This window comes from Epinephelus lanceolatus, chromosome 15, assembly GCF_041903045.1.
Source record: "Epinephelus lanceolatus isolate andai-2023 chromosome 15, ASM4190304v1, whole genome shotgun sequence".
Lineage (NCBI taxonomy): Eukaryota > Metazoa > Chordata > Actinopteri > Perciformes > Serranidae > Epinephelus > Epinephelus lanceolatus.
In genome coordinates this window covers 6,717,792-6,861,970 of record NC_135748.1, presented here as the reverse complement: position 1 = coordinate 6,861,970, position 144,179 = coordinate 6,717,792, and the positions used below count along the sequence as shown (strand labels likewise).

Genomic DNA, 144,179 nt, shown 5'->3' with positions numbered 1-144,179 from the left:
TTTAGCATCTTGCCCAAGATTACTTCCACGTGCAGGCTGGAGGAGCCAGGGATCGACCCGCCGATCTTCTAATAAGGGGTTGAACCGCTCAACCTCCTGAGCCACAGCCACCCCAGAGACTGTCACAAAAACAAAGCTGAGGCCTGTGTTAAAGTCAGCCCTGCCAACTCAAACACACAGTCCTGTAGTCATCCAGGATCCTCTACATGAATGAGAATGCTCTCACTCCCAACTTGTCAAATATCACTGCTTGGTTAGTGGACTCTGACATCTATGTATGACGCGCTAGGTATTCTGGGTGCATCTGTTGTTGACATTCGCTTATTACATGCATTGAATATTTTCAAAATACACTTTCATTTTGAATTTCATCAACGTTGGTAATACACCTTGTACTTAAATTTATCTCCTTCAGCAATACAAACAATTGGTTAGGTCTAGGGAACAAAAGCACATGGTTAGGTTTAGGGAACAAAAGCACATGGTTAGGTCTAGGGAACAAAAACACATGGTTAGGTTTAGGGAACAAAAGCATGTGGTTAGGTCTAGGGAACAAAAGCCCATGGTTAGGTCTAGGGAACAAAAGCCCATGGTTAGGTTTAGGGAACAAAAGCATGTGGTTAGATTTAGGGAGCAAAAGCACATGGTTAGGTCTAGGGAACAAAAGCCCATGATTAGGTTTAGGGAACAAAAGCACATGGTTAGGTCTAGGGAACAAAAGCACATGGTTATGTTTAGGGAACAAAAGCACATGGTTAGGTGTAGGGAACAAAAGCATGTGGTTAGGTTTAGAAAAATACATCATGGTTTGGCCCAACATTCATATGGAAAGCCAACACTGGGCTCCTGGGTGAAAGTCAAGGCTTTGTTGGACCCATCAACTATCTCTCCTGGACCCTATGGTGGCATAAATATCCCACAATGGATGCGTTAACATCCGCAGGTGGATACAATCCGACTGGTATTAGTTAGTTTGGTACAACAGCCATACCGTATAGGCTACAAATAAATTACAATTTATTTGCAATTTATTATTTTTACGTTAGAGGAAAATAAATCATGTATAGAAATCAAAAATTATGATGGATTGAGATGCATTGATTTTATCATTGAATTGTAGCCCTCTGAATTGTAATTAAATCGAATTGTGAGGTGCCTAGAGTTTCCCACCCCTACTTTCCAGCTCCTTATATCAGGCCTATATTGTTACTGGCGGCATTTCAAACTGATGCCCTCTGGCAGTGTTATAAACTGATGCCCATTTTTGCATCAGTGCCTGTCACTGAAAGCACTGACAATGTGGCAATATTTGACAACTTGAGAATGAGAACAGACTAACACTAGATACCTAAATGGGAAAAATCAACCTGAAGTACCAACAATTTCAAAATAGATCTAAAAATTGAAAAATCTGATATAAATAATTATATTGAGGCTAAAGGAAAATGATCTAAATGTAAAATCAAAATGCTTAAACGGAAAAGCTTTAATAGAAAACTGTAAAGAGTTAAGCTGTCCTCAATGAAAGTCCACTTTTTCTGCAGACTTTCACAATAAGAGCCCACAAGGGAAGGAAGTGACTTTGCCTTCTGAGCCTCTGGAAGTCTTTTAATGTGAAATAGATTTGCAGCACATGTTGATTTATCGACAGTTACTTTACAGCAATCGAACAATAAATTATCAAATTGAATAATAATGGCTAAAAACTATTTCAGAAAAGATGAGAGACAGAAGTGTTCTCAGCAGAGTGATATGTAGTTAGGATTAGCTCTAAATGAGATTCTGCTCGAATTTCTGGAAATGAACATTATACTGAACTGATTAAGACAACAGGTAAACATGAAGGACAGTTTAAGTCTGCATTAACCAGGTAACAGGGACATGGGGAACAAGAACATGAGTTGTCTTTGATGCAAAGTGACAGCTTAGCACAAAGGCACTGAGTGACTGACCCTGGTTCAGTGTGTAGTGCGGAGACTCTTTCAACTCTGTCATGCCTTACAATGACCACAAGGGAGCAGATGGACTAACCCTGACTGAGTGAGTGAATGAAGTGATGTCTCCATTGCAAGCTTCACGTTACATCAAACATCACAGCAGTCTGTGTATGAACGCAGCATAAAAAACAAGAAATCTATTGGATGCAGTATGAACATCATCCTGCAAACACCACTATTTATAAGACTACATCTCCATGGCAGCATGTGGTGTTCGCTTCGGTGTGATGAAGACTGCTTGTGGAGGTTTTCTCCTCTTCCCTACTGCTGTCTGTCTGAGAGACTGTTTGTGTAAAACCGATACATAATTCACACTCACAGCACTGTGTGTGTGTGTGTGTGTGTGTGTGTGTGTGTACATGGTGCAGGTGCAGGTGAGAGGAACTGATCAAGGGCAGCCTGACCGTGTGTGTATGTGTGTGTGAGTACAGACTGTCCCAGGAGGCGTAGCACAGCTCGAGGGCAGACAGAGGAAACTAGACTCAGAATGTCTGATGGATCTCTTTCTCTATCTCTGTATCTCTTTTCCTTCCCTTCTTATTGTCCATACCTCCCTCTCTCTCTCTCTGTCTCCTTAAATTCTTTCTACTCTGTACACTCACTCTCTCAACACGTCTATTTTTATCACCTTTGCCTCAGCAGTCTGTCATGCTGGAGGATGGGTGCGTGTAGTTGGTGTGAAGCAGGGCTTTTTGTCTCGTCCTCTTCTCACATGTCTTTAGTGCTATTTGTTAATCACCCAAGGCTGTGATCACTTTTAGATTTATCAATTCAGTTGTGAATTAATAACTTACTCCAAATGTTTTGCACACCAAGCGTTTTTCTGTGTGTGTAGCAGTATTGATAGTTACACTGCTTGTTGTTTTAAGAATAATTTAAATGTTTTGTGCTGTGTCTCTCTTCTCTGGGTTGGATAAAATAAAGAATATTAACATGTCACATTATGTCCAATTAAAATGGGAAAGGAAATATAAAATATCCATAAATGATTTTCTCTGAATATATGAGAATATCTAGTGAGTTGTGATTTTTAAGCACAGAGGGGAGCTAAATGCGAGCATTGGTATGCTAATATGTTCACAATGGCAATGCTAACATATTGATTTTTAGCAGGTAAAACCATGTTCATCATTTTAGTTACCGCATTAGCATGCTAGCATCTTCTAATTAGCACTAAATACAACATCTCGTTCTTATTCCCAGGCCCGTCAAATACAGACGCTTTGTCAAGCCCCTCGGCATCTCATAGCGATGCACAGGGCACCCTTTGGTGCAGGGGTCTTCAACGGTTTCCAGGCCAAGGACCCTAAGCTTTAACAGAGGTGGAGCAGGGCCCCCATACAACATGAAACTGAGTTGCAATTGAGATAATTCCCTGAATATGTTTTGGTCCTCTCTTGTTTTTGCTTGCCTGTAGGTTTTTATCTCAGCAGCAGTTGTAGCCTTACCCTCTGCACTTTCACCAGTGGTTTCTGAGTGGACAGCATGTCAGAGTCTCTTGCTCAAAAAGTTAAAACAATCCACTGTGGCTCTCAAGAATGTCTGCACTCTTGGAATACAGCTAATTGATCAATATGTTTTAATAGTAAATGTCAGGTTACTAGTTCACCATGCTGTATTGATAAGTGTGGCACAGTGAATTAGTGCTAGCTAGCATTGATGACAGTAAGCCTATCATTAACGTTGTCTACTGTAGATGAAATAGCTTTTTTTTTTTTAAATGAACACGCTGATTTGTCTTTGCTAATAATGAGTTTGATTCATGTTAATGTGTATTTTCAAACACATTCAAAACCTTAATTTTTGGGGGATTTGATTTGTACAATTCAATTAGGCTGGGAAAATATAACCTTGTAATGGGCCAACCTCTCAGTGATTTCATTTTTTATTTTTTTGAAGAGCATACATAATGGATATGAGAGGTAAGATCTGACGGAGCTGATGTCTCTTAGAGTTGACAAAAAAGTTATATATTTATTCATTTCAGAGCAGTTGTAGTTTCAACTTTCAACAACATTCAACTTAAGCATTTGGATGTTAACCTGCACGGAATGATGGCTGCTGCTGCTAGCTGTGCTAGCCACACACAGCCCAAATTTACATTGTTCACCCGGTGACACGGTGATGCCGCCTGGTCTGAGAAGATTACGCAGCTCATCATGACAAACCTTGTAAACCATGTTGAAGAATAAAGCTTCAGGAAGTTAATGGAATATGTTGAGCCTGAATGTTCATGTTCACATTCATAACACATGGTGCAAAGTGTCTCGTACTTCAGCAGCATTTAAAATGAGACATGGTTGTTAAAGGTTGTTATTAAAGACTTCAAAGGGCTCTTAATGCACACAATATGTTTTGGGGACAATGTTTCAAATACTTAACAATAAATTGTGCTAAATGTTGACTGTTTTCTGAGTGTTTGCCTCTTTTTAGACTAGTAGACTAGTCTTAATTAAAATTTGTTAAGTAGACAGGGAAATTTGTTGCCAGAAACATCCCTAGTCCTATTATGGCTGAGACACAGCCGATAGCAATATTATTTATTTATTTATTTATTAACATGTATCAAAAACTAGAATGCTGACCAGTTTGTTTTTAAGTTTGTCTATTTCAATAGACAGATTTTAAAAAATGGGTTGCTCTCTGTGACACTGTTTTAGTTTGGTTTAGGTCATATTTAACTGACAGTTTTTTGTCAGCCTGGTTACTCGTGTCAGAAACTCATAGCATTAAATGTGGTGTTCCTCAAGGAGGCATTCTTGGACCATTTTTTTCATTATATGCTTCCACTTGGAAACATTATTAACCATCACCACATGAATTAACATTTTTTATGCTAAAGTCACTACACTGGCTCCATGTATCTTCCAGAATTGATTTTAAAGTTCTTTTACTTGTTTATAAAACTTTAAATGACCTTGCCCCGACATACATCCTTCACTGCTTTACTTTTAAATGTTCCTCATGTGTCCCATAATAGTACTGTTGAGAGCGTTTTCTGTTTTTACGCCCATAAACTGTGGACTTCGTTACCTCTTGCTATTAGAATGGCGAGCTCTCTCTGTATTTGTAAAAATCTGGGACACATTCTTTAAAGGACCAACATTTTCATAAAAAGTATATTTTAAAACAAAGATGAATATAACAGTACATTTTGATACCAATGATATCAGTACATACTGTTAGCTCAGAGTTTGAAGGCTTTTAACACACTCTAATTGTTTGAAGTTGTGAATTTCTTTCTTTTAATCATATCATATTCTAAATATATCATATATATATATATATATATATATATGTATATATATATATCATATATAAAAATCTTTTTTTCATACATAAATGCTTTAAAATGAATGTTTCACCCCAGAAATTAAGTTACTGTGTTGATAAGTTATAATTTAAAGGTTTTTTTCTGGTAGGACATGAGAATGGGCATCATATTTCAAAGAGAAAGTGAAGTGGCATTCGTATTCGTGACATTAAGAGCAATCTATTTGTTACAACTTTAGATTTTGGTGTAGCAGAAATATATTAATCAATTTTCTTAATCTATTAATCCCACACATTCCACCAGATTCATTGACCAGCTATGGAACCATGGGAACCAATGCCTTAGCAGGGTTTCCACATTAGGGTCAAGATCGACTTGATCTGAATTACCTCATAAAGGGCTGTGAACAAGGTCAATAATCAAAAACCGCCAGAGTGGACTGTTCTTGAATGAGTCTGACTTGTCTTTGTTAAAAAAAAAAAACAACACATTTTAATTTTGCCTCAATCAATGGGAGAATTCCTTGACATACATAATGGATTCTACAGCTAGCACCCGATGAAATGTTTTTGTCATGGCTTACATTCCAGTAACATGAATACCAATTCTGCTGCCCTCACACAAAAATTGGAACATTTGGCCTCACTCATTGTCTCATTTGTTGGTGAACCAATGTGCGGCAACATATTCCAGAGCATTTCTTCTGATTTGAAATTGACTTGGCCTACACATTGAAAAGAATACACAGCTGCATTTTTTGTACTACTGCGCATTCAATATTTCATGGACCCATCTGTTCACACCTTGCAACAATGAAGAGTGTCACCAGCAGCAAATTTGTCATGGCAGAAAACCATTTTCTAATCCCAGTGCGAGAGATGGCGTTCCTGACATTAAAGTGCTTCATCCAGCGCCAAGCCGTTGCCATGTATTTGTGTCTTGGAACAGATTTGAGCAGCCATTGTTTTGGACTTCTGAGAGACACACTGAGAATTATTGATGAGGAGACAATCTGTCCATGAGAACAATGTTTGTATCCTCACAGTGTGGAGGATGTTACTGTAATGAGATGATGATATGTGGAATTGTAACAGTATACCAGCATTTAACCAAAAATCGAAACCAAATTACCAACAAAACAGAGACATGGCTCTTCACCAGTCTCAGCTCCCAGTGCCCAGGGCATTGTTGGCATTTCTGGTTTATCTGGTGCATAACCTTGCCACAGATCTGGCAACCCATCTGGCATGGCTGGCGGTGATTGGTGTAGACAGGGGGGCAGATGGTGAGATGATGGTCAGCTGTTTTGGGCACTGCTTAAATCCACATATGCCATGAAGGGGTTACTGAGCTAAAGCTAAATTTGTTGTTTAGCTTACAGAATTTCTCAGGGTCAGAGTGTCTGAGGGACACAGCTGATGAAGAAAGAGAATAAAATAGAGTCAATTTTAGAATTCTTTAGTTGTAATGTCTAAAAAAATGTCTAAAACCTTCTATGGTGTTCAGTCTTCTCTGTGCTGCTGTTATAGCAGACATGTTAGAACTAACTGAGTACATGGACTCAAATCTGTTGATGAACTGTGGCATTTAACTTGTGATGGTGACATTACATTAAAAGTAGAGAGCTTTTCACCACCAACAGAGAAAAAAGCCCACTGCTTTTTAGGTCTGTAAGAATTTGTGTATCCGTGCAGAACAATACAGTCACTCTCAGAAGATTACAGCAGGGGTGCACAGTTTGTTGCACTCAGCCGCACACACAATACACAGAAGTTGATTGATGCACATAATGTGGAGCTAGAGTTCACAAGCTTGAGTTCTGCCCAGAAACCTTTAGCTGTACACTGTTAGCATCATCATTTGCTGAGCTTAGCACAACAGTAGGAATGGTGTGCAAGTCAGACAGTCACACAGCGAGCACAAATGAAGCACTGGAGCTGGAAGACCTGCCTGCAGGTTCCCCGTCAGCTACAACAGCAATGCAGAGAGAGCTGTGTATAAAGACCCTTTCCCACTTTACAAAAAAACAGCTAACACCTGCTAACATCTGGTTTTTGTATGTAATGGGAAAGGTTACAACCGAAAGTTGCTCATTGCTGCATAAAGCCAAAAAAGCTCTGTTTCTGCAGTATAAAATCACCTGGATGATCGGCGCTGCTACTGCTGGCTGAGCTGCCTCTTTCCAGTTTAATGCTCCGCTTACGTGAATGGAGAAAAAAAATGATTAAAATTTCACCACCTCTAAATGGATAGCGCTTGGAAATGTGGTGCTAAAGCTCACTGTGTCTATGGAGTGCCGGACTAATAGAAAAGGCCTCTTGTATTTCATGTCTTTTTTTTTTTCTAAAAATTAACTGGTTAGTTAACAGGTAATGTGTGTCAGGCTACCAAATAATATTAACCGAAACTGAGAGCCCTAACATTGGCATATAGCCAAGGTGGAACTAATTAAAACACTACTCCTAATGCACAAGTTTTACTTTTAGCATTCTATTCAATTAGTATTTTCAATTGCATATCATGAGAGCTCCATTTAGTTTTATAGCCTGTTGTGACCTGTTTCCTTTTTGGAAAGTGTTGTTCAGTGTTGGTACAGCGTAACACAGAAGTGTTTGAAATGAGCCTTAAAATGTTCCATCAGTCCCAAGCAGGATTGTGTCCATCTTTAACACTTGCACGACTGTCTGTTCAAAATAAATGAAAAGAAATGGATCCTTCTGCATTTGTTATTTTTACTACTGTACTGAACTCATACCTAACCATGACTTCCAACCACAATACCAACTGTTTATCGTACACCCCTTCTGCTTTGTTTATAATATAATACTGTTTTATAATATTGAGGTTGCTAAAGATGGGAGGTGGATTTTTAAACACCAGGTAATTGGTGTCACTCTGCTTTGGAGACTTATCCTCTTCAGCTCACATGTTCTTATTCACATGCTTTGCTGGGATTTGCAGACTCTAACTCCAGTGATTGCCTGCCTTCTTTTTTTTTTTTTTTTTTTTTAAAAAGTCATTTTTGTCTGATTACTCAGCAGCCTGAATGTGTGATGTAATCCTTTGTGATCAAATGGTCAAATGGCTGCAGCAACTCTGGGAGATAGAAAATCCTCCGAGTAGAGAGGCAGGAAGGAAGCTTGATGGAGGGTCAGCTCTAGTGAATGAGGTTTACTCTTAGAGAGCTTTCAGACCCATGCTTAAAGGCCAAGTCACAGTTTCAGCGTCCACGTGTCTGCAAAGGTCCGATTTGGTCCATGTGACGTAAATCTGATCATCCACCTATGTCCGCGAGGGTCTGCAGAGCACATGGGAGAAGTTTTCCTTGTAGACTTTCTCCAAGAAAGCCCTTTCTGACAGAAATCTATTAATTTTATCCCAAACCATGACTTTTTCCCGAACCATAACCAAGATATCCCTTTTTGGTAGAAAGCCCTCAAGGAACATTTCTCCAAACTGTGTCCACAGAGACTGTCTGTGTGCGAGTAAAGCCATTGAACCCTGGGAGACACTGTGAAGGGAGGGGGCCACCCTGAAACTTCCAGCATTACTTCACCTCCATTTCTGCTACTCTGTAGTTGTGTAGGACTGATCCAGTGAGAACAACAATGAGCTACATATCAGTATTTGACAGTTTGTCATTGCTTATACAATTAAGGCACACACACACAGATTGTAATGTGGCATCATGTGCTTTGAGGGGTTAACCAATCAAAATCAAGGAAACAAAAACATACATAATCTCTGGCTTTCTTTTGAACTCACAACCAATCAGCTACTACTCCCATCGTAGCAGAACCAGCTGCACACATTGAGTAATTTTATAGTCAGACTGATGAGGAACATTTCAACTTTCAACATTTATATTTGTAGGAGCCAGCTCTGAACTTCTTCCTCTCAGGCTTACATCATTAATTTCATTTTCTGCCCCCTAAACACAATAATTCCAATTATTAGTGGAGTAGCTCCAGATTCAAATCTCATTTTGCAACCTTTACATTTTGAGTCTTCTCTTAGGATGACTTGTGACTGTGAGGAAAGTGGGGAAAAGGGGAAAAGCAAAGCCATGCTGAGGACAGTCAGTAAGTTTACATGAGAAAATTGATTTATTGTGTTAGTCTCACTAAAAACAGACTTTACAATACAGATAAGCATGTTGGTGCGACTGGAATTCTTCTTCTTCTTCTGCTTTCTATTCTTAAAGTAGGACTGACATACCCAGATAATACCATTGGGAGTCAAATTACAATTACTGCATATATACAGTCAATCAGACCCAAACTGACCCAGGCTCTGTGCGTGCTCCACAGTTTACACTGGAAGTTGAATAACATTAAATGCACAGAAGAAGAAGCTGGTAACAACATGGCGAAATTTATGTCCAGAGCCATGCATTTTTGGACGGATGAGAAGACACAATTCATTGCTGTGAAAAAACATGGATGGGAAGAAAACCTGTTCAAAATAAGTGGCAGAATAGCTGGACACGCTTGATCATTTGGTCTATGACGTATCCATCGTAGTGGAGTCTGACATACTTTGGTCAATAAATCGATCCCCCTCCCATGCTTGTATACTAGGACAAGGACAGTAGTCCAATGAAATGGCCAAGTTGAGAAATAACCGTAACTGAGCAGAAAATGAAGTCAAGCTAGTTTGTTGTGGTTAAGCAGGTGTATCCCACTAGCTAGATCATTGTTACTGTGTTGCACTGTGTTGATATGACGATTACTGCTGATAAATCGGAATGTCAACTTTGTGGAAGCATAGCACCCACCCTCTAGTTCCCCGTGGTTAATACCATCAGCTCCATCAGCACTGTTGCCATGTTTTAGCGCTGTTCATGGAGTCAGCACTGTTAGCTGCTAGCCGCTGCCTCAGCCACCTTTATGTTGAGAAAAATTCATATGCTCTGAATTTCACACAAAGCTATTTTACGGGTTGTACCAGTATGATCAAGTGTTTTAAATGTATATATTATTTATAATAATGATAATACTTACAGCAGTGTTCCTTATCAGTCCAGCAGCTTATGTTTTTGTATGTTCAACAAGCAATAGCCAGTAGGTGACAATGATACACTGTGTGTGTAGGTGTTGTTTTCATAATTACAGTGAATAAGGTGTGATCTAATCTTCTCAGTCTTCACTGGGAACCATTATGAAGATTGCTTGGGAACCAGACAACTCTGTGAACTCATGTTTTATTTGCTCTGGCAGATGCGTCTGGTTCCCCCTTCCCTTCGGACACATTTACAGCAGCCTGAGATGTGCTGGGCCAATCACAACTGTTTACCTAACATAGACCGAGCTTCAGACAAAGACACGTGAAACTGTATTGAAGGTGCTATTGCATCAACATTGAACAAATTGGACAGTATATTTTGACTAAAAGAAGAACAATCAACTGCACTTGAAGCTTTTCTTGAGAAGAATGTGTTCGCCGTTCTTCTGAATTATGCGTTATCTTTTTTTCCATTGCATCATATCCTTCCCTTATGTGCTGTGATTAGCCCTCTGTACTGGGCGGACCTGGTCAGTGTTTGCTCAACGCTACATCACATGTTGATAACCAGTTGACGATACCCTTTGGGAATGAAAAATAAACTGAGATTTTCCAGACTAATTTGCATTTGCGATTTGGTCTGCTGTTGTCAGACCAAATCATTTATTTATTTTGTAATTTAATTTTCACATTTATGTTAAATATAAGTCACTGGTCTAATCCCTAAGTCCACTACAGTAATTTTACGAGGACATAGGTACAGTAGAAGCAATAGCAACAAAATGTTTAAATAAAAAACTCAACTAAATCTAAGTCTCTTGGTAAATGTGTTTTTTTAAGTGACCAGTTGCTGTTTTTTCAGCGGCTTTTTGGCCGCCATTGTCTCATCAATGTATGGGAAACAATGAACTGCTGTGTTTCCTGTCAGAATGTTGCCCCTAAAACTTGGATCTAAACCTAATCACAAGTAACCAACAGCAAGTTTTAATGTATCTGCTACATAATAACATGCAAATGTAATGTATCCATGGTGTTCAGAAATATACAATGCCAACATTTAACCTGGGAATTGGGTTGGCATACTACATACTACATTTTTGCCGAATCAGTACCAACTAGGGATGCGCAATAACATCAGCATGTCTTCGGTATCTGCCAATATTAGCTTTAAGATGAAATATCAGAATCAGCCAACATGCTTTTTCTAAATTTTGCACAATGAATGAATATTACATACAGTGAAAAGCACTGTATTTCATGTCTCTATCTGCTGCTGGGCCACAACGATAAGAGTATGCATGCATGACATGATGTTAATTCCACTACAGAAGAGACTTGATGATCACTAAAATTGGGTGGAAAAAAAAGTGGATATATATCGATACTGGTATCAGCCAAATAAGTTGTCCTGTATTGGCATATTGGATATGGGCTAAAAATCCACTATCGTGCATGCCTGTTATGAAATATAGTGGGCTTTTCTGAATATAATCAAAGTCATGACCATGACCGGAGTGTATGGAGACCAAGTCAAGACCAAGACCAGACCAGCAGGAGTCCCACAATGCATGACACACTTATAAAAAATGTGGAACATGCAATCCCTAGGCAATACTCAAATCAGTCTGAAAGATCCACATTCACATAAAAAATATTCACAGAAAACAAATGAAGATTCCTCTTTTTGCACAAGCAGTTTAGTGATATCCCTGTAGCTGTGGTCTTGACCAGTCTTAAAATTAAATCCTGCGTCCTTTTTGTCAAAGTCCAAGACAAGACTGAGTAAAAATCCACTCAATTCTGGGACAAGACTGAGACCTTGAGACCAAGACTGTCTTCAGTACTACAACACTGAGAGAGAGTAAGTATTTTAGTATTGGACAAATGAAATCTTTGCACTGATGATGGCACTAGTTAAAAGGTTTAGGGATCATAAAAGTGATTGAATTCATTCTGAGGGAGCAGAAGCACAAGCTGTTTATGGCTGAGACACTGCAGAGACCACCAACAAAAGAATCATCAGCCCAAACTGGCAACTCAGAGCCTCCTTGGAAAATTGCCCTCTGATCAGCAGTTGTAAGAATTACTGAAGCAGTATGGGGACGAGACTCCCACCTCCCTCGCACATTAATATTAGTGCAACATTTTTCATGTGTACTCAAATTATCTGATGGCAAACAGTGTACCTGCTGGTTAGCTGTTTGAGTGTCTCCTGGCCTTAGCAGGACTATTGAAGCAGTTTGTGGGCTGATGTAACAGTGCCAATGAAGCTGCAAAGGCTGCTTGATGTTGCGGAGGTTCCACCTGTCGAGACAGATTAACGTGCTCTCGCATTCATCTCCATGTCGGCTGTTGAGGGAAGACGTGGCTCTGGCTTTGATGTGATGCAATTAGGGTTTGTGTGCTATGAAGGATTACAGCAGTGGAGGTGATAAACAAGCACTCTGTCATGCTTTGCTACCACGTGGCTAGCTTTGAGGTAGTGCTCAGACCCAACACAGCACTACAGCAAAACAATGCAAGGGGCTGTGTTGGTGTGGGTGTTTGTTATAGGCTACTAGTGAGGAGATGAAATATGTAATTTTTCCACTTTGATGGAGTTTTGAACACCAAGGCACCAAATGATTGTTTATATTCCCATCGTGGCAACATCTCAGTGGTTGTTGGACCCATCTACCACCCCTCCTGCCCACCCTACTTAACTTTCATTGTTGTCCCGCCGTGTTTCCCCCTGATGCTGCCACAGCGACCAGCAGCATTTCATGCTGACATCATGCTGACGTTTTTTTGTTGGTGGTGTCTGATGCTGAAAGTCACTGACCAAGCACTGGTTGGGCTTACTCACCAGAGTGACCTGGGGGAAGACAGAGTGTAAAATGTTTTCACAGGGATGGGTCAGGGATGGCGTTGCTAGTGGTTGCTAGCAGGCTCCCACCAGTAAACTGTCACTCCATCTCCTTTTCATTCCCCATGACTTTCTTTGTATGATTCCTTATTAAGTCATCATTTGATCTGGCGTGTGTGTGTTTGTGTCCTGTGTACTCTCATCGGACTGTGCTCTTTTCTGATCTCAGGCTCATTTCCAAAATGCCCCAACTACAAGCACATCCAGTTTTTGGCTCCATGAATATGGAGCATATTTGAAACTAGCGACCTGTCCTGATGGACATGAACACAGATTCTGTGCAGACTTGAGGGTTTTAGTCTCAGATCAAAGAAATTTGTCTTAGACTTGCAAATCATGGCAAAAATCTTGTAGTGTGCACTTGCCCTTAGGCTCCTTCCTGTCTCAGTCAGTGTTACAAGAACCTCCTTCAGGCCCTTTGCTCTGACAATGTCAATTTAAAACACACCAATGATGAAAACAGTACCACATATTTCATCAGTTTGTTAGTAGCAGTTTCAAGGTTAAAATACATTTGTTTGCTTTGAAGTGTGGGGCATCACTTCTGTCCTTTCCCGTTTTTCTAATATCTTGAGTCCCAGCAGCAGAAGTGTTAATTGCACTAAGCACCATGTTAGTCATTCCTGTTTGACACTTAGAGCTCGCTGCTGAGGGTCTTTAGGGTTTCTGCTAATTAGCTTCATCATGTCCAATTAACACTCACCAAACTGCGCAGACTGGTATACATATGTCTCTCTGGGTGTCTCGTCGTCACACAGAGCCGGATAGTGACAATAATTAGCAGTATACTTTTGAAAGCTTCGTTTAATTGAGGCTCATTTGATCTGCGTGTGGGAGAAAGAGTAGAGGCCAGATACAGCCTGGCAGCGTTTACTTCTCGCAGAGCCGTTCTTTTTCATGGTGTAATGACTTCCGTCCATTCAGTGTCTGTGCCAGGTTACTTCTTTGAAGGCTTGGAGGGGAGCTGAAGCCTGTAGAGCACACATTTGGCCAGAGGGTGGTGGCACTGAAGTAAATCATTATAAAGCATAGCGAAATAAATCAGTATCGTCATGAATCATTTATCAGGTGTTTTCTTTTCTTTTTTTTGTTACACTAAAGTATTTAGCAGCTTGCTGTGGTTGCAACTAGAATTGAGAAAGCACAGGGATATTTTTATTACAGTGTGGCTTTAGCTGGCAGAGGTGTGTAAACAGAACTCTCCAAAGATAAAACACCTCCTTCTTTTGAGACGATGTTTTTGGCCTTCTTTATTGATAGCACAGATGAGTGATAGGAAAGGGGGAGAAGAGAGAGCGGACAAAACACAGCAAAGGGCCCCATGCAGATTGGAATCAACCCTTTGCCACTGCAGCAAGGACACAGCCTTAATACATGGGGCGACGCTTTACCAAGTAAGCTCTGGGGGCGGTGGGGCTAAAATACCTTTTGTGTGTGCTCAGTTTTGCCTCGTATTTATGCATAGTTTTGAGAATGTATGTCTTCATTAGATAGGACGGTATAAGAGGTAGACAGAGAGGGGAAAAACATGTGACCAAGAGGCAACCTCTGAGACTTAAAAATGAAGACAAGGCAGAAGTGACAAAAACTGCAGTTCATCAAATGGCCACTTGAGCTCAAAGCGGACATAAATCTCCATAGGGAGATTTTTTCGATAACTCACCCATTTAAATGATATTAAGGCTTAAAGTTATGCATCATTAAGGGTGGGCTGCTTTCAGTGACACGTTGGTGATGTATGTTGACAAGTCACTACCATGGCAACAACATTGGTTGCACGGGTATAACGGTACACTAAGTTCAGGGTTCGGTTCGATTCAAAACAGTGTTGTCATGGTTCAGTACGTTTTTGGTCAAGCAACAAAGTAGAAATGCCAGAGAAAATTCCTCTCTCTCACTCCCTGGTTCAGGGGGTTTGTGCAGTGCAACCAAGTGTGTGCTGCTGGCTTGGCTGCTGACAAGAGTCTGTCGTTGCGCAGCGGCTTGTACTTCGGTTGATGGTTGGATATGTACAGTAACTGTGCTACTGGGTTAGCTGCTGAAGATAATCTGTAGCTGTGCGGCGGCTTGTTCTTCAACCTTATAATTCACAGTGAAACCAGTGGCTCCAAACACCTAGTTTCTATATACAGACTCTACATTCAGTGAATGTAGTCTGTAGGCAAACCCCGGAGATCTTGCCTCCGGAAGAAGAGCAGAAGAGCCCTGGTTTCCAGTTGTAGGCTGTTTGTAGTCTGCGTGATATTGACCAATCACATTTGAGCTGGCTGCAGTTGTTGCCAGGTTAAACGCACCGTGCGGTGAACTAACAAGGTGGAACATAATTGTCATCACTGCAAACTCTGAATCCATCACAATGGTTCAGCATATTTACATATATATAAACAGAAGTCGGAAACGGAAATTCGCCTCCTCCGCCCAAATCAAATTGGGGGCAGACCAAATGAAACTGGTCTGCCCCAGCCAGAAGTCAGATGCCGAATACAGCCAGACAGCATGTTGCCTGTTTGGTCTTGTGGGCTGCTTTGTTGAGCACAGGGGCACTGAAAACATTATATTAAACACAGTTTAAGCTGTATATTTTATTTTCCAAGTGTAATAGATAGTTCAACATATCATCCAGTTCTTAATGCGTACTAAAGGGTTCAATACGAATACATGTATTGTTACTCCCCTAGTTGGTTGGGTAACGTATCCCCAGATTCATGGAGTAAAGGCGTAGCGTAGCTGTCTCTATTTCAGCATGTTTTTAGTTCATGGAAGTTAATTGTAATGTCGTGGCCAACAAAAAAAGAGATTAAGTTTTTCCCATAGGCAGGTCCCTACATTTTGTTTTATTGTTTTAAGTGTGTTTTTCACCATTTAAAGCCAGCAGTATCACAGTTAACCATAGCTGTAAATGCATCGTGCTCTACAAGTTAACAGCTAGCGTTAGGGTTGGCTCCACCCTCTCGTCTTAACTTTGTCACTTCTGGCTTCAAAAATACATGATGGTGATGGCCAAAATGCCAAACGTGAGTCTTTTATATTGGAGTCTACAAACCAGTGGGTGGCATCACAGTAGCTATGACCATTACATTATACAATCCATGCATGCAACACAGGTACCTAAAACCAGAACCGAACTGTGGGTGCTGCGTTCAGAGTTTCTGTACAAGTGTACACATTTAGTTTTTATAAATCCCAGCTTCTCTGGTTGGGTTTTCTGGAGGTTGGCATATACATCTTTCACAACCTTTTATTTTGTGTGCACACAGGTTATAAATGATGCCCCTTGAAAGTGCAGCTTTATGATTTTGTCTTGGTTTCTGCTGAAAGAAGGTATCACCAAAGTAGCTACAGAACAGCTGCCAAATTTTAGTTTAAGAGAAAAGCTTGTCTTCAGTTAGGTATTTGGATGAAAAAACTTGTTCCTAATTGCTATAAAGCTGCAGGCTGTATTATGAATAAAGCCCATAGTAAACACTGAGGGGTTAGCATTGCTTCTTTTGTTTTGATCCTGCCTCTTCATTTCTGTTTGATTTGGCTGCCTTCCCACTGTAGTGAATTTAAATTTCTTCAACGCTCCCATCCCGAGCGTGATTCTTGCAGCAAAACCAGCATCACTTTCCTTGAAACCTGACATGCCTGATCCAATTTACGCTTCCCCGGCAGCCTAGGGCAAAGTGATGTCAGACCAGCCTCCCAGCTGAAAGGAGGGAACAGAAGTGTAAGGAAACACAGATGACCATGGAGGAGCTCCCTGGGGATGGAAAGTCCTCCTCTGCTACATCAGTACCTGTCAGACAGGTGAAATCAAATCCACTGGACAAGGAATGACTCCTCAATGGTTTTTGGGTTAATTAGGGCAGTGGCGTCACCACAATGTTCAGGATGACAACAGAAGATGTGAGGAGAGTGATAATATACCAACACAACATACTGCAGAGGAGCATGGGAAACTAGTATCCAGGGCAGCCTTGAGCATATGGATGAGATCAACGTCTGAGTCATTGAAGCTTCTTTTCTTCTTCCGTAGTGTGACAGAGTCCATGTTGCGTGTTACACTGAGGTATAATATCCAGCATAATGCTGCTTTTGGTTTTCCTGCAATGCAAAAGATTCAAAGCACTGAAAGAAATCACTGTATTTCATAAAGGTGATGTTAATCTTGTCAGTTTTCCTCTATGGAAACTTTGTGGGCGTCTAGCAGCCCACATGTGTACTTTCATTTTCACGCCTACACTATGTTGCCTTGTGAAGGAGATGAAATAATCCTCGGCTCAACATCCCTGCCTTTATGACTCATTTGGCAACTGAGAGCTTATGCACCTTCTCAAAATGATTCATTTATTGCAGTTTTAATGTGACACATTTGGCCTTGCACCAGATACAAACATATTATTACTGATATTGTATATTTACAGTGCTGTGTGCAGCATGGTGATCTTTGTTTGATTGAATGATTGATGCTTGTTAATGTGAAAAGGAAGCAGAAAGCAGTTTACAACATGCACTGTTGACTGGCTCTGACAGCCACCAGACATTAGAGTTCCCCATTCCCTGTAATAGTGCTCACCACTGTTCCTCTCCATGGTAACTGCCCTGTGAACATCTACCTTTGGTCCAGGAAGAAAATATTGTAATGACAATGATAATCACCTCAAAGATAACTCAACCGCAGGAATCTGCAGAGAAATAGAAGAGTGTGAAGTTTAAAAGTCTTGTTACATCCCTTTATACAAAATATTGAAAAGAACAAAAAACATTCATTCATTTTAATAAGGTACCCTACTTCTAAGGTAGCAAGGTCATTCTTGATTCAATAAAGACAAAAGCGAGCTATGTTCGGTTTTGTTCCATCAAGATGATGTTATTAACTATGTTCAAAAATTAGTTTTTGGAATCTGTTAATTGATTTAGATTCACAGAAGATAATTGTGACAAATATAGAGGATTCATTTATCTGGTATTGTCTCCATCAATAAAAAGACAAGTTGGGGCCGTTACTGATTATTTTATAACAGTTGGACTATATTGCCTTTAAAAAACACAGCTGAACATGACACCACGTATACCTATAGCAATTTTGTATGTTAATGTACATTCTACATGTGAGCATGTGAAGCTAATGAGATAAATGTATTTTGGACAAACTGAAAGTAGCAAAGTCACTAAGTCAACTTAGAAGTCAAGCCTCAAACTGCTCCATTAAGAGTTAACTAGCAGATGTTAGCAGTGAGATGGAAACAAAGGCAGTGAACCAAGAGAAAAGGGAAATGGAGACGGTACAAGGCATCACAGACAATTGAGGGCCTTTAGACCAGCAGCACAATTGTTCAGTGATGCCTGGTATATGAACAATTTAACTAGTTCAGCCAGGAATTGTGTTCTCACCTCACAGTCTGTAGCCAGCAGCGCTGCTTTTTCACAAGCTAACCAAAAGAGAATGAGATTTTTTTTCTGCAGCAGAGTACATGCTGGCCTTTAGCCTTTTGTTTTGTTTTTTACTGAGTTAACAAAAGAAATAAAACTTATGAGACAGCGAGTATGGTTCATTTTAGCAGGTTGGTACATAAGTAAAGGAATATACTGCAGAATGTGTCAACACTCTTAAATGCATGGAATTTTGCCAGTTATGGCACACTTTGGTTAACAGATAATTGTAGTTCAATTGTTGTAGGAACCTTTGATCTGCCTGTATTCCATTACTACCTGTTTGTTATGTTCCACAGCTGAAACAGAATAGGACAATCTTCATATCAAACAGCAGTCACCTTATTACAGCATCCAAGCTCAGTCAGAGAATCTGTTCTGTCCAAACACTGAGTACCAACAGTTCTATCCATGGCTGGATATTAACGCCTGTCAAATGCAGGTGAATTTGGCCAGAAGCGGATTTTATTAACCTACCTGCCATGGTGTCAGGTACAAAATTTAACAAACGATTGAATTGTTCCACGAAAAGATCGACTCAATCATGGGGCACTTTAACTAAGTAGTGTAATGTAGTGTATCCTCACCGCATCTTCTCGGCCATTCTTTTTTTCATCGTCTTCTCGTTACCCGTGGTCTGCAAACCAACCAACCAACTGCCGCAAAAGAAGAAGAAGGCGAAGATTCGCAAAGTTGAGTATCATAAGCACATAATGTTAGCATGGGTGTCACTGTTAAGTGGGATTTGTACTGCACTAAATTGACACTGTACTTACAGCATAGGCTCGGCTGTAACCTACAACGTAGCCTGATGTGCACCTTCTCAGAAATGTAACTGCACGTTGTGGTGATGCAGACCTCCTGTCTATTGTTGTAAGCTGAAAACCATTTCCCTCAGTGGAAATGAAGCCTTTATTTACTTTAATTTCACAGAAAAGAAGCAATAAATTGTGATTGATCCTGGCCTTATATGAGTGGAGGAAATCTCTGCTAGTCACTAGGATAATTTATACAATGTAAAATGCCATAGACCTGTGCTAATATCCTAAGCATGTTGTATTTGTTTGGAAAAGTTTAAGGCAGTTGTTTTGTCGTTGAAGCTTGTGAGTTGTAATGGAGCCGACTTTTTGTAACGTTACCTCTCTTAAATGTTGCTGTCATTCCTGGCTTCATATGAGTAGAGGAATTCTCGCCTAGCAGCCAGGCTAATTTATACAAGAAAAATGCCATAGGCCTGTGCTAATAACATTAGTATGTTGTATTTTGGGGGGAAACATGTCCAGCAAAAGACAAGTGTTTTGACTGTCCTGTGAGTTAAAATGAAGCCCAGTGCTGTATTTGTAGTTGAAATTGTCGCTATTAAGCCATTTTTAATGTGTTTTGGGTGTGAAATGACCACAATTTCTTAATTACATGGTAGTGCCACATAATTAGTTAAAATAACGTTCTGGCACTACAAAATAATTCCAAAGAAAAGTCACTAACGGTTAAGTTACAAATGGCTGTAGTTGTAAACGTGGTCATACTGTGAAAGGCTGCAGTTCAGTTAGGTTCAGAAAAAAACAACAACGATTGGTTAGCATTAGTACGGGATGTAAATATGTCATAATGTAACAAAATGTCACGTAATGTGGCGTTGTTAGGTGAAGTGCATAAGTAGGTGGTAGTAGGTAGTAGAAAAAATCTCAGTTGAGTGTTGGTTCACACAGGACACAAACAAGAGTCAACTGGGTCATCAGCCTGTTTTATGCATTGTCTGTTTTCAAAATACACTTCCATTTTGACAGGAAATGTACAGTTTGCATACCATCTCTTTCAAAATAAACGCACTATATCGGTATATAACTGCAAATTGAAGTTTTTTTCCTTCTATAAGAAACATACATAGTTATGTTTTGCCAACAAACACACTGAAAAAAAAAGGGTTTGGCTTTACAATCTCACGAGAAGCCTTCCGGGTGAAAGTTGGTGGTTGCTGAACCCATCCACAACCCCTCCTGCCTGTCCTACTTGGACTTCCACCACCTTAACTTTCGTTGTTTCCCGCTGCTTTTCCCCTGATGCCACCATGCACCGCTAAGTAATAACGGTGGCTGGCCACGTTTTATATCGATGTGAAAGGACAGCTTTTTTGGGTGGTGTCTGATGCCGGAAGTCACCTATCAAGTGCCAGTTTTTGACAACTTCAGAGTGATACTGCGTTGCTTGGGTGAAAGTCCTGTGTTTGTTTGACACATTCACCTCTTCTCCCTACTACCCTTCACAAACTTTCCTGCTTTTTATAAAACATATTGCTTGACATCCAGGGAATTTGAGTGTCCACAACAAAAACAGAACCTAATTGACTTTCCATTGCTTTTTCAGGCACACAATTTTAGCACATTACATCCCACCACCCTGTGGGTAGGCTGTGGCTCAGGAGGTACAGCTGGTCATCCATCAGTTGGAAGATTGGCGGTCCAATCCACAGCTTCTCCAGTCATATGTCAAAGAGCCCTTGGGCAAGATACTGAATCCCAAATTGCTCCTGATGGCTGTGTGTGTTTAAGTGCTTGTGTCTAACTGATGAGTAGGTGAACCTTTTATAGCAGCCTTGGCCACCAGTGTGAGTATGTGTGAGATGTGTGGTGAATGTGGCATGTTGTGTTAAAGCACTCTGAGTGGTTAGAAGACTAGAAAGGCGCTATATAAATGCAAGTCCATTTACCATCTATTTGCCAATGTGGTGTGAAGAGGTCATGGTCATTTCATGTGTATTACACACAGATGGGTATCTGCCTTGCTACTCATTTTAGAAGTCTCTGTATAGGCCACCCTATGTCTTATACGTTCTATGTATAAATTGTCATTATTATTATTATTATTATTTATTTATTTATTAATGGAAGATATTGTTTGGTCTTTTCTTCCTCAGAGGCCTGTTTGTGGGCAATGGCTTAGTTTTCGGAACATGGATGGACATTAAGATTCATAGACTTCAAAAAGCATTTTTTGCACATTATTAGTAACGTTACATTAATGAAATGAAATAAACCTATTAATGAAATTGTAAATTGATTTTGAATTTTGATTGCCAGCTAATTGCTAGGTATGTCTCAACCCGATCTCAAAGATTGCTATTGACCTTTTAACTGATCGGGATCAGCTATATTGAGCTATACAGAGCCTGATCTAATACTTTATTTTACGTCAGCTGTTTTTTTGTTGTTTTTTTTACTCACAAAGCTTTCATCAGCTCCCCAACTCTCTACTGCCTGTCCCTCCTCCACTCTGCAGAGCAGGGGCTGAGCCCCCTCTGCAGGGAAATACTACACACCATAAACGAAAGCCAAATACAGAGTGAGATTGGTTATTTTGCTATTTACCGAAGTTGTGAGAACTCATTTCATTTTAGCTCAGCTCAAGAAACTGCCAACAATAACCACACTCACCATGCCACTGCAAGATCAATAAAAACCCCAAGAGCATAAAACCCTATGAGCTATTTCCTAATTAGTCTGAGCAAAAGAAGTCCAGACGAAGAAAGTAAACTTAGCTGAACACAGCTGATTCAGGTGGCAAAGGCTGCACCGAAGCAACAAACGCTGGAGAATACTCTTTAAGGGACAAAGAAATTCCCCCGAGACAGTGACAAGGCCAAAAAGATTAAAAGGAGGGTTTGTTACTTTATACTTTACTTTGTAAAAAGTGAAAAAAAGAAAATCCCTGCATCCAAGCTTCCTTAAAGTTTTTTTTTTGCTTAATGCATTGCAGAGCTGTTCAATCGTCAAGCACATAGGCCTACAATTGGTACATTGGAATAGTTTAACAACTTTGAAGTACTATAACAGTGCCCTGAGCAGCTGTGTTATTTAGGAAATAAAATTATTGGATCAGGACTCTTTAACAGCGGATTCTCAATAGTAAATCACTCAGCTTGGGATCCGGGGCAACAAAACTTGACATCCCTACTAATTGCTGATATCTGGGAAGATGTGACATCACTAAAAAGAACTGAGGCAGAAAGTGCTGTCAATTGATTACAATATTTAATGCAGTCAATTGCATGATTGTCCATAGTTAACTCATGATTAATTGTAAATTAATCACACATTTTTTATCTGCTCTAAATGTACCTTAAAGGGCCATTTTTAAATCTTTAATACTTTTGTCAACATAGGAGTGGACAAAAATACTTTCAAATGTATATTTATTATTATTGCAACAATCCAAAGCGTTGACAAATACTGTCCAGAATAACCTTCAAAGGTGCTGCATGCACATAAAATTGCCATCCATAACATTACTGCTCCATCACTTCCTGACTTCCCAAACTACAGGGTGGGCCGAGGGTCATAATTACAGAACATACGTGCGTTAATCACATGTCAAAAATTAATGGCATTTAAAGGAATTTGCGATAACTTGTTAGTTTGTTGTAAGTATCCATCTCATTTTACATCTCCAATTCAAGCTTCTACTGTTCTAATTGTAGCTGTGTTCAATGATTTAGCTCTCTAACCCTAACCATAACTAGCCATAGTTTATTTGCCACGATCACCATTTTTCCCAGCCTGAACCATACTGTAGCTGCCATGCAGAGATATTATAGAGAGTTACAAAAGGTTGGCTCCAGACGTAAAAAACAAATGCAGACCTTGAATGAAATCCTGAGTTTTGCAGAATCATACTGTGTCAGTATTCATGTCTGGCAAGAGAGTTGAAAGCAGTAAAATGTCTTAGTATGCTTTTTCCTGAACATCTAAGTATTGAGAGTGCTCTTCTCAGGGTTACAAATGGTCTCCTGATGGAAGCAGATTAGAGTGGTGAGTGCTCTGCATTAGTGCTGCTTGACCCATGTGCAGTCTGCAACACTTGTGTGTTTGTGTGTTTGTGTGTGTGTGTGTGTGTGTGTGTGTGTGTGCAGGATAAAAGGTGAAGGTATTGATGGAGAGTGAGAAGGCATGAGAGCCAAAGTACCTAAGTCAGCTATTCAGCATCTATAGATTGTAACTTAATCCCTGGTTTAACACACACACTCTCTCTCTCACACACACACATGCAGATATTGCCCTCATCCCTGCCTGCTCATACCAACACATATGTCTTTGCTCCATAAATGTTCCACGCGCCATTTTCCCAGTGCTATAGTCCATTTACTCCTCATAATCCCTCACTGCTACAGCAGGCCGCTTGCCCTTCACACACATCTACAGCAGTCCTCTGACATATGAGCAGTATGTCAGGAGAGCTGGCTACATGCCTGAGGGATGAAGGGGTTTCATTTGCACTAAATCCAATTCCACTTGACAATGGCAAGATGAGTTATACAGGGCTGCAGGAGGCTGAGGGTTGAGCAAACACTGTTGGCAATGACCTCAGAGGTCATTTATCAGGATCTCAATGACCACAGTGCAAGTGAGAGCTTCCCCAGAGCTGCTTTCTCAACAAAGGCTCATTGTTGAATGGGAGACGCTGATGTCATGGCTGTATATTTCCGGAACTCAGGAACTCCCGAGGGAGGGCCCTGGTAATGTAGTGAGGACTGAGTGCTATCTTTAGCTGTGAATTGTTCTGAGGACATTTCTTCCTGAGATAAAGTTTCACCTTTATGTGTTTGCAGGAGTTTGATCAGATGATCTAAGCAGTGACATGCAAGAAGGCATCTTTCTGTGCACCCAGTATGATTTGCTTTTAAGTTCAGATTTCTTGATTAGATAATGGAGGTTATATATTTGCTTGGAGCTTGGGCATCAGCGTCATCAGCACCTTATTTGGCAAATCATGATCTTTTTCAAGCCATGCTAACATGGTGGCTGTAGTCAATCCACCACCTTGGTCCAGAATGAAATATCTCAACAACCACTTGATGGATTGCCATACAATTTTGTACAGACATTAATGGCTGCCACATAGTGAATGTTACTGACTTTGGTGATCCTCTGACTTTTTTCTCTCATACCAACATGAGCTTGAAGTGTTGGTTTTGAGTAAAATATCTCAACAACTACTGGATGGATGGCCATGAATTTTGGTACAGATATTTTTGACCAGTTACTGTAGGTTAATTTTGCTACTCTTTAGTTTACCCGGATGCCCGGGTCTGGTGGGAACTAGCTAGCCGCTCATTCAGCGATTACTGCTATTAAAGCTATCCCGAGCCAATAGCGTTGCTGGGGAAACATTAGCCCCTTTTCCACCGCAGGAACTTTTATCATTTACCCAGGATTTTGAAAAGCCGAAATTACCTGGGTAAAAAAGCTTCCCTCAACCCCAGACTTACCTTGAAATAAGAGGGGTAGGACTTTTCAGATTACCCGGAATTCTTTACGGGCAGGGCTGTTTGCTGAAGAACGCTGATTAGTGGAACACACACTTGCAGCGTTACGCACTTCCTGGCCGCTGCAAACTTTGAAACTTTATTTCATTCTACAAGCTACACTTCGTTCATGTTTTGATTAAAGATGGGCACCGAAACCCGGGGCTGTAGTATTGATAAGCGCTAACAGTATTGGTTCTTTTGTGCTGGTGCTGATCTCATACACACACACACACGCCTACACGACACAGTAACCGGTTAACAGCTGAGCGGCCCCGGTGGAAACGAAGTGAAGATAACTCGAAAATGACTCGAGTTGACGGCAGCTACACTCGTTACTGTAAGTGACATTAAACCTTAGCGAGTAAGAAGCCAGTAATTTATCAATACATGTGTTCAGCAAGCATGAACATGTAAACATGTAGACAGCGATATTCAATATGCTCTGTTCACAGTCTCTCATCCACCGACACTAACGTATGTCTTACACAAGGACAGCATGCTAGTTTGGCTGAAATAGCAGATTGTTACTTGTAAGTTCAAATGACAGCTGTCTGTGTGTACACTAACTTAGTCTGACACTTAATTTAAAATGGGTAAAATACTTTTAAACTTAGCTGCTGGCTGAGACAAACAGCCCCTCCTCTCCCCACACCAGCATGTAACCAGCCAAGTTGGTGGAGTCAAATACAGGGCACACGCCTAATCATCTACGTCATGAGCCTGATTTGAATAAACTTTCCAGAACTTTGACGCGTGGTGGAAACGCAAACCACACATATTACCAGGAATTCTTCTACCCAGGTAAATAAATTCCTGGTAATGAAAGTTCCTGGAAATGTTGGTAGAAAAGGGGCTGTTGTGCCCCCCCTTCTGGTCTTCCCCCAGCTTGTGCCAGTGAATAAGTGGCCTAGTTTCGAGCTACAAACCCCCTTTTGCATTGTTGATTATGTTATTACTGTTGGCTCTGTTAGCACCATTAATAGTGTCAGCACAGCTATTGGTGCTAACATAGTTAACAATACTTAGGGATTTTGCATCTCAAAATAACTACCATCTCACAGACCACCTGTGGGGAGACCAGAGGATTTCTGCAGCAATGTTGTCCCGCCACCAGGATGGACTTACCAGCGTTAACTGGAGAATGAGTGGCACCACTAGCTGGCTCCCACCCAACCCAGGTGTTGTGTAGTGCAGAGTGGCCAATGCTAACGTTAGCTAACTAGTGGAGACAAGAGGGTGGGCAGTGGGCACTCTGCATGTTAATGTGACTAGCCAGCTGTTTGTCACCAAAGCCAACAGATAATAAAATAAAAGAGAGGACATCACAAAACATTAAAATTTCACCACCCCTAGATGGATAGTGCTATGAAATGTGGTGCTGAAGTTCACTTAGTCAGTAGAGTGCCAGATGAATTGAAAAGTCCTCTTGTATTTCACGTTGTTCTGCGTGTTTTTCTTAAAAATTATCCAGTAATTTACCAGTTAGTGGATGTCAGGCTGCTGAAAGCAAAATTAACCAAAATTGACATAATTAGTATAGATATTCATTAAAGTTATGATGTGATAACTTAAATGAGCCTGTGATTATCATCATCAAAATGATGAACAAAGTAAACATGGTTAAGAGGCCTGCTCAACACCAGCATGTTAATGATGTTGTTCAACCTGTACTCACTCCAAAGTCGTCAACAACCGGTGCTTGGTCAGTGACTTCCAGTGCCAGACAGTTGTTGTTATTGTTTAACAATGGCTGGTGGGGTCAGGGGGAAATGTGGCAGGACAGCAATGAAAATTGAGGTGGCGGAAGTCAGAGTAGGGCAAGCGGGAGGGGTGGTGGATGGGTCTGACAACCCCCGACTTTCACCTGGGAGGCCGGTGTTTGCTCCCATAGGATTGTAAAGCCAAACCCTGTTCTTTTTCTAAACCCAAACAAACGCTTTAATTTGAAAGTATACAAACTGTGTATTTCCTGTGAAAATGGTAGTGTATTTTGAAAACAGACAATGCATGTGGCATGCAGAAGATGACACGGTGTCCCAGAACGTCATCAACCAATGCACCCACAGGGTACCTTGCATGTCATATCTCGACGTGGAAAGTCCATGACAAAACATTGACATGTGACAAGGTCAGAGTAAGAATGTGTTGTGTTCTTAGCCAAGTTTCAATCCAAATGTAGCACAAATTTTTTGATTTTCAGAAGAAAATCTACAAAAAAGGCATGCATGTTTATATCTACTTCTGTCGTAAGTGCTATATCGTAGGCAACTGGACTTGCTTGCGTTTCATGAAGACGTTTTGACTCTCATCCAAGAAGCTTCTTCAGTTCCAAATGACTGGTACGAAGTTGCAGACTATAAACCCGGGCTGCGTCCGAAAGGCCCACTGGCATACTGTATACTACTACTACGTACTACCACTAGATACTACTCCTACCTACTAAACAAGTTCAGTCCATTCGGACATACTAAAAGATTGGTGGGAAAACACTCCATCCGCTGGCAGAGCGGTCTACTACAATCCATACTACTTGGTCTTTCAGACGCAGCCCCGGTGTGGGTGGGAACCCTTGCAAAGTTGTAGGGGTCATGTGATCTCTTAGTTTCAGAGTCGTTAAAGTCACAGTGTGAGTCGTTGACCCACCTGGCAACCATGTGAGTCTGAAGAACCTTCTTGGATGAGAGGCGAAACGTCTTCAAGACACGCAAGCAAGTCCAGTTGCCTAGGATATAGCACTTACGATTACCATGACCTGAATGACTGAGAATCTTCATCGACATCTACTTCTGTGGTGAAAATGTTAGGAGCTGGACACATCAACATGAACAGCTGGTGGTTCTAATTCTCCAGTTGTGTGCCCATAAACCACTGCAGAAGAAGACAAACACAATGGGAGACCAAGTTGAAAACATGATGGAAATATTTGACATTTACTTTAATGCATTAATGTGAGGAAGGTTACAGTCTACTTGTGGCTCCACACAGATCTGAAGTTTTCAGCTCTTTAGTTTTTTTCTGTGCAAATTAAAAATACAAATACAATTCTTCTATGAAACCATGCTGTAGATTTGAGATTTTGATACACTGCCCCCCAGTTTGGAAGAATACCTGTTTGCTGTGAGGAGAAACTTGCACAAAATATAAAAGATCCAAACGTGTCTTTCTCACGATTCTGTGTCAGCTCATGTCTGTGCGACCGTCCGTATGGAAAGCAGAGCTGATGATAAGAGTTAATAGCTGTCTAACATCCCTCAGCTTCACCATGTGTCACATTATTTGGGTCACACACTTTTTTACTGGTGTGTCACGTCCAACGTAAGAAATGCCAGAAAACAAGTTTAGTAAACAGTAGAAAGTGCAAGGAGGCCAGTGAAAATGTTATGGTGGGCTTTGCATCTATGGGGTCATCCCAGACATTCAATTCAATTCAATTCAAATCACTTTTAATTAAGTTTGATTTACACTGACTGCATTTTGTTTTTCTGAATGCAGGATCAGAAATATTTGTAAAACATTTTCATAAAATCATTTATCCTAAATGATTCAAACTGGGCAGGGCTTCTTTTAGCAAACAGATGTCATCAGATGTTGTCACTGAACTCGCCATTCTTTATTTATCTCCTAAATGTGCGGGCGCATGCTCACACACACACATACACTCACACTCACACACACACTCTCCCTATAAGTGCTGTACCCCACAGACACCATCAAATGAAAATAAGACATAATCAGGGCAGGGGAGGAAGCAGGAAAAGGGTGGAGGAAAGTAGGCCATAGCAGTACATTGGACTGCATCTGCACACACACACACGCATGCACGCACGCACACACGCGCGCACACACACACACACACACACACAGTGGAATTGGTGAATTATTAGTGTTTGTTAATTAATATTTGTGTGTAGCAGCAGCAGCAGCTCTGGGGGAAGGTCCCTGCCTGGTCTTGGGCTCTGCTGTTCCTGTGATGAATAATTCACTCCTGGATGTTTCTACTCCGCCTGCTGGGCTGCACCGTGTGTGTGTGTGTGTGTGTGTGTGTGTGTGTGTTTGCCTGTGGCTACCTTTGCTCGTATCGGGCTGTCTCAGGGGTTTGAATGGCCTTAGATGTATGTGTTTGATTGATGGTAGTGCCGGGGTGAATGTAGGCTAACAGAGCAAGTGGCTGATGAGGGAAAAGTGCTGAGCTGCATTATGGGAAATACTGGCAGTACCGCTTGGACAGGAGGAAACCCCTGCTGCTCTGCTTCACTGGGGTTTTGCCTGTTGATTGTGATTTTGAGAGCTGTATTTAGATGTTGCAAACAAATAATTCAAGAGCCTGCTCTGTGTTGTGTACAGGTCTGTGTATAAGTCTATCCATTTTTAACCATCAACCCGACTCTTCTGACTGGGTAAGTGGACATTCTGAAATATCCATTATTTCATAGGGGGACCATGATCTGTTAGGCCCAACTGGTGGTGCTGATGCACAGGGAGCACTGATCTCACAAGCAACGTTCAGGAACAGAATGAAAATTCCTTAATTCAAATGAGAAAGTTTGCTCCAGCCCGTAGGTGGTGTTTTGACTCAGCTTGACTGTTTCCAGCATAGCTGCCAGGTCACAAACGTTCTCATTTTACAGCTAAACAGTACATTTCATATGTTTCTGAAAACATTTGATGGAGTGAGATTTGGGGTATGAATATGACCGTTTAAGCAAATATGAAAAAAAGTTTTATAAAAGTTACAAACTGTAGCTTTAACTTATCATAATGAGTAAATGTTGATAGCACAATATAATGGCTATAGAGTATTTACTTCATTGGAATTTAGATTGGTTCCCAATGTGCCTCACTTTCACGATGCAATTCTGTCCACCTGGAAAATGAGGGCTCAATTTATGGCACAAAGGAAGTGTATGAACCCTTGTGTAACCAAAACAGGAAGACGATAGCACAATGGCTTTCCATGGTAGCTATCGGTAGCTATCACCAGTCAACGTCAGTGTAACGTCTTTGCAATTACTAACTTTGGTAACTGAAATAGCAGACTGTGGAACAACTGATGTAATTGTGGAAATTGTGGTGGCTGCTAGACTCTGAGCAAAACAGAAAGCGATCCTGTTGTCCTTGAGACAACAGTGCCAACAATAATACCACTTGGAAACACAAGGGGGAGGGGTTAATTAGAGATTTATTGACACATACAAGTTGTATAGAAACAAAGCTCTAAATGTCATGGTAACATATTTATTGACCATGGAAGAATTGAGGATCGGGTCACTGTGGACTGAGTAACAGGTGTGTCCATCACAGGCAGTGAGTGTTGTAGCAGTGTCGTGGGAGTGTTGTAATAATACCTTCTTCACTTTCAGGACGTCTATTATCAAAGCTGAACAAGTTTGAACTCTAAATTGTGAGTCAGCTGGAGTCCAATGAAAACCACACTGAAACGAAACAGCATTTTTGAATTTGTGTGTTGAGTGGAAATCCATTGAATTGTGGAGAGACAAAGTGAATATGCACTGTGATTATACCTTAATGTAAGACGACACACACACAACTTAATTTTAGTTCAGCCAGAACCACTTTAGTCAAAGAAAACTTTATTTCCGTTTGCAGTAATACATTTGGTGGTATGGCTCTGTTTGGGGCCTCTCTGCTTTTCCTAGGCCTATGCAAAAAGCCTAAGGTGGAGAGGGCACACCTTTCTGCCCTTCCACATGCCAACCAAGGAATGTCTGAGGCAGAGAGAGCACATCTCTCTGCCCCTCCATGGGCCTACATGGAAAGCCTAAAGCAGAGCACGGGGAAAGCAGCAGCAAAGACCCACCAGAAATGACACTGATAAGTCAGACACAGCATGAAAAGGAGGAGCTGGGGTGGAGGCAGATTGCAAAGCAGCTTGCAGAGGAAGTAGCACCAGTAGGCAGGCCAGAGCAGTTTAAATATGGCGCCCTGAATGAGGTTTACCAATTGGTTGCATAGAAAGGAATCGTGATCTGTCAGCTGAGTCCCTTCCATCAGTCAGCTGATCCATCAGTTGATTTGGCTGCTTGAGATCAACTGATGTAGCTGCGATGTTAGCTGAGTCCTACATTGTGGCCTCCTTGAAATAACGCTATGCTCAATTTCTGATTTCTGTTACCCTGCAGAATAAAGTGAGGGTGGGGAAAATAATATGTGAGAGATAACCCTACTTAAATATACTGCTGCTCGATCAAAAGAAAATAATTGCCAACTATTTTGATAGTAGATTCATCTTTTCAGTCAGTCAGTCAGTTCAGGCAAAAATATCAAAGGGTTTTGGACTGTTGGTGGTATAAAAGAATCAATTTTGAATATGCAATTTGAAGATGTCACTTTGGGCCCTTGGAAATTATGATGAACCTTTTTTTTTTTTTTGTTTACATTTTTTGTGCATTTTATAGATAAAGCGATTAAGCCATTAATCACGAAAATCATCGTCAGATCAATCAATAATAAAAATAATCGTTTGTTGCAACCCTAGTTGAGAAACAATACAATAGCTTTTGCACAGACAGTAACAGGATTTAGGTAGCTCTGTGTTCAGCACACCTGCCTGTGCTTTACAGTGGAGCAAGTCAATATTTCATCATTCATAATAAGACATTCTCATATACAGAGACACTCCCGCTGTGCCCTTTAGGTTGCATACAGTATTAATATGTTTTTGACTCTACAACACTTGCATATCTGGTCCCAAGCTTTTGTATCTGTTTCTCTTATCGTATATAACTGGATAAACATAAAAGAAATGATATGGTGTCTCATACTGTATTTCAGTTCAGTACTACAGTTCTTCACTGCAGCCCTGTTACACTCTGAAAAACTTCTCTGTATTTCTCCTCTCCTCCCTCCTCCTCTTCACTTGTAATTTTACAGTTTGGGGATTATGGATATCAGTTAGCTGCCTGTCAGCTCTGTCTGCTGCTGAAACATCCCAACCTCTCCTCACATGTATTAAAGCACAGCCCAGACAAGATGATGAAACCACTGGCAACATCTTGTTTACCAAAGCCCCTCAACTGTCTCTGAACAATTTACCCAGCGTGGTTGGGAGGGGGGAAAGAAAAACACGGAGAAGCATAGCTTTAATGTCAAAGACTAGGCTAATTCAAAGTGAGAAATGGGGAGAAATGGAATGTGGGAAATGTTTATGCAACTTCTCAAAATAATGTCTGTATTTTGTTTTAGTCAATACTGACTGCAGAGCTACTGCTGGCGCTCACATCTCAAGTATTACTGCTCACAGTGTGTTTGAAGTTCAACTGGAAATAGAACATATTATTTTAATGATTTTAATACATTCATTTCACCCTCGATGATTTTAAAGTGGTATCTCTCATTTTTAGAATCTTTAGAAATCAAGGTTCAGGAGCAAGCAACCCAGTCGCCAGAAGAAAATGTTGGCGTCATATGTCTTTGCAAACAAAGAACGTTAAGCACATTTCATACATATCATGTCAGCATTTCTAAAGTGAGTAGTATATGAGCTGACTTGCTGGTTTTCAAGCAATTTTATAGCCACCAAATGTGTATTTAGTGACTAAACCTAAAGATATTAATCACAGTGTTATAATAATATTTTTTGGACAGTGATATATGCTATGATTTGAAATATGAAGGTAAGATATCATATAAAATTATCATATGTGTGTTTTATACTTACTCATTATAATATTAATTTACAAAGAAAATCACCTCATTCATTGTCTTTACCCTCCCATCTCCTCCCCCCACCACTGCATACAAAACCCATATTTTAAGACCTTATGCATGAAACACATAAACAAGTAAGTATAATGTGGGAAACATAAATAAAAAAACAACAACAACAAACAACTGATGTTTGGCTGAAGAAAAGGTTCAGATTTATACTCCTTGTATGTTGTGCCCTCTTCCTCTCCACCTTCATTAACAGTGAAAGAATCTTGACTATAAGACCTCTGTGTGAACCCCGGAATCTCACAATCTTAATTCATCAATTAAGATAAATGAACTGAGTCTCTTATCTTACTGCTTATCATTTCTGTCGTGTACATTTCCTTAATCACCTCCTTCCATTTTCCTATTTGTGGTGCAATTGGTTTCAGACACTTTATCTGTTCAAGCGCTGCTACTTAGAATTCTAAAGAGAGGTACTCAGCAGATTGGTGAGACAGTAGCAGAGGTATATCTAGCCCTTGCCCCAGTGACAGTGTGCACTGAAGTGTAATCTCCATAGTTTGGCTTATGTCAATACAGTATTGATTGCTGTGCAGTAGGGCTGCCACGATTAGTCGACTAATCGATGACTAATCGACTATTAAAATAATCGGTGACTATTTTAGTAGTCGACTAATTGGTTTGAGTCATTTTTCATAGAAAAGTACTATAAAAGTACCCCAAAATACTCTTACTGCAGCTTTTTACGTTCAGATATTGGCAGCTTTACACACTTTCTCATGACAGTGAACTAAAACCCTTTGGCGTGAGTATGAAACAAGACATTAGATGACATAATTTTGGGGTTTGGGCGAGACAGACCGTCATTTTTCAACATTTTAAAACATTTTTCGATTAAATGATTAGTCGACTAATCAAAGAAATAATCGACAGACTAGTCAACAATGAAAATAATCGTTAGTGGCAGCCCTACTGTGCAGTGATAGAAGGGAATAATATATGTATATAGTGAGCAGCACTGTCCCCACACCTTCGCCAACTTTACTTGGGTAACAGGGGGTTTAAAGAATCATAAGCCTCTTTTACACTGCCAGATTTTCTGCGAATGTTGGGCCATAATAATTATAATTATTATTATTATTCATGTTTAGTGCAAATAACTGTCATTTTTTTGCATTTATTTCAGTGCAAAACATTTTTTTTAACAAGAACATGTTCAAAAAGTTTAAGCAGGTCAACTTCCTTAATATTTTTCTTAAGTTCACATCTAACAGTGTGTTCACACCGGGTGCGAGTAAAATATTCGCCTCGCTCTACTTGCGCGAGTTTGACCGCTGGAATATTTGCTTTTACTCGCGACATTCACGTGAGTCATTCGCGCGAGCAACAGTGTGTTCACACCGCTAGTAAATGAGACAAGTATGCCGGCCGGAAAGCAAGCTACAACGGTTGTACTAGCTGGGGCTAATGCTAGTGCTAACTTTGTCAATAGAAATGTACAGCCGATAGTTGGAATCAATTTTCAAAACTTACCAGGCAGACCGACCTCCTCACTCACTTTCCTCCACGCCAGGTCTTTCTTGGTCCGAAGCTTACGTAACGTCATAACGCTCAGGGTGGCCACAAACAGCTATTATAAGCTTGTCCTCCATTTTCGGAACAACACGGGGCAGTTGTTGACTATTGAGGTCCATCCAGATGTGGCAGAGAAGTAAGTGAAGGCTACCTGCATTCTCCATAACCCAGACACCTGCAGTGAGGGCGAGCATCCCAGTCGTCGTCGGTGAAGTGGAGCCTGCATTGAATATTAGCACCAAAATAAATATCCATCTTTCTCCGGTGAGTTTTTTGCATGTGAAAATCAATAAATATTCACTGTATCCGGCAAGTCACATGTCGCCTGAATGGATGTTGTTTACTACAATGGCAGCAGCACGTCAGTGACGTCGGTGACAACGGTGACGACGGTGATGACAGGAAAATCTCAACGCTGATAGGCTGCCCCGACAAGCGAATATTTCGCTCGAGTTCAATATTTTGAACTTGCGCGAAGAGGCGAACGACGTGAATTTCGCATGTTTGCTCCATTCACGTCATTCGCGCCGCCGGCACAAATTCGCGTCTATTCGCGTCTTTACATTGACTTTGTATGTAATCTTATCGCGTGAAAAATTCGCCTCGCACCCGGTGTGAACACACTGTAATGGCTTTCATTGTCAGATTGAGACATTGTATGTTACTGCAAACCATGATTACGTTACATCTGTACATTTCATAGGCATCATATCAACATTTCTGAAGTGATGTAGCTCACATTACATGTATAGGAGGCGAGTTTCTCATCAGGAGGAGGGACGGAGATCTAGACGCATTTCCACTCGTGTTTGTGGTGACCAAACTGGGCATTTTCAACCAAAACATGATGGTTCCCTGTGTTCCCATTCTTTTGAATGCAGTATCTCAAGAACAGCTTGAGGGAATTTCCTCAAATCTGGCACAAATGTCCACTTAGACTCAACAATGAATGGATTAGATTTTGGTGGTCAAAGGTCAAGGTCACCATGACCTTGCACCCATCTTAATGTCATGAATGCAATATCTCAAGAACCTTCCTCAGGGAATTTCTTCAAATTTGACACAAATATCCACTTGATTAAAATCTGGTCACAGTGACCTCACAAAACATGATTTTGGCCATAACTCAGGAATTCATGTGCTAATTATTACACAATTACACAAATATCTAATAGGATAAAATAATGAAGTGATGACATTTTATATCCAAAAGGTCAAAGGTCAACTTCACTGTGACATCATAATGTTCTGCATAAAACACTTTTCTGGCCATTTCTCAATGTCATATCTCAGGAACAGAAGGGGAAACATTTGGTCTTTGGTCATTTTTTTTCTAATCACATGTTGACAACAAAATTATTACAGCATTAGATAAAAAAAAATCAACATAAAGAAATGTAAAGTTTCAACATATCTGCTACAGATAAAACATACAAATATAACATATCTGCGATTTGCAGAAAGCCAAGATTTATTCTGGCTATTGGGTTTTTAATAGGCACACTGATGAAGGTTTTGAGATGTGTCTGAAACTACAGAAATATAAATACATTTTGTTAAGTTTGTAATTAGTATTGAAATCAAAATTCACACAACAGAATTTTGTAAATCGATTACAAATTATATGGTCATATCAACCTCATAAAATTCCACTAAAAGGTAATAGGTAATCCCAGCCCTTTATAAATCCTCATTGTTTTTGGGGAACTTTCTCAGGTAACCATCAGGATCTAGTTAAGAGTGCCTGATGGTTATTTACATAACTATACAATTATATGAGATTCAACTGTTATGCAAAGAAGTGTTGGATGTGTAATCTTGTGCCTGATTATGGCTCAAAACAAACAAACAAAAAGGGTAGTGGGTCACCCACAGATAGTGGCTCTTTACAGCTAACGTAAGTAAAGTGCAATACAGTAACGCTAACGAGAAGAAGGGATACAGTAGATGGCATTGCCTCTCCCTTTTTCTTTTGTTTTCACTTACAGCAGGCACATGAATGTGTAATGCAGAGGATAAATAGTGGTAGATAACAATGTGCAGGCATCATGAAAAGCAGTAGAGAATGGTCTGAGCCTGAAGTGTTCCTGAGGGAAGGCACGAGATGATCTACAATGTTGAGATGATTGGCCCGTGGGCAACAGGGAAAAAAGCCAGAACACTACTTCAGCAAGCCCCCAGTGCAGGGCTCTGCCTATTCAGAAGCCATGAGTCAGCAGAAAGCAGCCCCCTCTTTGCCTGCTGACACACACACACACACACACACAGCCCAGGGCTGATGAGACAGACAGACTGCATGCTCAGCTGTCTGTGTTGGGGCTTTATGTACTACAGCATTGAAATAAAACACAATAGACAGAGCTGCCTGCTATCAATATGGAAGGCTGCTTTATAAAGAGAGCTACTACTTAAATATCTATTTCTAGATATATACATATAGATAGATACACATATTTTACAGTACGTTATATTTCAGTACAATAACCCTGCAGTGAATAGATAAATACCCTCTGCTGTTCAAATGTCTTGGACTCTGTCAGAAAGATCTGCACACTGAGACAGTGAAACCATTGCTTGTCCAATTTACTAAACAAACCATGGAAAAGTAACATTTGCATGTTTCATATGTATCATATCAGTGTTTTGTAAGTGACATAGTATATGAGCTATTTTTTAGGGACCTGTCACTGTTATTCCATCAGGGATAGTGCCACGAAAAGTGGCTGTTTTTTACCAAGACAATGCTGGGTTTTTGCCGGGATTTTAGAGACATGGCCCCCAAAACAGGGTACTCTAAGCCAAAACATAATTAACCATAAGAAACTGTTTTTTATACCTAAACCTAACTGTACATTAACCATAGCATTGTTTAAACATAAAGCTTGAACATATCCACTACATCAGGGGTTTTCAGTGGTCTTCAGACCAGGGACCCCTTAGCTGAAAGAGGGTCAGAGCAGAGACCCTTTATTACATATACATATGAAAAGTGAGTTGCACTGTGAACCCAAATCCATCCATGACACAAACATGTTTTTATTTCTGAAAAGAAAAAAAAAACAATAACAAAGCAATAATTCTGCAGTAACTCTCAGGACCCCCTAGAGGTCACAGACCCCCTGTTGAAGACCCAGGGACTATAATACCGTACAAACGTAACCTATCCGATGTCTGCAGAAATGCACGATGCCAACATTATTCTGGCGATTGGCTTGATATTCTCTAAATATCAACCTGAAATCATAAACATTACAAATTTATACTCTTGTTTGTCTCTCCATCAGATCTTCCCCCAGAGGGTCCGTTCATATTTCACCATTTTCCCCAATGCACTCATTATTTTTGCTCATGTGTATCATTGTTAGCTGGTAAGGGACTATCAGGAGTCTTGCTTAGTGCAGATCTTACACACTAATACTGCAAATATTTGTGGACTCTTTATTTTCGTTTGCAACAAATTCACAAAGGTTCTCAACTGCATTCAGTTTAGCAGCCAACTTATCTGCATTTTTTATGGAACAGCCATTATTAAAGTACTTCTGTACTTAGCCTTTCAGTCCTTGAGTTTTCATAGCCTCTGTAGAGACTGGACACAATGAAAAGGTAGCCTTCGTATTCAAATGCAAACACTGTACACATGTACCTGACATGTTCTTTCTTTCTTTCTTTCTTTCTTTCTTTCTTTCTTCTGCCCAGGGTGCTAGAGAGAGTGATGTCGGCAGGCGAGGAGAGGGGCAGTGAGGCGGCAGCGCCTGTATACGTGTATGAATCCAAGGTCCATTGTGCCAACGTGCTGTTGAGCCTGGAGGAGCAGCGGCGGCAGGGCATCCTGTGCGACGTGACCGTGTTGGTGGAGGGTAGGGAGGTACGCGCACACAGGGCCGTCCTTGCCGCTAGCAGCCGCTACTTCCTGCAGGCCTTGCTGGGTCACAACGGGTCACCAGGCGAAACAGAGCCCATCATTAACCTGCCAGACAAGGTAAAGGGCCACAAAGACAGCACACAGACTAAGGGCATTTTAAGAGAAATGACACAAGGGAATTCAAACACTGCTTTAAGTACCACATTGCAGTTCATCATCTCTAATATCAGTTTAAAATATTCTTCTTATTTGACCTTCAATGGATAAAAAAGGTTAAAAGAGAAGGACATGCAATTGGATGGATAGAAAAGAGTTCACACAAATTGTTGTGAATGGGTCTTTCAGATTTTATTTAATTATTTAATTATTTAATTCAAGCTGTGCCCCTCTAACACCTTAGCAGATTACATCCACTCAATCTGACACTGCTCACCCGTACGACACTTTTGGAAATAAATCACTGATAAACTCCTTCATATTGAGCGACTGGATTTCACTTACCCCATCACTCTACTTATTAGGCAATATATTGTCTGTCACACCCCGCCCCCAACCACAGTATAGAAGTAGTACTCATTGCTTTAATGGATCAAACACACTTAAAGTGTTTAAGTAAACCTGCATTTTTAATTGGCCAAACATGTACCAACACCATCATGAGGTGCATCAAACTGCTTTAAGGCACACACTCTTACCTCGTTTCAGTTTTGGAGCCTCAAAGGAGGACCCAGTGACCAAAGTCAAATGGCCTTCCGTAGACATGACATGGCAGCTCAGTGCAGGCTGTACTTTCCTGCTGCTTTGTAGGTTTTTGGCGTAATAATACATTAGTTGTTGTATTACTCAAGTACAAAAGTAGGAAAACAGCAAAGTAATTACAGTCTGATCTTGAGCACACAGCTGATAGCTACATGGGTTGTTCACATTATGTAGGGATGCAAGATAATATCGGCATGTCATCGGTATCACCCAATATTGGCTTTAAAATGAAATATCGGAATCGGCCAACATGGGGCCACATTTTTTTTAAATTTCTTTTTATTGACAAAGTTAACATGTATGAAACATCAGGTAAATGATACAGCACAAATAACAAATCAATATATCTTAAAGATATATAAGTATGTATAAAGAATATAAATGACAAATATTAAAACACACAGATTAACAGACGTGTAACCCTGTACACAGTTGGCTCATACTGTGTTAATAACCACCAGAGCAATGAAGCAGAAATAATGATGAAAGGACCAGTAACCAAAGATAACACATCTTAAGCACTTAAGATTCGGTTACTAACTCTAAAGGTGCTAAAGGACTTACAATATAGTACGAAATTCTAAAACCCTTGTGTGAAGACAATATTCACAATCACCTTAACCTTAACGTAACCAGACACCCAAATAAGTTAATTCATTCCAGTGTAATAGCAAACTGTTAAGAATAAAACATACTAAACAATAAAAGAATTGGGCTCATGTGAAAGTCTATGTAGGATGTATGTTAGAGCTCAGAGGAGTAAATCCACGTGTTTGGAGTTAAGTAACTTACGACACCACACCAACCTGCCTATGGTAAGTCCAAAAACCACATGATGTCCAAGGATGAGTCCTGCAGTGTTGTGTTGTCCTCTTCTGATGTAGCGTTATCCTCTTTTGATCCACCAACCGACATTAACCCATCTGCTAAGCTAACTAATGGCTAGCAAGCTAAAGTCCTCACTAGATAAAAGCTGTTAAAATAGCTAGCTAGATGCCAGCGGGCTAAACCATCCACACTTTTCTTCTTCTTCACCCCCGTGAAAGGCTAAATGCTTAACAAGCAAATTACCACCCATTCAACTTGAACTCCTCTAAGTAAACTCTGTTTTACAAATTTATTAAACCACCACAAAGTACAACAATACACTTAGAAACAAAAGGTTGTGAAGTATTATTTTCCTGAGGGATCTTCATTTCGAAACCTTATTTTTAATTTTATATAAAGCAGACAATAAAAAAACAGGACTACACAATGTAAACAAAAATGCATGGTCTTAACCCAGGGTATTACGTAAGTAAATAAATGAAAATACATAAAATGATAAAGATGAACCAGGACACAGGCATACAGATAAAGAGGTATACTCAGTCAGAGGATTCAGGGAAGAAAGTTGCATAATTTTCCATAATGTATGGATATATTGATATCTGTTATCAGTCAAATTAGTTGTTATAGTATATCGGCATATTGGATATTGGCAAAAAATCCTGTATTGTGCATCCCTAAACAGAAGTGCTTATTTAAAGAGAGAGCAGCATTTGCTTGCTGTAGGCACAGGGCACAGTCTTAGGCCTACATATTCTCAGAGGGAAATATTTTCACCAGAAATTATGTCTGGATAGATTTAAATATGTGTTTCCTTGTAAAAACAGGTAATTACCAGATAATGGAGAACCTGATAGAAAATGAATGGGGGTATTTGTTATTTACAAAAATTTTGCCCCCTAACCTGGAAGAGCAAGAAAAAAGTAAAAATCTTACTTTAGATAGAGCTCTTTACAAAACACAAAATAATGGAGAAACTGACCTCATACATTAACCATAAAATACATCAGTGCCTGGAGGCATGGGAGCCAATCCTTACTGCTTTACTCCCTCAATGACATTATCTTGTTTTATAATTTTGTCTTTTTAATAATTAAGGTGTCAACCTTGTGACGTCACCTTATATATGATATTTTCTTGTCTCACCTGTTATGTATCATTTTACTTTAAAAAAAAGACAACATGTTGGATATGAATTTAAATGCAGTTACCTTGTTAGTTGCTGCCACTTCCATTCAGTTCCTGATCCCGGTGGCTGACATTACCATAGAAAGCCCCAGATCTGTCACATTGATTAATATGTCTGTGTTACTCCACCTTGTACAGTAATCACTTGTACAGGTCTTCACCACTTCAGACTCCACCTTACTACTCCACTAATGACTCAGAGCACGGCTGTATTTTCCACATCCTCTCTGCTGTCCGCTCACTCCTCTCATAAATTACTCCAACTCACTGTGGCTCAGAGGTAAACAGATTTGGGTGTGGAATTTAGTATTTTCAGGACAAAGGACACTGTCATATTACTGTTGTACGCTGACATTAGAAAAACATCAGTTGTTATGGTTCTTGTAAAATGACAATAAAGAATACTGAATTACAGGCTATATACACCTGACATGTATATTTGTCCTTCATCTCAAATGCACTTGATAAAACAAATCCACCTCAGTGTTGATCAACAAAGCTGCATAATGACTCATTCTTCACTCCATTTAACACACCTTGAAGCATGTTTATTCCTTCAAGTCTGTTTCCTGCTAACCACATAATTCTATTGATTCTGTATTATGATCTGGTCACACCAGTGAGTGGCACAGCAGGAGTCTGGTGATGTAGGGATTAGTCACAGGGCTAACTGGCAAACAACTGGACCTGGCAAGCTAACCTGTAACACACTGGTCTGCAGGGAACATGCTAGTGCCGTCAGCAAGTGGCAACTTCAGAGACTGAAAAATAAACACATAAGCACTCCCAGCAGCAAAACATGTTGCCAGTATGCAAGTGCAGTTCCCGTAATGACCACTTGAGGCTGGCTCCAAAGCTTTACTTTACAGCAGAAATAAACATATTTACAACCTGATACAAAAAAAAAGCTTTGGTCTCTGTAACTGATTTCAACATTCATAACAACTGTACGGGGCTGAATTTTAAATAACTGACATGTTTACATTTTACCAATTATCCAAATATGGTCTGTCTCAAAAAATCCAACTTGGCAATGGCCAAAATTCCAGACTTGCAGCTTTAAAACGCTGCTCCACAAAACCAATTTAAAGGATACGCAAAGCGGACTACTGGCTTGAAAGCAGCGTAGTTGCTGCTTGCTGTTGTCCAGTCAAAAAGCTCAAAGTTGGCCTACAGAAAGTTAGGTTTGGTCAATGAAAACAGAAAACGTATGTCATCCCATTCAAACCAAGCAAGGAAGACTTGCATGCTACTTCGCAACATTAGCCTGCAATTCTCTCCTCTATTACTAACATTACACACTTTAAAACTCACCAGACCAACCAACTACCTCTGTGACATGGTCCCAAACCTCATTCTTTTTATTTTGGTCTCTGTAACCGAACAGTGACACTTTATAAAGGACTGAGTGGGCGCGAACGCAAGTAATAAACTTCTCGATATCCGTTGTCGGAACAAGTGTGCTGTAGGAACCAAAGTTACATGGCTTGTTCTCTGGGACCTGCTTCATCGAAGCACGTCAGCATTCCGACTGGTTGCCGCCGAACCGAGTCAGAGCTCATTACCATAAAGTTAAACGAGTTTTAACTCTCCTCCGGAACCACTCCGGTCGCTTTGGCTGACGACCAGGTCGCCCAAGTCGCTGGGCTCTCATTGAAAATAAATGACTTCCGTCACTTTGCAAGCTCCGGTTGCAGTTGGTGTGAACGTACAGTAAGAATTGGCACCCCGTCGCATCCTTAACATAAGGTTACAGAGGTTAGGTTTAGGAAAAAATAAAATACCCTTTTTCTGTGTTTGAACTTTAAAGTCAGGACACAAAGGTGAAATTTCTACGTATCAAATAAACAAGCTGAAACAAACCATTGTATAGCTCAGGCCTAACAAAGTGTTATTTCAGTTTTACAATCTTTTGATTTACAATTGAACTGGAGAGTTGTTATTCATCCCTTAAATATTACTGACCAGTTGTTGGACCAGCTGAAAATTGTTCAGTCCTGCAGAACTTGGTTTTAAATTCTGGTGAAGATCCAAAATATGTTAGACAGCAAATACTGATGTCAGACTGAATTTGGGAAAAAATGTAAAATGCATTGAAATGAAGCCAAAAATATGTAGATTTTTTTAAAATATATATTTCACTATATATACCATACAGCTTTAAAACAAAACAGAATATATATCAGACTAGCAGACAGTGTGGAATAACATTTTTAACCTTACAGCTACTTAAGGGGAAATAAAAGGTGAAAAGCAGATTGTAAGTGGATAGTGATTGATCACACTCATTGATTAATCCTGTGTCTTTTCTGTGCCATATTTCTCTCTCTGTTGCTTCTCATTAGTAAGGCTGGTAGCTTCTCCTGGTTCCTCTCTGTACAGATGTGTTTCTGCACAGGACGCAGCAGCTGCTGATGCTAGCTGAAAATTATGGGGTGCTGTTTGTAAAGTGGCTCACGCTGAAAATAACATCAACATTTTGCCACATTTAGCTTCAAACAATGTTTAAAAAAGTGTTGTGAATTTTTTAACGTCACCTTTTACCACATTTACAGCAATATTTGTTAACTTAGAAATATATTAAATAGTTAAATCTAAATATTAAATGTGGCACCTAAATGTTAAATGTTAAATCTAAATATTAAATCTAAATCTAAATGTTAAATCTAAATGCTAAATCTAAATCTAAATGCTAAATGCTAAATGCTAAATATAAATATAAATATAAATATTAATAATTAATATAATTAATATAATTATAATTATAATTAATTAATAATTAATTACCTAAAATAACAAGAAACGTGTTTGGAGAAATTTTATTTGATGTGTACTTTGAGTTGTTAGTGTCCCTTAGGAGGGAATCACCTTGTTGTTTACAAATACTTCCGGGTAGAAAACCAGCGGAGTTTAGCTACATATATATATGCATATCTCACATTTTTCACGTCACTATATCACCGTTTAGACTAATCTGGTTTTTGTAAAGTCTATAAACACAATGATTGAACAAACATTACTATCACGTTCTGAAATTAATAACATGGTTATCATAGATTAGTGAGGCTAACCGTTAGCTGTTAGCCCCGTTAGCGGTGTCTGTAATGACTCATTAACTCTAAACGGTCTGTGAAAAAAAAAAAAAATTTCCGGCGGATGTCTTAGTTACAACATGATTGAGCTAACTGGAGTAGTTTCATGTCATATCCGACAACGGGAGGCTTTTAACAGATGACATCCTGCTGTTAGATTTGCTGCTGCTGCAGCCACTGATGCTTTCTAGACATCGTGATTTCCCAAAACTGAATAAATAGCACACATCGCAACACAAAACTGTTTTGCCAGCTCAATCATGTTGTAACTAAGACATCCGCTGGAAAAAAATGTTTTTTTTCACGGACCGTTTAAGAGTTAATGAGTCATTACAGACACTGCTAACGGGGCTAAGAGCTAATGGTTGTTAGCTTAGCTTAGGTTGTTAGTCCCTCCGAAGGGACACTAACAACTCAAAGTACACGTCAAATAAAATTTCTCCAAACATGTTTCTTGTTATTTTAGGTAGTTATTATCACGCTAATGTATGTTCAAGTGTTCATTTCCCCCGATAAGGTGGTTTTAATTCGTTAATTGATTCTATAAACACAGTCTGACCATCTCAAGCTTTTATTTTGGTACTTCTGGTGACCGGCAGTGTGAATTTGCATATTAGCTAAATATTTAGTTTCACCCAGAACATTTAGATTTAACATTTAACATTTAGATTTATATTTAGCATTTAGATTTAACATTTAGATTTAGATTTATATTTAATATTTAGATTTAACATTTAGATTTAGATTTAATATTTAGATTTAACATTTAGATTTAGATTTAACATTTAGATTTAGCATTTAGATTTAGATTTAATATTTAGATTTAACATTTAACACTTAGGTGCCACATTTAATATTTAGATTTAACTATTTAATATATTTCTAAGTTAACAAATATTGCTGTAAATGTGGTAAAAGGTGACGTTAAAAAATTCACAACACTTTTTTAAACATTGTTTGAAGCTAAATGTGGCAAAATGTTGATGTTATTTTCAGCGTGAGCCACTTTACAAACGGCACCCCATAGAAAATAGGCTTACACGAACACCAATATACACACGGATATTTCCACATACACACACACAGCACAGCACACAGCAATATAGAGTAAGTACAACATCCTTTCTCACTTACACACATGTGAAATACATACAGTAGGAGCTGACTGTGGTGAACAAGAAGAAAGCAGGAGAGATGAGAGGATGAAGGGTGGGAGACAGGGATGGGCAGAAAGATAAATGCAAGAAGATAAGACAAATAAGATTAATAAGGCAGCAATATGGCAAAATAACTGACTATGAAAAAAAGTTTATTGGATGCCTGTTGGGAAAAATTCAGTTTCATCCATTTCCAGTGCACCACCTCTTTGTTAAAGTCGCCATCTGTATTCCTTTTGTCCCCCATAGTTATTGCCATAATGTTGTTTTTCTTTTACTGTGAAGAAACAGTACAGTAGCTATAATCAATTTCTCAGAGTCCCAACATCTGACTAGAATAATTGAAACTCCAGTATACATGTTACAGGTTCTTCTAATATTTTGTCCATCCTCAGTTACATATATTACATTGTTGTATTCTCAATATTTAATGAACAAAAGCACTGTACTGTAGTAGTGTTGCACGGTATACCGGTACTAAAATAGTACCGCGGTACTAGAGTATTCCAAACGGTACTATACTGCATTTGGAAAATACCGGTACTTTGAAATTGATTCAATTCATTAATTTAGTTCATTTATTTTACTCAATTATGCACACAAACGCCTTTCTTGTTCCTACTGGAACACAGATTGCACAAGTGGTGTGTATGACAACACCTGTATCAACATTCGCAGCTGGCGCATGTGAAAAAAGACAAGAGAAAGTCTGCCTCACAAAGGGAGACAACACGAGACAACACAAACTTGGTGGGACATTTGAGTTACCAAACCTTGACGTCCGTACCGAGGTACTGACTGAACCATGATTTTTTTGGTACCGTTACACCCCTACTATTTATTGTTCTAAAGGTTTGTATCCAAAAGGACTTTTCCTTAGGAAAAGTACCGAAGAGTATCGAAAAGTATCGAAATTCATATTGGTATTGGTACCGAAGCAAAGATTTTGGTATCGTGACAACACTATACTGTAGGTTTTAAGTTTTTCAAAAGTGGCCTTAGTGGCAGAGAGGCTTATGTTAGGGACAGGCTTACATTTGAGACTTACCATTTTTTTTCTAATTTCCCCTGTGCTCCAATTAATGCAAACTCAAAACCTCCATGTTTACCTGCTGTCGTGATAATTCCAGTTATAATGTCCATTTCTACAGCGCTCATTCCACGAGTACAGCAAGAGTCATGTCAGGCGTTCTTCTTAGCCTTTTTACCAAAATTATGTTATGCTAAAACTTAATACTTCCTTTAGAATTTTCACATTAAATGCAGCCATTTCTTTGTAAATAAGCTTTTAATGTGACAAACACCAAAGTGTTGTGTTTTGTTCACTGTAGTTTAACATTAATCAGAAGTACAACAAAGACGCAATAACTGAAGTGTGAAAACATTATTTCTGATGGAAAAAAAGTCAAAGTGACAGAGTTGTGAGTATGACAGGACTTTGTTGACTTTTGCCCGGGACTTTCCCCTGGAATCTCATGTTTGGATCTGTGTGAACTTTTAGTCATTTTAAGGTATGTCCTCACCATGTTTCTTTTCCTAAACCTAACCTCAATAACTTTTATTGCCTAAACCTAACCTCCATAACTTAACATTAATTATGTAACTGTACATTAAGGATGTAACTTCATTAGTGGGGCGCAAATTCGTAGAAAATCATATGAACCACTCTATAAGAAAATGTTGACTCTGTAAGACGTAGCAAAACTTAGAATAACTCACAGGACAGCGCAAAATCAAATCAAGCATCACTCACTCCATGCGTCCTCACTGCTTTGCCAGGAATTTGAATTCAGCCAGCACAAACCCCCAGCACCAGGTGTCACAATTGGAGCATTGGGTCTAACCTTTGTAACAGCAGCAACAGAAAGTATGCTGATCCATGGGGAAATCAGGGCTGTCCAGTTCCCCAGAGCTGGGGTTTGTGTGGGCTGGATTTGAGTTGCTGCCCACTCTCCTCTTGCCAAGGTGGTCTGTAGAGGTGGCAATTGAGACTGTGATTCAAGGCGCTAGCTAACAATAGCTATATAAACATGAACTTGACTTGAGTAGGGTTGAGCCAAATACTCAGATAAAATGAGTATTCTGTATGGATAATGTACTTTTTAGGAGTGCAAGTATCATCTGAGTAACATGTCTCAATATCCGTACTTGTGATGAAGGAAAACCCGCATTTTGGTAGCTGCGTTCAATCTCCTACTCTTGTGATAAAAATGATGAGAATCCTGAGATTGCTTTGTAAATAATTTTCAAATAAATATTTAAATATTTAATTTAGCAACTTCTGATCAACCCTTAATTTCAGGCTTAAAATAACAACTTCTGTTAAGTCCCACCCATTTCCTAATTAAACTCTGCCCATTCCAGGTGTGGATACAGATAATTTAGTTGGCTGCCTTTATTTGTGTCTGTTGCTCCACAATGTAAGAATCTTTTTGGTGTAATATTTAGTCACTTTGAAGTGGATGCTGAAGGCACTGGCATTAAAACCATTCTTTCATCTCACACTTCTCTCCGCTACAGGTGACAGCAAAGGGTTTTGCTCCACTGCTCCAATTTGCCTATACAGCCAAGCTGGTTTTAAGTCGGGAAAACATCCATGAGGTCATCCTGTGCGCCGACTTCCTGGGTGTTCACAATTTGGAGGACTCTTGCTTTCGGTTCCTTCAAGCCCAGCTACAGAATGACAGCCAAATTGCCACCAATGGCAAGGTGGATTATGGTGATGACATTACGGCCGAGGGAGCAGTCTTTCCTGAGACAATATCCTCAGACGATTCTGCAGAGACAAGGCAGCAAACCAATCATATAGCAAGCACTGCGTCACTTCCTGCTGACCTTTCTCAATGTCCTAAGTACAGGAAGTATCAGTACCAGATCTGTGATAACAAGCACAATGGAGAAAACCATCATGGCATCGATGATGCCAACCATACCTCAGTCAGCCCTGTGAGCTCACAGCTCAGAGACAGCAGTGCTGTTCTACAAACTCTTCTTACACCCTCCAGGATCAAAGAGGAGCCATTTGTGTTTGAGGAAGAAGGAGATGAAAGGAGTGGTTGCAACCCAGAATTGTGTACTGAAGAGGTACTGGAGATGGAGCTGGAGGTAGAAGGGGTTCCAGTAGCAGCTGAGCACTCTCCGAGTCGAGGTTCACCCTCTTCCTGCCTGCGCTCCTACCTCCAGAGAGGCGGCCTAGATCTCAGCGGCATGCCCAGCACCACCATCCAGCAGCTACTCACCAACAGACTGTCCCTCAACCACTACAGGGAACTGGTCAAAGACAGGCAGAGGGATAAGAGGGAATCTCTGGGTCGCGTGGACCTCAAGACTGGCATTGCAGATGTCATACCAGCAGCACTGACTGGCACTGGCAAGAATGTGGAAAGGCCAGCCTCTAAAGCCTCCTCTTCTAAACATGAGGGGGAGCTAGACAGAGCCAGTGTCATTTTCTCTTCAGCAGCTGGCGAGCGACAAATGTTGGCCCATTCTTACATGGATGATAAGTTCAGAGAAAAAGTCTCAACCCTGATGCAGGTAGAGGCTCCCTCTTCTGGTCGGTCATGCCTCACCACCAGCTGCCCTGTTCCCATCCAAACATCAGTCCATTCCTCTCCCCCATCTGAGCCCCGAACCCAGACTTCCAGCTCCCGTTCCTCATTCTCTTACCCAGAGGACGCAGGCAGTGGTAGCTCACCTTCCAGCCTTCCCCAGTTTGACTTCTCCTCATCCCCACACTCAGGCTCCACCTCTGGACTGTCTCACTGCCTGGCTGGGGTAGTGGAGCAGAGGAACCCCCACAGCGGGGAGGTGGTCTTCTCTCAGGGTTGCACCAGTATCAAAAGTGAACAGGGATTTGGTGCCAGCGGCGGCAACTCAAGTGACGAATCAGGCTCGTTCTCAGAGGGAGACAGTGAAAGTGGTGTCTCTAGAGTCTCTGGCCCTGAGGTTAGTATGCTCTTTTATTCTTCTACTTCCTTGCCCAGGTTCCACTTTGTGTTAGCATCAAGGTATATTTGGCTACTCCTAAGACTGCAAAGCAGACAAGTTTCAGCTCATAGCCATCCTCAACGCTGAGGACGGCTATGAGCTGAAACTCGTCCATTTGACTGCTTCTGTGCAGTCCACTATATTAAAAGTATTATACTTATTAGTGAGTGCTGCCGGGTTTTCTGCTTTGCAGTGATTTTTTTGGACCGGCACCCAATTACTCTTTGAGACTTTTGAGTGAGCAGGCCAAGTCTGCTGATTACTCCTAAGACTGACCTAGTCTGGATCCTTACACTGGTTTGAAAGCGATACTGCAGAAAATATGAGCAAGAATATTCTGTTTTATTCACAACGTTGTTGTTGCTCTTACTGAGCTACTGAATGTTTTGTAATGTTCTCAGGTCCATCTGCTCAAGCTGTCTCTAAAAGATGCCTTCTATAAAGCATTTAATCAGGGTGACATGTTCTCGCATATGAAATTACATATTATATGCCTAGTTCTAATTTGCAGAAATCTGTTTACTGCTGGTATATTAAAGGTAATTGATTAGTCTATTGGTATTTATCACAGATAATATTCAGTCAGTAAAATCAATTTCACTTTGCTTTGTCCAAAAACTGAAATGGTAAAGACATATCAGTCATCATGGAACAGTATCAGATCTAAATGCAGTTCTTTAGTATAACTTTTGAATCAGAGCTGCAGAATGTACAGCTGTCATATTAGCAATAAACAGAGTAGTACTATAAATAGGCTCAGCTATACAGACTTGTGAATTCACACAATTGGTAATTTTCTACCAGCATTCCTTTTTTTGCTTTTATTGAAGCAACAGTGTTGCATTTGACTGCAGTACTTTTTATGCATCCACACTGGCAAGAGGCGTGGCCAGAGGCATTATGTTTTCAGGTTGTTTGTCCCTATGTATGTGTGTACCCCCATATGTCCATCTCATCCTTATGAATGCAACATCTCAAGAACACCTCAAGGGAATTACTTTAAAATTGGCACAAATGTCCAGATGTCACTATTTTCTCATCTGTCTCTTTCTCATGAACTCAATATCAAGAACATTATGAGGGAAATTTTTCAAATTTGGCACAAGCATCCACTTGGACCTGAGGATGAACTGATTAGATTTTGGTGGCCAAAGGTCAAGGTCAATGTGACCTTGCATCTGTCTCATTCCTGTGAACAAACTATCTCAAGAACATCTTCCATGAATTTCCTTCCACTTAGACTAAAGAATAAACTGATTAGAATTTTATGGTTGAAGGTCAAAGGGCAAGGTCAGTATGACATCATAAAATCTGTTTTTGGCCATAACTCACAAATTCATATGCTAATTATGATGTCTAATAGGATAAAATAATGAAGTGATGACATTTTATATCCAAAAGGTCAAAGGTAAGTTTCAGTGTAACATCATTATGTTCTGCATAAAACAGTTTTCTGGCCATTTCTCAATGTCATATCTCAGGAACAGAAGAGGAAATGTCTGATGAATATCTTAAGTAGAAAAAAATCTCCCTTCTTAATTGGTGACACTAATCTTGGGTGTCCACCCTGAAACTGTGCTGATTATATAGATCTTCTGTGCTGTCGGGGAAAAATGTGTGTGAAACACCCATGTTTTCAAAGACATGGGTGTAAATTGCAAGAGAAACTTGACTGGTGTGTGGAGGCATACAAATATTCTTCAAAGATGGAAGTAGGCAGCACACAATTGATTATTTGTAAGTGGCAAATGATGTGCTGAATGTGTCATTTCACATTTTATGTTAACACACACAGAGCCTGAAGCACAAAGCAAGAGCAATTTAACAGATCAAGCGGTTAACCATCTTCATGGTACCTGCTATGTCTGACTGTTGCCTTGGGGTCTATCGAGCCAGCTCAGCCACGGAGAGCCTGTTAAACTTGCTTTGTGGTACAGCCCTCTGCTCAAATGTAGTGTAACAGTAGCCCAGGTACACGGTAAACATTATGTTTGTTTATGTTTGTGCCAAAATACAGCCTCAGAGTGGTGATGGTAGATGTAGACTCTTAGGGTGTGTTCACACTTATACTTTGTTTACTCGAGTCTGAATCAGTTGATGAATTTGTAAACTCAGAGCGTTTTCCCCTCGGTTCTGTTTCTTTTACACAGAGAAAAATCTAAGCGAACCAAAATGCATCTCTACAAACCACATGAGAACATTCAACTTGCTTATTGCTCAGATGTGTCTGGGGTAGGAGGAAGAAAGTAGATGCAGGAAGAAGGTTGTGTACTCTGCACTAGTGCATATTTCTGTGAGAGAAACATTGCTGTGCAATTTAATATGAAGCAACAGCAGAGTTGGCATTTGCTCAACAACTGTGGTAATTATCTGAGAAATATATCTGGTATTTTATCTTCTTAGTTTATAAGTATATAAACTATACCAGCAGACCGCTGAATACACTTTGAAGAAACCTCTTAAAAACACTATACTGCTACACACTGTGCAAATAAAATGTTCTGCCTTCAGATAACTGAGCAGAATAAGGGGGCTAATATTGAACATGTACAAGGACATGCTAACCATTAACATGTTTAACTGAAGACATGTTAAGTACGCCTGAAGTATTAACAATCTTTTCTTTACAGTTTGCACACTGTGCTGCATCCCAAAATGCAATGTACGCCTGGCTACAGGAGCTATGTAGTCCAAATTTGCAGACTACTGTTCACCTGGTAGTTCATAGTTTAGTTGGATCAAGGGCAGATTGTGTTCTAACTGTTAGTCACATACGAATCCACTGACTTGCAGTCCAGGCATCACAAGTTAATGTCACCCTTCCTGCTGTACTCAAGGATTCCTCAACTTATGCTTCACCTTTCCGTAGAGCTTGGGTTCTGCTGTGTCAGTGAAGAAACATAGGGATGGCGTCACATACCTGGGTTCTAGTGTGGTTAGCATGTAACCACACTAACCACCATTCATTTTCACCAACGCTGTATGGACGTAGATCTCATTAAGTAGGTGACGGACTGTGTTATTTTCTTCTTGTTGGTTTATTTTTTGGCAGAGCAGGTTTAGTGTTAGCTTGGCCATCAGCGGCTAACGCTATCTCTGGATGGGGGTGTATGAGGTGAGCCCTCATGTTCGTAGTATTCCCAGAGTATTTTATTCTCATGTGACACTGCTAGCAAATCACGTGTCATATTCAGGTCCTACTTTCCTTACACATTAAAAAATCCAAAATAAGTCTCCACGTTTGATTTAAACACAGATGAAGCATTACTGATTTCTTTCTCCGGTGCCTCCATCTTTGTTTTGATGGACCTTCTGCCAAATGCTGCTGACTGAGACCTCTGCTGACCTCACCAGGAAGAAAACATTAGCACCATCTAGGGGACTGAAAAAGCAACTGTTTTTATTATGCATTTCATAATGTACATAATAAAATATCGATACTTCACGTCAGTGTATCGATACACTATCACCACACAAAATATTGTGATACTATGCTGTATCGATTTTTTTCCCCCATTCCTAATGAGCACAGTAATTGCACTCAGCTGTGGACCAAATCAAGATGGTTGAGGTCCAAGGAGATGACCTCAGTCTGGTCCCAAACAAATTCTAGAATGGTTCACTTGTAGTGATGTCTTCCACCCTTGATCTGACCAAACTGCCAGGTGTACTTCACAAGTTTGAAGCAAATGGCTCCTGAAGCCACGAAAAACGTTAGTGAAAAAGGGTTAGAATATCACACTTACCAAACATGTCTTCAGTTAAATACGATGAAGGTTAGCATGCTCTCGCACAAGCTCAATATTAGCTCCCTTATTCTACTTAGCTGCATGAAAGCAGCACATCTACTTTGCAAGGTGTGAAGCAGTATAGTGTTTCAAGACATTTCCTCAAAGTGCATTCAGCATTCTGCTGGCATAGTTTGCCTGGTATATTGCCCACATAATTAGAGTTATGAGAAAATGCCAACTCTGTTGTGGCTCTGTGTTAAATTGGGTTAAGGGGCTATGCACTACTCAAGAGCACAGGACCCTCTGCCTATATTTATCCCACCCTAGACACGTCTGACCAGTAAGCGGAGTGCACATTGTTTGTAGTGATGCATCTTTTTTACTTGTGAATAGAAACCAAACCGAAGGGGAAATCGCTCCAAGTATAAAAACTCAACTGATTCAGACCAGAGCAAATGAACTATAGGTGTGAAAACACCCACAGGCTCAGAATGCCCCATCAACATGGTTCAAACACACACACTCTCCTCTGTCCATTCATGTAGACATTTGTTGTGTGGTGTGGAAATACAGGCAAATTAAAATTACATTAAATGCTATTCTTTTAAAAAAAAGCAAAAAAACTGAACAGTGTTGAAAGAACCACTCGTGTCAGTTGATGACATTTCTGAGTAGCCCAACTTACTCTGAGAATAACAATCTATGGCATTAATAGTTAAGACATATGCTGTCGTTACCATAAGCCTGTACAGAAATCGCTGTACTACCTTATGTTACCAAAGTATTGACCACCTCTATATATAGCTGGCCTCTTATTAAAGCAAACTTCAGCAGCACATGTTCACGTGCTTCTAGCATGTATCAGTGATAGTTTTCCAGCATATTCTAGGTGTGATTTACAGCTGGGACTATTCTTAGACAGTTTTTCTCTCAGGAGAAATTACGCAAACACTTCCAACACATACTCCTAGGAGTAAAGAGAGCTGTATGGTTGCCATGGTGATGCCCAAGCACATGCAATATCTGACGAGATGTGAGATTTTTACACTGGAGCTCGCTCGCTCTCTCTCTCTCTCTCTCTCTCTCTCTCTCTCTCTCTCTGTCACACACACACACACACACACACACACACACACACACACAGGATATTATCTTTATTAGATGTGAGTGGCTGTGGCCTCTGGCCCATGGATGAGTCAGTTAAATGTATTGCAGAGGTTAATGTATCATAAGGTGCTCAGCTATTCTGAATAGACATATTGGAGCAGACACTTGGAGAGCCATTTTACAGGGGTCACTACCACAGACCCACTCTATTTGTTTTAAATTGTGTTCTCATAAAAACTATACGTGTGTAGTGTACTATGTGGAACTATTTTTTACCCACTATAAGCAGTTTCTGCTGCTCTGACATCTTTTAAATGCTCAATGGCAAAAAAAGTTGAGAAAGATGAACTCCACATACAAATATTTGGACTTTGGGTCATCAGGAGCTTTTAAGGGTTATGCAATGCAGATTTCTACTGTCCTAAAACAAGTAGGACTTTGTCAGTTGCAGAAGAGGCAGTCATGTTATCAGACAACCCGCTCTCATTCTGAAGTCGTCAAATACTGCTGCTTGGTCAGGGATTTTGGTGACAGACACCGACACAAAAAGCCATCCTTTTGCAGTGGTATGATACGCCACCAGACAGCATCAGTTTGAAACGCAGCCACAAAACAACGTGGTTTAAGGAGCTGGAAAGTCCCTATAGGGCAGGCAGGAGGGGCGGTGGATTGTCCAACAAACACCAGACCTTCATGGAGGAGCCCAGTGTTTGCTTCCTATATGAATGTTGAGCCAAAGATGTGTATTACCGATGTTGTAAGTTTATTTTGAAAAAGACTGTATGCATCTAACAAGCAGAAACTGTACATTTCCTGTGAAAGTGTTTCTTGAAAAGACACAGTGAATTTTTTTAAGGTGTAAATTGACACAGCGTCCCAGAACGTCAACAGCAGACTCAACAACAGTGTGTCATATGTAGACGTGAAAATCCACAGACTGACCGTCAATGTTTAATGAGCTGGGAGTAAAAACCTTTGTATCAGATTAATTTTGGGAGCATATTTGTCACAGGTATCAGTGCACATTGGGCAGCTAGGCCTGTCACAGTATTTACATTATTGACTTATCGCATGATGTATGAACATGACCTTGATTGCCGCGGCCTACTTGAGCAAGATTGAAAGAAAATAAAACAACACCTTAAAGACGACACAGTGTAGCTTACCGCTAGCCTGCAGCTGCACTGTTGGAGAGGAAGACTCACAGTCCTAAAAGTCATTAGCTTGACAACAGCTAGCAACAAGCCACATAGTCTGTTGTTTGTAGTACCCTCCAATAACTTTATCCTCAATTTCTTAAATCATCTACCAAACCACCCAGCTCCCAGGCTTTCAATCCCCAAGAGCCAACTGCAGCACAGTGGCCAGATTATGGAGGTAACTGGTATTCCTGGAGGTAACTGGTATTCCTGGAGGTAACTGGTATTCCTAGAGCTTCACTAAGCACGTCTATTAGTCGCAAGTGGCAACACTTGATTTGGTTTTTATTGACCAAATTTTGTATCAAGTCTCAAACTGAGTAATTTTGGGCTACGCCTATAAAAGTTCTCTAATTTTACATATACTGTCTTAGATATATCAACAGGTGTTAATTACTTTTTTAAGAATGTGTTTACATTTTTTTTTGTATTCCACTTCCAATGTCAAAATCTTTTCCAGGATTAATAATTCATTGCGCTTTGAAAGGGTGTACTTGCATTATTATGCTATTACATTACCATTATATCAGTGGCATATTGAAATTGTTTTAAAATGACAGTATTATTGGTTATTGCAATTATTTCTGGGACAATATATCATCCAAACAAAGTAGTTACCATGGCAGGCCTACAGACAACTAACCAGAAAATGAATTCAGCATTTTGCAAATAGACATCACAGTGGCATGCTCTTTTTTTGTCAGTCCACCACTTTAGTGCAGACAGAAATATCTCAGTAATTAATAGATTTATCACCATGGAAATTATTACTGAAATTCATGGGCCCCAGAGGATCGCTTCTTTCCTTTTGTAATTTCAATTTGTTGAAAATTTAGGTTTAGTGCTGTTGTATTTAGTGTGTGTGTGTGTGTGTGTGTATGTGCATGTGTACATCATATATCACTCATGTATATGCATGTGTGTGGGGTCTGTCCCACTTCTTTGCCCTACTTGTCTCACCCATAGAGCGGACACACACACTCCCTAGGGCGCCCTGTAGGCAGGTGGAAGGTGTCCTGGCCACGTTCCCTCTACCATCTGCTGCTCCTGACCCCAGATCTGCCCTCTCCAATTAGGCCAGCCCATCAAGACCCTCTCCACCCACTTTGCATTCTGCTGTTTTACTTAGTCTCCTCCTTATTGAAGTATTATCAAAGGAGTATTACAAGATCAGTATTTTGGGCTTGTAAAAGTAGATTTTTTACTGATTATTTAACAAATAATTGAGTTATCAGATAAAAAAAAAGATATTGATATATAAATTACAGAGAGCAGGGCTGTCTGACAAAGTAAGGCTTTCATTGAGTTATCTGACTTAACTAAGTTCAGCACTGGCAGGGTAACTGATTACTCAACATCTTACCAACCACCTTTGTTAAACCTGCTTTTTCTTAATCCAGCACCAGTTCATGCGCATGAAGGGGGTGTGATATGTACAGTAACAAACAGCCAGTCACATGCAACATTAACACATCCAGAGCAGCCTATTTAATATGTGATCTGATGATAGTGTTGATGGGATGCTGCAAAAAGTGGTTATGGTAGGAAAAGTTAAGTAAGTTAAGTGAGCTAAGTAAAAGATGCAAAATCTACAAATCAACAAACCAACAAAATACAAATCAAACACAGTAAGAAAAACGAATTTATAAAACTATAAATTACAAATGCAATGCAAATATTTTATAGGCTTAAAGGGATGTGTATCAGTACTCAATACCTTTAAACTATCGACCAAAACAACACATTACCAAGTTTTTAAAATTCTTCTGTCAAAGGACACTTGCATTTAATCCTTTTTGTGCAGGGAAGTCTGATCCCAGAACGTCCCGACTACCTGCCGGATCAGCAAGAACTCTGTTGTTGCCATCTCCAGGAGTTGCTGTTCTCTCGGAGAACATTAGTTAGCAACTTCTGCCAGATGAGCACAAGCTAACACAGCAGCAGCTGCTAACATCCAACACCAAGCTGTAAATCAGTCCCAACAAACTCACACAGATACTTAAATGGCTTGACTCTGACATCAAACTAGATATTAAGCATTCGGTAAAGTTAGTCATGTGATGCTAACAATTAGCACTGTCATTGTGTGTGTGCAGGCAGACTCTTACCAACTGTCTCTGGCACAGAGCTCACACTCCGACCCATACAGTCTGTGGTGTGGTAAAGCGTGGTGTATTGACAGAGATGGCAGTTCAACATGCCAAGATGCGACCAAAACATTTCAAAGTATTGCGAAACTACATGCTACCTCATACACATGACGAGTATCGGATGACGCGCTCTATTGGTAGTGGTATCACTTTAAGGCACGGGTCCATTTTTAAAAAATCTGCAGCCATCATTATGTCTAAGTCAAGGCCAGATCCGCCCACACCCGTTAATAAAACTCTCACGACCCGACCCACACCCGTGATTAAACACACACAGGCTACAGTCATTCACATTAAGCTGGGTTCTTTGTTCATAAATTACAAATCCAGCAGAGGAAGTCTCTTTCACTGGCTGCGCTTGATGCCAAGATGGAAAAAACATCCTGTGCATTTACTGCCAGGTCAGGAAACATTTTAGCATGCTCCTTCCACCACCATTAAGCCTCAAAAGGATCCTCACTGGGTGAGTGTTCATACCTGGCGATGTATGTTTCTGTCAGCAGGAGTCTCGCCAACTGCGTTACGACCTGTGTGTGGACACCACAAGATTTCTCCCCCGAGCCCTCGCCAACATAACGCGGTGACGTTACCAAACTTTGGAGACGACACATTGTAAAGGCATGGTTATTCTTCCCAGTGTTGAATCAGATCTGCCTCCAGGGCCTGGGTCCAAACACTATGCGCTCCCCGTGATCCTGTGGACACCGCCATTGTTGTTGTTGCTTGCGCAGTGTTGCCAGACCTTGGGAGATAAACAAGCAACCCAGGCTATGGAAACAAGCCCAAAAGAAGCGACCATCATGTGTTTAAATAACTTATTAGACGGGTATTTATAGAGAAAGGTGATGTTTAGAGAGCAAGCCCAAGAAGGCAGCTCCACTTTAGAAACATGCCCAAAGTCGTGGCTAATAAGCGGACCTGGCAAGTGGCAACCCTGCGGCTTGTCCTCCTCACATTTCTTAAGTCCTGCTGCGTGCTGACGTGGGATGTATCCCACCTCTCATTTGCTGATGCTCTCTGTCAGTCGTGTCACACTTCTCCAGTTTTCTAGCATGCCAGATATCCAGTCCCAGTCACAGACGAGACAAGGGGGCGACTTGCTCGTAGGCTTGTTCACACATGAGGACTCATTGTGGCAGACTATCTGCCGACTCACCTCAGACCCAAGGTGGCTCTCAAGATCCTCTGCGATGTCAAAATCACGATGAAAATCTTGTAATGTGAACTAGGCTTTACTCAGTTTGTGTCTGAACACCTGGAGTGTGGCTTGATGAGGCTGGCTGCTAGCACTAGCATCAGAGGCTGTGCTAGCTCGGACCTCCTGGTCCGCTGTTAAATGCTTTGTGTTGAGGTGATATTGCAGACTGAATGTACTCTGATGGTATGAAAATTCCTTCCTGCAGAAACTTCAGTGCACCTATCAACAGCTCTGATTGGGTGTTCTTAGAAATAAATGTTCCATTCACGGTGCCAAGCAGTGTCAGTTTGTCTGCCTCTCTCATGTGACAAAGCCACTGTGGCCATCAATGACACACCAGGTCAAAGGGCACCACGGAACATTAATCAGCGCTAATTTTTTAACACGTTACTTCTTCTGTGAATAATTAATCGAAATTAACACGTTATTAAAATATATACATTTTTTTTCCCCTTACACAGCTTTTTGCGGATTACCTGAGTTGGTGCTTGAAGGGTAGTGGTGTTGATACTGGTATCATCATGTTAAAGATATCCAGCCCTATTTAACATGCAGTTGAGACTTTGATGTTAAAGTTGCCTCAAAAGGCAAAGGTACAAAACTGCAAACTGGTTTATAACTGATACTACTTAAACCCACCTACCTAATTTTTAAAAGCAGGATGCTCAATTTCAATCAATCAATTTTATTTATAAAGCCCAATATCACAAAGCTATAATGGGGATGCAGTACTTTGTCCATACTGGGATTCTTTAGGAAAGGTGAATCCAAACTATCTTACACTTGATTGATGAGGATTTTTTTTTCTCCATATTTTGATCTGAATAAAAACTACTCTTTACCGTTGTCATAGCAGTCAGTGCTTACACAGACAGGCAGTTAAGCTCAGTTTGGTTTCTGAACATTCTTTTTTGGTACAGAACATCACAGCTGAGGTGGTGAGAAATGAAGACACAGCTGCATACTGCATACTGTGATGATCGTGTATACATGGATATGAGTAACCAGGTTTTTCATGTTTCATGTAAATGCCATAAACCAAATATCATCGAAAATTACGCAAGACTCAAGAATATCTTGTGGCTCTAATCCTGTTCTGTAGGTTTGGGTGTAGCCCACTGTATTAGGTACAACAGTCACAGTTATTTTACAACAATATATATATATGTGTGTGTGTGTGTGTGTGTGTGTGTGTGTGTGTGTGCGCGCGCGCACATGATTAAAGCTTTAAACAAGTGTTTTCTTTTATCTTTTTTAAACACCAGCAAGTGATGGAATGATTGTCTCAAATGATACACACAGTGTTAGAAATGGAAACCAGAACACTAGAGAGAGAGAGAGAGAGAGAGAGAGAGAGAGAGAGAGATTGGTGAGGGGATTTATGACCATCCAGGGCTCACTTTGTCATTCCAACCTTATTATGTGACTGCTGAGAGTCATGGAGCTATATTTAGATGTCTATATAGTAAAGGACAGGCTGCACCTAAACACAGCACACACACACACTCACACAGAGACACACTTGCTTCTCTTTTCCCTTTGCTCTGTTGTCAGAGCAGTGAATGATGTCATCGTGATATGCTGGCAGCGCTATGCTTAACACTGGCTGTATGAAGAAAACAGCATGGGCTGCTGCAGCACACTATTCTGATTTACACTGCTGCAATGTAACATGGAGCAAACACAGAGGAGACGTGGTCAACAGAGTATTTAGTCATCAATGGATTTATAAGCAATATTTAGAAAGTAAGAATTCAGCTTTAGATGGCTGCAGCTACAGCTTAGCAGTCAAACAAAGCAGTGAATGAATGAGAGAATACTAACACATGAACAGGCAGATGAATAAAGGGATAAATGAATGCACTGATAAGACTGTGAAGAAAGAGAGAATAAAAAAGTTAGAGTTAACCAGAGTGACTACATGAATTGAGATACACAAAAAGAAAGAAAAAACAGTATGAATCCATCTGATATTGATTAGTAAAAGTAAAAAAATAATAATAATAATGATAATAAAAATGTTTATACACCTTTAAACATGAGCCACTGAGACAAAGAGCTCAGCCTGTGTTCCCTTTGTGTCACAGCTACTGGGATCAATACACAGCATCATACTGACACCTAGTGCATTTTACACCACACTAACCGCCATCTGATGACTTCTGTTAAATGCTACTCATATTACTGAACACCAGGGGCTTCATTTATAAAACTCTGCAGAGAATCCGCAGTAAATGTTTGTGTACGTACAAATGAGGAAATGTACGTTCGCCAAAAAATGTTCTGATTCATAATACCATGTGTACGCCTGCCAGTATGCAATTTCCATTTATAAATTCCAAAATCAACTTGGCACATGGACCAGCCTCATATCCTGCACGCCTACATTCAACCATAAATGGTCAATGCAAAGCACCTCATCAATGCTGATGCATGGACATGAGCTGGCTGATCAGTGGTTCTTTACAGTAAATCATGGCACTAACAGAGAGAAAGCACATAGGCTGTTGCTTGCTGGGCAGTGGGGTCACAAACTAAAGAAAAAGCAATGAGTGGGAGCATGATGCTGCTGCTTTTATTGCAGTGAGTTCATCAAACAGGACACCACCCAGGTTCTCAGAGCAAAGAATGTAGATTATTTTTTCACTATTTTTAAACCTGATTTTATGAACTTGTCAGTTTTGTTTCATTTAAATTTGGCTGGGTGGTAGTGAAACATATTAATAATAATAATAATAATAATAATAACACATATATCAACATAAAGTCATCATCAGTGCAAGTCTCGATATGTGTGTCACCATTACATTAGACAGGTGTGTACAAACATGTAGGCGTACATAGGAATTGGGCAATTTCAGAATTATTGCTAAAAAAGATATATTTAATATTTGTGTTGAAAATGGGAGTTGCCTTATGTAGTTCATCCTGTCTGTCTTTAATTGGGGAACACCACCTAAATTAAGAATTACAACATATTATTACCATGGCCCAGGAAAGTTCAATCAACATTTGTGAACATGATAAACCAGAAAGAGAAGTCTTAAACTTGTGATGTCATAGGGTATAAAGTCTGGAGCTGCTCCACAGACAATAAATGGGAGAATAAATTAGAAGTTTTGTGATGCTCAGTGAATGTATTTATCACCAAATTGGTTGGACTTTGTCAGCGGCTCTTCTTCAATAAAGACAGGTCTAATAATACAGCAGTGAGGACACTGAAAGCAGAAACAGCCACAGTGAGATGTTAGATGAAGAGCTGCAGACAACAGGCTCTTACTGCACCTCTACAAACAGCTCACCTCCAACAGGTAAACTTCTTTTACCTGCCGTGCTGTGGATGCAACCAAAATATGTGGGGACTTTAGCTGTGGATCAACACTCTGCTTTTAAATCTCATCACTCAAGACAAGCTGTCATCAGTTAAAGACTCACATTCAAGTGGGTAGTCCTGTTGTAATGGAAATGTGAATCCCTGTTGCACTGGGCTGATGGCCCAAACCAAACCAAACCAAACCAACCAAGCCAAGGTAACCTAGAACTGTATAACCAATAGTGGCCAAACGTTGGAAAAACAATGTCATGAGGCCCAAAAAGACTTTTCCCCATAGACTTACAGTGTGATAGAGACAAATGTAAATCAGAGGATACACTTTTTTGAGTGACACAGTAATGACTTGTTTCACTGTCAGGATTTGATCCATTTGGTCTGATAACATTTCAAAGGTCTAGAAGAGCCTCATAATGAAATCATTTTATTCCCATTCAAGTTAGCATAGAGCTAAATCAGAAGTTAGCTGCCAGGCCAGTGGAAGTCTGTAGCATGTTTGCTCTATTGGCCCAATCATGCAGGAGATTTAAGTAATTTTATACCCAGGAAGCTGAACTTGTTTGGCTTCTTGCATCACTGAGCAACTTTCATAGGAATGAATGAATCTAGTTATTTTTATACATCTATGTTTCAAGGCCGTATGCAGGGCCAGAACCCAGGGCAAGAAGAGTCCATAAAACCCACCCTGCTCATAAGGTGCTGGATGTAAATCCACAGCACTAAAATGACTCAGACCAGCATAGCAACACTGTGTATCAACTTAGTTGTGTCCTCTGGATTTTGGCAGCTGGACAGTCAGAGGACACTGTTAGTGACCACACCAAACCTTTTTTTTTTTTTTTTTTTTTTTCCCGAAAGCTAATTCTCAATTTTGGAAACAGTAGTTTGTCAGAATAATCCTGACTCAAGGTCCACGTACCAACTTTTTCTGGGGCTTTCAACCACATGTCATAGCTTTCATCAGCAAAGTAAGTTTGCTCAGTTGTCATGGAGATAACTCAGTTGTCATCACATGACTCAAATGTGAAAGTGATTCATTTTGATTGGCAATTATTTCAATAAAAGAAAAACAAATCTTTGTGGTCCTTTCAGGTAAAGTTGCCCTTCCCTGTGGACCAGATCACCAACCTGCCACGCAATGACTTCCAGATCCTCATCAAGATGCACAAGCTGACCTCAGAGCAGCTAGAATTCATCCATGATATCCGCCGGCGCAGCAAAAACCGCATCGCCGCCCAACGCTGTCGCAAGAGGAAGCTGGACTGCATCCAGAACCTGGAGTGCGAAATCCGCAAACTGGTATGATCATACAACAAACACACATAGAGCACACTCACACATCATTCAAAACAAAAGCATCCTACTAGGAATAGAAGAGTGCTTTTCAGTGATGGAGCACACCCTCTGGTGGCCATAGTGGTGGACTGTAGCTCCTTACTCACATTGTTAAGCAGGAAGTGATTCCCCATCATGTCCAAACAAAATGTTAAAAATGAGGACGTTCTGCTGTTGAGCTTTTGTTTGTTTATATTAATTGATCATTTAAGTTTATTATAAGATATAACTTAATTTATCCTGGGGGAAACTCTTCTGCAGTAGTTGCAGTACAGAGTGGGAAAGGGTGCTGATTAAAACAAAATCTAAACAAGTTTTGAGGGATCAGTGTCACACTAATTCTACCTTTGCTTGTGACAGACAAGAGTCATCTAGGTCACTTTGAACAAATGATTGATGCTGTAGTTTTCCTGGTGAAAACAGTCTCACCTGACAAACTGAGCGTATTGCTGTCATGCTGACCTGATGATGCCGTGTCTTATAAACTCAGGTGTGCGAGAAAGAGAAGCTGCTGAGCGAGCGCAACCAGTTGAAGGTTTGTATGTCGGAGCTGTGGCAGAACCTGTCTTTCCTCTCCCAGCAAGTGTGCAGGGAGGTGCAGGGCACTCAGCCGCCTTCCATCTCCGCCAGCATTGACCTCACATCTAACCCACCGTCACCTTCTTCTGACGAGGGCTCGTCACAGCCCAGGTCGCCCGTGTCACAACAGAGCGATACTGCGTGTCTGTCTGATGTGGGTCCCAGTCAGGGGCAAGTGGAGGATAGGCAGCCTGGGGTGGAGGTGTCAGGTCTGGGGCAGGAGAACCCTGAGTGTCCGCTGGTGCTGGGATCCACTGAGGAAGTATGTAGCCCCACTGTAACAGTGGATTTCTGTCAGGAAATGACTGAGAAATGTACAACAGAGGAACAGAAGAGACAGAACTGTACTTAGAGTCTGGTGGCAAACACTTTGGTCTGTGACACACTACTACTTGTCTATACCTTGATATTTGAAGTATTTTTGTTCTTTTTTTGTAATGGATGACACAAGCGTTGTCTTATCAGCAATATTGTTCAACAGGTATTTTTGGACTGGTGATAAACAGAAGCACTGGCAGCTTTCTCTCTCTTTCTTTCTGTCTCTGTCTCATCCTGACTTCTTCTTCCCGTCAGCTTCCCTCCCTCTCTCGTGCATCATGGGAGGTTCAACTCAGGAATTCCTCAGAATGTTCACTTATGTCCCTGTTAACATGTACATGCACTTTACTTTACAGTCCTGTCAAATCTGGATAATTACTTCTCTACGTACAACTGATTTGTAGTCAATAGAATTAATCATTTAATGATATGAATAATTTTAATAAGTCATATTTGACCTCTGAGTCAGCGTCTGTCACTTCTACTTCACTGAAGCATTGGTTCATTGCTTTTAGTAGCATATGCTTATTGTCTTTCTCTCTGAGAGTGAGATGTTCAGACAGTCCAAAAAAGAACAGAGCTGGAGCCTAGCTTAGCATAAAGCCTGGCTCAGTCCAAAGTAAAAAAAAAAAAACAACCTGCCTGTCAGCAACTCTAATGCTGGGTTCAGACTACACAACATCACTAATCTGACATCACTATGTAAGATTAAGTGATTGTGGAGTCATAAAATCTTGCCGTGACTCGGCTGACAGACATGACAGTCTCCACGTTCGTCCATGACCAATCATCCGGGGTTGTCTTTCATGACGTGCGTGATGCCATCGGATTATTCTTGACCTATTTTCATCCCTATTACTATTATTATTTCAGTCACTGTGACTGTTATTGTAGTGATGTAACAAGTGTCACCAGATGGCAGGAGCTTCATTTGAAGCTCATGAAAATGACGCAAGTCACTGAATCCTCCCCAACAAGTTCCTGCAAATGTTTCACAATAAAAGCCTTTTCAGAAAATGAAGGGATGTTCTTAACCCAAGTTATAAGGGGCTTTTAACTTGAAACAGATACAGGAAGTGTTGAGTTTGAAATGATGGCATGATACATTAACTTTATCAAGGCAAACGGGAGCAGATAAAAAGTAAAAATATAAAATACAGAGGGAATAATTAATAACGACCCGTTTATAATGTAGACTGTTTGAAATGAAGCTGGTAGCCATTATGAAGAAAGAACATTGTTTGCTAGCTTGACACTAATGGCAGTACTCACCGGGTTGCTAAAGTGTCTCTGCTGTTTCACACCATCATTTTCCTTTTTTACCCTGTGTGGTACCATCCCTAGAGGAAGTATCAAAAACCCTGGGGTGTTGTTGACATACAGTTGTCCACGACAGCTGTGTTCCTATTGTCCAAAGTGACGGCTGTAATGAGAGAAGTCATACAAGACAGGAAGAAAATCATACATGCTATACTCTCTGTCGGGATGTCATGAGGTGTCCCAGACGTGGTGTCAGTTGTCGTCTACTATGACACACTACATGGGATAAAACGATGGATTATCGCATGCGACACTCACGCCCATGATCTGAGTCGACACCGTACGACACCACGTCGGGCTACAATTGGGCTGATACCGTGTAGTCTGAACCCAGCACAAGGCAGAGTTGCACCCAGCGTTTCTGGACTTAGCATGAGCTACTTGACACAGTTGATCCAGGTTTTGGTCTCACACCTGGCAGCCTCACTGTGACAATAATGTTCTACCGATGACGTATCAACAGAACTGAAAGAGATTAAATAAGTGATCAGGCATGAATCCAAGACGATTAAAGCCACTGGTAGCTTTGCAGGCAGTTCTCTAATTTAAAGGTTCAGAAGGTAACTTTTATAAAAAACTTTTTGTCACACTTACTGAAACTGTCACTATATCCTGACAGTAGTAATGAGACAGATAATCTATGAAGACCCTCCTAGTGGTGCTAATGACATTTGCAAGGATAGACAGTGCCTAAACAAAAACAACCTCTCAGAGCCAGTAGGGAGTCCAGGTTCTGAGTCTGGAATCCTTTCTCCACCTTGGAAAAGTTTTTCTGATGTTTACTCTTGTTTTATCTCTGGCTTGGTACAACTCTTTTTTTGTAGTTTGCTTTTAATTATTTACTGTTTTCTTGTCTTTGTCATGTACAATTTTGTTGGCAGCGCAGCATGTGCACTTGCAGTGATTGCCACTGGCTCTGATTAATTGTTTTTGTTCAGGCATGGTGGATCCTTGCCATTAGCAGCACTACGAGCCACAGAAAAATCCGTCTCATGTACCACTGTCAGGATATAGTGACAGTTTCAGTAAGTATGAGAAAAAATATATTGTTTTCCATGTTTGTAGCAGTCTGTTGACAAGTGAAACCAGAGCCATCATTTTAAATTGTATAAATATTAATATTGGATTGGATTTAAAGCAGATGTAGGCATAACTTTGCAGCTTTTCAGCCTCAGATCTGTCAGCACTACTGTAGTTCTTTTCACCAAGAGAGAGACATCTTAGATACCTCTGACAAGAAATTACAACCAGGAGACTAACCCTCAGATGTTTTCCCTCTGATGCCTATAATTATGATCTGAACAGTATGATGTGAACACGGCACAAGGTTTCAGGAAGCTGTGCACTGTCACTGCACCGTTGTTTGCTGACTAAAGCCACAAACTGTCTTTTTACATTTCTGTTTGTGTTCACATTAAACAGAGGAGATCCAGCTCTGTACTTCACTCACAGACATGAGACTGATATAAACTTTCTCACCTCACCCTAAGAAGGAGAACAAATAAGCATATTTGGGGAAATGTTGAACTAATCCTTTGAATTCTTCAGTACATGGTACAACATCAAACAGCTTACCTTTCATCATATGACTTAATATTTTTAATGATCTCGTAATTGTTGAGTGACACAGGACTTTAAAGTAAAATGTTACCAAAGGTGTGTATTTGTAAAATTTTACATTCGATGAAAAGGTCAAATGAACTCTCATTATGCAAAGTTTCTTTTGTCAAACTTCACTTGTACTTTTTCTTGTACTCAGATGGACGTTTCTACACAATTCTCTTTTGCCTTTTTTCATATCTGCGCTAAGAGACAGAACTACATGACAAAGTTGAAGCACTGCCCAGCACCTCCAAGAGGTGACACCTGGCATTGGATATGAGCAGATGCATTGTGACGTTGGCACTCAAAGCCCAAGCCAGTCACTGGGTGTCTAAATAGATTTAAGGACCATACTGGTGTCTATTTATGTTTCTGCTGACCATTTTCCAAAGCATGCTGCAGTGTTTCTCAGTTGATTTCATTTTTCTTTGCTTAGTCAACATGTTGTGTCCCACAAACATTTTGTGGGAACAATTTAATTTCTTGTGCTTGCAAGTGTGGGTTACTATCTTTTAATAACAGGAGAACAATATCTTATGTACACATGTAATTATCTTGTGGGAACAAGTGTGGGAACAATTATTATCTTGTGCAAACAAGTCGATTATGTTGTTGGGAACAATATTTTTATCCAGTGGGAACAATTTATTATCTTGTGGGATCAAGTTTGGGGGAAAAAGTTATTATCTTGTGGGGACAATTTATATATTGTGAGAACAAATTATTATCAAGCGCAAACAAGTTAATTATCTTGTGGGAACATTTTTTTATCTTTTGGGAACAATTTATTATCTTGTTCTTGCAGGTGTGGGAACAAGTTACTATCTTTTGATAACAAGAGAACAAGAGCACATGTTAATTATCTTGTGGGCACAAGTGTGGGAAATAGTTATTATTTTGTTTGTGCAAGCTAATTATCTTGTGGGGAGAAGTTACATATTGTGAGAACAAGTTATTATCCTGTGCAAACAAGTTAATTATCTTGTGGGAATAATTTTTTTTTAATCTATTGGTAACAAGTGTAGGAACAAGTTATTACTTCGTGTGCGTAAGTTAATTTTCTTGTGGGAACAAGTGTGCGAATAATTTATTATCTTGTTCAAACAAGTTAATTATCTTGTGGGAACAATTGATTATCTTGTATGAACAAGTTGTTATCTAGTGTGCACACAATATATTTATAAATTGTTCCCACAATATAATTAACATGTGTGCACAAAATATATAAACTATCACTCTTCAGGACTTTAGGGGTCCATACTACAACATTATTTCCTTGTTCAATCTTAAAAAATCCTATAAATGAGGTACTGTGTTTTAGAACATTATCTTCATTTCCTCTCTAGGAAACTTTCTCTGAAACTATATTTTTACATGAATGATAAAGGAATTAAAATGATAAAGGACCTGCTATATAAATGGTCATCTGAAATTGTTCTGAAAGGTTGACTTGAGTGTCCTGCACATCAGGTCACTCAACTAAAAAAAGCCAATGAATGAAATGACTAGCAAAAACAGACATAAAGCAACAGATATAGTGTTCACTGTGATGGTTTCCTCAGCAGCCTCCTAGTTAATTTGTATATCATGTGTTATTATAGAGAGAAATGAATGGAAACCAGTATCTGTCTGGAAAGTGGAGAAAACATGCTAAAAAAAACTTACTCTGTGATGCTTTGGAAAATGGATGGTAGTTATATAATGAACCACATTAAATCGGCTGAAATCTAAAGACACTGGTGTGGTCATTTAAACAACAGCTTAAACAAATCTTAAGTGCTCTTTTTGACCCATTTATTTATTGTCTTAAAAGTAGTAAGAATTTAGTGTTTGTACTTATGGTAATTATGTATTTAGCTGCACTGTTCTTGTATTGTACATAAGACGAATAGCCCTACTTGAAGTATTTGGTACAGTATGTCGGTGTAAAACACCTACATTTTCAAATCCACACATCATATGTGAATTTGTTTAAACACTAAGCAAAAAAATGATCAATTTCTACTTAGGAATCAGCATCCCTAATAGTGTATGGTATGAGGTTCAAAGCTCCAAACAAACACGCTGGCACATTATTGATTTAGGGAGATGCCAAATTCATCTGCTGTTGAAAAGTCGATGGCGGGGCACGTGGCAGGGGTGAGTGCTGCTGCCGTCTGCTGTGTTGCTGCCCGACACTCTGCTGCTGTGCTGTCAGCTTCACAGCAGAGCACAGCCGTGGCATTTTAGCACTGGGTGTGTTTTTTTGGCTTCTTGTGTCCATCAGGGTCAGAGTGAAATCACTTTTAGCACAGGAAGGTCACACTAGATTTTGAAATTCAATCAATATTTCATTGCACTTGCTTTTTTTTGTTTTGTTTTTTAGAAATTGGTTAAATAAGCCTTCAAATAAAGGGCTGCTGTTTCTTTGTGTGATTTTGTGAATGTCAAACTCCTAGTTTTAAAAATAAGTGGAACATTTGAATTCTAAATCAAAACCATTTGGATCAGTGTTTAATGTCAGCTCAGCCATGTTAGCTTTAACAGACTAGAATGAGCTCAGATTAAACAATACAGACAAATCTGCTGTTATCACTGTTAGCCAATGATAATCTCAGTAGAATGTGCTAAATGCTCAGAGTACACTGAAGAACACTGCTCAGCTGACTTTACAGACTTTAATTCCTCAATGTGAACTTGTTAATTTATTTATTTGGACTGTTGTTGTTGGGGGTTGGGGTCGGGTGTAGAGGAAGTTGCATAGATGTAAAATGTAGGTTGCTACCCTTTCTTAGAGTTGATTTGTTAACGGTTGTATTTTTTTTATTGTTGTCAGTTTCATGAAAAATAAGTCTTCATTTACAAGTCACACATGTACTTAAGTTTAATATTTCGATTTAAAGGGGTGTGAGTATGTTTACAGTTTTGTGTATAAGCTTTTTATTTTGTAAAGATAGAATTACGACCTGAGAATTAAGTTTAATAGGAAATCTCTTTTTTATTTACCTAAGTTAAAAGTGTTGATGAATTTGTGAAATAAATAAGCATCTGACAAGTGCAGCTATAATATCTTGCCTTAGAGGTTACAGCGGCCAAACTATCTAGTAAGGGAACAAAGGATTTTATCCAAGGGAAACTAGTCTGTAGATTCAAAAAACTGCATTGCAAAAGTGTCAAAAAATGTGGATGCAGCCCTTTCTGACCCTTTTTTGTTTCACTATTCATAGAGCAGTCCAGTCTAAAGACATAAATGTTAGGTTAATTGTTGATTCTAAATTGCGTGTAGGTGTGTGTATGTAAGTATGAATGGTTGTCTGTCTTTATGTCTCAGCCCTATGATTGCCTGGTGACCTGACTAGTGTCCTACAGCTCAGTCAACAGAAGAAAATGCTGGCACTGTTTCTGTAAACCACAAATATATTTCATTTGCAGGTTTTGTACAAATCATGTTAACGTTTCTAATAGAGCTGACTTTGTCATCTTGAGGTGGAGGGGATGGTGGATGGGGGTACACCTAGACAAGACACCTGCCAAGCCTCAGGCCACTGTCAGAAACCAACAGACAACACATCTGCTTGTTTTTTGTTCATTGCTTTTTTCCAGCGTCTTTTCAGCCTCCAAACATGGGTGGGTTTTTTTCACAACCCATAGCTATTTTTACAGCTGGGTTAGTGCCTCAAAAAGACACTGTTTCTTTACAGACACATTTCTGTGTTCTTGCTGGGATAGTGGGACAAAAAGTGGTTGTATTTTTACTGAGAAATCCCTGCTTTCCAGTGGGGATGGTGCCCCTAAAGCTGGGTGTTTTGAGCCACAACATGGTCTTTCCCCAACCATAACCAAGTAGTTTTTGTGCCTAAACATAACTTCACATTTACCACAACATTGTTGAAATGTAAAGTTGCAACGCATGTGTTACATAATAATGTATTCATGTAACAAATCTGTGGTTTGCAGAAATGTTCAATGCCAACATTTTTTCTGGTGACTAGGTTGCCCTCAGTGACCCTGTGAAGGATAAGCAGGTATAGCTAATGGATGGATGGATGGATGGATGGATGGATGTTTATAAAGCTCTCTTTTATGACGGATAGTGAAATCAGCCATGTACATCTCCCCGTCTATAAATATGGAGACCCAAATTGTTCAATATAGATAAATAAACAAAATAATATAAGTAATCCTATCAATAAATACAGACATCATTTATATTATTACCATGAAACTGTAAAACAGTGACTCACATTTTTAAAACATTACTTGAAAACTGCTGGATTTAAAACATGTAATAAATTATTATTGTGAAAAGAAATAACATTTCATAATAACCATAGTAGAAAGCCTTTGGCTTATTTTACAATTTCATGGCGACATTATCTATTTGTGTGTATTTATTCACATGATTATTTGTTAAATAACATCTTGCTTATTCATTTAATATTGACCACTGTGGGTCTTCATATGCTCTTGTAGGTGTCAGCAAGGAATTCACCATACTAGAGGACCAACTGTTGAAAGATAAAAATGTACTTGATGTAATTAGTCAATTGCTGTTTCTGTATTTGAGCTAAAGTAAATTGGAGGAAGGGTTAGGGTTGACTTGGGTAAACATCAAAATGAGGCATCAAATCATTTTGTTGAGTTTAAAATCATATTCTGTACAACATTTTGCAAAAAATGTCAAGACTAATGAAAAATTGATATCAAAACATGCATAATGTTTTTTGCACCGAATAAATGATTCTGTGCCTCATTTTGACTTTTTAAGTTAACCAGTGTTAAAATGCTGTAAATGTATAAACAAACAGTGGTGTTACATTCATTGAAGGCTGCACTTAGGAGATGTGAAAAAATCTAATGTTTCAAGTTGGTTATTCTGTATTTTGCAGAAGTCCAACCCTGAGGAGGTGGAACATGGACACTGAACAATATTCCTCATAAATGGAACATGATTGGAGCAAAATATGTAGTTTCTTTAAGGGAAAAAAATCAGGAGTTTGAAACAAGATACATTAAGGAACAAATGATAAGTCTGACATTACTGACATGACAACTTCTTCATGAATTCATGTCAGACCTCAACTGACATCAAATGTATCAGTGTCTATCAGTATTATTTAATTAGTCAACATGGAGAATCTGCAATACCAGTGCTAAATAATAATTCAATTTAAAGGAGCTATTTTTTTTCCAGGATCTTCTTTTTTCCCTTGTTTTAGCCCATGACTGTAAATTCCTCATACTGCTATTACAGCCAACCACAAAATACACTCCTGATCTCTCAATTAGGTTCTGATGGTTTCACTTCATTTCAGTACGGTACAAAAAGGAACCTGTGGGGACTTGAAACTGGCCTGAGCTCTGTAATCCATCATGGACCTTTTTATTGTGCGGTAATGCAGTGCAGAGGTTTAAGAACAATCTGCACCTGCAAGTCACCACACAGCAAAGAAACCTTTGGCAACAGTAAAAGCTGACATGATGTTCACTGTGACAGATCAGCTAACACAAGCAAGTTTCAACTATCTGCAACTGTACTGAAAGAAATGAAAAGCAACACGAAAAAAACAACAAAAACCCTGCAGACTGTTGGACCACTGTGATACATGATTGAGAACCACTAGTTTACACAGTGTGCTGAAATATTAATGGGATAGTTTGGATTTTTTTGAAGAGGGGTGTATGAGGTAGTTGTCCATAGTCAGGTTATTATCTACAGTAAATATGTGCTAGTGTGCCCATTGTTTAAGGAGATGGCATGAGTGTCTAAATGGTAGCTTAACAATGTACTGCTGTGGATGAGGGTCAGCAGCAAAACGTATTTTCACCACCTAAAAAAAGTAAAAAAGTCCCACCTAAAAAATCCTTACAGTATAAGGGTATGCTATATTGAGAGTATTTTCACCGCTTTACATTCCATTCCAACACAAAAGCCATTAAAGGCTTCAGTTCCACATCTAAGCTCTCTTCAAAGCCGAAAGACCAAAGTAAACGCACTATGTTGGTACAACACTGTGAACTGACATTCAACAACAAACACACGTAGCTACATTTTGCCAACAACAGCACATGGTTAGGTTTAGACTTCACTGTCCTAGGGGAAGCTAGTCTGAGTGGGCGGAAGTTCGCTGCATAGATCAGCCTCTCATTGGGCGGAACGAGCCACCCGCTGAAGTCCCGCCCTACCACCTCCGGTTGTGTAGCAGTTTTCAACTGTTTTCAACACGTCCTTTACTAAGTCAAGAGTTCAAAAACTTCCAGCGCACACTAGAATATCAGGATTGACACAAAGTTTATTCAAAAATGTTTAACAACAAAAGGAGCGAACAGTCTGCTCCTTTTGTTGTTAAACATTTTTGAACAAACTTTGTGTCAATCCTGATATTCTAGTGTGCGCTGGAAGTTTTTGAACTCTTGACTGTGATTTATCCTGCACCAGCTGGCACCTAGAAGAAGCACTGCGCCGCTGTGCACAGGGATTTACTATTTTTTTGTACAACGTCCTTTACTAACTTTTGCGGTGTTTGATCTTGCGGGGATGTAGCCATTTTTCTGCCATGGTTCGCATCCTGTAGGTGATATTTTTGTGGGCGTGTTACACCAAAACCTGTTTCCCCCCGGCAATATTTTTGCAAGCGCACCGTTGCTGTGGCACCGCCCAGAATGATTGTGATTGGTCTTAAAGTGAGAGTCGGTGCAGCCAGACCTTACTTTTCTTGAGAAAGGTCTGGTGAGCGAGACTAAGGGGAAGCAAACACCGACCTCCTGGGTAAAAGTTGGTGGTTGTTGGAACCATCCACCACCCCTCCCACCTGCCCTACTTTCATTGTTGTCCCGCAGTTTTGCCCCTCATGCTGCCGGGCACTATTAAACAATAACAGCCACGTATCATTCCGATGTGAAAGCATGGCTTTTTTTTCGTCAGTGTCTGATGTCGGAAGTCACTGACTAAGCACCGGCGTTCGACGACTTCGGAGTGAGACCGAGTTGAAAACACACACACAAAAAACTGTTCGAGGAAGTGGTAGACCAACAGCTCCTGTGATCAGCAGTGTTTTTCTCAGTGGAGTCTGGCTTTGAAGTGAGCTGTAAAACAGCTTCAGCTCCCCATCGGAAATCGCTGTCTGATGGCAAGATAAAGCAGGGAAATACTCTCAGTATAGTGTACTCTTAAACTGATATTCATTGTTCTAGGTGGGACTCTTTTTAGGTTGCTATAATATGTTTAATTGTTGACCTTGTCTATAGCAGTGCATCGGACCCCACCCTGTTTCTACAAACTGGGGGCATGCCCACTGACATCTACTGTTGGTAATACATTAAGAATGGATAAGTGCCTCATACAACCCCACTTCAAAAAATCCAAACTATCCTTTTATAGTTAATTCAGAGCTGTTATGTTGCATAGGATGCTGAAGTGTCCATCATCTCTGAGTGCAGCTCTAATCTAGGATCCAGTGTTTAAGTGGTTAAAGCAGTGGGTTTACACAGAAGAGTCTGCCCTTGAGTATTTTGGAATCAAATGCTTTTTTTTAAATTACAATACATGGTGGCCTACTAAAGGAAGCACTTATTTATTCCAATCTGTTTACAGAATGCGTTCATTACTCGAGTCTCAGTTGAACAGACTCTAAGCACTTATCTACCTGGATAATTCAGCATACCTCTTCTTATGGGTAAGGACTGTATGATAGACATGTAGACAGTTTCTGTGGTGTTGTTTCTAACTTTTTACAGTGGTTACTTCATTGTATTTGTAGATTTTGGTGAGCCATTTTTTACGTGTTCTTTTTTTTTTTTTTTGAGTACCTGATACATGACTGTTATATGCAGATCGAGCATTTGTGATTTCCTTTTTTATCTTTGAATGTTCAAATGACCTTTGTTTTGTTTTAATTCTTTTGTAAATATTGTGCAACATGTCATGTTTTGTTTATTTGATATGAAGAAAAGCATTTTGTCAAGGCATTTTTTCTTGAGAAATAAAACAAAAAGCATGAGAATTCTACAGTGTGCTGTTGGTGTGTGAATACCGATTCAGTATCTGTTGACAAAATGATTACTGTTTTGTTAAGAAGCATTTAATCTGAATACAATATAAAGTATCATAATTTCTCATGAGATGACCATATATAAATGACTATATACAGATACACATAGATTCTAATCAAGTCTTCAACTTAGAAGAAGTATTTGAAGCTTATGAAGTCCAGCAAACAGATCCTCTGAGGAGTTTGCTCCATAATCCATTGTGTCATGTCTGCATAATCTTCAAAATTCAGCCAACACATTTTTTAAAAAAGATACAATTCATTCCTGTTAGTGCCCACATGTAGATGTTCTAAGGTGCTTCAATTCCAAAACATGCTGGGCTTTGGCACTGTGTCCATTGTTTCATCATGGCTGAATGTTTCACTGCTTTTGGCCCTATGTGACTCGGGTGGTGAATCAATGTTGATGGCTGGATCATTGATAAAGTTTGTGGAACACAGCTCCCGCGGCCGTGACGTAAGCCTTGTCTCTTCACTTCTTCATGATAGAGGAGATATCCAGAAACATGCTCTGAGAAAGACAAGAGGACAGGTTTGACTTAGACTGGAGCTGCTGCTGGACAGAAAATACACACCTGGAATTCAGTAAAGCAAATATCTCTCAGTATGTGTCCAGTATCATAGCCTTAATGAGTAGCCTATCCATAACATGCATTTATATTTTTATCTTGGAACAAAGAATGATGAATAAAATCTAATCATTTCAAAATGAGTCTATGGAAGAAAACACTGAGCAGATTTAAACATCTTTTCAATAAAAACATTGCTGCTGATGAGGTGGCAATAGACAGAGCTTTAATATGAAATCTATAGAGGCCAGCAGAGGTCATGAAAAAAAAACCTATGTAAGAGGAATTGTAGGTGCAGATTAATGAATTAAAAGAACACAACACTGAGGTGTTTGTCAACACTTTTAACTTGTTAAAGGGAAATTAAAGATAACACAATTCTGTTGTGCAATAATTTGAGAGTATCTATAATATTCAGTGAATTAATTTGTGATTAAATGTCATGTGTTATAAAACTTTAAACAACTATTTTTTACTTTTACAGTAATTTTTCATGCCTCGTGCCAGTGACTGCCATGGCAGGAGGCATTGTGTTTTTTGTCCGTCTGTCCCATTCCCGTGTAGGGAAGCTATGAGTGGGAGTGATAGTGATAGTGTTATCTGAGAGGAAATCTCTTCAAATTTGGCACAAACGTCCACTTAGACTCAACCATGAACTGACAAGAATTTGGTGGACAAAGGTCAAGGTCATTGTGGCCTTGTGTCTATAATATTCTTGTGAATATGATATATCTGGAGGACCTTGAGGAAATCTCTTCAAATTTGGCACAATCGTTCACTTGGATATATAGATATTTTTTTTAATTTTATACACTTTATTAATCCCCCTGAGGGGAAATTCAATTTTTTCACTCTTTTTGTCATTAACACACAGGTCCGAAAGACACACACATGCACAAACAGGACCTATACATGCACAAAGTGGAGAGATGTCAGAGTGAGGGGGGCTGCCCTTGGTCGGGCGCCCCGAGCGGTTGGGGATTCAGTGCCTTGCTCAAGGGCACCTCGGCAGTGCCCAGGAGATGAACTGGCACCTCTCCAGCCACCAGTCCATGCTCCATATTTGGTCCGGACGGGGACTCGAGCAGGCGTGCCTCTGGTTCTCAACCCAAGTCCCAATGGACTGAGCTACTGCCAGTTCACTATAACAGTGAACTGATGACGGTGGTCAAAGGTCAAGGTCACTGTGACCTTACATCTGTTTCATTTGCATGGATGCAATATCTCAAGAGTGCCTTGAGGGAATTTCCTCAACTTTGGCACAAACCTTCACTTGGACTCAACATTGAACTGATTATATTTTGGTGGGCAAAGGTCAAGGTATTGTGATCTCAAAAACATATTTTTGGCAATAACTCAAGAATTCATATAATAATTATGACAGAATTTTACCCAACTGTCCGAAGGGACAACATTTTATATCCAAAAGGTCAGTGGTTAACTTCACTGTGACATAATAATGTTCTGCAAAAACACTTATCTTGCCATTACTCAACATCATATCTCAGGAAAAGAAAAAGATTTGGTCTGATACTGAATTGATGACACTAATGTTGGGTATCTATCTTGAAACTGTGCTGATTGTATAGATCGTCTACACTGCTGGTTTGAGGATGTGTGTGAAGCATTCATGTTATCGACTTTGGAGCTTCTTTGCAGCAACACCTTTGAAACATTGTCAACTGTCATGGCTACATATGAGTCTGGACAGACATGGATGTAAACTGTAACTGGAACTTGACTTACAGAGGCATACAACTGCCTGGCAGTAGTTTATTTTTGTTTTAGATTACATCTCATAATTGATATATTTATATGTGTTTATGTATTTATCCTTTGTTTTTAAAGCTGTTAATGTGTCTGATCTCATACAAGTAATATTACTTTGTAATACTAAATTCAGTGTTGTAAGGTCTGTGCATGTCTGTAATGGCAACACATTGCCTCCTGTCTGTTGCTGTTTTGCTTTTCCTGTCTGAACTGAAGGGAATTATCTGAAACTTAAGAACACTTTGATTTCTTCTCATTGCTTCCACTGAGAACATTGAATGGACAGAAGCTGCCAATTTGTCACTATTAGGTTTTGTCCAAATCAACAGAATTGAGCTTTCTCTCCCTCGTTCTCTCTTTAAAACACCACATCTCTTGTGCTGTCTCTTATATTACTTCCTTATTGACTCTTCTGCATCCATAACTGTTGCCCTTAAGTATTTTGGCCTCATTTGTTCATTCGCTGGTTGAACTTAGTGGACAAAATGCTTAATTTCATAACTCTACCAGTGAGTGAGCCTTAGAATAACTTTTTTCCCTTTAACCTCTTTGATAATACTCCAGCAGAAGCTTTATGTTTTGTACATATAACTGGTTAGACTATCGATGAAATCCAGGTGGGGCATAAGTTGCTCCCAAATTAGACTCACAAGTCAGTCTTTAGATGCTTTGCTTAACTAAAGACTGATGACTTTCTCCCTGATTTTGTGTTTAGATGGGCGGATACAATTTCAGAGTTTAAAAAAAACTCCCTACGTTGCAGAACCAATAGTAAATCTGCAGGGCGGTCCTTTGGTGGCTTGCTGAACTCTTGTGCTCGTAAACATAGTCCGACTAGAAACACGTGCAGCGGTACAAAATGGCTCAAGTCGCTGTAAGTCCTTCATTTCCACAGTCTTGTGGAGTGAGCCCATGTTTGATAAAACGGAGTTAAATCTCTCAGCATCCATTTTCAAGCTCTCTCTGTGTTTGTGTCCTTGCGGATGAGAAAAGGGGGTGCGCACATTTCCGGGAGGGCGTGTCCTTTTACAAAATGCAAGAGGCGTTGCTTTGTTGCCGGCTGTTTTCTCTGGTGTGTTAAACACACTTTAGAAAGGAGTGTCCCCAGACTATCAGAAGGCGGAGATCTCTGATTGTCTGGTGGCGAGACTACTCCCAAATTGTCAGGTGTTCTCTGTCCTTTATAACTTTGCCTTTGATGTTCTGGATTAGGGATGTCAACAGTTAACTGTTAATCAGTTAACTGACCAGAATAATTTGACTAGTTACGCATGTTGCTTCATAGGTTAATTTTGCTACTCTTCAGTTTACTGCTCTATGCACCACCTGGGTCTGGAAGGAGCTTTCTAGCTGGTGGTGCTGCTTATTGGTGATTACTGCGAGTAAGGTGTCTTGACCCAACAGTGTTGCTGTGAAATCACTTTGCCCAACCTCCAGTCTCTCCCCAGCTCCCCCCGTTAAGTAAGTGGCTAATTTTTAAACCATAAAACCTCTGTAACATTGTTTACTATGTTATCAGTGTTCACTCTGTTACCACTGTTTGCAGTGTCAGTGTGGCTGGTGATGCTAACACAGCTGACAATGCTAAAAGGGTTTTGCATCTCACAATGAAGCCACTTACTCATAGGTGATACCTAAGGGAAGACTAGAGGATGGGCACAATGTTTCTGCAATAACATGTTCCCCACCAGGATGGCATTACTAGCTGTAATCACCAAGCGCCGCTAGCCAGCTAACATTAGCTCCCACCCAACCCAGGTAGTGCGCAGTGCAGAGCAGCCAAGGAACAGGAGGCTGGGCGGTGGAGATGTTTCCGCATGTTAACGCAGCTGGCCAGCTGTTTGTTAGCAAATCCATTAGGCAATGATATAGAAGGCAAGACATTTCAATCACAAAACATAACAATTTCTCTTTTTTCTTCGTGTCTAAAAAATTAACCTGTTAATTACCAGTTAATGTTGGCCTATTGAAAGCAACATTAACCGAAATGGACATCCCTCTTCTGGGCTAGTATTAAACGATTCAGACACACGAGATAATCTCTGCTCTCTACTTGCCATTGACATTCTTCGGCCTCCAGCAGGCGGCATCATAGGCATGTCTCCCTGCAGGGAGCCCAGTTCATCCGACTCCTCTGAGGTATGTAAGGAAGGGCTCGTGGAGCCACTGATGGAGGACAAGCTCTCAGATGGTGGCCTGATCATGAAGCTGGTCTTCCTGGGGTTAGGGAGTAGGACCTCACTCCCTGTTGACTCCCTTCGCTCGTCCTCATCCAGGTCTCTGATAGCTCTGGGCCGTAAGGTGCTGGTGGACAGCAGAGCTGCCAAATGACTGGGGTGGGGGTGTTCCTCCTCACGGGGATCCTCATGATGACCGGTTGCACTTCTTTCCATATTGGACTCAGCAGAAGCCCAGGCTGGATGGTGGTCCACCACAGCTGTGTGGATCTCTGGACCTTCATGGGTTTCAGGGACACAGTTCTGGCCAGACCTGGATGGCATCCTAGGTTGGGGACAGATATAGCTGGTCTGACTGTGTCCCAGATGAGCCAAGTTGTTGTATCTTAGTGCATCCTGGTTGGCTTTGAGCCCAGTGTTGTAATAAGGAGGCTTTATGTCCGCCTCTGGAATCACTTTGAAGGTCTGAGTCAAAGGCCCATTGTGAGGTGATACATTGCTCATTACACAAAGGTGTGGCGAGGACGACTTCTTCTTGGACTTGTAAATCAAACTGTCATCTTCCGTGTACCTCTCTCCATACAGTGTCTGTTTGATTTTCCTGATGCCCAGGTGGGATATTTCCAAAATGTTGAGGAAAAGTGAAACACCAGCAATGGCGATCATGAACACCATGAAGATAGTCTTCTCTGTGGGCCTGGAGATGTAACAGTCTACACTGTTTGGGCAAGGCAGCCTCTCGCACTTATAGAGTGGATCCAGGCTGACACCATAGAGTGCATACTGGCCCAGGATGAAGCAGACCTCCACCACAGAGCGTGTAAGGATATGGATGATGTAGGTTCTCAACAGAGAGCCTCTGAGTGGAGCCTTCTTCACCTTTTTCTGCTCGTCCAGTCTCCTCAGCTCCCTCTCCACACGTTTCTGTTCAACCAAAGCCAACTCAGCCTCGTCCATCTCCTCCTTTAGCTGTGCCCGTCTGCGGTGGCGCTCCTTCTCCAGAGCTCGGATGCAGTAGAGGGCATGGCCCATATAGACCAGAGAGGGTGCAGAGACAAAGATGACCTGTAGGACCCAGAAGCGAATGAGGGAGATGGGAAAGGCACGGTCATAGCAGACCGCCTTGCAGCCTGGCTGGTCGGTGTTGCAGACAAACTCGGACTGCTCGTCATCCCATACATCCTCAGCAGCTGCACCCAGGATCAGCATGCGGAAGATGAAGAGTATGGTAAGCCAGATCTTGCCCACGATGGTGGAATGAATGTGGACCTCTTCTAGGATGCTGCCCAGCAGGTTCCAGTCACCCATGGTCAGCTTCTCACCACTTCACTGCCACATGTCTTCAAACTGTGGAGACACAGAATGCATATGCAACACATTAGCCTCACAAAGCTATATATATATCAATTTTCCTTATGAAACTCTAAAGAAAAGCCACAGTGCTTGGGTTTTAGTTTTACAGCTCAGGTCATCACCTCTGTTATAATACCATTGTACTCACTGAAGGCATTACTGAAATCCTGAGACATGGCAGCCTTACTAGAAATAAAACCAAGGTGACAAGAAACATAAACAGCAACAAAATGACAGCTTAGTCAGATTAGCTACTGCTTCCTTTGGATGTAAAACCAAAAGTGGGTGCAACAGTAATGTCACCTCTTTGCACAGGAAAATGCACAAGTGTGCACAGCTACTGTAAATGCAACAAGATAGTTGGGTTATAAGCTGTTGTGGATGTTTACAACAGGCAGTTTGGGGTAATTTTACCATTAAGGAACATTTTCTCTTCCATATTAATTTTGCTGACCTTGGAGTTTGTGTATAACCTCTCTCAAGTTCAATTTAGGACTAGATGACACTTGTGCTGTTGCACATACTTGAGACTATGAGTGGGAGTGATAGTGTTATCTGAGAGTTTCTGAGTGGGAGCAATTGGGATATGATTAGATGGATAAAAAGTAAGAAAGTTAAAGGTTAAAAGCTTCATTGGGGTTGTCAGGTGGGCACCCTCCTTCACAGGTGTAACAATGATACCTCCAGAGGGCTCATCGACAACCATCAAACTGCTTGTGTTTGTTACCCAGTTCCACCTATTTTCGGTGATGTTGTGGAGTTCCAAGATCCAAGAGGAATTACAAAGCTTTGGTGAGTACAACGTCATAATGAATTGGTGGCCAGATCTACAAAAATGACGCTATAATGAAACCCTTAGCTATCCTTTTAGAAGAATGCCTTACCTGCAAATATATATACCATTTGTATATCAGTTACCCCACGTTATGTTGAATTTTTAAAGAAAACATTGTTTTTCTCACATGCCTCCATGGTGGATGGAGAATCCAAAACAGGTGAGCATTCTTCGTTAATTGAGATAAACAGGGACTACATTCAACAGCAAAACTACATCAAAACACTGTTTACAAGCTGTCATACAACTTGTGCAGTATAATTCAAGTCTCATTTATATAGACCAGGGGTCAGCAAACTTTACTATTAAAAGAGCCATTATTGGCCAAAATAAAAAAAAAATGTCTGGAGCCACAAAACATATTTGAATAAGGGTAACAACCTATTAAGTCTAAATTAGCCCATCAATATTACAAATAGGTCTAAACGAGCATCTATTAATATGAGTAACTACAAAGTGGCTACTCTGCAGCTGGCTATTTGTAATTATTCGGTACTTTCACTTTGCAGCATTGGTGGTGAAAGCAAATGAATCTGTCCACACACTATTTAATCCTCTGCTTTCCTCCAAGACTTTTCCTTTTTCGGAATTCATAGCTAGCCATGCTGGAGAGACTCCAGGCTAAACACCACGACTAAAGTTCAGCAAAATGTAGAGCAAAGGCAACAGGTCATGGTCGTATGACTCACAGTTTAGTTGATGAAACGTTCAAACGTTTTTCAATTTGATGTATAGGCTACACAGTTTTACAATTGCAGAATGCAATGATCACTTTAGGCCTTCAACAATGACAAATGAAAATCTCAATGTTAAAAAATAACTGTTATTCATTTCCATATAATTGTAGGTCAGCGCCACATGGAGCCAATGGAAAAGGTCTAAAGAGTTGTCTGTGGCTCCAGAGCTGCAGGTTGCCTACCCCTGATCTAGACCTATGCTCAGTACTTCCCAAACACATATATTTTCATGAAAACATTATAATAGAAAACACTTCCACCTACCCATGGTGTAGTGCAGGGTACACACAGGTATACAGTGCAATCCACCTTTTTTCTGGCCGCTCACAGTTTACCCACCTATCAGCTGAAAGCTTTGGAATACATGAGAGAGTATACCTACTTCTTCCTTGGTAACCTACCCATCTACACAGTTGTCTAGTGGTAGTTGACAAGGTGGGTACATATATATATATATATATATATATATATATATATATTCTAATAGCTTTTTGGCTGTTAGGTGGGTATACTGTAAACGGCCAGAAAAAAAAAGATAGGTGTACCTCATATACCCTCCACCACACCACTGCTGCCTACGAGTAACGCGCAGTATGATCTCCGCCTGAGCACACTTCAAACGCACGCACTTATGTGTTCTATATAGTAAGGTTTTAGTGAAAATATATGTGTGCAAGCAAATGACTGGATAAATGAGACCTGCATTATACTGAACGAGTTGTAGGAGAGTTTGTAAACTGAGGTTTAGATATAGTTTTGTTGTTATTAAACGTGGTCGCTGTTGACTTCAATTCATGAAGGATGTTTGCCTTTTTGGATTCTCCGTTCACTGTGGAGGCATGCAAGATAAATAAAGTTTTCGTCACTAATTCAAGGCAACACACAGTGAGTAATTGATATACATTTGAGGGTCATTTTGCAGATGAAGTATTCCTGTAAGAGTAAGTCTGGTGTTGCTGTGTAATTCTTTACATCCCGTGAAAAGACCCAAACCAATACCAATCTCATAATACTTTCTGACCTCCCTATCCGGTCCATGGCTCTCAGACATACATCTTTGAGATCTCAGAAAGATATAGATTCTTTTTTTTTTTTTTTTTTAAATATTGGTAATTTCCAGAACCCATCAATCACTGTAGTTTTTAACAATTGTTACTCAAACAGGAGGAAATAGTGTATTTGTTGAGGACTATTTTCAGCAGCAGATTAATCCACATTTGATTCAGTGTTGTGTGGAATGGAACTGAGTCAATAAACTAGTGTGTGTTCATGGCAATGAAGGAACATGTCACCAAGTGCAACAGTGTGACTCATTGATGTGTTTCAGCAACAACTGAGCTCTATGGCACAGATGAAGAACATGTATCAGGCTTTGATCCACACAATACTTGTTAGTATGACACATTCATTGTTAGTTCAAATATGCACATGGCATTTGTTGACATAAATAAAAATATATAACATTACTAGAATGAAAAACATCTGAAAAAAACATACTGAAAATGTATTGATGTTCAAACTGGACCAATCAGCAAACTGAGGTTAGTGTTTAGAAGTTGATGTAACAATCTTCAGAAATAGAAACTTCCAAACATCAAAAAACAGAATTCAAAGATGTTCTCAATACATAGTCAAACTTATTTACACGGCTGATTGCTTTTGGTTTTCCAGTTTTAAAGTTGCACCAGCTACTGACATCCTATCAAGTGGTGAGCTCGTCTAATCAGGTGTGACAGGGTTCATGTTTATGTCTGACTAATGATGTTTTACAGCCTGGGTCAAAACCAGCCCTGTCCCAAGCAAGTGTTTGGTCCAACCAAAGAGAAGAAGAGAGGACTCAGACTGTGCTCTGGCATTGTGACGCAATGTACAACAAAGTTTAAGTACATTTATGTATGTGCTGCCTATAACTGGAAAATCCCACCCTTAAACTTAGATCCATAGTGTTTTGGAATAAAATGAATAAAATGTTGTCTGACATGGTTTAGGCTTTTTATTTGAAATATTCCATCAAAAGAGTTTGATGTGCATTTAGAGCTTATAGTATACCCTAGTATATCACCATGCCAGATGCAGAGCTCTAGCATTTATTTCATTACTCAGTCTATGATCAACCCGGCAGCCAAAAGAAAATATTGGCATTGTAAATCTCTGCAAACCACAAATACATTACATTTGTACATTTCATACATATGGTGGATGCTGTGACACCAAGGTGAGACACCTGCCAAGCTGCAGATCACTGTTCAAAACCAACAAAAACGGTTGCTCTTTAGCAACTCAGTGCTCGGATGTTTCTTTGGGATGCAACACTGTTTATTTAGTGGGGATAGTGCCATGAAAAGAGGTTGTGTTTTAATTAGACATTGCTGCTTTTCCGGCAGGGATTATGCCCCCAAAAGTGGGTATTTTAAGCCAAAACATGATCTTTTACTAACCATAACCAGTGGTTTTTGTGTCTAAGCCTAACCGCATATTAACAGCGTTGCTGATACATAAAGTTTCAGCATATCCACCAATAATGTAGTAAAAATGTAATTTATCCGTGGTTTGCAGATTTGATGCCAACATCATTTTTTTCTGGTGGCTGGGGTACTGTGGTGCAGCTCCAGAACTTGTCCCCATGTAAACATCATCACAATAGTCTGGGGTTTGGAGACTCTTGTTTTCAAAGGAGATGTCTTCAGGACTCCAGTGATTTTATTGTATCTCTGGTATTTGAACCCCCTGATGGTCTTTTTCAAGGTACCTGAAAAAAAGTTTGGTTGAAACATCAGTCCCACTGTGTCAGCGTGTGATCTAAATGTTGGTGATACAATCATATCATTGGAGCTTAGTGTGCGTCATCCTCTTGTCGAATATGTCCTTGCCATGACCAGCACATAATTTTTGGCGTGCATTCACCAGACAGCTCGTGCTGATACAGACGCCTTTACACTCAAAATCAAATGGAACTGTGCTGTGGTGTGGAAATAACATGCAAACTCTATTTTATGATGGATTTTAGAAGTATGCAAAAGAAATGCACCCAGCTTAGTCTTTTCTGTTAGAAGGTCATAAGGCCATGTGAGAAAACTATTTTACATGAATCTGGAAGCATGCCATTACAGCAAATTCAATGAATCAACCATTGCAGCAGTACTTACATATCACTGGTATGGCTTCCCTCTTTGCCTCTTGATGCACTTCATTGTTTTTGTATAAGCATCCCAGGAAGTGAGTGTCTCTGTATGGCTACCCCATGGAGGTGTTTGGTGATCCTCTTGTGCTGGTTCCAAACTCCAGTCCACATCCCTCAGCTCTCCTCTTGCCTTTGTCTTTGTCTGTGTATGTGTGCACTTTGGCAGCCTGTGTGCTGGGAGTGCTCTCCCGTGTAACATGTAGGGTTCACAGGATGTGAGCATCGATTGCCTCCCGACAGGACAATGCCCCCCACCCTGCTACTACCCCCTCCCTTCTCCCACGCCAGCAGTGCCAACTCTAACCAGTGCCATCAATATCAGCCTCTCTGAAAGAGAGAGGTGATATTTGTTTACGGCTGGACTAGGCCCTCAACATACAGATGTAACTGAATAAACAGGGAGGCCTTAACATCTGTCTAAGAGGGATGGTGTGGTTTGATGGGTTGGGTCTTACTTGCTGTCTTGCATACAGCTTTTAATTTGGCATGTCAGGGTTGTAACTATCTGGCATCCCTGATTTCAATCCAACAAAGTATGTACAGGGACACTGTAAAAGTCTGCATTTGAAAATTGGGAATTACTTTTGGCATCATTTGCATTTTGTTCTAATCTAGTTAAAGCTTGCAGCACTTATATTTTCATATTAACAACTGGTCAAATGTCTACATGTAATGTAAAAGGTGTCACTTGTAGCGATGGACCCACAAGACTTATTACCAACTCTCCTCTTCCATTAGCATCTTTTAGTTTGTAACTGTTTCGGTTTTGTACGGAGCCCTAAAGTTCCAAAGGTGGTATGTTTTTTTTTAATCTTCTGTTTTCAGTATTAAAGCCCTGACATACCAAGCCAACGGTCAGCCGTTGGTCAAAGTTGGGCTGTTGGTGAGCGTCTGCCATCCTCGTCAGTGTGGTGTGTTCCGCACCAATTCAGCATGTTTACTGCTTGTGCACTTTAATTCCTGCAGCTTTAAAATAACTCAAAAATTTGATGAGAGATTTTCAAATGCAAATGCTAAAATATTATAACATTTAAAACAACAACCAAACAACAAAAATATAGGATTTTTCTCGCCACATAAGCAAAAAATAAGCAGCCCAAAATTGACTTGATATAACTAGCATTTTATTTTTAATTATTTATGCAGATATACATTATAGCAGTACTTATCCACCTTTACCATTACACGTATGGCCCATTTACTGCCCTCATACTTCCATGCGTCCTATACGTTGGCTTAGATACAGTCAACTGATGGCACTAGAGGGCAGAGTCAAGAGTTTCACACAACAACAAATGAGATGATGGTGGAGAAGATTATAATTTTGTACCTTTTAACAGAGGTAGTGTTGTAGATGATGGAGGCAATTAGGCAATCTGTAAATTGTTAATGTCTTTATACTGTTAGAATATTGTTAATTAATTCTGTAGGTTTTTCTACAGTCCATGCATTATTTCAGCTGTGTATGGTGTACTGAGCAATGTCATTTAGACCAGATCGCACTGCTGTATGTCAAACTATTTAACAATGACATGACACAGGCATGAGTTTTTAGCATACTGAATGCTGACAGTGTCCTGGTCAGGGAGGCTCACAGACCCCCTCCCTCAGAACACAGAGTAAAGCAATAGTACATATTACTGGCTTGATTTGAGAGCCCTGGTGCTTGGCTGCATAAAATGACCAGCTGTGCCTGGAGGGCCTTTAATTAGGTTTCCATCGCGCTCTGACAGAGTCAATGGAGCATTGATTTGATTTTCCCTTCAGAAGCTGCGGCTGTGGTCACTGAGGCCAAATGCCAGATGTCACACCAGGATCATTGGATTACACAACCAATGGCTGCTTCATGAGCTCCGCCCAGCAGCCTGACTGACAGTTGAGAGGTGGGACTTTGTCCTGTCTGTCTGTTTGTTGACACCAGATCAACAATCGAACAGTTTGTCTTTTCTTGGTAGGACTTTCAGTTCATTTTGTAATATCAATTCACTTGCTGTCACTGTGGACATTTTCTCAGTAAATTTTGAGGTGCTTGTAATTTACTGAAGTATTTCCATTAAATGCTACTTCATGTACTTTACTCATTCAGATGGAAAATGTACTTTTTATTGCACTACAAATTTAGATTTTTTATGAAGATAATCTTAAAAAAATGATGCATTATTATAGATTAAACTTCCTGATGATATAATTATTGGGTGTGTCATCTCCATCAGTTGTCTTTTAAACTGATCATAATTAGCTTCACCCTTACCAACTTAAAATACTGAGTAGAATGCAGAGTAATGCATCAGCAGTAATAATCTTGACCCAAAAATTGTAATAATATTTTATGCATTTGACTTTACTTGACAGTAGACAGTTTAAAGAGAGAGGAAACAGGGTGAGCAAGAGATGAGCGACTTCCCCAACGGTTCTCTGCCACAATCAATAAATGAGTGCTATTTAAATAAATTATAACTATTATTACTACTATTACTTCAATTTTAAAAAACAAGAAACTCATCCATGTCTGAAATCCAACCAAATTTGATATTTCATATAACTTTGGTTATATATTTGGTTGCATATCTTATGGAACAATATTTTATCAAAAACAAAAAGTGGTTTGTGTGTGTGTGTGTGTGTGTGTGTGTGTGTGTGTGTGTATGTGTGTGGTTCTTGCCGTCTTGTGTTCAGAAGAAAAAAGAATTGAAAAAAAAAAGACTGTGACCTTTCCTCTGTTTCACAGTTCCACCAACAACATCAATCCTCTTTTGCTTTGCTGTTTTCACACTGTATGAGGCAGAGTGTACTGTGCGTCTATGATACACTACACACGCTGAAACAGTCGATCATTCCCTCATTTTTATTCCAAATGCCTCATGTTGTTCAGGTCAGGCTGTTATCAACCTGATATCGATAGACTGAACCCGACATTGTGTGCTTCATTTTGTGGCCTGACTCTCAGGACATTGGAACTGGGCCTCTTATTTGCATTTAAATCTTTAATGTTAAGGTATTTTGTGTCACATGGCTGGTTACATGCTGACATTCTGTCAGTGCACAGCAACATACATTAACCAAACATTCTGTCACAGTAACCTGTACCACATTGCGGCTGCTGTGATCTGTGTACTGTAATACCAGGGAATCATTTCCAATGGGGACAGAGGGGACTTGTCCCTTTCACTTTTCAAAATCCTTTACAGGTTTTTTTTTACAGTTCAATTTGATTATTGGCTTAAAGACCACTAAACTGTGTACTTTTCTGTCTAACTGCCAAACCCCAGATGGGAAGCTTGGCTCCAGTTGCATATACCTGCTCATAGTCTTGGTGGAGGTTGTTGTTGCAGAATGCAGATTGTGAAGAAGAGTGCAGACAGTTGAATAAAAGTCCTACAACTCCTTTTGGGTAAAACACTCATTCAGCTGGTTTTATTTACAGATAATCTTCATTAAAAAGATGCTAGAACTGATCATCAGTCAAAGATAATGCTGTAAAGAACAGTGCTCCTTGTAATAAAGAAATAAAACATTATTAATTGAGTTTAAATGCCCATTGTTGACTTTGGAAATAGCTGATTGGATTTAATATCAAAAGATAATATTTATCATAAAAACTACCAGATGTCTGTCAAGGAAATTATAGTTGAGAATTGGCTTAATACATTATAATTCAGAAATATATATATGTTATATATATCATATATTAACATATAACCATGGTCCAGTCAGCTCTAATCTAGTACATGAAACAGCCCCACCCCCCTCAAGTTCAACAGTTCAACACTTCACTTCCTCTCCAAAGAGCAGACCTCCTTCACTGAACTGACCAACTCCCCAGACATATCACCATCAGTACTTTGGGAAACATCAAAAGCAGTTCTTTTGGGGACATATCACCTCACTTTCCACATTTAACGAGGAAAAAAAAGAAGGAATGAAAAAACATCAGACCTGGAACATAGACTGAAACACCCATACTCCCAACATCCTCAGTCCACTAATGAAATACAGGAAATTAAGACACAGCTCCAAAATATCATACATTGACAGACCCAATTCATACAAGTAACTGGGTCTTTGAACACGATGGAAATAAAGGTAAATTCTTTGTCAATCAGCTAAAAAGAAACAAAGATCACTCATTACAGCAATTCAAGACACACACGAATTTAATGTATGACCCAAAAGACATAAACACAACTTTTTATGATCTCTAATAATCATAATAAAACTAATTAAACTATTAATAATAGTAATAATGATACAGACTCTGCTATTCAGATAAAATATCAAGTATTTCCAACATAACCAATATTCACACCTCTCAATGCTTCACACTGCAGGGGGCACATAAAAGGTGCCCTCTCTCAATTATTGCTTGCCATTTTCACTTAAGCTCTTGCAGCTGCCATACAGTTTCACAGGTATACAAATAAGACATTTTCACCACAAAATCAGTTTATACGCAGATGACATCCTCTTATACCCAACAAAATCCCTTAACAGCCCTACCAAAAGTCACTGATCTCACACCCATATTCTCAAACATTTCTGATAATTCCATAAATTTATATGATCTAAAATTCTACCGCTCTGTGAGGAAGACTGGAATGCTGCATCTAAATTCCTGTTACAGTAACAGGTAACATTATATACATGATACCTTGCTGTAAATAATTTTACCAAGCTGTCAAAGATTTTCCTTCTGAATTATGCTCCATTATTAAAAAGCAACAAGGAAGACCTCACCCTCTGGGACAACTTGTTGATCTCACTAATTGGAATAATAGCAGTAGTGAAAATTACTATACTACCAAAAATAAACTATTTTCTCTATAACCCTGGTCCAACCTACACATTTGTTCCACACTTTAGACTATATCTCGACCAAATCTCACTGGAAACATGATAAACCACTAATTAAATGATCTACTCTGCACAAATCAAGAGACCATGGAGGCCTGGCTGCCCAAAATTTCTAATTCTACCCCCTAGTAAATCATCTACAGTATATAGTCATATGGTTGCAAGAAAATCAACAATCACAACACCCCTGGCTGGATATAGAACAATATGATTATGATCAATTTAATGACTCTGACCTTTTGGTGGAATTCAACACCAAAAAAAAAAAAAAGAAAAAAAAGTGGACGCCTGACAACCTCAAATAAATGTACCCCTATCTTGCACAACGCAGACTATCAGATCAAAAAACAAACCACTAGCATTTTATTCATGGAAAAGGACAAGGAATCACACTCTTATTTGATCATGGCTCAGTTATTCCTCACAAAACACTAAAAGAGCTTTTTGCATTATTCACAACTAAAACACTGTTTAAAAGGAAACATCACCACATCTACCAGCTTTCTGGAACCACCCCCATTGTCCAATCAACTCAAACTCAAAGCCACTCAGAATAGCGTTCATAATTCAAAAACTTGCATACTTCTAATAAAAACAGACAACCATCTCTGATGACCTGTCCATGACTGGGAAAAGATCTTGCTGTCACCATTTATAGCAAATCCTGGAAGCACATCTACAACAAAGTCTTCTCAATGATGCATAACTCCAAACTACAGCTTATTCTCAGACAATGACACCTGTACACACAGCACATTCAATACCATAGATGGCTACCTTCTTGCCATCTGGCTCTGCCCCCTGATTCAAACATTCTGGACATACATTACACAAAATATCCTCTGTATGTCTGCTGTGAGATCTCTCCTCAGTTGAACCACCACTGAAATGTGAACAACCCATACTAGTTGCCTAAACAATTGGTAAAAAGGATATTTTACTAAACTGGAAAGACAGAAATAATCCTTTCAATTTCCAAGTGGCACCTTTTACTATCTGAATACATTTAAAGAGTTACAAGTAACAAGTAACATTAACATTAAAGTAACACAAGTAACATTAAAAAAAACAAAAAACAAATAGATTAATTTCAGGGATGTTGGAACCCATTCCTCAATATCAATAATGTCTCCCTGTTTAACACAAACCATTATACATACATACAAACACACATGGACATATCGCCAACCCGGTAACAACCTCCCCCTACTGCCCGTAAGATCACTGCCTCCACTTTCACATCCCTGCAAAGACCCTTCATGCTGACACAGCTAAATTTCAAAGTGCAGAAGGTAATCCATTCTCCGTCACTCTTTCTTCGTCATTAGTCACTGTCAGGGTGCACAGGCCTTCTGCTTTCTCATTGGTCTTCAACCTCTCAAGCTCCTCCTCCAGCATGCTTATTTGCTGCAGCAGCTCCCTCCTGTCCTGCTGGGCTCTGAGCTCCGTCTGCTGCTCCACCTCCACGAGCTTCCTCTCGTACCAGCGTTCCAACTGAGTTGACACCGTCTCAAAGAAGCGCTGAGTCACCTGACCGGAAGGCGAAAGCACACTTGAAGTGGTTTGGAGTTTTAAGATCAGCTCATATTCAATTTGTTTCCCTCGATGAGAAGACTGATATCAGTCTAATGTCTGAGTGATAAGTAGAAGGTAAGAGCAGGGAGGCCATAGGCCAAGCTTAGCATAAAGACTGAGGACTGCCCATTGTTCGGATGGGCCAAAATTCCTAAGAACTGTTGGTCCAAAAAAATGTACCATTGGCCTAAAAGTAGGGATGCACCGAAATTAATATTTGTGGCCAAAGCCGAATAATATTAAACGCTTGGCTGAATACCGAGTACCGAATACCGAATATCGTTGTTTAGTTTTTCATTAGTTTTTGCAGATGAACCCCCTCCAGATTAGTGTTGTCATGGTACCAAAATTGGATCCCACTGTATGATACCAATGAAAATATCATGGTTCTGAGTAGTATCACGATACCACAGTGAAAATGAGGCAGATGTGCCTTTTGTCATTTATAAAAAGATAAATCACTTTTCTATAATACATCAATGATATTTCAATGGAATAAATTACTTATTGACTTATTCATACTTCAAAAACAGCATCAATGAGTGATGAACATAGGGGGGATCAAAATAAAATAAATAAATAAAATAAGAATCAACCAGCCACCCTCCTCCCCTTCATAAGTAAAGAACAGTCCCTAAAGTGCGGTGAGGTTTGTGAGCCGTGAACGGCTCATTTCTCCTCTGACACGTCACATACCTGTGTTCGGCTGGCTCAGCTGTTCAGGTACTTCTGGGCAGTCATGACGCCAAGAAGAGGATATTATTGGAGCCGACATATCCGTCGCCGGTAAGCCGATGGCCGCCGTATTTGACAGGAATACATTACTGTCTGTGTCTGTGACCCCTGTTCAACCCGCAATCGGTGGGATTCGCCTTTTGTTTCTGCTGGTTGAAATCTGTAGGCTGCTCGCTCAGCGTGCTGAATGATTTAAGCCTATTTTGCTCGCTCAAAACTATTTTTAGTCGCAAATGCGAGTGCAGTGAGGGACGGATTGCCACACTGCCAACATTTTACTCCGCGCGTCATGGCACGCTGTTTGATTGCGTTATCAAAACGCCGCTATTATTCAGCCTTGCTTTTAACTTATTCCACTGAATACCAAATGTGTGTTTTTTTGCAATATTCGGCCGAATATATTCAGTTACCGAATATTTGGTGCATCCCTACCTAAAAGCCCATCTCTCCAACTGCCCATTATCCCAAAAACAAACACCCAGTGCTTCAAAGTCTGGTTTCTCTGAACATACACACTCTCAAATGTTCGCATTGTACATTTCTGTAAACCACAGACACATTCTCATTGTCAGCAGTGCTGTGATGAATGTGTGGTTAATTTTCAGCATAAAAAACACTCATGTTTTGGCTCTAAATACAGATCAGTAGCTTAAACATTTTGAGGAAACTAAAACTACCTGCAGAGAGTGTGTATATTTGGAGAAACAGGACTTTGGAGCAATTGGTGTTTGCTTTTGGGATAACAGCTTGTTGGGAGAACAGCTTTCCGTCCAATTTGGACATTTTTCTTACTAATGTGGCCTTGGGATTTTGGGCCGTTGGAGTGATGCTATGGCACCTTAAGACTCAGGGGGATACTGCTGGCCTGGTTCACTCCAAAATTCAAAAATACACCTACCAACACCTCTAAAGCTTTAATGAATACATTGAATCTCAACAGTTTAATAGAGATACAATGGTGGCACAGTGGTGCAGTGGTTAGCACTGTGAGGTCAAGAGTTTGCATGTTCACCCTGTGTTTCTCTTGGTACTTTGGTTTCCTCCCACAGTCCAGGTTCGGTCGACTGGCGACTCTACGTTGTCTGTTGGTGTCCTAGATGATTGTCCTTCATTATGTCAGCCCTGTGATTGACTCCCAGTCAAACACAATGGCAGCTGGGATCAGCTCCAGCCCCCTGTGACCCTCTAAGCATAAGGAGATTGGATGGATGGATACAACCTGTAAATCAGTTAGCTTTAGAGGTGTTGGTAAATGTTTTATCCCTCTTTGGACAGTCAGGCTGGATGTTTCCCTCTGTTCCAAGTCTTTAGGCTAAACTCAGTGCAGAGCTGGAGTTAGGAGGTATTTAGCTTAGCTTAGCATTAAGACTGTAAGCCCAGCTCTGCACTTGAGACACAGACGAGATTGATATTGATCTACTCACCTCACTTTGAGAGAGAAATGGAACAACATTTCTTTCAAAAATGACCCATTCCTTTTGTAGTACTGTATGTTCTTGTAAAATATCTTAGTGTCTTACTGTATTTTCATAGGCCATCATTTATATCAGTTTGAAAAATTGCATTCACAAAGTTAATTGCTGAAATCACTACAAAGTCTATCATGTCAACAAACATGATCAGAGAGTAAACAAGTCAACAGTTTATCTTGATTGTCTAAAGTTCTTTATTTAATGAGCAACAGAAAGTGAACACACCTGTAATGTTGCTAATAATCTGTCATTAAAGAGGGAAACTGTGTGCACACAGCTACAATAAGTAATAAGTAAAATAAGAAATAGGTCATAGCTGAAGCAGGAGGTGGATCTATGTAGACAGTTTGGATAATACTTCTACTGATCACCTTTGCTTTATTTCTAGTTTTTACTTGCAGGGGGTCTGACTGCTTGCCTATCTTGACCCCTCTTGACCCTGTTTTTAGAGATGTCTTGAGCTATTAACTTTCTATGGAAGTGAATCATGACCAATATTTAAATTAAAATGCATTTGCAGAAATGCTTTATCATTTTAAGAATGTGGCTGCATTATTTGACTCATAAATAAAACTAATCATCAGTCATCCTATTTGCATTTTAATTTTCTTCTTCAAGACTGCTCATTCTTTTACTTAATTAAAATGAAAAAGAAAAAGACATTTGAGATTTAATTTTCAAAATATGCCCCAGCAAATAGATACCAAAATTCAATTTGAAATGTAAAATTTGAAAATTAAAATGCATTTGCAGAAATGCTTTTTCATTTTAAGAATGTGGCTGCATTATTTCACTCATAAATAAAATTAATAATCAATCAACCTTTCTGGCAACAATTAAATCCAGTTAAAGTCCAGTTGCCTACGATTAATTGTTGCCAGAATGGAATTGACCTGGATAAATGAGAATATCCACAGATCATCAACCTATTTGCATTTTCATTTTCTTTTTCAAGACTGCTTATTTTATGCCATAATCAAAAAGAAAACAAAGAGGACATTGCTATTTCGTTTTCGTTGTCTGCCCTGCAAAATATTGCCCATAATTTGAAAACGATTTGGCAATCTGAGCGGTGCAGGAGAGTGACGTCAGTAGCTGCTCTTCTTCAGCTCCGTGCTGACCATGCTACCCATCTAATACGGTAGGGGGGGCGGTGTGCATATTTGATATATGGACGCTTCACAGATCATGGTGCTCCCTGAGATTGTGCAGACACTGTTAGAATTAGCTGCCCAGGTGGATTCTAATATTATATCTGAGTCTGATGCCCGTGACCGAGTTGAGCAGGCCATAGAGAGCTTGGCTGCATACTCTGCCGTCACAGATTCAGACGTTAATGAGGTTGCCTTAGCTAACCTCTCTTCAGTCCTGGAATGACTAGATGCTGTGGAGCCTCAAAGGGGATAAAGACGACCAGCCATGTGGTTGGACTTCATACATATTTTCTTAACGCTTGAAGTTTCAATCTTTACTAAAGTGTATGTCATCCAAGAGAGACAAAAACAACAATGGAATGGTCAAAGTTGTCATATTGACATTTAAAAACTGAAAAGTTGCCAGCAGCCCAGTGAAATAATTTTTTTTTTTAAAGAGGAAGAGGCAGCAAAACATCCTTTCAGTTTTAGTTATAGTTGACTTATATATGTAAAACTTGCCATAGTGTAACCATAGTGGTTGCATAACCATTAAACCAGCCACAACTCAGCCCTGAGCAAGAGTAAGGGTTCTTGGCTGACCAATTAAGGGACTGCAGTGTTTCTAGCTCCACCTTTTAGTGTCAGATCAGTGTACTAAGTACAGAGGGGTGTAGAAAAATGGTTCTACTGGTTGGTACTTGGTTTTCACATTAACATACTTTTCATCGTTGGGCTTGGGGGAAGGTATCAAGCATTTTCAAATTAAAACACTGGACAAAAAGGACCTGTATCCGGAAAGATCCAATGATATACAAGTTTATGGATCTGTCACATATCCATACGTTAGGGCAACTTGACTTGAGCCGGCCAGTCCAAGTGAAATCACAAGTCACTGGTGTTAAAGTCCAAGTTGAGTTTCAAGTCTTTTTTTTATTTTGTTGAGTTGAGTCTAAAGTCATCAAATTTGTGACACGAGTCTGACTCGAGTCCAAGTCATGTGACTCAAGTCCCCAGTTCTGTTAACTGGGTGGGTACAGCATTATTATTAGTGATAAAAAAATGATGGCCAAAACTATTAAAATCAGACTTACATTGTAATAAAATAGACTTATCCTCTAACAGTGTGTTCACACCGGCCGCAAGTAAAATATTTGCCTCGCTCTACTCGCACGAGTTTGACCGCTGGAATATTTGTTTTTACTTTCACATTCGCGCGAGTAATAGAATACACAACTTGCGAATATTCGCCAAAAGAGAAGAGGAAGGTATGAAAGATGGCCCTTTGGGCTTACGTAGGAGGGGCTACCGCCATATATAAAATGAAATTATTATTATTATTCCCGCTATTTCTTTCTCTCATCGGCCATGACTGAGGTGGCTACCATTGCTGCATTGTACCTACTGTGGCAGTCCGAGATTCGTCGGAAACCCAAGTGCTGACGTGTCTGGGTCCACGGCATCCTCCGGAGATGCACACAGCTGGGAGAATATCATCATCTTCTCCAGGAGCTGCGCCTGGACGACGGCCGCTTCCAGCCCTATTTCAGGCTGACCACGGCCCAGTTCGATGACCTGTTGGGTAGGATCGGTGCCAGGATCTCCCGCCAGGACACCAACTTTCCGTCTGCGGAGCGCCTGTCCATCTGTCTCCGGTGAGTTTTTTGCATGTGAAAATCAATAAATATTCACTGTATCCGGCAAGTCACATGTCGCCTGAATGAATGTTGTTTACTACAACGGCATGAATCCCAAATTAAGTTATTGATTAGGAACAACACGGGGCAGGGGCGGGTGGGACAGCAGCACGTCAGTGACATCGGTGACGACAGGAACATCTCAACGATGATAGGCTGCCCCGACATAGCATCAAGCGAATATTTCGCTCGAGTTCAATATGTTGTACTTGGGCGAATGACGCGAATGACGCGAATTTCGCGTGTTCGCTCCATTCGCGTTGCACCATCCACGTCATTCGCGCCGCCAGCACTATTCACATCTTTACATTGACTTTGTATGTAATCTTGTCGCGCAAAAAATTCGCCCCGTGCCCGGTGTGAACACACTGTAAGGCTTAAAGTACAAAGGCCAAAAGTATGTTTTGGAGCATGTTTGTTTGATTGACACTCACCTCCATAGCATGTTGATTGTTCCTTTCCTGCCTGAATGTGGGCTCAGTGGGACGGTCAATGAAGAACTCCAGTGTTCTGCTGCCCTCACTGTGTACTCCTGTATGCCTGCCTGCACTCATCAGCTCTCCAAAGTGCTTCCTTTCTTGTCTGTCAGAGCTAAACTGCTGCTGTTGGATTGGTCTGGGTCCCCCGTCGCTGATGCTGGACTGGCTGCTGCTGCTTGAGAAGCCCTCCCCATACAGGGGCACCACTGCTGCAGTGGAACTGTCCTGCACTCCTGGATGCTGACAGAGGGGGTCAACAGTGCCCAGCAGGATGCCTGAGCTGTGGTTGGCATGCAGAGGGAACAGGGCTGTGTTCTCATAGTCTTCTGATAACAGAGAAAAAAATTGAGAGAGCCTCTTCAATAGGGATGGTTTTTATATATCTTCATAGCAAATAACTATATTACAGTGGCATGCAAAAGTTTGGGCACCCCTGGTCAACATCTTGTTTACTTTGAAAAGTTAAGTAAGTAGAAGAAGATCTGATCTGCAACAGGTATGAAGTTAGAGATGAAACATACTTTTCAACATTTAAAGCAAGATTAGTGTTTTTATTTTTGTTTTGTACAATTTTAGAGTGAGAAAAGGAACTGAGCCCCATGCAAAAGTTTAGGCACCCCAAGACATTTGAGCTCTCAGACAACTTTTACCAGGGTCTCAGACCTTAATTAGCTTGTAAGGGCTATGGTTTGTTTACAATCATTGTTCGGAAAGGTCAGCAAATTTTAAAGCTTTAGAAATACTCTGACTCCTAAAAGGTTGTACCATCAATCAGCAGCCTTAGGCTCCTTTAAACAGCTGCCTAGCACTAAAATAACTGATGCCAACAAAGCAGGAGAAGACTATAAGGAGGTAGCAAAGTGTTTTCAGGTAACTGTTTCCTCAGTTCATAATGTAATTAGGAAATGGATATTAACAGGAACTGTGAAGATCAAGTTAAGGTCTGGAAGACCAAGAAAACTTTCAGAGAGAGCTGCTTGTGGGATTGTTTGAAAGGCAAATCAGAACCCCCGTTTGACTGCAAAAGACCTGCAGGAAGATTCCTCAGACTCTGGAGTGGTGGTGCACTGTTGTACTGTGCAGTGACACCTGTACAAATATGACCGTCATGGCAGAGTCATCTGGAGAAAACCTTTTCTGTGTCATTACCACAAAATTTAGCATCAGAAGTTTGCAAAGGAACATACAAACAAGCCTGATGCTTTTTGGAAACAAGTCCTGTGGACTGATGAAGTCAAAATAGAACTTTTTGAGGAGTTGAGCCGATATACAAGATATGGTTGGAGAAAAGTTCCAAACATATCACATGAAAAGAGCACCTGTCCAACACGGAGTGGATCAATCATGCTTTGGGCTTGTGTTGGGAGAGAGAGGATGGCTTCTACAGCAGGACAAAGATCCTAATGACAACTCCAAATCCACTTCCATCCTGTCCAATATAGGCAAAAAAGCCAAAAGAAAAACCCTAAAAAAACAACAACAAAATCAAAACCAACCAACACAAAGCCTAAACAGAGATCCAGTATGTAGGATTTAGGAATATCCCTTAGCAGAAATGGAATTTTCATAACTGCATCATTCATAACTGTATCTTTATTAGTTTATAATTGACTGTTGTAGTTACCGCTGCCATGTTTCTACAGTAGCCTAGAATGGACAAACCAAACGCTGGCTCTAGATAGGACCATATGCATTTTCACGACAGCCACCGTAGTTCTCCTACACGCTTTGCACTTGGGGGAAGTTTCAGTTGGTTACAATTAGCAACCTCACTGCTAGATGCCCCTAAAACCTACACACTAGATCTTAATTCAATTTAACTTTATTTCAGAAATATAGATCCACATCAGTATAAAATTAACTAGGATTACCACCCCATGGTTGAATGCCTCTGCACAGTCAAGTTGCTTTACAGTATAAATCCATGTCTGTGAAAACATGGACGTTTCACAACCAATTTCCCCCCCAACAGCACAGAGGATCCATACAATCAGCACAGTTTCAAAATTGGAACCAAAGATTAGTGTCACTAATTCAGTTCTGTTCCTGAGATATGGTGTGGAATAAAATGGCATCACTTTATAATTTTATTATTCATCATTCATGTTTGGTTGGCTGGTACCTGTCCCAGCTGACATAGGGTGAGAGGCAGGGTACACCCTGGACAGGTTGCCAAACTATCACAGGGCTAACACATAGAGACAGACAACCATTCACGCTCACATTCACACCTACGGCCAATTTAGAGTCACCAATTAACTTGCATGTATCTGGACTGTGGGAGGAAGCCAAATTACCTGGAGAAAACCCACACTGACATGCAGGGCTGTGCCACTGCTGATGCTGTTGCGGTGATAACAGCCATAAAGCACTGCTGAATGCCCCTTTAAAATGCTCCCTGTTGGCACTGTTTCTTGACATACCTGGTGACCTGTCCACTTTCATTTCAAAGTATGTCCTGCTCCCCTCCTGCTCCTGGCCTCCTACACTGTTTGTCGATTTAGATGGCAGGATGTTGACGTAGGTAGCCAGTGAAGTGCTGCTGTCTCCGGATACCACAGACAGCAGGGGGAGTGATTCCAGGTCAGCGTCTGCTACAGACTGCTCCACAGACTGTGAGGGGAGGAGTTTGTAATACTGGCTTTTGGCTGCGATGTGGACGTCCATGTCCTTCAACTGGGACATACACCATCTTTTCAGTTCATGGGTCACTGCTGCCTGCATGAGATAAGAGACAAGCCGCTGTATGATCAAACCTGCCTTAATAAGAGCACAGCAGCTGCTGTTCCTTACTTGCATTTGTCTTGTTGAAAGACTGGAGTAAGGAGTTTAAAGCATGACAAAAATTCACTCTGACTTTAATCGTCATCTCTGATTTTTTTCTTAAAATATTCACTTTATTCTTGGAAAATCATCTATATCCTTTGTGTGATTTAATTCAAACAACTTTTTTTTCACTTCCAGATGAGTCTCCCATTGGAGGCCAATCATGACATACTGTAACATCTCTTCTGATTTAAATCTCACAATTCTGCCAAAATCTGCCATTACTCTTACAATTCTAAGATAACTCTCAGCCCTCAGATGACTTTCACTGAGTTTTAAGTTTATTTGATTCAGAATGCAGAAAGTTGAGTCCAAGCTACACTGACCTTCCATCTCATAATAATCATAATATTAATCGACTGCTAATATATCAGGTTATAACAGGCCCAGTTATGAAGGTTACACATGCAAACATTAAGAAGATCTACCCATGCGTTCCCTGCTTGTAATGAAATCCAGTGTCAGTAGCTGTAACTGGTACCTGTGTCATCAGGGCTTCCTCTTTCCCCTGCGCAGCTCTCTGCTCGATCTTGTAGATTATGTTCTTCCTCTCTGCTGCCGCTCTTTCCTGATTCAGCATGTCCAACACTTTCATCTGCCCAAAGTGTAAAATAATGTCACTGTGAAAAAACACCCTGAATCAAGCAATTTTGTACCGATTTTGGAATTTTCTGATATGAGAATTGTCTAATTGTAATTTCAATTGAATTTTATAAAAAGCAGTTTTGCTAAGAAATCTACCCATAAGCTGTGTGTGTAAACTTGGTGTGTAAGCAACGTCATTAGACAGTGACTTGTATTTCTTGAGTAAATTTGGTATTGCACCTGCTGTGGACAGATATGTATTACAGTGACGTGATGTGTGGCTTCTGGTTTGTTATGTATGATAAAACAGTGGCTGTACAACAGGGCTTAGTAAGGTTGGTGTGTATAATGGCAATTAACAACTAGCATTGTCAGCCAGTACCACTTTGGCTGTGAGTTTTTTCTTTACACTCTCCAAGCTACCCAAAACTAAATACACAGACATATACAGACGTGTTACTGCTTCCTTACAAATATGTGAGAATGAATCAAATTTAAGTTTGATTTTAAGACACACAAAATATTATGGAGGATGAAAAGGACTTAAGTATCAAATACAGTAATAAATACCTTAAAAATATGGAAATAAATACGTAAATGTATAAAAAATACAGGAAAAAATCTATAAATAAATACATGAATAAATAAATAAGACGTTAAAGAATAGATATAAAAATAAATACAGGAATAAATAAATAAAAATCGAAGACAATAAATAAAAAATATAACAAAATATAGAAATACAAATAAATAAATGTATAAATAAATAAATAAATACAGGAATGACTATATTAACAAACAGGACATAAATTAATACATATAAAAATATACACAGGAATAAATAAATAAACATGGAAATAAATAGATAAGAGTAAATAAATGCTGAAATAAATGAATAAATAAATATATTGAAAATAAACGGATAAATGTATAGATAAATTAAAGTAGGAGGTCCTAACCTCTGCATTTCTTTCTTTCTGTATTTCTTTATCTCTTTCTATTTATTTATTTCTGTATTTATTTCTTCCTACCTATTCCTGTATCTATTTATACATTTATTTATTGGTTCTTTAGTCATTTTGTATCCTCCATAAAATAAAGGCAACCAGCAATTTTACAAACAAAAACATCAAACAAACTAACAAAAAGGTTTGTTTCTTGAGTAAAACCAAATGAGCTGATCAGCTGAAGTCACTGAAGGCATAAAGTAAATCAAAGTCATGATCTGTGAGCAGAGACAGAGTCGAAGCAGACCTGGTGTTTGTTCCTGTGGTCCATTTTGCCCAGTCTACAGTTGACCTCCTCCTGGATGTTGAGGATGTGCAGCCTCATTTCCTCCTGCGTGGCTTTCAGTTGGCCCTCCAGCTTCTTGAGCAGGGGCTTACAATGACATCCATTAGCTGGGGCCTAAAGAGAGGGGTCACAAGTTACAAATTGCACACGCATTTCATAGAATACCTTGTACATGTTTTGTCTTTTAGGCTGTGACAGCTGTGTTCAACGTAACTCTGCTCCAAACACTGTGGTTTGGATAAGTTCCATGCCTATTTCACCCTCTCAGTACTCTGGGACCCTCTGACTGATACATTCAGCTCTGAGCATCACTGATTTACAAAACATGAGTTGAGTTTATTTATTATGAACCTGTCTAATGTTGCCATCCTTGTCTCGGTACAGTGTGTAAAGCTGATAGATTTTTCCATTCTCAGCAGAATCTTCACCATCATCCCACAGCAGATTCTTCTTAGCGTGAAAGTCATTCTTGCCTTTTCTAAGATCATTTCTATTCAAGGCCTGCAAAGGAGAAAAGTGTTAAAGTGTTAGTTAAGTTAACAAAATGTAGTCATAAGCTCCCATTTGTTTTCATATGATGTGCAGCAATGTAATGACATGAGAGTTAGACCAGGTGGAAACTGGAATGCAGCTGGGTTTATTTAGTCATCATCACAAACATTGGTCTTGCTAGACTATTTAGTCACAAGAGCAACTGTGAGCAAAATTCCAAATAATCTGTCATGTAGCACCAACAGATTTTGTGCAACAATAAGGGATTGGATTTTAAGAGTTAACATATTTTCCTCCTCGGTGAAGCTGTCCGTGGCAGAGAAACAGAAGGATTATGCTAAGCTACATGACCTAAAGTGGATTCCAGATCCTACTATTCTGGTCAACACGCTGTGTCATCTGAACAAACTGAGCCTGGATCTGCAACAGAAGGTGAAGATGCTGTCTGATCTGGTCTAAAATGGTTTGAGGTTTGTCAACAAACTGAGGCTCTTCCAGACGTATCTTTAAAAGGGATCTGTTCTCTACGACATCTATTGCATGTCTGTCCATCCTGATAGAGAGGATCCCTCCTCAGTTGCTCTTCCTGAGGTTTCTACCATTTTTTTTCCCCATTAAAGGTTTTGGGGAGTTTTTCCTTATCTGCTGCGAGGGTCCTAAGGACAGAGGGATGTCATATGTTGTAAAGCCCTGTGAGGCAAATTGTGATTTGTGATATAGGGCTCTATGAATAAAACTGACTTGACTTGACTTCTTTATTCAACCCACAGAGGGGAAATCTGCAACACTACAGCAGCAGAGGGATAGTGCAAACAGGAAGCATCAGTAGAAATAAGTAAGCAGCAAAAAGAAGCAAAATAAGATAAAGAGACGGACTAAACGGTTGATTTTACATTACTGAATATAAAAAGAGCAGCCACGCACATCCAAGAAGTGAAGAAGGTGCTGGACTAAAAGAATTAAACTAAACAAACAAAGAAAAGTCCGCACACTTCAGCTCCCTTTTTAGGTCCATTTATTCCATCATCATGGCGTGACGTTTCGGGCCACAGGTGCCCTTCTTCAGACTGAAAAATACAGCTGAGGACGCCATTTTTAAAGCTCCACATAGGTCACGTGACCAATAAGACCGTGACAATACAACATAGAAAAAGATAACACTATACACAGCATAAAAGAAATAAACATCAGGCTGTAAGGCCATCATACTCAATTTGCTAAATGTATTGAGGTGCCTCTATAAAATATTCAATACTTAGGATGATGGAAAGGTACATTTTTTTTAAGAAAACCAGTTATCATGTTTAGTACACCAACATTTTTTTATAAACATTTTTTACCACCTTTTTAGTGTTAATAACCCTGGGAAAGAACATGGTCAAGCAAGTATATATACACATATAAACACACATAGTGCACAGGAGGACACAGAACGCAGCAGCACAGGCCAGTATAAGTTAACACCAATTATTTTGTACCAAATGTTTTGCGTTTTCGTTTTGCAGGAGATGACGCCTTTAATAAAGAACTTCCTACCCGAGTGAGGATGGTTGGAAGTAGGAAGTTCTTTATTAAAGGCGTCATCTCCTGCAAAACGAAAAATGTCATATATACGTGTTACAGTGCCCCTGTGGTCTATCATATATTGGAAAAACAACCAGACCTTTAAAAACCAGGATCACAGAACATTGGTGCACCATTCGCAACCATGACCCCTCTAGCCCAGTGGCAGTTCATTTCACACAGGCCAGACACAGTCTGTCTTCTCTCAGGTACATTGGCATCGAAACTGTGAAATGCCCTCGGAGAGGAGGGGATGTAGACACTCTCCTCTTAAAAAGGGAACTGTACTGGATTTATACACTAGACACTCTGTCACCTAAGGGGCTCAATGAGGACTTTAACATCAAACCCTTTTTGTGACTACTAACTATGTGAGCTTCTGGACTGAAATTGGACTCTGTATTGTTCTTGTGTGAGCATTGGTCTCTGAACTTTTGTGTGTGAGCATTGGACTCTGAGCTGCTTGCAAAACATTTGGTACAAAATAATTGGTGTTAACTTATACTGGCCTGTGCTGCTGCGTTCTGTGTCCTCCTGTGCACTATGTGTGTTTATATGTGTATATATACTTGCTTGATCATGTTCTTTCCCAGGGTTAACACTAAAAAGACGGTAAAAAATGTTTATAAAAAAATGTTGGTGTACTAAACATGATAACTGGTTTTCTTAAAAAATGTATCTTTCCATCATCCTAAGTATTGAATATTTTATAGAGGCGCCTCAATACATTTAGCCAACTGAGTATGATGGCCTTACAGCCTGATGTTTATTTCTTTTGTGCTGTGTATAGTGTTATCTTTTTCTATGTTGTATTGTCACAGTCTTATTGGTCATGTGACCTATGTGGAGCTTTAAAAATGGCGTCCTCAGCTGTATTTTTCAGTTTGAAGAAGGGCACCTGTGGCCTGAAACGTCACGCCATGATGATGGAATAAATGGACCTAAAAAGGGAGCTGAAGTGTGCGGACTTTTCTTTCTTTGTTTTGATTTCACATTATTAACAGATGGAAGTACAGATATTGCACAGTTTAGCTTACAGTATACCAATCAAACAGGCTTCACTTGTACTAGTGTCAATTTTTGGATCAACTTATGTCTGTGACCCAAGGCTAAGGGGGGGCAATAAAAAGGTCTATGACTGACCATGAAATGGGATCAAGTACAACAGTTTACTTACTGACTTAAACCACTGACAATACAAGTTATATATATATTTACATGATATATTAATGTCATTTTACAACACATTTAATGTGCCATCTGATACCCTACAACAAGTGGTTCTCAATGCCTCAGAGAGGAGAAACTATTTATTTGCAGCTTTTATTATTGCAAACAGACACCACTTTGTTCATCATTCATCATTGTGTGTTCATCTTAATGTTGTCTTTGGATAAAAAGCATAATTCACAAATCTTTTAATTTGTTTTTGGCTGGTCACTAGAGCAGGCTGTTCAAATCTGTGGAATGTTTTCCTACAAAAGGTAATGCACTCCACTTTGTACATATCCCATGTATTTTGAAGGGCTGTATTCACGAAACCAATGTGCTGAGTAAGGATGCAGTCCCGAGTGCTTGTAAGGAGGCAGGTTGTGGTGGTGGATGAGTCACACACACACAAAAAAAAAATCTTTCACCCAGGACTTTCCCTTGGAGATGCATGTTCAGATCTGTGTGAACTTTTAGTCATTTTAAGGTACATCCTTATCATGTTTCTTTTCCTAACCCTAACCTCAGTAATTCGACTTGCCTAAACCTAACCTTTACAATAATTACATAACTGTACATTAAGGAAGTAATGTTATACGTGCGGCACAATTTCAGAAGATATCATTCTAGCTGTTGTGCATACATTTTTCGTAGGATAGCATACGAACTGTTCTATGAGAATACGCCGCTTAGAGACACATTTTGTTTGTCAAGGAGTTAACAATTTATTGCAAATGGACACAGTCAGATTTAGCAAAAAGGGGCTCTGTTCTGTGATGGAGCTCTTAAAGAAACTGAGCAGCAACTATCATTCAGCTGAAGTGATCCTTCCTGCATATCAAACATATTTACTTTATACATATGATTAGGGAGACATGTTTTTAGTATATGTTAGCAAAGTCAGCACATCAGGAGGATGTTGGAGTGGCAGAGGGAGCTGCAGTGTTAGAATGACTGTTTTAGCAGATTAATAGTAAGAATTGAGAGGACAAAATGACACAGCTATATACCTGTATGAATATGACTGCATGTTTGATAACTAGCCAAGCAGTTGATCTATCAGTGAACCATTGATGTTGAGGCATTAATAAAACACTAAAAAGAGTGAGCCCCATACCCTCCAGTTCTTATGTCACATGAAGCCATCACTGTGGACTAGCTGGGCATGACAGACATGGTGTCTCTGTTGCTGACCTACCTGTTCCCTGACTCTCCTCCTCTTTCGGTGGCTGTAGGGGCTGCTGATAGTGGCTGCTGGGTTCTTTTTGTAATGCTGCTGCTGATGATGGTGGTGAGGACCAACCTTAGTGACAGTTCTGCTCTCCATTTTTTCACTGCTGGGGGTTTCCTCCACCGCAGAACTGCTGTCCTGCTCAGGACAGACAGAGAAGAGCTACACTGTCAAATTCAATTCAAGTACAAAATGAAAGCTGTGGTCAGTGAAACAATGATAGCACATACTGGTATCATATTCGTTATCTCTGAATTTTCAAGGATTTGATTTCTCTGGATCTTTTCAGGTGGGGTTGTATGAGATACTTACTCATAATCAGTGTATTACCTACAGTAGACATCAGTTGGCACACCCCCAGCTCAGAGAAGCAGGCAGAAATGTCAACACAAAAGCTATGCAATATCCTGCTGTGGACATGCCAGCAACAAAATGTATTTTAGCCACCTAGAAAATCAACATCAGTTTAAGTCTACGCCTTATTGATAATGTTTTCACAAATTGCTCATGTTATTGTGTGATTTTGGTCAATCCAAACTAACCCTTTGAAATGCTAAAGTCACACAACAACAAGGCAGCAGTACACCAGCTGCTCCTGTGTTCAGCGATGTTAAATTATAATTTTTCTCAATGGTGTCTGACTTCCAAGAGAGCAATATAACGGCTTTAGTTCCCCATCTGAAGTCACTGTCTGACCACAAGGTAAAGTGGTGAAATTATTCTAAGTGTACTTAAAGCAGCTGTGCGGAACTTTACCATTAATAAAACTGTCCCTAGTTCGTATCACCCCCCCTTGAAGATCTGCATATTTATTTGAACCCAACAGCGACAAAAAAGCCTTTCTCTATATGGCTATTTAGTGTAGCCTTGCTTGGGTCGGACGAACAGCGAAGTCAGCAAACCAGTATACGACACCCGAGGCGGAAGTGATTCTTCTCGCCCGCTGAAGTGATTCTGCTCGCCCGCAGCGCCCTGCAGCCATTAAACCACAGAAGAAGAAGGAGCTGTGTTTACAGAGAGTGTTCTTCGAGTATGCGGTACGCAATGGGCAGAACACATAACAGTTTTACCAGATGTATCTATAAGGACTTGGTTGTACTTTTGATGTCATGGCGGATAACGAAGGAGCATCATCTAAAAGAAAAAGAAAAAGAACAGAAGAAGGCTAAACAGGACAGTGATAGGGCTCAAGCCAAAATGAGTGTAAACCTCGGTCGGGCATTCACCAAATGGAGAGAGCTGAGAGAATGGAAAGGTTTTAAAACTGATCCCGAGTTGGCCCTTTTCCTAATTGACAGGTATGTAATTTTTGTTTTTATTTAGAGAATATACCGCAACTTGTTAGACATTGTTTCACTTCAATATATGACGACATGGAAGTTATAAGCAAGCTAAATGTAGCTGATGTGAACCGCTTTTGTCTAGTACAACAAACGCCACAAAATTATCTGTGACTGTGACCATGAACACAAATATACAGCAGGCAGTTGTTGTTTGAGTTACACCAGAACATTTATGAACAGGTCTTACTTTACTACTAACTTGTGTGTAACGTTAGCATGTTAGCATGTTAGCATGTTTCCACTAATTACTTGGACTGACCTGACATTAGTTAATCCTCTTGCTCTCCAAAACAAATGCATGCGGTGATTGGCGGTTGCAGTCGAGATTTTACAACACCAGGCTGTGGGTGTCATACCGTTTCGACCAAAGGGGCGCTATAATCAACGAAAACGAAAAGTTCCGCACAGCTGCTTTAACTTAACTGTTTTAGGTGGATAAAATACATTTTGCTCCACAACAGTTGGTACTCCTGCCTAAACTTCTCCAAACTGGGGGTGTGCTGACTGACATACAGTAGGTAATACACTGACTATAAATAAGTACCTCATGCAAACCCACTTCAGAAGTTCCATACTATCCCTTTAATGTGGCTAACACAATTGTAAGAATTCTCCTTCTAGCTCAGGGGACCTCCACATGCTACAACGAATGATAGTGTGTGGTATTTTCTTACTTTGTTTGGTAGAATGTCTACTCTTGTGACAGACTGGGTCCTGCGCTCAGCTGTCAGTCTTTCTCTTCGTTTCCTTATTGTTCTTCCTCGCATGAAGCGATGCACCTGAGGACAATTACAAAATCTGCTATGGTAGCATTACTACATTTTAGCATATATTGCCAACAATAAGTCCCCCAAAATTCACAAGATGTTTGCTTGTGCTATTAAAAACTATAATTATAGTTATAAAGCTCAGAGTAAAGATTTCTGCCAGTCACAACACTGTAAGGTTTTGGTCTATCTGATGCAAAAATAAGAACTCATAAAATCAATTTTTAGTTTATGATGCAGATACAAACCTGAGGAGCTCTGGCCAGGAGATGTGCTAAATCTTTGTGGTTGTTGTCTCTGGCCTTGTCAAGGGCTGTTTTACCTGCCTGGAAATGACAGTGTATGAGAAACACAGAAAACACAGTGATATTTCATATGACCCACAGAAAAAGAGTTGTGCATTATTCATCTCATTGTTTAAATAAAGGGGCTTTTTAAGGGGCAAATGAAGTTCAGATAACTCATTATGAGATGGAGTATTTAGCCTGCAATCCATATCAGATGTTTAATATCTCAAATGACAGCATTTCAAAGATAAAATAACTTAGGTAATGTCATCTGGAACAAAACGCCTGCATTAAAAGTTGGAGAAATGGTGCTTGATTTCAGCTAATCTCTGAATGCAGATAAACTCTACCAAGCTAATATAAAGCTAGGGTGGCCCAGTGATGCAGTGGTTAGCACTGTGACCTCACAGCAAGAAGTTTCCAAGTTTGAAACGGCTAGCTGGGGCCTTTTTGTGTTGAGTTTGCATGTTCTCCCCATGTCAGTGTGAGTTTTCTCTGGGTTCTCCTGCTTCCTACCACGGTCTAAAGACACGCAGGTTAGGCTAATAAGCAACCAGCTTTCATTCCAAAGTCAAACACTGCTGCTTGGCCATTGATTGCAGAGCAGTGATGCAGTGGTATGATACGCTGTCAGATGTTGTCAGTTTGAAATGCCACCAGACAACAACATAATTTAAGGTCTTAAAAAGTCCCTATAGGAAGGGCAGGAGGGGAGGTGGCTGGGCTCAACAACACCCCACTTTCACCCAGGAGATAGGATAAACTGTTTAACTTTAGAGGGCCTTAGATTTTGATGAAATTTGGAGAGACCTGCTGTGAAAATCTCAATGTTTAGAGGCAGCAATGCTCTGGTGAGGGTCTGTTAAAAACAAACAAAAACCCTTGAGACTGAAACCTGTGAGCACCCACACTCCTAATGCCTTTGAGGTGTTGATGGTGTTCCTATTTAGTATCAAAAGTGCCATTATCTGACAGGGACTACAGTTAATATCATTGTTATGAGCCCCACTTGTTGAGTAGAAATTAAGTGATTTAAATCTTTAGTTAGTTATTGTGTGATATCAGGGTAATTACACTGTAAGTATGTAAGGACTAGGCATTCATCGTCTAGGTGGAACTTACATTGTTTCTGATTTTCCCATCAATCCCTGCCTCCAGTAAGAGCTGAACTGTCTTCTTATGGTTCAGAGCAGCAGCCACATGAAGAGCTGTGTCCCCCGACTATAGACAAACACAGACACATATACAGTACAGTATGCATGTGTGCTTGTCTGCAGTTTCTCTACTGGTGACACTTTTCACCGGTTCATTATTTCCAAAGAAAGAACTGTGTTGCATGGTCACATTTTTTTGGAAAATGCTCAGTAAATAAGGTCATCATGCAACACTCTTCTACAGACAAGCATACAATTCAACAAATATCAAATTAAAAAAAAATGTGAATATTTACTTGAGTTTAAATGTAGAAGTTCTAACAAGGAAAAATAATGCAAGTTCCAGGCTTTCTTTGCGTTAGCTGCCTTGACAAAACCTAAAACCCCAATTAGAGATAATAGGTATCACCACAGAGGGTTAACTTTCTGTTAATTCAGGCTTTCTTCCTCAGGCTCTATCTGCACTACCATAAAAAAGGGCATATGACATCATTTGACCCTTCCACGACACAAAATAAGGCAAGAGAGGAATGCTGGCAGAAAATTGCTGAGTAAATTATGTAAGTGAATATATTTTATTTACGTGACAGCTGCACATTCTACAGCTCTGACACTTAAACTTGATGTAGCAGATTTTAACATTATAAATCAAAAACTGCATGTGCGTGACACTGTCATATACTGAAGGCCACATGGACAACACTCTAGTTTTTGGCCAAATCAAAGTGAATCTAATTTTATTGTTGGAATATTATCTTTAAATAAATAATAACAGACTAACCAAGGCTTCTTTTACAGCCAGTGTGGACAATGAGGTATTCCTTCGGCTGAGAATCACACAGTTCTCACAGAGAATGTTGTCAGGAAAAGCTTTCAGATCTACTCAGCCTCTAAACACTCCCAAAAGAGAGTGGTAAATGGACCTGCACTGGACCTGCACTTAGCTCCTTTTAAGTCATCTGGCCACTCAAACCACTTTAACACTACATTCTCCAATTTGCAAACTGGTGGCTGAGGCTAACATACAAAGTGCCACCTGCTACTCAGTTTAAACACACTCACACACCGATGGAACAGCCATCAGGAGCAATCTTGGGGTTCAGTATCTTGCCCAAGCATACTTCAACATGCAAACAGGAGGAGCCGGGTATTGAACTGCTGATCTTCTGATTGGTGGATGGCCCACTCAAACTTCTGAGCCACAGCTGCCTAGTAGAGAACCTTTTCAATCTAAAACTCTGAACGTAACCTGCTTCAGAGAAGGTCTGCTCTGTAGCATGAATTACCATGGTGATCTAGCCATGTTAAAAGAGAACCACCTTTCAGAACTCTGGCTTTAGGCTCAACATACCTTGGTAACATATTAATCTCGCTTTGTTGAACATCCAGGTGAGGGTGGCAAGTCTAAACACAAGTGACTGAGAATTCACTGGCAAACAGAAATGAGACAGGGAAAAGGTACAGGCAGGCAGGTAAACTCTAACTGTATATTCCAATACCCATACTGAATAGTATGGTATACTATTTATTATGCCAGAAAAAGATTTAGTATGTCCCAATACATAGTATGTCTACTACATCTGGTCCGATTTTGCAGTATGTAAGCCAGCATGCTTTTCTTGCTATTCTGACTCACAATCGTCTTTACAGCGGACAATACGTCACATCAACTGAGCTGCAAACAGATGACAGCTTGACAGCTAATTGACAACTGTCAGAAGTCCTACTGACAGCTGACAGCGCGTCAAGTGACTGGTGATCAATTGAATAGTAATAATAGGAATATTAATTGTTTAGGTGAGCAAAATAATCATAAATATTACAAACAACAAAATCACATGTAGAGGAACAGCCTCTCTGGACTTCCCTTAACCCTATGGGCCCTAGCCGTTTTTGGGGTATTTTTACTGCCTTTACTTTTAAGCTCATATCAGAGTCATTCTAAAGGCTACATACACATGCTATATCTTGTTTTTTTTTTCAGGACAATCTGGGCTAACAGATTTGCCATCATTTCATGTCCTACTATGTTCCTGTATTTTATATTATTTTTTTATATCAATGAAAAAAACAAATCCGTGTGACTAAATTCTTACATTTTTACATGTATCTCACCATAGCAGGTTGGAAGAAGACATATTCTGCCATATATGCAGAGGGGAGACTCTCTGGAATCTGGCAATATAAGAACCATGATGGTGGGACATTCTGTCACTTCACAGTTGTCCAAAACATGTGGTTTGTGCCAGGCGGACATAATTGCCAGCATTTTTTCATTACTGCAAGAAGTTCCATTGACTCATTCACAAGTCAAAAATGTGTTTTATCTGAAAGAAACATGCAATATTTACATCTAAGATCATAGAAAAATAGTCAACCAAGTGCAATGATGTCCTCCAAGATAATATTTGCCACTTTGTTTGCAGTAAACAAAGTTTGTTGTTGTTTTTCAGTTTCAGTTATATATTGGGGGGCATTTTGGGCATTGGGGGGGACACATGTCCCCCTCAATGTATATGGTGACTACGACCCTGTCATGCATGCATAATTAGGCTGCAGTTGTCTGGGTGCACAAAGGTGAAGTGGCTGGTCTTGTCATACAAAGTATGATGGAGTGTCAACTGGACAATATGGAGATATTTGCATCTTGAAAGCCGGACTACAAATGTGGATAGACAGGGAGAAACACACGCAAGCGTAAGATGTGGTAAGATACGATATTCCTCACTATATGAAGTGACTGATAACAAGATCTGTATAATGGATTGTAAAGAAATTCCTCAGGTTTTTATTTTGTAGACAATTAATCTGGATTTATAGCGTGATGGGATGACAGCACAATGATGTGTGTGTTATCACTGGAAAGCTCTGCTCCTATGCTTTCATGTGATATGCGTGGCATTTCTGTGCGAGCCTGCATTCGCGAGTAATCCATCCAAGAGTAATGTGTGTGCAGAGCTGTATGTTATACATAATTTTAGTGTAACTTTATCATTTTTTTCGCTGTGAAAACATTGAACTACCGACAAGTGCTTGGTATTGTTGGAAAGCTATGATTCTGCTGTTTCACGTGATATGCATGGCTTCTCGCTATGACGCATGGTCGCGGAGAAAATCCACAGAGAAGAACAGGTGTGAATTTGGACGTACTGTGCGTTGTTCGGGCCCATAGGGTTAAACCAATATTATCAATGAACAAGACCCACGAGACCACCGGGGGTCAAATGTTTAGGACTCAACCCCTGTATTACCCCAGACTGGACAAACGCTTCTTTCAGCCATCCTTAGGCCAAAAGAAAGTAAAAAGTCACTTGGGATCCCTCAAGTTTCAGATACCATCTTAAAGTATCCAGCCTCGGGACAAAACGCGGTGATGAACGACCCACTAGCTGTCGTGAGACAATGCTTCTTTTCTCAACCACATCCTGTCCATTTGCATTGCCCTGGGGAAATCACGCCCTCCACTCTCTTACCAAATGTTTCTGTGTGACAAAATTGAAATGTCTGTTGGAAGTGAAATTATACATTTTATCCATGTTATACGTTGTAAATGTGCATAATCCTTGTTTGTTAGTTGAATGATGTTTTTCTTATTTCTGTAAGGCAAAAATTAAGGGAATTAAGAAACAGGTGGACAGGAAGAAAATGGAAATAAATGTATGCTGGAGGAGGGGACATAGTGTGCTCAACTCATAAATATAGGGGCAGCTGTGGAGGAGGTGGAGAGGGTTCGGCGCCTCAAGTCTGCATGTCATGGCAAGATACTGAACCACAAATTGCTCCCGCTGGCTGTGATATCAGTGTTTGAGTGTGTCTGAATGTTTAGTGTAACTGAGGTGGCACCCTGTATGGTAGCCTCGGCCACCAGTGTGGGAGTGTGTGTGTGAATGGGTGAATGTGACATGCTGTGTTAAAGCGCTTTGAGCATTTGGGAAACTTGAAAGGCCTTAGGTTGCAATCCATTCATGATCCCACTCATACAAGCCAATAATACAAGACAAAAGCACGACTGAAATCGCACACACACCACAGTAATGACACAAAAACAGTATGAAAATGGTTTTACCGACATGAGTGTGATGGATTTTTTTAATTGTTTGTGTTGTATGGGCTGTAATTATACTCTGATTACACAGACATATTGTACCTGGTTTCTCTCTGTCACAGAGCACAGAGAACCGAGCAGCAGTTTTACCAGCGTCAGGTTGTTGTAGCGAGCAGCCACATGCAAGCAGGTGTCACCCATCTGGAACCAAAGCACAGTTCCATTTTCAGTGATGCACTGACAGCACCATGAAACTATTCCTCACTGTTCAACAGTCAATAGTACCAGAGCTCAGTGGTGTCATAGTGACACAGCAATGAGTCTACTACTCTTGAAATCTTGTGTTAGTCTCTGAGGAGAGAGCATCTCAGTGCATTATGGGATGCTGGAAGACTCACGTTGTTCTTGGTGTCTGGTGTGGATCCTCCGAGCAGCAGGAGGCGAGCAGTCTGAGCATGTGCGTTCTGACAGGCCAAGTGGAGTGCTGTGTTTCCTGCCTGAATCAACACAAAACAGACTGGGCTGGAGAGCATGTAACATCATAGCTCTGACAGGATAAACAGCCAGAAGACAGTCCACATTGTTGGAAGTATTTGGCAGGTGTTTTGGAATATAGAGTCATTCCTGTCACGTCATAGTGGGTATGTAAGCAACTTTAGAACATGCACTTTAAAGGAATACTTCACCTGTAAAATTACCATTTGTAAATCAATTACTCACCATGTGTTACTTTGAAGTGTGGAAGAGAACTTTATCTCTCATGCCTCCATGGTGGACAGAACATCCAAAGAAGGTGAATATTCTTTATGAATTGAAGTAAACAGGGACCACATTTCATGTGATAACAAAACATGTTTTCTTTACAAACTCAGTTTGACACACTCTGAGTAACTGGTATGTCAATGGTCATTTTGTTGGTGAAGTATTTCTTTAAGAATAAAGCTGGCATCTTACTATATAATGACGAAAACTCTGTCTGTGTGTCTGTTCCACGTTTTTCTCCTCACTGACTTGGTCAAGCCATATGAAATTTGACACAGTGGTAGAGGGTCATGGGAGGATGCGAAGGAAGCAATATTACATCAATTGGCCAAAGAGGGGCGCTATAGCAACCGATTAAAATTGCAAACTTTGAATGGGCATATCTCATGCCCTGTATGTCGTAGAGACATGAAACTTTGCACAGAGATGCCTCTCCTCATGAGGAACAAATTTGCCTCAAGAACCCATAATTTCCGGTTATATAGATTTTCCACCATTTTGAATTTTTTAAAAAACACTTAAAATCGATCTCTTCCTAGGAAGTTTGACCGATTTGCTTGAAACTCGGTGAGCATCATCAAGGGACCAAACATCTCAAGGGTTTCACCGATCACCACGCAACTTTGCAGGCATATGACCACACATAATCTGAGGGGACCCTCCATTATTGACCCGATCAAACAAAATGGGGGCGCTAGAGAGCTAATTTCTTATCTAGGCCTAACCGCCATATCGATTTTTACTCAACTTGGTAGATATGTAGAACAGGACGCCTCAAGGTGACTGGAGAAATTTAACTCTAATTGGCAACTGGGTGGCGCTATAACAACAGAAAAATGCTTAAAAATGGCTAAAATGCGACCGATCGCTGTGGCTCCCCCTGTGGCCGAATGTTGTTTTTCTTTTCTAATTTTTGGTATGACTAAGTCATGGTATGGTGTGCTGTACATAATCACGGAAACCGTCAGTGTGTCATTCTGTCAGTCAGTCATTCTGTCTGTCCCATGTTTTTCTACTCACTGACGTGGTCAATCTATGTGAAACTGCACATAGGCATTGAGGACTGGCATAGGTTGAAGATAACAAAGCTATCAATGGGTATGGAAAGTTTTAAATTAAATGTGAGGTTTTTCTTTGAACACAGGCATATTTCTAAGGTGGCAACCTAAATTACTCACAGGGGCCTGTTTTCTGCCTAACATATAGTTGGAGGGCCCACTCTCTACAGGCCCCCTCACCCCATGGGCCCCAGTGCAACCACTTTGCTTGCACTGTCTATATTTACACCCCTGGTTTAGCCATATTCTCATCTTTATTTATGTTCTGTAAAGGACTTTGGAACAGTCGTTTGAAAAGTAAGCAACTCTGTCCGCTGTGCAAGGCTACAAGATGTGGATAAAAGTTTCAGAAACATAGAATAAGTAGTCCTTGTGTGGTGTAAATGATATGTTTTGAAATGTAAAGTATATTGTTATGATTGTCCTACCTTGTTCCTGATGTGTACATCAGCTCCTGACTTGACCAGCAGTTTCACACATTGAGAGAAGCCGTGCCAGGACACCTCATGCAGTGCTGTGTTGCCGTCCTCAAACACATATTGGATACAGTATCCTCATCACAAACTATCATCATTTAATCAACTACACAATCTGAGAATATATGAATGATTTTCCTCTGTGTGACAGAGTTTGGACATGTACACTGTGTCCTCTACTCACTTTGTCCTGCAGGTCCACAGCACAGCCTCCCTGAATCAGAGCAGCCATGGCATCACTGTTCCCCACTGTGGCGGCTCGGTGCAGGGCCGTCTGGTAACCAGGGCCCTGGCATGGTGATGAAGGCACATGGACCAGTGCCTGTTCACTCATCACTGCTGACACACATACATACATTCATAGATGTATATAAATATATACTGTACTGTACAACAAATATGTTCCTACCCACCTTTAGAGGAATGATGTCAATCCTGCAGTGCTCTGGCATGATGGGTCTTGCAATTCCTGTTGTCACAAAATAAAAATATTTGAACCCAGCTAAAACAGTATCTAGAACAATGTTTGTGTGTGTGTGTGTGTGTGTGTATGTGTGTGTGTGTGCGTAGACAGCAGACAGACTGGCTAGTAAACATAGCGGAGCATGTAGCAGCTAAAGGGACCAAACTTACCAAGCTAAGGTCCAAGTCACAACTTGAGGATGTGGCCAGTTTAATTGACTCTCACGTGTCTCTATTTTTAGATAGCCAACTTAGATCCCTGTGCAGCAACATGACATCAATGTGGGGAACTCTCTGCCTGTTAAACATTATGCATGTAGAGCGAATCCTGATAAGCCGTCGTCTGCAAAAGCAGGTAATCTACATGCTAGCTCTAGTTCCTGGAGCTCACCACGTGTATTAGCTGATAAATCTGATGGCTCAGAACAGTTTTGTACCGAGTTTAATGAGGTGAATGGGTTCTCAAAGCCAGACTGTGCAGATCCTCTGCATCCTCCTATCTGCATTTGTGACCCTTGATGCTTCTTTGTAGTACACAGTGATACCGCTCGGTGATCATAACGCTCGTTACATTTAAGTGCTTATGAGTCGATCAAATTCCGCAGCTCCACGCTGTGTTTGGGAGGTTGCGTGATGCTAATGTTATCTTGCAAAGTGCAACTTTGGCCAAGCTACAGTGGCATACTTGGGTAAAGTTGTGGGTCATGTCAAGTCAAGCCAGTACACGGTGGAAGCTATCCTGCCGTCCCTAATGTGAGCTGGGCCGGTTTTTGGGGAATGGCAGGCTATTATAGATGTTTTTTGTAAAAACTTTTCTGCTGTCACAGCTACACTCACCACTGATCCCAGAGTTGCCAGTGTCATTTGAGTGTGTAAAGGTTTTGTTGACTAATGCTGCCGTACTTTCTACACCTGACTTTGATCGCCTATTCGAACTCTCTGTTGATGGGAGTGATGTGGGAGTGGGAGTGCTGTTGTACTCTAAGAAGGAGATGATGGTGTTGAGCATTTCGTGTTGTTTTTATCCAAGAAATTTAAAGGACATCAACGGGTCTTCCTGCCTTGTTTCCCAGCCTGAGTTGGCTTGTTGGGTTTTGTTTTTTTAGTTTGGGTTGGAGATTGCCAGTAGTTAAATTCTTGGATTTTGTTTGGCATAGTTAAGTTTCGGTTTAGGCAGTTTATGGGGATGAGCTGGGTATGATGGCCCATTGAGTGGCTGGCCTAGCAACTTCCCCATCTTTTATTTTTTGGCTGGGATCTTCAGCCATTTTGTTTCCTTCATTAAGTTGTAAGTGTTGTTTCATTCTTGTTAAGTAATACAACTTACTGATTTTCCCTCTGAAAATTTTTGTGGCGTCCTTTATATGTTTGGTCTCTTGTAGAGTCTTGATTTGTTTACAGAGGCCGTAACTGGGGACAACAATCCAGGGTTAAAAGGAGACTGAATATTGGTGCTATGGTGTTGTTGGAGCACTCACTGAACAAAACTGACCTGAATTCTCATGCTGACTGTCCTGCTCCTTTAATGTTAATCATCTGACCCAAATGACAAAGGATTTCATGTCAGTGCTGCAGTATTTGAGCTGATAGTCAGATTATGCTCTATGCCAAGGGTCAAGCTTTAATCTTTGATGGTGATTATAGACAGTGTTGAACCCAAAGCATGTGAACACAGAAACACTTGGGCTCATCATTACCTCCACTGTTCTCCTCATGAATCCCACCTGTACATATACAATTGTTCTATTTTTTTCTGTATAGTAAATGTTCTTATCCCATGCCATGAAGTCTGGCTCTGTATATTTGCAATTATACTGTTTACCGAATACAGTATGAAATGTATGCATGCAGCCCAGTTACAAGAATTGTTTTGGCATTGTACGTTTCTGCAAACCACAAATACATTTGCACATTTAACATGTATCATATCAACGTTTCTTAAGTGATGTAGTGTATGAGCTGACTTTGTCATTGGGAGGTGGAGGGGATGGTGGATGGTCTTATACCCAGGTGAGTCACCTGCCAAGCTGCAGACCACTGTACAAGACCAACAAACAACAAAACCAGTTGTTTGTTAGCAAGTCATTGCTGTGTATTCAACTGCTTTTTAGGCACCAAACATAGATATTTTTAAGCAACCTGCAGCTGATTTTCCAGCAGGGATAGAGTTATAAAAAGCTGAGACACCGCTGTGTTTCCTGTTGGGATTGTGCCACCAAAACCAGGTATTTTAAGCCAAAATGTGATCTATTCCCAACTATAACCAAGTTTTTTTTGTCCCTTGCCCTACCACAGGTTAACAACAGCATTGTTGAAACATATAGTTTCACATAGAACATAAATATGTAACATATACATGGTTTGCAGAAACATACAATGCCAACATTTTTCCTAGCAATTAAGTTTAGGCATGTCCAGGGAGTTATTGGAGCTATATCTTGATTAATAGTCAGCACAGTAACTGTGTGCAGCTTCCTGGAATCTTGCCATCACAGAGAGGTTGCCAGGTTTGGTACCACCATGGCTGTACAGAGATCAAAAACAATCCAAAACCAAAACCTGGTTTTGGTATGGCAACCCAGGCTACAAAGCCAATGCTACAGTGAGGTACTGGGTGGATGGATAAACTATTGTTCATGAAATAGTTCCATCCATTAGTCCCTTCTAAACCACAAGTTAGTTTTTTTTTCATATACAAATTAGTCTGTATATAAGACAGACAGCTACCCCCTGTCTTTGTGCTAAGCTAGGCTAAATATGTAGATAATTGATATATTTACAGACCCAGAAACTCCATTCCAAGATGATGCCCCATTAAAATCTACAAAAAACTGCCCATCTGGAAGTTGCTTTAAAAGGTTTTTATATTCAAAAGGCTGTTATTTTGGAAGATGCCTACTTGATTTGACTTACTACTTGACTAAATTTGCAATACTTTTTTTGTACTAAACAGAAACTGTTTGTGCCCCATCTCTCCATTGGAGAAAGATTAGGAAGGAATCTGTAGCCAGTCTGAATGGCAAATAAAACCTGTTTCAATGTTCATATGGGCACATGGACATTGTTGTAAGACAGACTTGAAAAATTGTGAGCTTTTCCTTACATTTACAAATATGTGACTGTGTGGTTGTGGTTTTGGTTAAATACTGAAAAAGTGAACAAGTTCTTTTGGGGCTTCAAATCACAACATGTTTCACTAATCTTAACCAAGTAAAAACATTCCTGCTGTTTTAGTTTCTGTGAGCAGATATTAGTATGTTGTCAGTGAATATTATGAATAAGAAGATACTTTCAGTATAAACATTTTATAACTTTGCAGATGCTTTCATTTAAACAGTTTTCTTATTATGCAGATCAAAAATGTAATCCTGGACGCATTATGTTTCTTTCAAAACTATTTGCTATTGCAAAGTTGCATTTAAACATTTTCAGGTGAGATAGATAGATAGATAGATAGATAGATAGATACAGATTTTCACTGGCACTGGGGCTGCTGCTCAATTGTACTTGTACTTCCTTATTTTTGTTACGCATGCCAACACCATGGACACAAATGGTTCTTCTCAAAGTCAGGGATGTTTTCTTGGTAGAAGGGGTCCTTCCGAGTCGAATCCTGCTGAGGCTAGGCATTACTCCTTCCTGGCTTTCAGTGAAGACACAGGATCCTTGACACTGGAACTGTCCTTTGTTGGGATTTAATGGGATCTGTAGCCTTCTTGATATTCAACCATTTAGGAATCTGTCCTTGACTTTGAGAAACACCAAAAGAGTAAAGACCCCTTTTGCCCCAAATAATTTCAGAAACATATTTAAGCTTAATGTTTAACTGTAATATGAGATCATTTGTCCCCAGACAGCTGCCATATTGCTTTTTGGATGAGCAACCAACTCACATCATGTCACCCACCAGCAGGAGTGTTTATTGGTCCAGTGCAGTGCATTCTGAAAGTTAAAGGTTTTCCAACTCTCAAGCAAAAACAGTTGCCACAGCCCTTTCCCTCTGTTTGCTCTGGTCATGTAGCACCAGTTTAAAAAAAATGCATCTTTCTACTGCATAGACAGCCCAGTCATTCCATCTGTACTATAAGTGTGATATGTAGCACTCAAACTAATCCTCAGTCACCTTGAATAAAGGCTTAATAGTGTAAGCATTGTGTAAATGGATGTCTACAGGCTAGTAATTTATACTGCTAACATATAAAACACATGCTCAGTAGGTCTCAAAGAGAAGTTTTAGCATTTGCTGCTGTTAAAAACACTTTTTCAATGTGATTATTTTTCCTCATGAGGCTGGCTTGTGTTTTAAAGTTTGTCCAGTTATAGGTTTTTACAGAAAAGAAGTGCAATTGTTTTACCTTGTCCTCCATATAGCCCAAACACTTCTGTTACTCCCTGCTGTAGCAAAAAGGAGCATCCATGCAAAATCCAGACAAGCCTTTCAAAGAGTCGCTCGTTGTGTTTGTGGTGTGTAAGAGGATGATGCTGCTGCAACAGCAGCAGACTGGCTGCTCAGTGTGTGAAGATGTGCTGAGAGGACGCCAGCTGTTGGAGTGCATTACAGCTTAGAGAGAGAGAGAGAAGGGGGGAGGGAGAGGGAGGGAATTGCATATCCATTTACAAAAACCCTCCATCCAGTCGTGCACACTGTCATGTGAAAAGGTTTAACCGTATTTATGACCGATACAGCTGTGATGTGAAATTACAACATGTCATCTGACTTTCAGCTCATCTGGGGAATAGTGGGGTTTGAATCTCCTTTACACACACACACACACACACACACACACACACACACACACACTTGTACGTCTATTTTTGTGAGGACCCTTGTTACAAAATGCATTCCCTAGCCCCTTACCCTAACCTTAACCATTACAACAAAATGCCTAACCCCAACCCACACCTAATTCAAACCTGAACAATAAAATCAAGTCTCAATGCTCAAACAGGCCTTTGGAAAAGCAAGGAGGGATCAGCATCACTTCACTTTATAAAATGTCCTCACTCTGTTGGTTAAAATGTGCTGTGGTCCTATATGTGCAAATACAAGTACACACACACTCACACACACACACACACACTGTATTAGCACAGGTCTACATGTCTTTGGTGAATCTTTGTAAAAGCATCATGTGGATTAGGATCAGGACACCCAGATGAAATCACTGCTTTGCTGGGACGTTGTCATTTTAATCTAAGCTTTTGTTGCACATGGTAACAAAATAGGATGGAGAGAAAACAATCTCCAGCTAAACTGAAATTCAAGTAAGGTTGTAATGTAATGACAGCTGTGTTACATACTGTGTAGTCTTTATCATACATAAAATATGCATCAACTGTCAACATGAAACAGATGCATTTAACGCAGTCTCCAATGTTCCTGAAAACGGGTACAATAAAAGCAGCGTAAATGATAAATAACAACACAACAAAACCCATACATTCAATGCAACTATACAGACTTTTTATTTGTTCTAACTTTAACACCCTCATCCCTTCATCCCTAAACCCTCTCCTCCTCAGCCATGACTACTCATTATCCATAACATGTAATAAATCATTCTGAAAATACCATTGGTGTGGTCTTGTTTTAGAGAATTCATTATTACTTGGGGGTGGGGGCAGAGGTGTAGCAGCAAATTCTGGGCCCTATGTGTGAGTAGTCTTTGTGGGTCCCCTGCCCTTCCTCTCTTGACCCATGTCCATGTCTATATCAAGTACCTTTTGAAATTTCATATTGCTTTCTTCCCCTTTCCTTTCTTTCTTTTTTCTTTTCTCTTTTGGAATCCCTTTGCTTGTAGAAAGACTTGAGCAGCATAAGCAGTCACTCACTTGGTTCTGTCTGAGTTCAGAGACAACTGTGCAGGGGTGGACGAAACCATTTTGCGCCATTTTGCAATAAAGAGGAATAGTGAAAAGTTCTTTGGCGACTAGACCCCACTGTGACGTGTATATTTAGGGGGTAGAGATGCCATGGTAGTCAGAAAATTTACCTTGATGGAGTCTAGACACGGGTGGTGGAGGTGAAGAGAGGGATGGCTGAAGGATGAAAATGATGGGCTGAGGAGCAGGACTGGGCAATGGATGTGAGGAAGACTGCAGGAAAATAGGGTGGAGGTGGGTTGTGTCTGTTCATCCTGAAATGACAACTGATCGCAACAGAGGGGAGAACACTTTTAACTTCTACAGCAGTGACATGATTGGCTTAGGGAGATCATTGCAAAATCTGCTTGGATTAATTTAGAGTGAAGCCCATAGCTATCTAATAGTGAAGAAGCTGGAGTGAGGCAGAGAGATCTGTAAATGAAATGACAGTGTAAAGAGAGTCGGAACTTTCGCAAGCTTCATTATTTGGAATAAAAGATTACAATCAAAACCAAACTTTTCATTCCACACTTTCCCCCCTCTATAACACCCATGATGGGGAGTGGGGCAGGATGGCATGTCTGTTTGTCACACTGATCCATATCATTGTGGATGGCCATGAGATAAAAGAGGCATGTTTTGTTTGTTTGTTTGTTTTTGTTTACAACAAATTAATGCAAAATATACTTTTGAAAAGTGATTACTACATTCTGTCGTCACCCCCACTGAGTCATTAGCCATTGCCACTGTATTTCAGTGCTTCAACCCTTTAAGATGTGATATGAGAAATTAATGTGAAACTAGGAAAAAAAAGTCCCGTGAAATAAATACATGTGAAATTATGAAACACAACCTACAAATGTGGTCTGAATGATTGGATCTCAAAACTGAGGACACATTGGGTGCATTCACACCTCAACTTAGAGCTGTCCATTTGTTAATACCAGGTATAAACAGGCATAGTGATGGGGCCTTTGGTGTGAATAAGTGATGTAAGTCAAAATCATATGTATTATACTATAAACGTTTTTTTAAATCACTAAAAATCTTTAAAATAAATGGAAATAAAATTACAGGTCAAATACATAATCAGAAAAATGTTGAAATTGATCTAAAAGAGAGAGCTGGGGGTCAGTGGGAGACATATCATGTTATCGACTATATCTCATATTCCATACAATATCATAATTTACCATATTACACTATGTTATTGATTTTTGCAGCATATTCTAAATTATATTGATATTACATGTCTATATTAATACAGACAAAGACTAAGTGCCACTACAGTAAGTACTATTTAATCAGATCAGTCTGGTGTACACTGTTAACATAGACTTGTTGACTCTGCTTGTCTCCATGTGTTTTTGTATGTTTCTATTGTTTTTATCCTTTTTTACTGTAGTTTAGTCTTTCTATACAGTATATCTCATATTGTTCAATATTTTACATTCTCTGTGCATTTGTACCATGGCTTTCTTTGTGCTGCTGCTCAGTAGAGGTTTAACTAATCTATCTATCTATCTATCTACCTATCCCTGCTCTCGATGATGATTTTATTGTAAAATCGAAAGCTTAAAATGGAAAAATGCCTCAGTCCCTCTTTTTTGGAGTATCTCTACTGTTATGCATTTAAAAAAAAAACAAAAAAAAACAGGGGCTATCCTATTTACCTGCCTGTGTGTTTGTGCGCCACACTGAGAGTCAAACCACAATTAAATTCTTCTTATGAAGCTAAATCTAAGTCTGAAGTGATGGCGTGAAGTAGGTACGACAGGCCCCGGTGCATGCTATTATAACGGGCCCGATGACAAAAATACCAAAGAAAATGAAAAATTATCAATTTAACAATGCTGATAGTATATTTAGTGTATTTGGAATAAGCATATAATTTTGTTATAGATGTCATTGACTATTTAAAAAAAAGAAAAACATGAATGAGATGGGTTTGCCTTTTTCAAGGGCATATATAGCAAATGGCATTGTTATTAATTTAGTAAGAGTTTTTTTTTTTAAAACAGCATTTTTCCAAGTTGGCAATCACTCATAAAGGCCCATTCTTCATACAACACATTGCCGGAGGGCCCACTTTCTCTAGGGTCTCACTTTCTCAACCACATTACCTGCATGGTTTGTATTTGCATCCCTGGTATGGAGTCTCATTAATATAACTGAGAGTCCTCCACATTGATGCTGTGTTTTCTGTCTCCCCCTTGTAGTTGCTGCTGTAAAAGCAGCTCACAGACTGGAGGGTTGGATTTGTAGATGTAGACAAGAGTGACTTCTAAACATGAAGGTCTATGTAGCACTTTGATGAATGTCTCTAAGAGGAGACAAACTGTCTGGAAATACTAAAAACAAGTAAAAGGCACTTTACACTAAGAAAAAGACATGATTCAGTGTCAACATTCAAGTTCATTTTTGCAACCTCCATTAGCAATCAGACAAAATAACAGAGGGGACATTGAGAGTGATTTACATTTGTTTTTATTACACATAATATGTTAGACAAGAAAAACAGAAAAAACATACAATAAAGCTGTGTTGGCCCTTCCCTGAAATGTGGACAGTTAAACCCAGTCTGTACTTTATTTTATTAGATTTTTTCTAACATACATTTGAGGTTCATTCACATCCTTAATTATAGATTTTGACTTGTTTGTATCTCAGCATGTCATAATTTAAAGATAAAAGCTTGTGTACTTTAGCTTTTAAAGACAATACTGGTGGACTTTGAACTTTGTATTAAAACATGTCAGTCTAATACAGAATACTGATCCAATCCTGCGTTTGTATTTTTGGTTGTGTGGTGACACAAACTTACATTTGGTTTTCAGGTCTGGCTTTTGCCATGTGACACAAAATGAAAAAAAAGAATAACAAAAAAAGAGGGGTTGGAATAAAAGAACATCCTATTCTTTGAATAAATGTTTGGTGCATGTGGAAGTAAAAAAAGCATGTTACATGTATGTTGAATAATACTGGAAACGAAAAGTAGCTTAGCAAGACATAACTGTGTTACAGGGCATTCTACGCAAACTTTTCTCCTGATGTTCATGCAGGGCAGAGTAAACTAATGGAAATAAACATTTATGCATATACTGTATTTCTGTCTGATGTAATGATAAAAAAAGTATCTGCTGTTTTTTCTAAAATGTGTTTTGCTAATGCTAAATAGTAGCACATGAACATAAGAGCTGAAGATGTGTAAATCTGCAGCAGAGGATTCGGAAAAGATTCACAGTATTATACAGCGTGGTCAATGCTACACATGACGATAGAAAAAATACTTAGCTTTGTTTGAACAATATTTACATACATCTGCACTTGAATCACAATACAAATCAGCATTATAAACAAAAAAAAAGGCAAACTGAGCTGCAAAGTCACATAGTAGCATAAATAATACTTTCCCCTCACCAGCGAGTCGTTGATACATTTCAGTAAGGCCCAGACAGAAGGTAAGGCTGCGTGCCCACTGTGCACTCCTGCCTGGAGAAAGTCTATAGGCCTGCATATAATATTGCACATACTCTGATGGAAAAATGATTACCAGCAGTGGCTGCTCGGGGCTTCTAAACCTGCAGTCATTTATCCTGCAGAGATACTGCCGTCAGAATACACTCCTGCTTTAGTACCATTGTTGCCTCTCTATTAATGATACTTGTGGTTGTTGACACTGTTTATCTCACATACCAAAAATGTCGTTTTGGAGGTTGGTCCTCTAAATATAAATATAGATATAAATAGAGTTAGATTTAAGTTAGATTTCAGCAATAAGAATAGGCCCATTTTGTTAATGCAATGATATAAAGTGTATAAAACTTCAATTGGTAGCCTGGGCTATTATTTGCTTAAATCACTGAACTCAACAGGCTTAGATTTGAGACAGTTGTCTATATTGGACAGGCCTTTAATTCCTTTTACGCAAAACTGTTCCTTAGCAACGATGGGAAATATGAGCACATTGTTTATTTGAACTAGTATTAATATTACTTGTATAAAATTGTGCTTTGAATAACATATCAATCACAACGTGGGTTAATTTTTATGAAAAACACTGACGTTTTTTTTGATCGGTGGACCCTTACGGACTAAAGGAATATGAATAACTTACTGGGTAATCGCAGAATGGACACATATTCTGACTTTATGACAGCTTCAGAAGAAGGGAATGACAACTTATTTTTTCGTTGTGCTGGTAAATCTGAATGACTTAGGGTCTTCTCTGATGCTCATGCTTTCAGTAAAATGAACTTAACGATTGAATTGTGGAGAATCTAACCCAGCTCACGATGTGTAGCATCTCCATATTGACAAAAGTTTAAACTTTTAAACTTTAAACTTTACTAACTTTTGTCAACTCTACTTCCCCTAAAAATTCATAGAAGAAATGGTCAAATATGCACTATTGAATTTACATTAAAACAAGAATTTACATTGCATTAAACGTGCGCTGGGATGTGTTTCACATCATTACTATGATGTTCAAACGTCAGCTGTTTATCAGCAGTTTTCAAACATGACCTCCCTGTCATACATTCTCATGTCAGCACGGTGGACGCAGAGCCTCTAAGCATTCCTATGAGAGTGCTGAGCAGGTTTTTTTCACGCAGCAAAACAAGACGGTCATTGGATAAATGTGACAAAACTGTCACTTCCAGGGAGGCTCAGCTTTCCTGGGACCTAATGGAGCGGTAGGCAGGAGAGGACGCTCAGTGTATGCATGATGATTGGGGGAATTGTCTAAAAAGCTGAACCCCTTTGTGACTGACAGTGCTTTTGAAATACACACCGGCACCGTCGCATTTTGAGCTCAGTCCCATGCAGATATTTGCGAGTAGAGTCTTCTGACAGAGTGCCGTCCGGAGTTCCTTATTTCCATAAGCCATAAAACTCATTTTCACCACAGTTCAGGTGTTTAAACCCATCTGAATCTTTGAGGTGTGTTTTGCTGTGGTTCTATGGCATGAGTGTGGTTGAAAAACAGCTTCAACATTAAATGTTCCTTTTATAAGTTACTGCCTCGTTAACGTTACAATATGACAGATTTTATGATGTAAACTTAAAGTGAGCTTCTCCTGTTTGAAAGTGGGAACCCAAAAATCTGGTTTTATACAGACCAGACTGGGCATCTCATGAGACAGGTGTTTATTTGTTGCCAAACTGGGCTAGAAAAATGAACTGGGCATTTAACTGGAACTAAGCTTTTAACTGAAGTTTTACAGTATAATGATGTACAGTGTGTTAAAGGAAAGAAATGCTATTGCAATATATAAGGTGTTTTTCATGAGATTCCTCATCAGGAGTGATAACAAAGTTTAAAGTCTTGTATTTTTATTGATGCATATATTTAACACTAGAAACACCAATAGATAACATTTACTTGCCCTTAATGTCAATAAAATATTTAATATTTAAGTCCCCCAGTATTTGACCTTTTCTAAAAGTATGTTATGTAGCACCCCCTATTGTTGAATATTGTCAAGATAAAACAAACAAACAAACAAACAAAAAAGCCATTTATATCTATTAAGCGTCTGCAGGTAAATTTTCCCCTGAGGAGAGCACATAAAAAAAAAAGTATTTTTTTTTTCACAATTAATTAAATTAATTTTGCGCGTTTAGATAAAAACTACATGTTGCTATGGCAATGCCATTTGTCTACGACTGTGTGTATTAGAGTGGCATCAAGTCATAGGCTAACCTTCACTGTGGACAAGAGAAAGAGATTTATAATTTCACATTGGGCATGGGACTTTTAAATGCAAGTTTATTATGTTTATTATTATACTATTTTGTTGTTATTTTGTGAGTAGCATACAATAAATAAATGTTACCATATGATAGCATGTGATTAGCCAATGCATTCTCACTTTCAACTAATAACAATTTGCTGCTGTGTCCTGGGTGTGTCTGTGGTTGATGTTCTGAGATGGCGTGTCAATTTACGCCTGTTACAGGCACTGTGTCAAAATACACAGGAAATGAACAATTTCTGTTCATTAGATGCATACAGTCTTGTAAAGGGACTTTCCAGCTCCTTATATTACGTTGTTGTCCGGTGACATTTTAAACCGACGCCACCCAATAGTGTATCATACTGACGTGTCTGTAACGGGTATCAATGACCAAGTGGTACTATTTGAGAACTTGGGAATAAGACCATGCTGGATTAGCATCAGGTTCATTTATTATCATTCTACAACATCTTGTGCCTTGAAAATCAATGTGTTTTAATAACGGGTAAATTTTACCAATTGGCAGTTTTAGGTACACAACAATAGTTACAGGTGGTTCTAGTGTTAATGTAAGAATATGTAGCGTTTGCTGAATGGCTATCACTGTGGCCTTAAATGGCAGTTATGTACAGGATAACGGCAATATAAGTTGAGTTGCAATTAAGTGTTTTAACTCTCAGTGAGGTTTATACATTAAATAGTTACCTGAGAAATGTTTTCAGTTGATATTTCAAATTTTACTGGTTCTTGAATTTTTTATTCCCTGCTTAATTTCTAAATGATCTATTAACATGCTCCAACTTGATGACCAAAGTACTCTGGATCATAGTAATTTTGATCCCTTAGCCTAATGCTCACCTCCCACTGCTCCTGGAACTCTCTGTTTCCCTCTGTACCCCGCGTAAATGAAAAAAGAACACTCTGCAGATCTGGAGAAGCAACACTCCCCATCATCCTGCTAAACTGCTCCATCAGCTGTGGATCAACTTGCAAAGGAGGAGAGGACTTCTTCTTCACTACAAGGAGAATTGGATTTACAATTAGGACACACTGGCAGTTACATCTCATTTAGTAGAGACTAAACACTTTCAAGTGTTTCTCTATGACAGCAGTTAAGTATCCTGATGTTGAGCTGGATGTTGTTTGTAAAGACTCTCTATTTTTTTCCTTCTGCATATATTTCTGTGAGGATGGCACAAATAACAGATGGTAGTATAATGTATGGTGAAAAGACTTTCACTGCCCACTCAAGTTCTATTATTCTAAATTTGTGATACTCCTTAGTTAAAGGGAATTTTCAGTTTATTTCAACCCGTCTCCTATCATCCTAAATTTGTTTCAAGTCACTAGTGACATAGAAATAACAGTTAGCATGTTAGCCGTTAGCCTAGATACAGCCGTAGCGTCAGACCTGTTAAAACTTAATTGAACGGGCATCCTTTCAAGTGCAAAGTTAGTCCACTAAACAAGCTTTTTCTCCACAAAGACCGCCTCATATCGTTAGGATAAATGTCAGAGAACATATAGAAAACGACATGTAAACGTGTTGTCTTACCTTACCGTGTGGTGCCATGTTTGTTGTTTACCATTTAGCTAAGGCTGCAACTGGTCCCATTCCTTGCAACAGAGGTATTCCTCTTCTGTGGGCATTGGGGTACAGCATTCACAGGTAACGTTACACCACCAATCTCCAGAGCTAAATCCTTCCAGCAGCCATTCCTCCTCTGTCGTCCTCTAACGTTACGTGTTGTGCCTCTCTCTCTCTCCTCCTCCATTCTTCAATTTCACGAAGCTCTTCGTCAGTGTATTCTGGCTCAAATAAATAAGGGCGACCATCGCCTCTCGGTGTGGAAAGCCTATACACTAACATTCCACATTTAGGTGGTCTTCAGAGTTGTTGTCTTACCTTACCGTGTGTTTACTGTTTACCTCTGCTTCCCAAAGCGCGGCCGAAATCTCGAGAGAACAAGCCGCAGCAGCTGCAAGGCAGAACTGGACAGTAGCCTGAAAGGTTCATTCATTTATTTTATGAAAGATTTATAGAATAATGGCTGACTTTTTGCCAGACTTCGACTTTGTGGAGGAGGAATTTGATTTTGCAGAGTTTTATGGCCGCCCTTATTTATTTGAGCCAGAATACACTGACAAAGAGCTTTGTGAAAGTGAAGAACGGAGAAGGAGAGAGAGAGAGGCACAACAGGTAACATTAGAGGACGACAGAGGAGGAATGGCTGCTGGAAGGCTTTAGCTCTGGAGATTGGTGGTGTAACGTTACCTGTGAATGCTGTACCCCAATGCCCACAGAAGAGGAATACCTCTATTACAAGGAATGGGACCGGTTGCAGCCTTAGCTAAATGGTAAACAACAAACATGGCAGCACACCGGTAAGGTAAGACAACACGTTTACATGTCGTTTTCTATATGTTCTCTGACATTTATCCTAACGATATGAGGCGGTCTTTGTGGAGAAAAAGCTTGTTTAGTGGACTAATTTTGCACTTGAAAGGATGCCCATTCAATTAAGTTTCAACAGGTCTGATGCTACGGCTGTATCTAGGCTAACGGCTAACATGCTAACTATTATTTCTATGTCACTAGTGACTTGAAACTAATTTAGGACGATAGGAGACGGGTTGAAATAAACCAAAATTTCCCTTTAACACATAGGAATTTTCTTAACATGTACAAATAGCCCAACCAATAAAGGCCAATACCTAAATTGATATTAATTAGTTAGATAGTTTTAAAAAATCTGATAAGAAATTGTCTTTTTTTTTTTAACACATAATACAAAGTAAATAGTTTATTGACAAGTCCTTAGAATTAGAATAGAACAAAGAATTGTGACCAACATATGTAGAGTATTTTACAAGTGAATTGAGTAAGTCTTACCACATTTGAGGAGAAATATAGTTGCACAGGACAGAATAGTGATTGCAAACACAGTGCAGCAGAATCCAAGGATTACTTTCCAGTGGGCACTTGACAGGTGAAGAAGGTATCTGCCATCAAGAGTACTCCCATCTGTAATGAAATAGGATCCTGAATACCCATTCTGATCAGCAAAGTGGTCCATTCTATCTCAGTTCTGCTCTCTGCTACATTCACGTTTTACAGAATCACTAATCACTAAATTTCCTCTCTATTGTTATTTCACACAAACTCAACCCACCCTCACATCCCTTTGTGTGTTAACTTACCTATGTAGGCGCATCTTACGATCTGAATAATGTGCTATTTAAATTGTAGGGAAATACTGTACCATTCTGACTTCAGATCAGGTTTTTGTTGGGCGCAACAATGCACCAGACCATACCTCATCTTAAGGGCTCATTTATGCTCAGATTAGATACGGATTAGGAGACAGATGGTGCCCTCTGTCTGTACTCTGCATTTATTTCGTCCGTATTTTTGCACGTTTCATGAAAACTGATATGGATGAAACAAAGCAGTACCACTGCAGATCATGGGGACAGTGTAGCATAGTTAACCTCCTAAGCCCTATGATAAGCTATTATGGCAAGGCTTAACTATACAGACCAGTGAGCAGTGATAACTAACATGTCTTTGGGGTCATCGGGTGGGAACCTCCTTTCACCAGTGTGAAAGGAGTGGCTAGACAGTGATCTCTGGCATCCCAGAGACACTCCCCTAATGCCAGCTCTCACTGCTCCCCACACCAACCCAACAACCTTCTTTACCTTACCTATACTACCACACAGGAGGTAGACCCAGACAATAATAATTGTTGCGCTGTGCTGTGTGCTGCTTTCTGCCAGGTGAAAGATAGGGCACTTGGAGCTGGTCCATGACAGTATGTGAGATATGATCTCCTGCATAATGGACAGACATGGCACACATCCATTCACCACACTGACCATAAGTTTCATCTCCCTCAGTGACGAACTCACTAATTCCTGCACTGACACTGAATGTTGGCATTGAACATAAATTGTAGACCCATGAAGATACCCAATTCTGGTACAATGCTAACTAAAGTTTGACATTCATTTTTATTGCCTGACTTCAAAAAAGATCTCACCCCAAAAGACAGTGATGTTGTGATCTCCTGTTTGTACTGTGCAGCCATACGTGTTGGTGTTTTGGCTCTGGGAGATCCTAGCTGTCAGTCTGAGGATCACAGATCCGTCTCCAGAAGGCACTGGTCCCATGACTGTGATCGAACTGGCCCTGGAAGCCCCATCTCCAATGAGATGCACTGAGCTCAGTGATCTGTCAGTACTTGTCACGTGGCACCTCAGCAGAACCTTGTCTTTGTTTTCAGTGGACTTGGCAAATATATGTAGCTCTGGGGAGAAATAAAGAAATATCAAAGATCATAATCAGAAAGTTCATTCTTGACCTTGGAAATAGTAGTTTTACTAGCTTTTCAATTACATCTCATGAGTGTCTTTGGCACATGGATTTCACAGTTTAACTTACTTGATAACACATGGAGAGGAGGGCAAGGCACACAAATACTTTCTCAATCAATCGATTGATTGATCAATCAATCAATCAATCAATCATTTGCAATATGAAATCATACAAGTTGAGTATGCGAAATGATTTAACAGTAGTTTTGGGTAAAGTTGCTTCTTTTGTTTTAAGAATTAAATTCACCAGAGACTCAGTGAATTCATTGATGCTATCAGTGACGTTGACAGTGGTGTCCTGGAATGTCCTCCAGACTCTGATTGGCTCCATCTCTAATGTCACTGAGGAGATTATGGGGTGGCTGTGGCTGAGGAGGTCGAGCAGGCCCTCTACTAATTGGAAGATCTGGGGTTTCTCCAGTCCGTCCAGAGTGTTCTTATGTATGATACTGAACCCTAAATTAGTGTGTGCTTCCCATTAATGTAGAGCCAAACCATGATGTGTTTTTTTTAAACCTTATCAAATGCTTTTGTTGCCTAAACCTAACCATGTGCTTTTGTTGATGTGACAGCATTATTTGTGATGTCCTGGAATGTCAACAGCAGGTGCAGGAGGATACCTAGCATGTAATATGTAGACGTAAAAGTCCACTGACAAAGCAGTGATATGTGATGACTTGGGATGAGAACATGTTGCATTTTTTTTTGTTGTACGAAATGTGTGTGTGTGTGTGTGTGTGTGTGTGTGTGTGTGTGTGTAGCTACATGTCAGTGTTTGATGCGGACAGTAATTGCATTCTTCTAGCTCTCACCTGTTTTTTGTGGTATTGATCTTAATTGAATCGTCTGGATCATCTCTGGACATTCTTCTTTGATGAAGTGGCTAAAGGCAAAGTTCATATTCTTCTCTTTGTTCCACTGATGTTGAACTGTTATTGCAGAAGGACACTGGGACATCCATCTTTTAGTTCCAGGGTCAAAGCTTATAAAGTCCTTTCCATTCATTGCCCAGACTTCAAAACCTGACACCATCCCATCAGCAGATTGGATGCAGCCACGCCGCCGCTGAACAACATCTATACAGGAAGACAGCGAAATTAATTTTATGTGTTTGGTGCACGACATCAGACAGCTGCTGATTAAAATGTGATCAACATGTCACAAAAACACATATTTTAAAAACTTACACGCTGTGCTGTTGATAAATGGTGGAATCTTGTGGAGATATGAGATATCATAACTTGCATCATAACAGTGTTTGGGGAAGTTTTTTGATGCCAGGATAGGTTTGACTTGTTCTCTTTTTGTCAGGGTGTCGCAGTAAGAGATGGGAACTCTATCAAATACAGTTAGTTGGTCAAATAAGGGTTGACTTCCAGGCTGCACATGTCCTGTAGACAAGAACTCAAGAGAGTGGGAACCTAAAAAAAAAAAGACAAGACATTTGAAAGGTCAAGGTCAGCTGGTGGTGAAGCCCAGGTCACAGCCAAGTGCTACCCAGTGCTTTTGGTAATCTGGTAGTCAGGCTCATCTGGTTCACCTGTGGCCCATTTGCAGGGATCAAAAAGAATACATCATCTTACATTATAGATAGGTGTGTACAAGTTGTGACAATCAAGGCCAATCACACTCTTAAACTTCATCCCCTTTAAACATAGAGCTCTTTCTGTTATGAGGTGTCTGAGATGCACAGAGCTTTCAGTAGGAATACAGCAGCTGAAATATACTGCCATGGTCATGAGTTGACTTTTCATGACATGCTAAAGATCCTGACAGTCACTGTGTTTTCCACATAATGGTGCATACTCTTATCACAATTATACATAGAGCAACTATCTGCAGTTACTGTAAATACCTCTGGAGTTGCATAAAATGAAACAACCAAAAATAGTTCTTTACATGTATTTTCTTTCTGGAATAATTTCAAAAGTTCAATTTTGTTAGATTTGCCTGATTTATAGGGGGAAAAATAGCAAACTCAATAGTTTGTTATTTCATTTTAATATTATGTCATTGCCATGATTCTGGCAATGACATACAAATAAATTAGAAGTTTTAAAATAACACTTGTTTGGTTTCTGGGAGCACCACTTTAAAATTTACCAACATATTTATCACATCTTTCTTGTCATCACAGCCATACGTCTACTTGTATTGTAACTGAAAAATAAAAATGTTCCATGTGGAGCTTTGGTCAGAGCTGTTACAAGGAAGATGAGATGCACAGCTGTGGCCTCGGTTACCTAGTGTTTTGGGCACCAGGAGAGGACTTGTAGGTCCTGATGGAACTCTTGGCGGATAAAGCAGAAGTATTAGGGTTTTTTAGGGTTTTTTTTTTTTTAATTACATTTTTCATGCAACCGTGTGAGCTGTTTCATTGTGTGCACTTTCAGCCTGCATATTTACTCCATAGGCTACATACTGTTTGGATCAAAGGTGACCTGTTCTGACACTGGACAAGGACAGGAACAACACACAACACAAACTTGACCTGGATCTATTGAAATGGACCGGTGTACCATGATAGCATAGTGGAATTAGTAAGTTAGCTGACTAGCCGGCCGCCTATGGTTGAAATGGCAGTCTTGGATAGAAGAAAGAGAGGATAGCTGTGTCTGTAGAATAGAATAGAATAGAATAGAAAGGTCTTTATTTATCCCCAAAGGGAAATTCAGCTGTCCAGCAGCTCATAAAAGACAAAAAATGACACAAAAAGTATGACACAAGCCTTCACAGTTTTCCGCCCCAGGCTTTGACCCGGAAGTCAGATAGCATTAAATGCATGATAGAAGAAGAATCCAGTAAAAACATGGCAAAATCTACATCTAGAGCCATGCATATTTGGACGGACAAAATGTACAGAGAAGTTGTCCACCATGGTACCAGTTTGCTGCTAGCAAACTGTAGCTAACTTGTTTGTCATTGTTTGGTCTGTGACGTAATAGGTCAACCGGAAAAAAGTCCAATACTAATAAGCTGAAAGGGGGCATATTGCCACCTACCACGGACATACTTGAGTTAATAAATCGATTCCCCTCCCATGCTTGTACACTGGGATAAGGACAGTAGTCCAATTAAATGGCTTAGCTGAGTTTAAACCGTAGACTTAACTGTGCATGTAAATGTACTGAGAGATGGAATGGGTGCTGCCACAATGACAAAATTCTCATTTTGATAAGTGGCACCGATAAGACTATTCATAAACTATCCTTATCAGAAATACATGTCTTGTCACACGGGGATTTACATCCTCAGCTGGAGCTGAAGCGGGCATGGTTGTGCTAAATCAAGCAAAGAGGAGCTTTCCCATCAGAGGAGCTTACCCATCAGTGGGTACAGCAGGTCTCTTCTGCTGTGTGACTGTGTGTAAGTGTACTGATCTTCACTTTAACATGTATTGGGCTTAAAAAGACCTGAGCTGCAAACAGGACTGCAAAACAGGGACAACTCACTGCTAATGTGGGAAAGTTTCCTACCACTGCTTTCAGTGTAAAGACTAGTTTGCAATTAGATTTTTGTTTTGTTTTGTTAGTTAGTTAAATATTGAATTAATAGTTGATAGCTGTAATTAGAAATGGGTTTTGAGTTTTTACTAATAATGTACAGTAGGAGTGAGGACAGTGTTTGATGGTTGTAATGGTTATAAATGGTTGTATAATAAACCCAACAGTTCCAGAATATTCTTTGCATTTTAAGTTTCAATTAAATACATTAAAATCATTAGTTAGCTGTCATGTTTTCATGTCCTTGGGAAAATAGATGAAGAGTGGTGTGAAGCCTGAAAAAAACACTCTCCCTGCTCTCTGGAACACTGATTAATTTAGTCATGTCACATGGGCTATTTATCATTCTAAGTAGATCCGTGGTTCAAACTTTGGTATAGACACTGAGGGGACTGCTGGGTCAAAAAATCACAAAATCACAAAAATTCTAACCAGTAGCATGTGCAATTGTAGCTCAACAACGCACATTCTCACAGGAACATTGGAGCTGTAAATGAAACAGATAACTTAAAATGGCTGTATAGAGAATCACCTGTGCAAAGGAAAGGCCTTCCGTACAGACTACTAGCTCTTCTGGATAACAGAGCCGGTAGAATCACCCATTAGTCTTTGTTCTGGCAGGCTGACATTAATGCCATAACTGTCCTGAAACTTATTTTTTCCTGTGTGATCACATCAGTGGGTCGAGGATTATAAAATGAACGCTGAAATATCAACAAAACTTGAATATAGTGGATTATGTGAATCCTGAGAGGTTTGTATTAGTGTCCCTAGATACATTAAACATTATGGAACAACAGTGCACTAAGAGGCTGACCTGCTCTGCACAGGTGGGCAGCGGACCAGGCGAGAGCCACTCTTTCTTGGCACCAAGACTGCAGTGCACGATTGGCATTGCCACACCCTCTACTGCACCTTTCTCCAACACCAGGTTGCATAGACACCAAAGTTGAGAAAACAATTCCAGGCTCCGATCTCACAGAAAGCATTTTAGCAGGTGCAGGTGGCTTTTTGTAATTTTTTTTAATGAGAATTAAGTTTTTTGCCCGCTGTTTTTGCATTGCTACCCACCGTGTGTTTCTGCGCTCTAGGCATATGGTGCTTTTCTAGTTACTGATTGGAAATAAGTAGGTAGTTTTAGCTTGCCAAAATATACGGTAAATTGAATACACAGGAGGTTTAGGGTAAGAAGGTGATAGGGTAGTTCCTGGCAACGCCTTGCGTTTTGCAACCTGCAAAAACTACTTGGTTTTGTTTAGGAAAAGACCATGTTTGGCTGTAAAACATCCAGTTTTCATGGCACTATCCCAGCTGGAAATGTAGTGACTGGTCCCTACAAAACCCCAATGTATAATGTTTAAAAAGCTGCTCTGACTTTTCAAACACAACCGGTTTGTGTGCTGGTCTTTAACAGTGAGCAACATTTTGGCAAGCTGAGCTGTCACGCCTCTCCACGTCCAGATAACAAAGTCAACTCTTACACTACGTCACTTAAGAAATGTTGATATGATTAATGGCTTATCATATAGCAAGCTATTTAAATTAATAATCAACACAAGTGTTGCTATTTTTCTACAGTTACATTTTTATATAAACCTCTATTGATCTGTCAACAACACAACACAGAAAAGGAAGTGATAAAAGGAGTACTTGAGTTAGTTATACAAGGAAAAGCAGCCATAACACTGTGCAAATGTACTCAGTTACAAGGCAATGTCCTACATTTAAAATGTAAAGTTCCTGCTCTGAGATCAGTTAAAACTACAAGAAAAATAAAAAAACATAATCAAGACAAACCGCTGACACATGATGTTTTCTCAACAACAGCAGTGGGCTATTAGTTTATATCTAGAATCCCAATCTGCATAATCTGTAACTTCTAACAATTTCAGCCATCAGAGAAATGCTACAGTCATTAGTACACATCTTCCCTCTGAAATGTGACGGTGCATATGTGCACCGAACATTGTTCTTATTGTTACAGTTAAAGATTGAAGACTCTTTTTAAGCACTCAAAAGACTAACCTTTTTTAAATTTCAGTGGCAAATTTGTCTATTTTGGTGGAGGTGTTTTTTCCCTTTTTCAAGATAATCCATCCACCTCACAAGTGTGGCATATCAAGATGCTGATTAAACAGCATGATCACAAAAACATTCACAGTAGATACAAAGTAATACACAGTTCTTAGTTGCTCTCCCTAAACTTAACTTGTAAATGCCAAAAATGGAAGAAACTGTTCAGCGAGCTCCTGATACAAAAATAACAAGGGAAAAAAAGTAGAATAATCTTTCTGTTAACAGTGTGCACTGATGAAATGTCACTCACCACATTCAACGGCTGAGAGCAGTAAACATGTAGTCAAAAGGTTCCAATTTATCTGCATCTTGGAGTACCCTCATCATCAAGAGTGTAAGATTGAAACTACAGCCCTCTTAGACTGGTTGTGATTAAAAAGTGTTTACCTGTGAGCCCCACTGAACTTGCTGAACAAGTTTACACTGCCTGATCTAGGCAATGATATGCTCAAGCTCCACCTACTCACAGGCTCTCAGTTGTTGTTTTAAAGAAGCACCTGACACTGTAAAGGCAGATTTATACTTGTGCATCAGCTCTGTGCAAAGCATACACTGTGTCCTATGCTCATGGCCTACTCTGTTGTGACCATTTATACCTGTGCAGTGGTGTGTCTGTGTCACTCTGCAGTTACACCTCCAAAACACACCAGTGGGGTTTCTGTGAAGCGCTGTAACGTTTAGTTGATTCAAATCACACATTAAACATGGCTTAATAGTGACAGTTTCAAACACAATTGTACAAATCAGCTTCATTATAACTCGCACGATTGACGGACAAAGCACTTGTCTTTTACTGGACACATTTTCCCCTCAAATACAACATGCTAATGTCATAAGCACTAGTGGAGATTTCCTCTGCTCATATGAAGCCAGGAACAACAGTGGCATTTAATAAAGGTAACGTTACAAAATTGGGCTCCATTATAGCACACAAGATTCACTGACAAAACAACTGTCTTATAATAAACACATTTTCCAAACAAATATATCATGCTAACCTTATTAGCCCAAGCCTATGGCATTTTACATTGTACAAATTAAGACTTAAAATGCTATTTAGTGGAGGCTTTATTGTCTTCACAGTTGATTGTCTCTTATCTGTGAAATAAATAGTTTTCAGCTTATGAAAATAGACAAGATGTCTGTGTCACTGCAAAGTGTAGTTACATTTCTTGGAAGGTGCACGTCACACTACAGTGTAGGCTACGGCACAGGTTATGCAGGGCCTACACCGCATACAGCATAGATTTGACACACAAGTATAATTAACTTAAACTTGGTTGTGGATCTTCACAGTGTCCTGAAGATGGAAGATTTTCTTCTATGAATTACATTTCCTAAATAAAACTGCACTAACAGAAAAATAAGTAAAAACTAAAAATAATCCTAAATGGTTAGAGTTTGTGGATATTAAGAAAAAAAACAGATGTGGGCATTTTGGTTGTGATTCTGAGGAAAAAAAGGTAGACAAAAGTGTTTAAACAGCTGTGCCTTACCCACTTTTTGAGGTATAAAAAATGTGGATATGACAGTAAAGGTTATAACTTCTAGATGTTATACATTGACAAATGTAAAGAGTGAAATGTGAAATGAAAAGAGTGAAATGTAAAGAGTGGTGCGGGGACAATGCTTTTTTTCTATAGGCCAGCATGGAAGTTAGTGTTGTCCTAGTTCCCCCAACAACAATCCAAATCGGACTTTTTCCACTGGATTTTGGATTATTACAGAAAATATGCTCTGTGGCAAAGAAACGTTTATAATACTTATACGTTTTGTCAGCAAGATAATCTTCACAACTGAACACCATTTCTATGATTTTTGAAATGCAAATGAGATCGCCAGAAGTAAAAAGCTAATGTTAGGTTGTAAAAGAACTATACCACAGTCACATGACGACAACATTGCCACCACAATCTCACCACATCTCTTTTAGCTACTTTTCAACAACCGTCTTTTCTAACCCTTCGAACTCTGCAAGAGAAATGGTGCCTACAGTGGTATTTTTCCTTCTTGTGATGTCATTTCTTGGTGTAAATACTTCATGTCCCTAAAATCTGAACAACCTAAACTAAAACAGTATGCCAGTCAATAAACCAAAATAACTTTTGAAAGTATCGTTTTTTTATCTGATTTTACAACTTACAACAACTTTTACTTGCTTAGCTATTCACAGTAAACAAAATTTTGACAAACTATTACAGATTTACATTTACAAAACTTTGATCATATTTAATTCCAGTATTACTTTGTCTGTCAGATATAGCTATTTTTAATTTTTCTCTTTTGTATTTTAGAGAAACATTGTAAAAATCATATTGCTCTATGGTTAAAATAATAAGGTATGTCAGCTTGAAATAAAGGGATGGAGTTAGATAGTTGTCATAATCCCAGTACACCACAAAGTTAAAGGTAATACATTTGAAAGTGGCTTTAAACAAACAGATTTATTTCCCATTGTCAAATGGGTAACACTGCAGTAACACTGTTCTGTTAGTGCTACACTACACTTCACTTGGACTTGGGTATGGAATTTGTCAACAGACCCATACCTTCTTATCTTTAAAGATTAAATGCTCAGGCTGTGTCAGGCTGGCATGCTCTGACTTGATCTGTCCTGATATGAGTGCATTCTGAATATTCTGGCCGCAGGCCCATCAGGACATGTATATGAGTTGCACAGTGTAAAGTTGTTGAAATCGAAAGGGTTGGTGTTTTGGGAGAAATAACATGCAGTACATACTATGTTTAATAGCAGTCTGCGTGCTGCTGCTGTGTTTTCTTAAGAATCTGTTCCACTTTTCATCTGTAGAATCATGTGACGATAAGGTTCTGTTCCTTCTCTGTAAAACAAATAAATGCCAAACTACCTTTGTCACTTAGTTTGTTATTAATATATATATATATATATATATATTTTTAATGATTACAGTGGCATGCAAAAGTTCAAGGACCCCTGGACACCCATTTTGTTTACTGTGAATAGCTGAATAGGTAGAAGATGAACTGATCTCCAAAAGGCATGAAGTTAAAGATGACACATTTTTTTCAAAAGCTGAAGCTTTGACAGTTAAAAAAACAACAAAAAAGGAAAAGGGTCTTAAGCAAAAGTTTGGGCACCCTGCATGGTCAGTTCTATGTAGCACCCCTTTTGGCAACAATCACAGCTTATAAATGCTTTTTATAGCCTTGTTTGGGGGATTTTTACCTATTCTTCCTGCAAAAGGCTTCTAGTTCTGTGAGATTCTTGGGCTGTCTTGCATCCACTGCTCTGTTGAGGTCTATCCACATATTTTTCATAATGCTTAGGTATGAAGGTATTATTGGTGAAAAAGGTTTGAGCGCCTGTAACAGTAGAATTTTTAGTTGTGTGATTATAGATTTGTATTTGTGTTTTAAAGGAACACAAATAATTTCCTGAGAAATTATTTTACATACATTGAACATTTTTTGCACAAGTTCACATTCAGGTTTGCACATATTCAAATTTTGTCCACAACTTCACATTGTTTGATACAGGTGCACAAATATGTTTTGCACCAAATATACTGCAACAATAGGAGCAAAAATGTGAGCGTCAGTTTTTTAATCTGTGACTTGTAAAATAGGATTTGTGCACCTGTAATTAAGAATTTGTGAATGTGTAAGTGTTGTGTTGTATTTGTGGAGAGAAAAAAAAATCTACAAGTACACAACTCATACTGACACACATACAAATCACTGTACACAACTACAAATTCTACTGTTACAGGTGCTCAAACCTTTTTCACCAATAATACCTTCATACTTAGGTCGGGGGACTGTGAGGGCCATGGCAAAACCTTCTGCTTGTACCTTTTGGGGTAGTCCATTGTGGATTTTGAAGTGTATTTGGGAGCATTGTCCTGTTGTAGAAGTCATCCTCTCTTCAGCTTTATACAGGTGTCGCTGCACAGTACAACAGTGTACCACCATTCCAGAGTCTGCTAAATCTTCCTGCAGGTCTTTTGTAGTCAAACAGGGGTTTTGATTTGCCTTTCTCACAATCCCACAAGCAGCTCTCTCTGAAATTTTTCTTGGCCTTCCATACCTCAACTTGACCTCCACAGTTCCTGTTAACTGTCATTTCTTAATTACATTACAAACTGAGGGAACAGTTACCTGAAAACACTTTGCTATCTTCTTAAAGTCTTCTCCTGTCTTGTGGGCATCAGTTATTTTAGTTTTCAGAGCGCTAGGCAGCTGTTTAGAGGAGCCCATGGTGATTGTTGGGACAAGGTTTCAGGAGTCAGAGTGTTTATAAAGCTTTGAAATTTGCATCACCTGGCCTTTCCCACAATGACCATGAACAAGCCATAGCCCTAACAAGCTAATTAAGGTCTGAGACCCTGGTAAAAGTTTTCTGAGAGCTCAAATGTCTTGGAGTGCCCAAACTTTTGCACGGTGCTCCTTTCATTCATTAATTTTCACTCTAAAATTGTACAGAATTAAAATAACAGACTATCTTGCTTAAAATGTTGAAAAGCATGTTTCATCTTTGACTTCATGCCTTTAGGAGATCAGTTCATCTTCTACTCACTAAACTATTCACAGTAAACGAAATTTTGACCAAGGGTGCTCAGACTTTTCCATGCCACTGTTTGTGCCTATTTTTCACCTCTGTCTGAACTTATCCTCCTACATAAGCAGAAGAATGTGGTCTGATAAAGCCAATGTAAAGCAAAGCAAATCCAAATTTCACAGTTCCCTTTTACAGGTTCCAGGTAGATATTCTTGATATTTGTATTCAGAGAATGTGATAAGACTGTTTAATGAAACATGTTGACAGTGACAGTAGAAGGTTGTCTAATTTGTTTTGTTTGTTCTTCTGCAACACTTGTTGGATACAGGCCGTTAAATTTGCTCTCACAAATGTGCCAAATATTACACTATAAAGGAGGTGTAGCGTGAGCAGCAGTAGCAGCTGCAGTCCTCTGTATATCTACACAGAATGAGTCACCAGTTTTTTTAGCAGTCCTCAGAGCCCAACACAAAACCAGAAAAGATCACATTCTGTTAATAAAATGGTCCATTTCTGGGATTTGTGATGTCACCAAAATACAACCTATTCCAATGATTTTGTATTATAAAAAAAATTGCTTTTTTCGGCCAATGTGGGTCACATGATGGAAGCTGTAATTGCCTGTGCGACCACGACTTCAAAATCAAGTCACAGCCCAGCTCCGTTCCTGGGGTTTGGGAACATGTGTTTGTTGGCAGTTCTTATGGCCCAGGGGTACAAACTATTGCAGAGTCTGGAGGTGTGTGATTTAATTGACCTGTAGCGCCGCCTGGAGGGCATCAGTTCAAACAGGTGATGGGCTGGATGTGAGGGGTCTGTTGTTGTGGATGTGATCCTGTTGTGACAGCGGGATTTGGATATGTCATCCAGTGTGGGCAGAAGACAACCAATGATTTTTTTGTGCTGAGTTGATCACTCTTTGGAGGGTTTTCCTGTCAGCTTCTTTGGAGCCAACCCACCACACACACAGACAGTATGTGAGGATGCTCTCCACAGAGGAGTGGTAGAAGGCCAGCAGCAGCTTCTTCTCCAAGTTGTTTTTCTT

The 144,179-nt window shown here is 39.9% G+C and overlaps 4 protein-coding genes across 4 annotated transcripts in view; 1 reads left to right on the top strand and 3 right to left on the bottom strand.

Moving 5' to 3' along the window:
• The window catches only part of LOC117266782 (BACH transcriptional regulator 2a), a 72,426-nt gene extending 7,828 nt beyond the window's left edge, over positions 1-64,598 (top strand). Inside the window, exons 2-5 of the mRNA XM_033642128.2 lie at positions 37,842-38,124; positions 47,552-48,976; positions 62,827-63,033; positions 63,560-64,598. Of these exons, the coding sequence (XP_033498019.1) occupies positions 37,858-38,124; positions 47,552-48,976; positions 62,827-63,033; positions 63,560-64,000 (2,340 nt within the window). The 5' untranslated portion in view covers positions 37,842-37,857 and the 3' untranslated portion in view covers positions 64,001-64,598. The remainder of the gene's footprint in view (positions 1-37,841; positions 38,125-47,551; positions 48,977-62,826; positions 63,034-63,559) is intronic.
• A 10,423-nt stretch (positions 64,599-75,021) lies between these two features.
• gja10a (gap junction protein alpha 10 a) lies at positions 75,022-80,775 on the bottom strand. The gene is given in 3 exon segments (XM_033643155.2): positions 75,022-75,364; positions 75,366-75,429; positions 79,311-80,775. Coding segments are annotated over 3 exon segments (1,527 nt in total). The 5' UTR covers positions 80,743-80,775; the 3' UTR covers positions 75,022-75,333.
• An 8,150-nt stretch (positions 80,776-88,925) lies between these two features.
• ankrd6a (ankyrin repeat domain 6a) lies at positions 88,926-121,548 on the bottom strand. Its single transcript, XM_033641943.2, has 16 exons — positions 121,391-121,548; positions 116,987-117,042; positions 116,758-116,909; positions 116,526-116,624; positions 114,676-114,774; positions 114,380-114,478; positions 110,201-110,299; positions 109,040-109,117; positions 108,699-108,803; positions 106,649-106,819; positions 102,538-102,687; positions 102,148-102,300; positions 100,790-100,903; positions 99,906-100,200; positions 97,438-97,808; positions 88,926-91,921 (listed from the first exon to the last, which is right to left on the bottom strand). Exons 3-16 carry the CDS (start codon positions 116,905-116,907, stop codon positions 91,670-91,672), a joined length of 2,235 nt encoding a protein of 744 aa, XP_033497834.1. The 5' UTR covers positions 116,908-116,909; positions 116,987-117,042; positions 121,391-121,548; the 3' UTR covers positions 88,926-91,669.
• A 3,822-nt stretch (positions 121,549-125,370) lies between these two features.
• LOC117267470 (major histocompatibility complex class I-related protein 1-like) lies at positions 125,371-139,007 on the bottom strand. Its single transcript, XM_033643396.2, has 6 exons — positions 138,848-139,007; positions 134,206-134,439; positions 133,831-134,094; positions 132,685-132,951; positions 131,535-131,666; positions 125,371-129,657 (listed from the first exon to the last, which is right to left on the bottom strand). The coding sequence occupies exons 1-6, from the start codon at positions 138,903-138,905 to the stop codon at positions 129,428-129,430; spliced, it is 1,185 nt and encodes a 394-aa protein (XP_033499287.2). The 5' UTR covers positions 138,906-139,007; the 3' UTR covers positions 125,371-129,427.
• Positions 139,008-144,179: the final 5,172 nt, after the last annotated feature.

Bases quoted from the DNA above. Each gene is read 5' to 3' on its own strand.
- ankrd6a (XM_033641943.2), bottom strand. From the start codon at position 116,907: ATGAGTGAACAGGCACTGGTCCATGTGCCTTCATCACCATGCCAGGGC. The intron at 109,118-110,200 runs GTAAGTTCCACC...TGTCATTTCCAG, and splicing joins ATGGGAAAATCAGAAACAAT to GCAGGTAAAACAGCCCTTGA. The intron at 97,809-99,905 runs GTATGTCAAGAA...CTCTGTTATCAG, and splicing joins GAAAGTGGACAGGTCACCAG to AAGACTATGAGAACACAGCC.
- LOC117267470 (XM_033643396.2), bottom strand. From the start codon at position 138,905: ATGCAGATAAATTGGAACCTTTTGACTACATGTTTACTGCTCTCAGCC. The intron at 134,440-138,847 runs GTGAGTGACATT...TTTTTTTTTTAG, and splicing joins GCTCTCAGCCGTTGAATGTG to GTTCCCACTCTCTTGAGTTC. The intron at 129,658-131,534 runs GTAAGACTTACT...TTCTCCTTGTAG, and splicing joins TATATTTCTCCTCAAATGTG to TGAAGAAGAAGTCCTCTCCT.